Source organism: Cervus canadensis, chromosome 25 (assembly GCF_019320065.1).
Source record: "Cervus canadensis isolate Bull #8, Minnesota chromosome 25, ASM1932006v1, whole genome shotgun sequence".
Taxonomy (NCBI): domain Eukaryota; kingdom Metazoa; phylum Chordata; class Mammalia; order Artiodactyla; family Cervidae; genus Cervus; species Cervus canadensis.
The window spans coordinates 25,093,922-25,230,557 of record NC_057410.1 but is presented as its reverse complement, the minus strand read 5'-3'; the positions used below and the strand labels follow the sequence as shown (position 1 = coordinate 25,230,557).

The window sequence follows — 136,636 nt, the reverse complement described above, 5'->3', positions numbered from 1 at the left end:
CCCTCTCCATCACCAACTCCCAGAGTTTACTCAAACTCATGTCCATTGAGTTGGTGACGCCATCCAACCATCTCAGCCTCTGTCGTCCCCTTCTCCTCCCTCAATCTTTCCCAGCATCAGGGTCTTTTCAAATGAGTCAGTTCTTCGCATCAGGTGGCCAAAGTATAACAGTTTCAGCTTCAGCATTAGTCCTTCCAATGAATATTCAGGACTGATTTCCTTTAGGATGGACTGGTTAGATTTCCTTGCTGTCCAAGGGACTCTCAAGAGTCTTCTCCAACTCCACAGTTCAAAAGCATCAATTCTTCTGTGCTCAGCTTTCTTTATAGTCCAACTCTCACATCCGTACATGACTACTGGAAAAACCATAGCTAATTCATAACTAGTAGTCTCCTTACATTCTTGATCAAGAGAAAGAACCTGCACAGAGGGTTGGAACCTGTTCTTCCTGATGGGCTGAGCACAGAGAGCAACTTCAGCCCAAACGTAGGGCAGCAGAGGGGACATAGGCTCTCCAAGCAAGGGAATGTGGGAATTAAAAGCTGAGCCCCCTTTCTGATCAGCTGTCCTGGTTGTTGTTTCTACTGGCTTCCTTCCCCTTTCCCCTCTCCCCTCTCCCATTATTGCTAGCTCTGCTTTCCCTGGAATCTAGGCAGGCAGGTGCCTCTGAGTTAGGAATGGAAGCTCCGAGGGAGTTGCAGTGCACTGGAAGGAGAGTGTCAGGGCCTGGAGGATGGTTAAGTGTTGGTGGTACCACCAGGAGCCCACCCTTCCCTGTAGCAGCTGAGCTCTTCCAGGGCAGGGTCCCTGCTATACACTGCCCTCTAGTGGCCTTCAGGATCGGTTCCCTTCTAGGCCCGAGGAAAGAGGAACTATAGCTGTACAGATGGTGGATGGATTTGTGCAAAAGAGCCTTCTCCCCAGAGGCAAGAGGGGGTGGATGGGCCTGGCCATTAAGCTGCCAGAGCTGAGCCACAGGTGTCAAGGGCTGGTGAGGAGCCCACCTGCCCCTCATTTGGAAAGTGACACTTTTGCATCCCTCCTTCTTGGTTTAGCTCCATGGCTCCTGGAAGCTGGAGGTATATTGTAGGCTGTAATAATCCAGACTTACATGTGCATCCAAGTAGCCTACTTATCTCCCTCACCCTGGGCCCCTTTGAGTTCAGTGTTTGGAGGTGAAAGCATACTTAGGGTTCCAGGTAGTGCTTGATAAAACCAACTTTTGGAAACACAAATTTACCTTTGCTCAACGGTAAAGAATCCACCTGCCAAGCAGGAGACGCAAGTTCAATCCTTGGGTGGGGAAGATCCTCTGGAGAAGGAAATAGCAACCCACTCCAGTATTCTTGCCTGGGAAATCCCATGGACAGTGGAGCCTGGCAGGCTACAGCCCATGTTAGCGGCAAAACAACAACAAATTTTACCTTTATATCCTTCCACAGCCATTTTTCCTCTATCCTCACCCGGTGCCCATTACCACCACCCTTCCCCTTTCAGAGAGACTTCAGAAACACACTCCAAGCTGTGGACCTTTCCTACTTTCTAAACCTGCCCTTTTCTCATTCTATCAGATTCTGATGCCCTCCTGTCATGTCACTCCAGGTGATGACTAAACATAAATTTCTATGTTGTTGATGGGTTCCTTGTTTTTACTACTCTTTTCACATAGTGCATGTATTTTAAAGGCCTGCTGAAAATAAGACTTTAAACCATAAAGCCATAATGGTGCTGATTCTTAGCACCTTAATGTGTTGGGGAGGAGATATTTGGACAAGAATTAACTGGTTTCCCTTAAACTACATCCTGTAGACTACTTCCCAGGTCAGAGGCTCACCTCTCACCTCCCCTACTCGCACCCCCACTTTCATTCCTCTTTATTCTTTTCCTCTTGAGGCCCTCCCAGCTTCCTAAAATAAAATCCGTTACCTTCCCTCAAGCAGCAAAGAACACCATCTCTATGAAGATGTCCAGAAGGCATATTCAACTGGGCCACAGGACATCTTTAAGTGCAACACCCCTTCTCATTAACAAAATAGGCAGTGAGGATTAGGGAAAGGGCATGACTTGGAAGTCAGGCAGACCTGGAGTTAGTGATCCCTCCCTGACAAGATCGTTGACAATAGCAGTGTAAGTGCCCAGTGTAAAATGGATACTATCAAGTTTTTTATGCTCTGCATCTATTTCTCACTGCCTTTGCTGCTCTGCTGACTATAGGCAGTCTGCTTCTCTCCATACCACTCTACCAGAATCAGCATTATCAGTGGTTCCCAGACTTTTGGGGGGTTGTGTTGCCCCTTTACTTTGATTTCATAACATTCCATTCTTCTGAAAGTGCTATGTGACAGATGTGGGTTTGCTTTAGAACTGAAGTATAATTAAAAGTAATCTTGTTTTGAGAATTTACAGAGCATTTTGTTGATCATCCTAGCAAGACCTCTTGGCATTTTGGGAAACTGGAGTTGAGAAGCACTGTGTTGAGGTTCAGGTGAACTTTTGGGGCTTGCCAGGTGGCTCAGATGGTAAAGGTTTAGGTGACCTTTTTATTGCCCAGAATTGATTTTTCTCCCCTTCCTTTCTTCATCAGGATTTGCTGAACATACACAGTGTAGCATTATATTAGACACTGAAAAACATAAAAATTAAGAAATAGTTTCTCAAAAGTTTGAGATGGTTAACTACCTAAGCAACAGTGTTACTTAAGATGAGTTGAATGGGTGGTAAATGTCATATTTGGACCCAGAAGGACTTGTGGAGAAAGTAGGGCCTGAATAGGATGTTGTAGCATGTGTAGGTGGAGGAGACTGGAAAGGCCATTCCAGATAGATGTAACAACATGAACAAGGACTTGGCATCTGGAATGCAAATGTGCAGGCTGGTTAGAACAGAAGACTGGGAAGTCTAACTATAGCTAACGCTGCCTGAGAACTTACTACAGGCTAGGTCCTGTTTTAGCACTTTATGTGTGTTCTCATTTAGCCCTCATATAACCCAATGAGATTGTATTACAGATGAGGAAACTGGGGCAGGAATAACTAAATAAGACTGCCTTCATGAATGGGGCCACATCCTGTGGGGTCTTAAGTTAGTGTTAACTCTTCCTCATTCCCTTCACTGAGTCACTAGTAAGTCTCACTTTCTGACAGTTCTCTCTCATTTTCATTGACTCTTCTTCCTCCTGTCTGGAGGACTGGCTTCCTTACCTAGCCACTGCTTAAGTAAATATAGATGTGGGTGCAAGTTTCTGGCAGTAATCCATAGCAGGTGGGTACAGCAACCCAGAAAGCAAGAGAAGACTCTTAGCTCTTTTTGAATTAGATGAGAGGGAATATTGAGCTTTGTTATGGACTGAATGTATGTGTCACCCCCAAATTCATCTGTTGAAGCTCTCATGTCTGTGTGACCGTATTTGGAAATGGAGCCTCTAAGGAAGTAATTAAGGTTAAATGAGGTCATTAGAGTGGGCCCTGATCTGATGGGATTAGTGTCGTTTCAAGAAGACACAGGAGAGGGCTTGCTTTCTCTCTCTTCACATGCTCAACGAAAGGCCATGCACGGCTGTAGTGAGAAGGCAGCCATCTACGGGCCACAGGGAGAGCTCTCACCAGAAACTGCATTGGCTGGAACCTTGATCTTGGATTTTTCTAGCTTCCAAAACTATGAGAAAATAAATGTTTGATGTCTAAGCCACCCAGTCTATGATATTTTGTTATGGGAGCTCTAGCAGAATAAAGTAAGCTTCTAGAAATGTTTGGAATAAGAAGAGACCAGGACTTCCCTGGTGGTTCAGTGGTTAAGAATCTACCTTGCAAAAAAAAAGAATCTACCTTGCAATGCAAGCAACATGGGTTCAATCCTTGGTCTGGGAAGATCCCGCCTGCCTCAGGGTAACTAAGCCTGTGCACTACACCTACTGAGTCTGCATGCCCTAGAACTTGTGCTCTGCAGTGAGAAGCCACCACAAGGAGAAGTCTGCGCATTGCAGCTAGAGAGTAGCCCTCGATCACTTCAACTAGAGGAAGCTCACACACAGCAGTGAAGATGCTATACAGCCAAAAATAAAAAATAAAAAGGACCCAGTGCTAAGATGGGGTCCTTAGTAAAAATAACAAGCTCTGTTTGAAAAATTAGCATTTCTGACCTAGAGTCTTGAGATGTTTATCCCTGACTGCTTTTGTGGTTCCTGCTCTATTGGAGGAAGCTTTCTTCTCTGTCTGGGAGCCTGAAGCAACTGTCTATGGGAAGCAGTCTATGGCTGGTTAGGGTATTTCCCTTTGGGGGATTTTGTAGCCAATTAGCACATTCAAGCCTGCTTCTCTCTGTTATTGTCTCTATATGTGACCTGGTTGATGATGAACATCTCCCATGAGAAAGGGGTATCTCTAATCAGGGTTTGTTGAGTACCTGCTATGTGCCAAATATGGTGTTGTGCCATGGGGATAGGACAGTAAAGTCAAGCACAGTTCTTACAAGTCCTCTGGGGAGATAGGCATAAGTGATTAGAAGGTGGTTGAGTGTGCTGAGACGAGAAATGACATTTAAGCTGAGACCTGAAAGATGGATAAGAGTTGTTCAAGCAAAGGGTACAGTATGTACCAAGGACTGGAGTTGGGGAGTGATGATACGATGAATCTGAGGAGCACAGACAAGTTCAGTACAGTGCAAGGGAGATGGGGTAACTTGAAGGATTTTCAATTCTGTCTGAAATTTGGAAAACAATTGCAGGATTTGAAGCAGGTGAGGGGGAAAATCAAACTTGCATTTAAAAAAAGAAACTGCTAGGACTTCTCTGGTGATCCAATGGTTAAGAATCCACCTTCCAATGCAGAGGACACGGGACAGATCGCTGTTTGGGGAACTAAGATCCCACATGCCATGGGGTAAATAAGCCTGTCTGTTGCAACTACTGAACCTGAGTGCCACAACCATGACCCACTGCAGCCAAAAATAAATATTTGTTTAAAAAAAAAATTGACAGTTAGATGGGCTTTTGGGGTTATCTTTATCCCTAAGTATATCAGTCCTCATCGGAGCATGTGACTGTCACTAATTCTGATCACAAGTAGGAAATGCGTCCATTCCCATGGGGGACATGTTATGGAAACCCATGGTGGGGGAAGCATAGGGAAATAGAAGCAGGACAGGAAAGGAAAGGAGAATTGAAGGCAGTACCTCCAGTCCTTGCTTTGCTTCTCTCTGAAACCTAAACCCAAACTGTCTCTCAACTTCCCTCCTTGAGACCACATAACATAAGAACACAGTTGTCTGATTTCAAACCACATGATGTCCAAACAGAAGTTCTTGGAACTGGGGACTCTCTGCTATTCTCTTTTGCTTTCCAGCGATTCTTTCCACAGAGCCTTGACTTTGCTTGGAGCTGATGGCCTTAAGCTGATACAGAGCTGCCACCCTGAGAGTCGGGTCTGGGCTGAACATTGCAGCTGCCCAGGGAACAGCTGGTTAAGCCCTCAGCAGCTGCAGCAGCTGGGATTCCACCCAACATTTGAGCTGATATTAATCCCATTTCCTCCACACACATCCTTTCCTTGTTCTAGTCCCTGGCTAGTCTATAGGAGCTCATAGAATCTCTGAGGCTAGAGAGCCTGAATCTCTCCCTGATCTAAGCTGGAGCCAAAGTCACCTACCTTCCTCTTCTCTTAGAGGCAGCTGGTCAAGGCACCTTAGCACCACTACAGGAGGGAGACTGGTTTCTCTCTCTCTCTCATATGGCCTCCTTGCCCTCATTCCCTCTTTCCCTTGATAAACTGGCTAGGGGAGATTATTCTTTGAAATGTCTCATTTTCAACAACTGGTGGAATTGTCTAAAGATGAATGGGACTTCTTTGGGAGGGTAAGAAGGTGGATTTCCTTTATCTTTGAAAGACTCTATTTGAAGGCCTGGAAACTTGGTGGGAGTGTAGCAGGAGGGTCAAGCTTCCTACAGGTGGTTGTCACTTTTGAACTGTGATTGCTTCACACTTGACGGTGGTTCCCCAATTAAGAACAATAAGGCTGTATATTCTGTTTGTTGCTTAGTCACCAGCTGTGACCTTGAAGAAAATCACTTCGTAATGCCAGAGGCTACTACAATGAGGCGATTCCAAGGGATTGTAAATAAGAAGGTGCTCTAAGATTTAAACAAGTCAGATTAACACACAAAGGGACAAGGCAATTCTTCTCAGGTCCCGAGACACCTTCCCTTCAACAAATATTTATAAAAGTTCCTGAAAATACTATTTCAAATCCTAAAAGATGATGCTGCGAAGGTGCTGCACTCATTATGCCAGCAAATTTGGAAAACTCAGCAGTGGCCAAAGGACTGGAAAAGGTCAGTTGTCATTCCAATCCCAAAGAAAGGCAATGCCAAATAATGCTCAAACTACTGCACAATTGCACTCATCTCACACACAAGTAAAGTAATGCTCAACATTCTCCAAGCCAGGCTTCAACAATACATAAACTGTGAACTTCCAGATGTTCAAACTGGGTTTAGAAAAGGCAGAGGAACTAGAAATCAAATTGCCAACATCTGCTGGACCATCGAGAAAGCAAAAGAGTTTCAAAAAAACATCTTTTTCTGCTTTATTTACTATGCCAAAGCCTTTGACTGTGTGGATCACAACAAACTGGAAAATTCTGAAAGAGATGGGAGTACCAGACCAACTGATCTGCCTCTTGAGAAATCTGTATGCAGGGCAAGAAGCAACAGTTAGAACTGGACATGGAACAAGACTGGTTCCAAATCGGGAAAGGAGTGCATCAAGGCTGTATATTGTCACCCTACTTATTTAACTTATATGCAGAGTACATCATGAGAAATGCTGGGCTCGATGAAGCACAAGCTGGAATCAAGATTGCCAGGAGAAATATCAATAACCTCAGATATGCAGATGACAGCACCCTTATGGCAGAAAGCGAGGAAGAACTAAAGAGCCTCTTGATGAAAGTGAAAGAGGAGAGTGAAAAAGTTGGCTTAAAACTCAACATTCAACTACAATATTGTAAAGTAATTAGCCTCCAACTAATAAAAATAAATGGAAAAAAAACCCTCAACATTCAGAAAACTAAGATCATGGCATCTGGTCCCATCACTTCATGGTAAATACGTGCGGAAACAGTGGAAACAGTGACAGATTTTATTTTCATGATCTCCAAAATCACTGCAGTTGGTGACTGCAGCCATAAAATTAAAAGACGCTTACTCCTTGGAAGGAAAGTTATGACCAAACTAGACAGCATATTAAAAAGCAGAGACATTACTTTGCCAACAAAAGTCCATCTAGTCAAAGCTATGACTTTTCCAGTAGTCATGTATGGATGTGAGAGTTGGACTATAAAGAAAGCTGAGCACCAAAGAACAGATGCTTTTGAACTATGGAGTTGCAGAAGACTCTTGAGAGTCCCTTGGACTGCAAAGAGATCCAGCTAGTCCATCCTAAAGGAAACCAGTCCTGAATACTCATTGGAAGAACTGATGCTGAAGCTGAAACTCCAATACTTTGGGCACCTGATGCGAAGAGCTGACTCATTTGAAAAGACCCTGATGCTGGGAAAGATTGAAGGCGGGAGGAGAAGGGGCCGACAGAGGCTGAGATGGTTGGATGGTATCACCAACTCAATGGACATGAGTTTGAGTAGACTCCGGGAGTTGGTGATGGAGAGGGAGGCCTGGCGTGCTGCAGTCCATGGGGTTGTAAAGAGTTGGACATGACTAAGAGACTGAACTGAACCTGCAAATACTATTAGGCGTTGTAGCAATACTATACTAAGGATTTTTGACATTTTTCTAGGAAATAAGCAGTCATTTTAATGGATTAAATTAATTAGGTTTTAGCTGAAAGGAGTGGCCTGATTAAATTTGGGTTTTGAAAAGGTCATTCTAGCTCCTAAGTGGAGAGTGGATTAGAACAGAGTTAGTGGACCCAGGGAGGTGAGCAAGCAAAACGGTAATGAAATAATGAGTGACGGTGTTGGTTCAGTTAAAGAGGTGGCAGTAGAGATGGAAAGGACAGTTTCAGGAAATATTTATATTTGTGGGATTGATAGGACTTGGTAGTTGACTGGGTAAAGCAGGGAGTGAAGATTAAGGCAGAAGGAGAAAAATATTTCTCTCAACTTTATCTGCTTGATATTAATGTATCTGAAATGAAAGAAAGAAAAGTAAAACTGGAAAGATATACCCATCTGAATGCAGAGTTCCAAAAAATAGAAAGGAGAGGTAAGAAAGCCTTCCTAAGTGAACAATGCAAAAAAATAGAGAAAAACAATAAAATGGGAAAGACTAGAGATCTCTTCAAGAAAATCAGAGATACCAAGGGAATATTTCATCCAAAGATGGGCACAATAAAGGACAGAAATGGTATGGACCTAACAGAAGCAGAAGATATTAAGAAGAGGTGGCAAGAATACACAGAAAAACTATTAAAAAGATCTTAATGACTTGGATAATCATGATGGTGTGATCACTCACCAAGAGCCAGACATTCAGGAATGTGAAGTCAAATGGGCCTTAAGAAGTATCACTACAAACAAAGCTAGGGGAGGTGATGGAATTTCAGCTGAGCTATTTCAAATCCTAAAAGATGATGCTTTTAAAGTGTGCACTCAATATGCCAGCAAATTTGGGAAACTCAGCAGCGGCCACAGGACTGGAAAAGGCCAGTTTTCATTCCAATCCTAAAGAAGGGCAATGCCAAAGAATGTTCAAATTACTGCACAATTGCACTCATTTCACATGCTATCAAAGTCATGCTCAAAATCCTCCAAGTTAGGCTTCAATAGTACATGAATGGAGAACTTCCAGATGTTCAAGATGGATTTAGAAAAGGCAGAGGAACCAGAGATCAAATTGTCAACATCTGTTGGATCATAGAAAAAGCAAGAGAATTCCAGAAAAACATCTACTTCTGCTTCATTGACTATGCTAAAGCCTTCAACTGTGTGGGTCACAACAAACTGAAAAATTCTTTGGGAGATACAAATACCAGACCACCTTACCTTTTTCCTGAGAAACCTGTATGCAGGTCAAGAAGCAACAGCTAGAACTGAACATGGAACAACAGACTGCTTCAAAATTGGGAAAGGAGTGTGTCAAGGCTGTATATTGTCAGTCTGTTTATTTAACTTATATGCAGAGTACATCATGCAAAATGCCAGATGGATGAATCACAAGCTGGAATCAAGATTGCCAGGAGAAATATCAGTAACCTCAGATATGCAGATGACACCATCCTTATGGCAGAAAGCAAAGAGGAACTAAAGAACCTTTTGATGAAGGTGAAAGAGGAGAGTGAAAAGCTGGCATCCAGTCCCATCACTTCATGGCAAATAGATAGGGTAAATGTTAAAACTAAACATTCAAATAAACTAAGGTATTTTGATAGGCATCTGGTCCTATCATTTCGTGGCAAGTAGATGGGGAAACAATGGAAATAGTGAGAGACTTTATTTCTTGGGCTCCAAAATCACTGCAGATGGTGATTGCAGCCATGAAATTAAAAGACACTTACTCCTTGAAAGATAAGCTATGATAATCCTAGATGGTATATTAAAAAGCAGAGATATTACTTTGCCAACAAAGGTCCATCTAGTCAAAGCTATGGTATTTTTTTTTTTTTAAACTACGGTTTTTCCAGTAGTCATGTATGGATGTGAGAGTTATACCATAAAGAAGGCTGAGTGCCAAAGAATTGATGCTTTTGAACTGTGGTGTTGGAGAAGACTGTTGAGAGTCCCTTGGACTGCAAGGAGATCCAACCAGTAAATCCTAAAGGAAATCAAGCTTGAATATTCATTGGAAAGACTGAATTCATTGGAAAGCTGAAGCTGAAGCTCCACTACTTTGGTCACCTGATTCAAAGAGTTGACTCATTGGAAAAGATCCTGATGCTAGGAAAGATAGAAGGCAGGAGGAGAAGGGGACGACAGAGGATGAGATGGTTGGATGGCATCACTGACTCAATGGACATGAGTTTGAGCAAGCTCCAGGAGATGGTGAAGGACAGGGAATCCTGGCATCCTGCAGTCCATGGGGTCGTAAAGAGTCGGACACAACTCAGGGACTGAACAACAACAAAATGAAAGAGAGTCCTTGATCAACCAGTATCAATCTATTAATCCAAAATGGAATGTGGCAAACGGGCAACTCAGTCAATCAATTTGTTACCATGTGCCTAAAATTATCTTTTATTTATGCATTAATTTATTATTTTGGGAGGGAGTTGTGCTGCGTCTTCATTGCAGCACTCAGGATCTCTCTAGTTATGGCACAAGTGGGGGCTACTCTCTAGTTGCGGTGCATGGGCTTCTCATTGCGGTGGCTTCTCTTGTTGAGAAGCATGGGCTCCAGAGCGTGTGTGCTTCAGTAGTTGCGGTGCACAGGCCCAGTTGCCCTGAGGTATGTGGAATCCTTCCAGACCAAGGATGGACCAAGGATTGAACCTGTGTCCCCTGCGTTGGCAGGAGGATTCTTAACCAGTGGACCATCAAGGAAGTCCATGCCTAGAATTATCTTGAGGAGAGAGGTGCTGAATGTGGTCACTGGTGGAGCAGGGATGGTTCTTTGGGTCTCCATAGGACCTGGTTGAAATACCTTCACAGAGTTAGTCCTCTTCTTTATCCTAATTTTCCGTTCATAGGGCAACAAATTGGTACCTCACTGGAAAAGGGAGTGCCCTAGACAGAGGTGCGCAGACTTCCTCGGTAGTGGGAAGGGAAGGCATGGTGGGAACCCAGATCTGGTGTTGAAGAATTAATTCGAGGCTTCCCTAGTGCATGACCGTTTGGAGGTGTCCTGAGCAATCCAGTTCCCAAGCTGGCTAGACTGAGAGCTCCTCCCGGCATTGCCTTTCTCAGCGGTGTCCAGGGAGGGAGCCAGGCCATCTGCTTCTGTGCATACCTCTCTGGCCAACCTGCTAATTCATTTTCAAACTAATAATGATAATTCTTTTGATGGCTTCAATTGAATGAGTACCAACTATTTTTCAATTGAGTGATAGGGATTATCTCATTTACTTCTCACAAGAGTTGTGCAAAAGCCAGTATTTGATTCCAGAAAGATTTCTGCAGGTCACAGGAGGGCTAAAGTTCTGGTTCCAAGGTTGTACAGCCAAAAGCAATGCCTCAGATCACAGAACCAAGCCGGGGGCATTGTGGAGACTGCCATTAAACACTGGACAGTGCAGTGTGCGGGTTGATGCCCTGACTAGATGCTGGAAGGCACTGCTGACCCCGTGGCCAATATCTGGCAATTCAGTCTTTCTGTGGCAGCCAGAAAGAAGGACAAATGTTTACTACCTGGTTATTCTAACCATTTCATAGAAGAGAAACTGAGGCTCAGAGGAGTCAAGTACCTGCCTGAGATGACAAGTGAGTCAGTCAGGATCTGAAACCAGGTCTGGTTGACTGCAAAGTCCATATTCTTTCCATGATATTTCACTTTACTTCTCCAGGCTGCATTTCCTCAGTCTGTAGTTTGGAGAAGTTGTGCTCCATCAGTGGGTCTCAAAGTGTGGTCCGTAGACCATCAACCTCAGAATTGCCTGGAAACTTGTTCAAAAGGCACATTTTTGGTGCCTACCCAGACTTATTGAATCAAAAACTCTGGTGTAGGGTCCAACAATCTGTGCATTAACAAACTCTCTGAGTGACTCTAATGTGTCCTCACTCTGCAGAATAACTGTACCAGATGATCACCAAGATCCTCCAGCTCTCATATGTTATAATTCAGTTATTTTGGAAGTTGCTGATTGTGGCCCTTGGATCAAGCAAGGTCCCTTTAGAGGAGCTAAGTACTGCTAATTTTTCTGAAATGAGTTGATGTGTATCAAACTCCATGATAGCAAAATTAAGAAGAGGTATAAGGATAAGGAAAGTACCAGGCATATGAAACATGCAGGGAAGATACCGGCGCATGTATTCTGGTTATTTTTTCTGGTGAGTGCCTAGAGATACATATCCTTAATTGGCTCATTAATATGTGAACAGCTGAGAGTTGTCTCAAAATCCACAGGTCAAATATAAGTGCATTAGAGACTTCCCTGGTCGTCCAGTGGTTAAGACTCCACACTTCCACTGCAGGAGGCATGGGTTTGATCCCTGGTTGAAGTACAAAGATCCCAAATGCCGTGTGATGTGGCAAAAACAAAAAATCCACAAACAAACAAACAAACAAAACAACTATGTAAAAAATCAGTGCATTGATTCAATACTCTCCCCATTCCCCCTCTAAGCAATTCCTGTTTTCCCCATGTCCTCCAAATCTATAAATGGAATTTTGCCTCTTTTAATCAGGTCATCATCTTTTAAAGTTCTGTCTGGAGTGCCCTTTGTATGAGTCCTCAGCATCCTTTCTGTTGCTGTTGTGGTCCAAGCCCTCATCTTTCTCCTCCTGTATATCAGCTTCCTAATTGTGCTGCTGCCTCCAGCCTCAGTTTCTCTTGGTACATCCTTCTACACAGGGTCACCAGCGAGATCCTTACAAAGCACAGCTGTCTTCATGGTACTGCCCTCCCCACAACACTTCCACCTGGGAAATAGCAAAGGTCCCACTACTCATTGCAGAGCTTCCCAAACCTCTTACTATTTTGATGACTATGTCTATAGTCCCATTCCACCCATATAATTATTTAGTATTTTAGTGTCTTTTCTTTCTATCAGTTTCAGCCTCATCTAAGCAAGAATATTTGTGAAGTCATAGTTTTGGCATTAAGTCTCTTATTTTTCCTACCACACATTAAAAATTACATAACAAAAAATTGTCATGTAATTTTTAAGTTTGTGTATTAACTAAGTCATCTTACATACCACTAGTGGTATATTTTGAAAGCCCTTGGGATACTGATTAAAGATCAGATTTTTGCATCTGGCATTCAGAACCCTCCCTGATCTGATCCCAGTCAAATTTCCAGCCTTAATTTTCACACATAGCCCACACACATACAATGCTCCAAGTACAGGATCCACTCTGTATTTCCAAACACACTGTACTTTTGCTCTTCTCTTAGCATTTTGCCTTAAAACTTTTTTTTTAATGGAATGAGAGTTCCTTGGACAGCAAGGAGATCAAACTAATTGATCTTAAAGGAAATCAACCCTGAATATTCATTGGAAGGACTGATGCTGAAGCTGAAGCCCCAATACTTTGGCCACCTGATATGAAGAGCTGACTTATTGGAAAAGACCCTGATTATAGAAAAGATAGCAGGCAGGAGGAGAAGGGGACCACAGAGGACGAGATGGTTGGATGGGATCACCGACTCAATGGACCTGAGTTTGAGCAAACTCTGTGAGTTGGTGAAGGGCAGGGAAGCCTGGTGTGCTGCAGTCCGTGGGGTCGCAAAGAGTTGCAGGCGACTGAGGGACTGAACAACAACAGCAACGTATTTGATTTACAATGTTGTGTTAGTTTCAGCGTAGTGATTCACGGCAGAGCAATTCAATTATGTATATTTCAGATTATTTTCCATTATAGGTTATTACAAGATATTGAGTGTCGTTCTGTGTGCCATACAGAAGGTCCTTGTTGGTTATCTATTTTATTTACTTTTTTAGGCCCAGTTGTGTGGCATGCAGGATCTTAGTTCCCCAGCCAGGGATGAAATCCATACCCACTATGTTGGGAGTATGAAGTCATAACCACTGAACCACCAGGGAAGTACCTCCATTTTAAAAAATAATAACGATTTATTTATTTATTTTTTCCCAATTATTTTTATTAGTTGGAGGCTAATTACTTCACAATATTGTAGTGGTTTTTGCCATACATTGATATGAATTAATTTGACTTATTTTTGACTGTAATGGATCTTCATTGCTGCACGGGGGCTTCTCACTGCAGGGGCTTCTCTTGTTGCGGAGCACAGACTCTAGGCGAGGAACTTCAGTAGTTGCGGTACTCAGTAGTTGTGGTTCCCGGGCTCTAGAGCACAGGCTCAGTAGCTGTGGTACATGGGCTTAGGTGCCCCATGGCATGTGGAATCTTCCTGGAAAAGGGATCCAACCTGTGTCTCCTGCACTGGCAGGTGGAATCTTTACCACTGAGCCAACGGGGAAGGCCCCTCCGTTTTATATACATATATACATATGTTAATCCCAAACTCCTAATTTATCCCTCTCCATCCCAGCATTTTGCTTTTTTGCTTAGGGCATTCTTGAGCTTTAAGTTTCAGCTCATTTATCAGTTATCATGTGAAATCTCTTTAATTTTTCCAGACAGAATCAATCACCTTTCAATCCTTCCTTCCTCTCTTTCTTCTTTCCTTCCTCTTTTTCTTGTTTTTTTTTTTTGAAGAAAAATTTCTTCTATGGTTCTAGCTAGTTTTATTGTAATGTGAAACTTGCTATAATTTTATTTGATAATTTTTACTACTACCACATTCAGAAGTGTATCATTCAGAATCCTTGCAGGAAACAGACTGCATACTCAAATGGGGAGTTGAGAAGCATAGAATGAAAGGAATGTTCACAAAGGTGTGAACAGGATAATGGAGTATCTACAAGTGTTTTGAAGTATCCAGAGTCTGTCTTCAGAGGGGAGTCACCAGAGGTGCTAACCCCTAGACCTGAAGGGCAAGGGAAGAAAGGGACAAGAACCCAAGAGAGGTGTAACTACCTAGTTGAAGGAGAGGGCCTTCCAACAGGGTCTGTGGCTTCTGTTAGCCCCATGAGTGAGTCCAGGAGAGACAACAGAACTGCCAATTCAATCCATGAAACCATCAGAAATAATACATTGGTGTTGTTTTAAACCACCAAGTTTTGATATAGTTTGTTATGCAACAATAGATAACTCATATATCAGCAGGGAGGTGAACCCATAACTCTTTCTCCACCAAAACTGTGAGAAACCAAGAAGATCTGTGAAATGGAACCCATCATTTCAATGCAAACATATTAATAGTAAAAACATTTTCATTTTCTTCAAGATTTTTGATGTGGGGCGTTTTTAAAAAGTCTTTATTGAATTTGTTACAATGTTTCTGTTTTATGTTTTGGTTTTTGGCCTCAAGGCATGTGGGATCTTAGCTCCCCAACCAGGGATCAAACCAGCACCTCCTGAATTGGAAGGCAAAGTCTTAACCACTAGATTGCAGGGAAGTCCCTTCACTTTTCATAGAGATACTTAAAACAGTTTTCTGGGAGCAATTCATCTTCGTTTTATCTCAGCTGTTTGAAACAGAGCAATGTATGATGCTGTCTCTAGAAATTTTATGCTAAGCTTATTTATTGAACATTAGGGTAGTTTGCTTCCTTCATTTTATCCTTTATTGGTGATCTTTGCATATCTGTGATCTTTATGAAGTAACCATTTATGCCCTCCCTTTATGGCGATTGATATTTAACAAATATTTTGATCTCAAGATACGCAGGTCTATTAAAATGGCTCATTAAACATTTGTTCCTATTCTCTTTTGCTTTCCTTTGCAAAGAGTGGAAAACGAAATGCTAAACAAAATTTCCTGGCTCTCTTGTAGGTAGAGATGGCCATATGATACAGTTCTGTTCAAGATGGAGAAAATTTTCCATGAGCTCTTCTTTCTGCATAAAAAGAAAAAACCTCACAAGAGAAAGTTCTTTGTTTTAGTCCTTTTGCCTTCTTCTTGACTGAAAACAAGATAGTTCAAGGATGTCTTTTTTTTTTTTTTTTTAAGAATGTCTTAATAAAGAGACTATTTACAAAGGTGCAGGCAAAGGGGATAGAGCAGCCCCCCAGGTGAGTATCAGAGAAGCTCTCAACTACTGTAGTCCTGAAGGGTGGGGGAGGCAATTACTGGAAATAGAACATGAGAGCTGCCTGTGTTGGGGTAAGGGGAGTGCTTTGAGAGGTGCTGTGACCTTCACGGTGGGAACAGACCATCTCTTCCTTCCGTTCTGTGGGTACTCCTCTTTGGCTGAAGCCCCCTGGGATCCAAGGATCAAGGTCTACCTTTTAGACACAAATCTGGGTGGAAAACGGTAGAGAGTTAATCTGGAAAGACAAGCAATAAAAAAGGCATCTATTACTTACCTTTACATACCTAGTGTGCAAGACATGGTAAGAGTGCCTGATAAAAAGGAAGAGATGAATAAAATTTTATTGAATTGAATCCAGTTCTTTATTTTATCCAACAGTGCTTAAAACCTAATCTGGGACTACTGCCAACCTCATTCAGGCCCAATAATCCAACATAAAATTGCTGTTCTGCAAGGATCTTCCTTTACCCAACAGTAAAGGTCCTTTTCTGAGACCAGATTAAAAAGAGCTCTTTGAAATAACTTTTGTAGATCTGGATATTTTTAAGCACGAGATGGTTCTATAGTTTTATAAAGCCTGTCCTCTAGTACAATCTAACTCCTACACACTCACCTAATCAGGGTCTTCCAGAAGAAATAACTTTTGTATGCTACCTGTATGACTAAGCCTCAGTTTCTACATCTGTAAGAGAATAGTAATAACAACTACCCATTACTCAAGTCTCCCTGTGGCTCAGTGGTAAAGAATCCACCTGCCAATGCAGGAGATGCAGGTTTGATCCCTGGGTCAGGAAGATTCCCTGGAAAAGGAAATGGCAACCCACTCCAGTATTTTCATCTGGGAAATCTCATGGACAGAGGAGTCTGGCTGGCTGCAGTCCATGAGGTCTGAAAGACTTGGACATGACTTAGAAACTAAACAGCAGCAACAACTCAAGTCACGGGCACAAATGTTACCTCCTCAGGCTTTCTAGGATACATAAAAAGAGTGTATGGGGCTTACCTAGTGGCTCAGTGGTAAAGAATCTGCCTGCCAATGCAGGAGACACAGGTTCTATCCCTGGTCTGGGTAGATCCCACATGTCACAGAGCAACTAAGCCTGTGAATCACAATTATTGAGCCTGAGCTCTAGAGCCTGGGAACCACAACTACTGAGCCCACATGCCTAGAGCCTGTGCTCCAAAACAAGAGAAGCCACTGCAATGAGAAGCCCAAGCAATGCAACTAGACAGTAGCCCCTGCTCTCTGCAAAGAGAGAAATGCCCAATCAGCAACAATGACCCAGCACAGCCAAAAAAATAAATACATAAAATTATTTTAAAAAGAGAGGAAAAAAAAAAATAAAAAGAGAGGAATAACACCCCAAGTTACTTTCTAGCCCACTAATGTCTTATTTATTTTTTCTCATTGCAGTTATTACTTTTCAAATAGTAACTTATTTACTGTTTACTTATAGATTGTTGGTCTTTTCCCAAAAGAATACTTGATCCTTGTAAGCAAGGACCTTGTCTGTATTGTTCACCGCTGTATTCTAATCACCTGGAAGGGTGACTGGGACGTGGTGGTTGTTTGATAAATATTTGTTGACGAATGCATGAACAATGCCAATTAACAACCTCAGGCTGTAGTGAATATTAAATAAGATGACAGTGCAATGCTCCTGGCATAAAGTAAAACTCTCTTTAAATTTAGGTGTTTTCTTTCCTCTTTTTCTTCCCTCACCTTCTGTATCCATACCTTCGGCAAGCAATTGAGCTTAACCTCAGCCTCAAAACATACCCCAAATTCTCTGAATGAAATTCATTCATCACTATCACTCTAGTCAAGCCACTCTCACCCCTTACATGGCCTACAAATAACAGTCTCCTTGCTGATCTCCCTGTTTGTTCCACTTATCCTGTTTCTCTCAAACCCCAATCCATGCTCCACAGTCAGAAAGATCGTTTAGAAACACAATTCAGATCATGTCATGCCCCAATTTACTTAATAACACCATCAACAGCCATCACCAGCAGCTTTCTAGGTATTTAGAATTAGCCCAAACTACTTTACATGGGCTAGCACCTGCAATTCTCTTAGACTTCATCTACTTTAGCCTAACTGGCTTCCTCTCTCTCTTTTCTGGATTTTAACAAACTTATTTCCATCCTAGTGCTGGTGTATTCTTCTGTCTGAATCTTTAGCTAGCTGGCTGCTTACTGTCATTTGAACTTCAGCTTAAATGGGGCTTCTTTTGAAATGAAAAGTCACTATTTGTGTCACTAATGACTAATCCAGTTATTTCTGATCACAGTCCCCCCCCCCTTTATTTTTATTTATTTGGCTGGGCAGGGTCTTAATTGCCGCATGTGGGATCTTAGTATCTTGACCAGGGATTGAACCCCTGCCCTCTGCATTGGGACCAAAGAGTACTCTGCATTGGACCACCTGGAAGTCCCTTGTAACACTACTTTTTTTGTTGCACTTAATATTACCTAACATTTACTTATGTTTGTTTCTTCCCAACTCAATTTTAAGCTTGTGAACTCACAGACCTTATCTATTGTGTTCATCATTCTATCTTCAAAGATAGAGCAATAACTACAACAATAGTATATGCTTAATAAATATTTGTTGAATGAATGCTTTGATTGTGATAACGATAACAGCTAACCCTCAGAGGACTTGGCCACAAATTCTAACAATTTTTCAAGGAATAAGAATCGCAGTTCCGAAGTTAGATCCTGGAAGACTACAGAAACCTGACAATAAAATATCTGGGGCTAAAGTTTGGAGGAGGATATATTACAACTTTGGCCTTTTTTCCCTACCCAAGGACTCCGGAGATCTTGCCGAAGGGAGACCTAGAATCTTTTGACCATAAGTTCCAGTCCAGCCACAACGCTTTTCCATCCACGATTCTTTGCAGCCACTATTGCTAGATTTCAAACGCGCAAACACCTCTAGGACCCCGGGTTCCTTTCTGTTTCTTTATGAATGAACCGGGTCTAGTGTGCGCATGCGCAACTCCTTTTTCTCCCGCTCCACGTGAGGCCCGCCCTTCCCTCCTGCTAACGGCTCCGCCCCTATCCTTTCTAATGGACCAATGGCGAGCGGCCTGGGGGGCGGAGCCCTGAGCGGCGCGGCAGTGTAGTTCCCCGGTCGCCCGGCTCCCTCGCCTGTCTTGCTGTGTTGTGATCACGTGGCCAGCTCCGGGCGCGGCGCTTGTTTTGGTTTCCCTCTAGTTTGCCCCTGGCAGCTTCAGAGTGAGCGACTTTCCTGTGCCGGCTGCCACACCTGCCTGCACTGAGACTTTCTCTTCTTGGGGCTCTCTCAGCTCCAAGTTCTGCAAGCCCCTCGGGGCTGGCTCCTGCCATGCCGTTAGTTCGCTACAGGAAGGTGGTCATCCTCGGATACCGTTCTGTAGGTGAGTCTCCGTCTAGGGCAGAGCACCGATGCACCGCGGCTTTGTGGCCAGAGGAGGCGCACTGCCGCGGGAAGGCGACCCAGGGAGAAATGGTGGCATCCTTAGAACCAGCTTGTAGAGCGAGGACTGAAAGGTTGGAGTGGGAAAGGCTGGGGTGGTGGTAGTGTTCAAGGCGGCAGGAAGCTGGAGCATGGAAGAGTTAACATGGGCTCACTGCTTGAACACCACAGTGGTCCTCAGCGTTCGTTACTCTGGGGGGTGGAGGTGGGGGCAGGATTTGATGGCGGGGGCGCGGTCTGGGTGGGGCAAGTCTCAGGTGTCGGATGCAAGGCGGACTGAATCCTGGGGAATCCGGATCCTCCCAGGAATGGGGTGGGGAAAGACAGCAGGAAAGGCTTCCTGCGTCGCTACTGTATGCATCCGGTGGCCAAGGTGCAGAGACCTGGGGCGAAAAGAGGGTGAAGGAGTCTAAGGGAAAGCATTGCATGGGGCATTCACAGGCTAGGATGCTAATTCGGGGTTTCCTTTAGTCCAGGGCCACAGCCCGAAAGGACAGAGGAAATGCATGTGGATGGGTGATTTGGCTACAATTACCTCTGCTTCCCACAGGGAAGACATCTTTAGCACATCAATTTGTGGAGGGCGAGTTCCTGGAAGACTATGATCCTACTGTGGAGAATAGTGAGTAAATTTCTCCCCTTGGGGTGGGTTAGGGAGGGCTTGGGTGCCCCACCCAAGGCCACACTTTGGGATTTTCCGGGTGCCAAAGGGATGATTTAATTAGCTATTTAATCTCTTCTCTATCAGTCCTGTTCTGTGAGTGGAGCTAGATTGTGCATTTTCCAAAATACTGAGTCCAGGATAGTGCATGTGTAGACAATAAGAAGCCTAACATTGTATCTTAAGTTTCCTGGAGAGCTCCTTGAACCTGGCCCATCTGTGTTAATATATAGGGACACAGATTGCTCGCCCTACAAGGCACCTCACAGTCAAGTTTTCTTTTCTTTTCAGCTTACAGCAAGATAGTGACTGTTGGCAAAGATGAGTTTCACCTACACCTGGTGGACACAGCAGGGCAGGTACCAGTTTGGGGTAGGGTGTCTAAATGTGGCAGTTCAGTCCTGGGAGATGAAGTCTGGTAGCCTCTGAGGCTCGTCTGTAAAGCAGTATGAAAAGAAAAGCATTTTAGCAGTATTTTAGTGTGCAGTGCTGTTTGGAGCTACTCTATAAATAACTTGTCGGATAGAAGTGACTGGAGTGTGGAGTGCCACAGGGAGGGTCCCCAGGATGCAGCCCACCAAACTTGGCCATCTGAGTCTTGTGAATCAAGGTACTGATGTTTCTGTTTCTCGTCAGGATGAGTACAGCATTCTGCCCTATTCATTCATCATTGGGGTCCATGGCTATGTGCTTGTGTATTCTGTCACCTCTCTGCATAGGTAAGTGACCAAGGTTGAGAGTGGGGGACTTGGGAGGACCTGAGGGCTGTCCCAGAATAAAACTGTAAGATTCTTTTCTTGTGTTTAAAGCTTCCAAGTCATTGAGAGTCTGTACCAAAAGCTACATGAAGGCCACGGGAAAACCCGGTACATGGCACGGGGGATAAAGACATAGTGTGGACACCAGGCAAGAGGGAGGGCAGAGGGGAGTATTGATCCAAATTAAGGAGGAGGCTGGGACGTAGATCCTATCTGGTTTGATGGGGATTTGTCCAGCTATGATGTGAAGGAGGTGGGGTCCATGGGGAACAGAGGGGATTCTGTTGTAACTGCTGTTTCCTCCCAGGTTGCCGGTGGTGCTGGTGGGAAACAAGGCCGATCTCTCTCCAGACAGGTACGGAAAACTCTGTAGCTTAAGGCAAAGGAAAGTGAGCTGGTCTAGAAATAAGTCAGGCTCTTGTCCTGGCTCTGCCACTGATTTGAACCAGTCGTTTTACCTCTTCGTTTCTAACTTGAAGATTAAGACAAAATGATCCTTCTATCTCAAAGGCTGTAATTTCATATTTCAAGCCTCAATCCTAGGCTCCTTTGTTTTCTTGTTATTTTCTTCTTCCCCAGATCTTCTCCCAAACCTTGGAATGAGATGAGTCAGAGGAAGTCTAGTTTCTGTAAAGATTTTTCAGAGAACATGGGGCCCACTGCTATTCTTCATTTTCATGTCCTGAATTTGCTTCTAGGGAGGTCCAGGCTGTTGAGGGGAAGAAGCTGGCAGCATCCTGGGGTGCAACATTTATGGAGTCATCTGCTCGAAATAATCAGGTACTTGGCCTGAAGAGAAGGAAGGTGGTGGGGGTAGCAGCGTTTTTCTTTTCATGCCACTGCTTGGTGGTGGGGATGGTGGGGGAGTGGGGCATTCACCTGAGAGTTGGGTGGTATTGGCAGTGAACTCAACCAATCTTTTTTGCCCTGAATCCTTATCCCTTGCAGCTGACTCAAGGCATTTTCACCAAAGTCATCCAGGAGATTGCCCGGGTGGAGAATTCATATGGGCAAGAGCGCCGCTGCCATCTCATGTGAGCCCGGAGATGAGCCCTTGAGCAAGGGGCAGCTGCCTTGATTCTGCTCCTGGTACTTTCCAAGCTCCAGTGGGGGCTTGTGGGGGCACCCTCAGGACTTCACGGGTTTGTTTGGTTGCCAACTGTGTCCCTGACCCTCTAGGTACACAGTGAGGTACCCTCGTGTTTGCACACTTACCCAGGCTCCAGTGGCCTGGTTGTCCATGTTTACAAAGAGGCAAGGATGTCTCATGGGCACTGTCCTCTAGCTCTGTTTTTGCTAAATAAATGAACTGTGATAACCTGTGGGGTTGGGATATGAGTCCTGGGCATTGTTTATTCAGGACCTAGTCTCCTCTGTAGGTTCTGGGTGTTGGCTGGGTGAGGGGAGCTGAGGACTCCTGAAGCGGAGCTGGCTCCCAGGAGTGACAATGTAAATATGCAAATAAACTGAGAAATCTTTTTGTAATTGACTTCTCTGTGTCTGGGGAGCACTCAGGGCCAGTATCTTCTTTTCTCAGGAGTGATGACTGTGGCCTTTGGTAGAGAATCAAGGTTTTTACTCCTCCAACCTTGTTCCTATTCCTTACCCCTCATTCATTCAGGACCATCACCCTAAAACTTAACTACTTATCTTTCCAAACTTTCTTTTCTACCCTGTTCTCCCATACAGGTAACCAACTGACTGCCACTCCCATCCAAATTTGCAGGCTCTCACAACCCCCTTAACTACAGAAACATCGCCCTCTAGTGGCCAGCTGCCACACGCTGCCCTCACTTCCCTCCTGGGGCCTTGGGATTTGTTGGAACACAGAATACATTTGGGTGGGAAGAAAGACCCTTGTTCCTAACGATCTAAGAACTGTGAAGTAGTGTGAAGGGAGGGACTAAAGTGTTGTGAAGATTTTAACTTTTTAAGAGAGTTGAATAAAGGAAGAAATAATGCCCCGATCAACCCCCATTCCCTGCCCCTCATCTCCCCAAGTGCCTTTCATTAAAATGGATGTTCTTTGCTTTTTTCATACCTTTCACACTTTTGAAGTTTTGTTACCTTTTCCAGGTGTCAAAGGCTATTGCTTCTGTTCTTATTGACCCACCACCTCAGTAGGAGGATGGGTTCAGCTAGGAAAGTTTGGTCCTAACTGCCTTTACTCCCACCCCTTCCCCAGCAGCCCTAGGTCCTAAGTGGCCTAATACCTCCTCCAACAACTTAAAAGGGTGACCTGAATGGTATCCTTCATAGGAAAGGCATAGAGTTCTGCCAACTGGAAGAGCCTGAGGTCCTCTGTCAATGCACTTAGTTGGGAAAAATGGACAAAATCTGGGTGTGATTTTTAGCTATGACCTTGTTATTGCCTGGCTCCAGGCTAGGTGGGCTTATTATAATTGAGGTTGACGGTCTGTCATGCTTGTTTTTAAAAGTCCTGCCAGCAGCTTTTGCATCTCTGATATAGAATCTAAAAAGAAATAAGGGCTGCAGAAAAAAGCATATTCCAAAGAGCAATCTCTTAGGGGCTCAGGAATCTCTTTAGGGTTCCCATCACCCTCTCTCCTTACACTTTATGCACATAGGTCTTTATGCACATCAGACCTGGAATTCTCATTACAGGTATCTATACTATTGTTATGTCCATGAGGTTTGAAATGGAATAACAAATATAAGGTTTTTGAGAGGCATATCAAACAATCTCAAAGCCTGATAGTAGTAATGAATAGTGGTTAATGGCTGGGTTAAAAGAGTTACTCTTCCACTTAACTGTGTGACGCTGGGAAGACACTTAAACTCTCTGAGCCTCTGAACCTCTCTTAGTTTCTCATTTATTAAGTGTAGTTAAACCTTCCTCATAGGATTGAGGTAAGAATAAAACCAAGGTGATATATGAAATGCTTAGCATAGGTCCTCATACATAATAAACCCTTAAAAGATGACTGTTGTGTATTATTTGAGGTTTTTCTGGTGAGGGTCTGCCTCCCAGCCTCTGGGTGCAGAAAGTAGGGACAGGCCTTCCATTTACAGGTGAGGAGTTACTGCTGGACTTTTTTGCTGAACTAGACCTGAATGGTCAGTGCAGAGCATATGTCAGTGTCTGGCTAGCCAAGACATACTTAGTCCTGATCTTTCCTATGACTCTGGCCAGTAGGCATTTAGCTCTGCACTGTCCAATATAAAAGCTACAAGTCATATATTGCTATTTAGCTTTAAAAATTTATAAAATTAAAAGTTCCTCAGTTGCACCACTTACTTTTCAAAGTATCCAATAGCTACATGTGACTAAGCAACGTGAGTGTATAGGGCATTTCTAGCATTGCAGAAGGTTCTATTGGACAGCACTGTAAACCCCTTCCTACAAAACCAGCCCTGCACCTGGTTTGCCTGTGTCTTTCTCCACATATTAAAATAAAAATAAAAAATTTAAAAATATACACACATACACACATCCTAGGACAAACATGGCCATTGGCTTGCATAACGGCAAGGCTCAGCTTCTCACTAGATGTGGTTTGTTGAACAAGTTTATAGTGTCACTCTCTTCATCTGTAATATAGACATAATTCCACATTAATTCATAGCGAGGTGAGGAATAACTAAGAATATATTAAGTAACCAGCGCATTTGTTAATTTGTCTCCTCCTGTCTATCCCGTGGGTAGAGTTAATGCAGAGAAGTCATCCAGACTAATTGGGGGGGGGGGGGCGGGGGTCCCTGCAAGATGTTTTGGGATCTTGCGTAGAATAACAGTACTCTGGCCAGGTAGCAAGGCTACAAGTTACATGCCCTCTGTTTACTGAAAACGGCGGGGAGGGGGGGGGGGCGGGGAGGGTGCGGGGGAGCACAGGCCCTGAAGATTCGGAAAGAAGGGCTGGGGCTGGGAGCACCCGGGAAAGGAGGGGAAACTCTGCATTTCTGTTTTGACAGGGGAGGTGATTGTGGAGGCACTAACAGTCCGCTTTCCTCTCGAGGGGGGTTGAGAGCCAGAAGGAACGACTAGGGACTCGTTCCGCTTTCCTTTAGGCCCCCGAACGTGGCAGGAACCCACCCTTTGCAGCGCCAGGCGCCGTGCCTCACTTTCTCCATTTGCGGACTCCAGTTCCCAGGATGCAGAGCAGCGGCCAATCTCCAGGCTCTTCTTCCATCCCCCTCCCGGGAAAGATTGCTCCTGGCCAAGGCAAGGGGCAGTTAAGAGTTTCAGGGACCGATAACTCCAGCGAAACGGAATTAGAAAGTGCCCAGAGTCCTAGTTTCACTAGCCTGGTGGTAAAGGAGGCAGTTCCAGGGCCGGGGCGAAGAGGAGGGGGGCTTCATTCCCACGTGTCTGCACAGCGGCCGGCCCGGCGCAGTCGGGGTTAACCTGTGGCGGAGGGATCCCGCTGCGTGTGCGTAGAACTGCAGAGTCACAGCCTTTCCTCCGAGAGGACCGGATCCCTCCGCCGCTCCGCTCCAACACAAAATAGGGCCGCGTCTTCTCCTTTCTCCCCTTCTGGAGTGGGGTTCCCCGGGCAAGAGGGCCACCCGGATCTCGCGCCGGAGGCTTCCTGAATCTCCACGACCGCTGCCGAGATCTCGGGCCAGGAAATAGCCCCATCGCAGGAACCACCCTACCGGCCGAACAGGAGGCGGAGGGGGGGGGGAGGCGGAGCGGCGCCGCGCTGCACTACTTTCCTCTCCGGTTGCAAATGGCTGCCTCGTTCCCCACTTTCCGCTCAGTTTCCTGACCCCCCGGCGCCGGGAGCCGGGGTTGGGCCATGCACCTCTAGGCCCCCCGCTATCACAGCCAGCCGGGGGTCGAGGGGGTGCCGCCGATCAGAGCCGGCCAGGCCGGGGGCGGGGCAGCTCCCGAGGCCAGAGGGGAAGGGAGGCGAGCGCAGGGCCTGGAGCGGCCGGAGGGGAGCGGGCAGAGGGCTCGCACCGCCCGCCCCTTCCTCTTCCTCGCCCACCTACCCTCCTCCCTTCCCCGGGGGGAGCAGAAGGTGGGGGGCTCGAAGCCGCCGAGGAAGAGTGCTCGGGGTCGAAGAGCCCTGCGCTGGGTGTGTGTCAGGTTCAGCCCCGCGGCCCCGCCGGCTCCGTGTCGCCGTAGCTCGCGCGGCTCCGGGGCGCCGGCCCGAGGGGGAGAGGGGCTCGGCGCTCCTGCGAGGGTCTCACGTTCCATCCGGGCCCGGCGCGGCGGCGCGGCATTCCTTCCGGGCTGCTGGGGAGGCGCCTCGACGTTCCATCTGGAGAGCCTCGACGTTCCGCCCGAGCCCGGCGCGGGCGGCCGGGGCGCTGGCCCGGCCCTAGGACTGAGAGGCCGCCCGGCGACGCGGATGCGGAGCCTGCTCGCCCAAGATCAAAGCCACCGGTGCTCTCTTTGTGTCCGCTCGGGATTCGCCGCCCTGGGGCTGTCCATGGAAACCTAAACTGCTGGAACCCGAGGCAGAGAACCCTTCTTCGGCTTCTTGCTTTTTTTTGAGGGGGGGGAGGGTGGCCACTCCGACCTGGATTTACCGTTCTTGGCCCCCTTAAGCCCCCCCGTGCGGGGGGCGGCTGTGATCGCTCTGGCGGTTGGAGGTCGGGGAGCGGCCCGGGCTCTGGCCATGTTCTCGGATGAGGATTTCTGGATCGCCCTGTGAAGAGGTGAGTGAAGTCCGCCCGGCCAGGGCCCAGAAAGGGTTGGACTGGGGGCATAGCCAGATGGACTATCTTGGCCCGAGCTGGCCTGTAGGTTGGAGAAAGGGGTGCCAGAGCTGAGGAGGGTTCCTTTGGCAGGGTCTGTCAAGGGAACCTGAGCCAGTCGCCAGAGGAGAACCGAGGCCTGGTGTCCTGGGGTGTGCCTCTTTAAAGACTGGGGGGTTCAGGGAACCACGGGAGTTTGGGAACCTGGCCAGAAAGTCTCTCTGCCTGTTTATTTTTGTGTTGGGGGGAGCTCTACTAAACTAGGACCCAAGCCCTGATGCCAGCACCAATCCCAGTCAGCTGCTTCTCCTTCAGGGTTCCTTGTGGGCCTTGGGAATAGAACAACTTGGGAGCGGGGGTAGGGTGCCACTGCCAGGTCAGACTTAGTGCCAGGTTGGACTTTAAGGTTGTTCTTGCTCATCCGGGCACCCAGAGCAGTCTCTGGGAGACTCCAGGAATCCTGATTCCTGCACTAGGCCTTATTTCACCTTGCACGGGGCAGAGTGTGTGGAAACTGACTATTGTGATGAAGGAGGTGGCTGGGGCAAGAAGGAGGCGGGGCTGGGGGCAGCTCTGGCCTTGCTGGTCAACTTTAAACTACCCTTGCCTGGCAAAGTGACCCCAACGAGGCCTAGTGCTGTCTTAGCCTGCTTTGCCTTCCCTCCTCTTGGGATGGGCATAATCTCTAGGGGATTATAGAGGAGGCCGTTGAGATTTGCTCCCTGCGAATGTGGGCTGCAAAAAATGGCTTTTGTCTCCCTCTTTCTCTGGGCCTGGTTGCCCATAAGTCTCTGGCCAGTACTGCAGGGCCCCTCCCAGACCTCGCCAACCTTTTTCAGTCAGGGAATGTTAACTAGTGCTGTGATCCTGCCCCAACCCTGCAGAATAGGGTGGCCTGTACCTCGTTGGAGGAGAAATGACCTGATAGAAGCATGTCTGAGAAGCCAGTGTTTTCAGCCCTGGCAGGAGGTGTTAGGGAGAAGGGGTGTGTGTGTGATTGCATGCAGGGTGCAGCGTGAGCCTAATGCCTCTGGACCCTGGGCTGGGACAGCCCCTCTCACAGCTGTCATGCTGCCCAGCCAGGATTTGGCTGCTGTATTTTGCTCCCTCACTCTGTCTCCTCCAACATACAGAGGCTCGACCACTTTGAGCCTGGTCTTGGAAAGGACAGAATAGGGATTTGCCCTTGAAAGGTTTTTGGGTGGTAATCCCGAGGCGAGAGGTGGCACTGGGGTGCTGAAATGAGGCTAGCTGTCACCCATGCTGTCTGCCCTTGCCTCCTGTGGAGGGCCTTTCTGGCTGCCTGTCCCTAAAGAACTTCCTTAAGAGACACCATTCCTTTTTGGCTGTAGCTGACCCTAGGATGATCCAGGGATAGTTTGGAGGGTCTCTGGAGCCCCTGTTGCCATTTAGGTTCTTCCCTGGAGGGCCAGCCCAAAATGGGGGTGGGGAGAGGTGTGGTTTGATTCTCAGGCTGGGAACCAGGAAGTCCTGAGTCCTACAGAAGAGCTGTTCACTCAAGGGCCTGCTTCAGCCTTTCACCTCTCCAAGCCTCCATTTCCCCTTTGGCTGGCATAATGGAGCTAAAGCTTTTGGTCTGGGATGGAGGCAGGGAGGAGAGTGGGTTGAGATGAATCCCTGCTTTCTTCCTTGCTGTCCTGGGCCTCTTCAGCCTGGGATCAAATGGACCCACCACGGTTTCACTCCCTAGATCTGTGTTTCTCTGGGATCCCTAGTTCCCTTGAGGAAGCCTGACCAGGCCTTAGCCCAGTTTAGATCCGGAGAAAAACCCTTGGTGTATATGTATGTTTCTGGCTGTGAACGCTGGGACAGGGGAACCTGTGGTTTTTATTTGTTTAGATCTGTTCAGGGGCCTGACAACTAGCACTCAGCATTGCGGGGCAGGTGCTGGACTGCCGTGTAGGGAAATGGGACTCCTTAGAAGAGCCTCTGGATTCTCTTTGGTCCAGCTTGGAGGACACTCAACCCTTGGCTTATCTCTCGTCTTCCATGATCCCATAAATGAGGCTGCAGCTTTGGAGAATGTTGGTACTGTTTCCCAAGGCTAGATGAAGGTGGTTTCTCCACCTCCCCAGGCAGAGCCAGCGTTACCAGCTTGAGAGGGCTGCGCTCGGGGGAGGGCGGAGGAATTTGTCCCTCTGGCCTTGTGTGAGGCAGTCCTCCCACCTCTGCGCTATTACTGTTGCTTTTGATTTCTTGCTGTCTGTGACTCCTTTAGCCTCAACTTTGAGAGCACAACAGTTGGAAGCTCTTGGGGGCATTTAGTGGTAAGGTACCACGAAAGTTACACATGTTTGAGAAACTTTGAAGCCTTCTGGGTGTGGTCAGGCCTTGAATGGCTGAATAGGAAGAGGAGCCTAGCTGGTGCCCTGACCTCCAACCCCTCCTTCACATAGGTGGCTTCTGGGGGGCCCTTGAAGTGCCGGAGAATCTTTTCTCTGGGCTGGCTAGATGACCACCCTGCTTTCCTTTTAGGTGGGATTATGTGAGTGACAGGTTTGGGAAAGAGATGATCTGGGAATAAAGGTAACTGGTATCAGGTGGTATTTCACATTCCCAATCTAGAATCTAATAGTGTAAAGGGAAAAAAGTAAAAATTTTCCCTTCCTGTGGCATGTCTCAGGAGACCCATTGCCAGTCTCTGGAAATGGAGTATTAACTCAGGGAAAGAGCACTGATAGTGTGGTTCTTAGGTAATTGATTTATGGATCCTGGGCACCTTTGAGGGTTCCCCCAGTCTCATCTGCCCCATGCGCTCAACCCCAAGTGGCTGACTGGGGTGTGTGGTGTGGGGAGAGAGGCTTGTCTTTGCAAAGGTTAGTGTGGTCCTTCTGGTTAAATAAGAGGAGTGGAAAAGGTGAGAGAGAAATTTCTCAAACTTTCATTTAAAGTTCTGTAACCTGCTCCACCTGCCCTGGGAAAATTATACTTTCTATAGTTTCTCTGCTTAAGCCCCTCCCCTTCCCACTAAGAGCTGTTGGCACCTGTCCCTTTCTTCCTTCTTCTGTAGGACCCCTTTTCTCTTCCTCAGCTCTGTAATTCTTTACTTCTCTCTTTTTTGTACTGTGTTTATTAGTTTCCTCTGAAATTTAGGAAAATATGCCCAAAGGTGTGGATCTTGACCTTCTTAGATGTAACTTCAGTGTGTTTCATTTGGCTCTGGGATAGGCAGGCATATCTTAGAAGAGGGGACCGTTACCCCCCACCCCCATAGTGTGTGTGGAAACCCTGCCTGACGGAAGAGGAAGGAAGCTGCTTTGCTGTGTCCTGCCCCCATTTAGAACAGCTCCAAGTGGCTGTGTGCTTCCTGAGACTACAACTCCCAGCATGCCTAGCGTCAGGCCTGGCTACACATGCTCAGTAACTCTTAAGGCCCACTTCTGTTAACTTCTAGGGACATCTGAGGAGGAAGGGCAGTTGGCGTTGCTAAGGGCAACGACCTGAGGCCTTCAGGCTGGGTGAGAACTTGAGCTCAGTCATGGCAGGGGCCAGGGGGTGGGCCTAAACTAGATTTAGATGGGCAGTGGGTGGGAAATGGGGAGTTTCTTCTGTTATGATTGGAATATTCTGGTTGAAACCAGTGGAGGTGGCGGAGATCCATCCATAGCTGGTTTTTCGTTCCAGTAACATGGTCTACATCTTGCAAGACCCAAATTTGGTCTCCAGTAGAGGGATTTCAGCTGAACTCAGACTTCTCGGTTTATGACTACTCCTGGGTTGGCGCAGAAAGACCTCTAGGATGGTAGCTGACTTGAGAACTGAGGGAAAAGTCCATGGGATAGGGCCTGCCAGAAGCCAAGAATTCAGATGTGAGGCAAAGGGTGGTACTAGATGTAGATTGTGGGTGCTTCTGGTTGTCCTGGGAACTCTTAAGCAGGAGGTGGGAAGTGGATCCCCCAGGAATTCAGAGTGGAAGAAGAGGATATGTGTTTATTGGAGGGGAAATAGACTGTGGGACAAGGGTTGGGGAGAAGGATTTTCCTTGTCATTAGTACAGGAGTTTGTAGGTGTGATTTTGCTCTGATTTCTATAGGTTCTAGATAACATTAGCTGCCTTCTCCTCAGGATTTGGAGGAAAGTGATGAGTGGGAATACTTCCCAGACAAATAGATATCTCTTGGCCCTGACAGGTCTCCCCGAGAGGGCTCTGCCCAGTCGGAGAGAGGGATGGACAGCCCGAAGCCACCTGGTGAGGATAAAGATTCGGAACCAGCAGGTGGGTAGGACAAACACTGGGTTTCTGTTCTTCTCAGGAAATCTTAGATTTCTGGTCCTAGCACAGGGACAGAAGCTAAGTCTGTCTGATAGGTAATAACTGAAGGACTTTGTTCTTTGGGACAGAAGTTGAAATGCCATCACTGTTATCCACCAAGGGTTTTGGGTAATCTCATGGGTCTGATGAGTGGACTGGTATTAAACAGAGGATAATGGCTGATACATGTTTCTTCTCTGTTCATTCAGCTGATGGACCTGCAGCCTCTGAGGAGTCAGGTGCCACTGAGCCAGACCTTCCCAAACCACATGTTGGGGAGGTCTCTGTGCCCAGTTCTGGGGGTCCCCAGCTTCAGGAGCCTCCCCAGGACTGCAGGTAACTAGTTTGGGGAAATGAGGATATAAGGAGGTATGAAGACTTGATTTGAGCATCTGGGGCTTTCAAAGTGGAAGATTTAGGAGATGAGTGTTCGGGAAGCATAGGGGTGCCAAGTCGTGGGGTTGTTGAGGGTGCCTGTGGGCAGGACCGGCGTGGTGCTGATGCTCGTGTGTTCACAGCGGGGGTCCGGTGCGGCGTTGTGCTCTCTGTAACTGCGGAGAGCCCAGTCTACATGGGCAGCGGGAGCTACGGCGCTTTGAGTTGCCATTTGACTGGCCCCGGTGTCCCGTGGTGTCCTCTGGGGGGAACCCAGGGCCCAATGAGAGAGCGCTGCCCAGTGAGGACCTATCACAGATTGGTTTCCCTGAGGGCCTGACACCTGCCCACCTGGGAGAACCTGGAGGTAAGGGAAGGGAAATGGGGTAGCTGACTTGGGGAGGAAATGGGGTAGGGGCTAGGTGGTCCTAAACCAAGGGTCACGTTCTCGTTAACTGTTTTCCCTCTTTCCACCTATAAAGGGTCCTGCTGGGCTCACCATTGGTGCGCTGCGTGGTCGGCAGGCGTATGGGGGCAGGAGGGCCCAGAACTATGTGGTGTGGACAAGGCCATCTTCTCAGGGATCTCACAGGTGGGGCGGGGGCCAGGGGATGGCACAGGCGAAGGGCAGGGTGGGCAGGGGGCATCCTGGGGTAGAGCTGGTGCCTGGCCTGTGGCTCTGGAGAGAGCTGGCCGGTGCTGAGGCTTTGTCTCCTCTCTGGCAGCGCTGCTCCCACTGCACCAGACTTGGTGCCTCCATCCCTTGCCGCTCGCCTGGATGTTCACGTCTTTACCACTTCCCCTGTGCAACTGCCAGCGGTTCCTTCTTATCCATGAAAACACTGCAGCTGCTATGCCCAGAGCACAGTGAGGGGGCCGCACATCTGGGTGAGGAGTCCCGCCCCTTGGACAGCGGACACGTGGGGGTCCACGGCTGCTGGGGTTTTTATGCTCTGCAGAGCGCTCTGAAGCCTGCAATTACATGCTGTCAGTCTTCCCCGTGAAAATAGGCGTGGCCTCTGAGTGCAGTGGCTTTGCCCGTCTCATTTACCATGGTCTCTGCAGCGCCTGGGTTTTCCAGGTGGCACTAGTGGTAAAGAACCTGCCTGCTAGTGCAGGAAAAGTTAGAGACGTGGGTTCAATCCCTAGTTGGGAAGATCCCTTGGAGGAGGGCATGGCAGCCCACTCCAGTATCCTTGCCTGGAGAATTCCATGGACAGAGGAACTTTGTGGGCTACAGTCCGTGGGGTCTCAAAGAGTCAGACACGACTGAAACAATGGAGTGTACATGCACAATGCAGTGCCTAGAGCAGTGCCTGACGTATGTTAGGCAGACACTTAGAAACTGTTCATTCTGTGTCTGCGGAATGCCGGTTATGTAGACAGCACTGTGCTGAGTCCTATAAGGAACCCATAGCTGACCTGTGTCATCCTTCCCTTCCTACTGCAGAGGAGGCTCGCTGTGCAGTATGTGAGGGGCCAGGGGAATTGTGTGACCTGTTCTTCTGTACCAGCTGTGGGCATCACTATCACGGGGCCTGTCTGGACACTGCTCTGACTGCCCGCAAGCGTGCTGGCTGGCAGTGCCCTGAATGCAAAGTGTGCCAAGCTTGCAGGTACAAGTGGGAGGGCAGAAGGGAACCTTAGGTGAAGCACGGGTCAGGGTTGAAAAGCAGGGCAGGGAGAACCCTGTTATGTGCCCCCTGCAGGAAACCTGGGAATGACTCTAAGATGTTGGTCTGTGAGACGTGTGACAAAGGATACCATACCTTCTGCCTGAAACCACCAATGGAGGAACTGCCTGCTCACTCTTGGAAGTGCAAGGTGAGTGTGCCCGAATGCTGCCTTACTCTCCCTAATTCCACCTGCTGCAGTGCCCCAGGTTTCTCTGTTGGGACACGCTCTGTGCTCTCCTCCCATCTCTGCGTCTCTGCTGTCTGACCAGTGGCCATCTTGCTTGTTCCCTTCCGCTAGGCATGCCGGGTGTGCCGGGCCTGTGGGGCAGGCTCAGCTGAGCTGAATCCCAACTCTGAGTGGTTTGAGAACTACTCGCTCTGTCACCGCTGTCACAAAGTCCCGGGAGGACAGCCTGTCAGTTCTCTTGCTGAGCAGCACCCCCCAGTCTGTAGCAGGTAAGTGGTGTGGATTGGCAGAGGTTGGGAGGGGGCCTGGGAGGTACTGAGATGGGCAGGGGTTGTGTTCAAGCAAACAGCCTTTGAGAGGAGGGCCCTCAGGTGAGCAGTACATTCCAGAGCATCCATGCCTGAGCCCTGTGTGCTCTAGAGGGGTTGGTGGGTGATGCGAGTCTGCTTCCCGTGCCCTCTGCAGATTCTCACCCCCAGAGCCTGGCGCTACCCCCACCGATGAGCCCAATACTCCGTACGTTGCGTGCCAAGGGCAGCCAAAGGATGGACACGTGACCTCTATGCAACCCAAGGAACTGGGGCCCCTGCAATGTGAAGCCAAACCACTAGGTGAGTAGGGTTTGAGGGTTCCTGAAAGTAATTCCCTTCTATCCTGTGGCAAGGGCCAATCTCTGCTTTGCCCCAACCCTGTACTTGCTGTGGGGGTGCAGCTGAGCTAGGTAGGAGCAGAGTGTGTTATGTCTGCAGGGAGAGAAGGGGCCCAACTTGAGCCCCAGTTGGAGGCCCCCCTAAATGAGGAGATGCCACTGCTGCCCCCACCTGAGGAGTCGCCCCTGTCCCCACCACCTGAGGACTCACCCACGTCCCCGCCGCCTGAGGCATCGCGCCTGTCCCCACCGCCTGAGGACTCACCCCTCTCTCCACCGCCTGAGGAGTCTCCTCTGTCTCCCCCGCCTGAGTCACCACCCTTCTCTTCCCCAGAGGACTCCCCCCCACATCCCCCACTTGATACACCCTTACCCCCACCACCTGAAGCATCACCCCTGTCCCCACCACTGGAGGAGTCTCCTCTGTCCCCTCCCCCCGAGGAATTGCCTACTTCCCCACCACCGGAAGCATCTCGCCTGTCTCCACCACCGGAAGAATCACCCATGTCTCCGCCACCTGAAGAGTCACCCATGTCTCCGCCACCTGAGGCTTCTTGTCTGTTCCCACCATTTGAGGAGTCGCCCCTGTCCCCTCCACCCGAGGAATCTCCTCTCTCCCCGCCACCTGAGGCATCACGCCTATCCCCACCACCTGAGGACTCACCCATGTCCCCACCACCTGAAGACTTGCCTATGTCCCCGCCGCCTGAGGTGTCACGCCTGTCCCCCCCGCCTGAGGAGTCTCCCCTGTCACCACCACCTGAGGAGTCTCCCACATCCCCTCCACCTGAGGCTTCACGCCTGTCCCCTCCACCTGAGGACTCCCCTACATCCCCGCCACCTGAAGACCCACCTGCTTCCCCGCCTCCGGAGGACTTGCTCGTGTCCCTGCCGCTGGAGGAGTCACCGCTATTGCCACTGCCTGAAGAATTGCGACTTTGCCCCCGGCCCGAGGAGCCACAGTTGTCCCCTCAAGCTGAGAAACCGCGCCTGTCTCCTGCGCCCCAGGAGCCGCGTCTGTCTCCCGCATCCCAGGAGCCGCATCTGTCCCCCGCACCCCAGGAGCTGTGCCTGTCTCCCGCACCTGAGGAGCCACGCCTGTCCCCTGCATCCCAGCAGCCGTGCCTGTCCCCTGCGCCCGAGGAGCCACGCCTGTCCCCCGCACCCCAGCAGCCGCACCTGTCCCCCATGCCCCAACAGCCGCACCTGTCCCCTGCGCCCGAGGAGCCATGCCTGTCCCCTGTGTCCAAGGAGCTGCGCCTGTCCCCTGCACCCCAGGAGCCCTGCCTGTCCCCCGCGCCTCAGGAGCTGCACCTGTCCCCCGTGCCGGAGGAGCCACATCTATTGCTTGCATCCGAGGAACCACGCCTGTCCCCCCGGCCTGAGGAACCGCGCCTGTCCCCTCGACCTGAGGAGCCACGCCTGTCCCCCCAGCCTGAGGAACCACACCTGTCCCCTCGACCTGAAGAGCCCACTGAGGAGCCAGGCCTGTGCCCTGCATCTGAGGAATTGCCCTTATTCCTCCCACCCAGGGAGCCACCCTTATCCCCCATGCTTGGAGAGCCGGCCCTGTCTGAGCCTGGGGAACCACCTCTGTCCCCTCTGCCTGAGGAGCTGCCGTTGTCCCCATCTGGGGAGCCATCTTTGTCACCTCAGCTTATGCCACCAGGTAAGGGGCTGTTAGTACCCTGTTACTCTGGGACGGTCTTAACTTGATGGCACATCTAATCTAAGAGCCTCTCTTTTCCTCCAGATCCTCTTCCTCCTCCACTTTCACCCATCATCACAACTGTGGCCCCACCAGCCCTGTCTCCGTTGGGAGAGTTAGAGTACCCCTTTGATGCCAAAGGGGACAGTGACCCTGAATCGCCATTGCCTGCCCCCATCCTGGAGACACCTATCAGCCCTCCACCAGAAGCTAACTGCACTGACCCTGAGCCTGTACCCCCTATGATCCTTCCCCCGTCCCCAGGCTCCCCCATGGGACCGGCCTCTCCCATCCTGATGGAGCCTCTTCCCCCTCGTTGTTCCCCACTCCTCCAGCATTCCCTGCCTCCCTCAAGCTCACCTCCTTCCCAGTGCTCTCCTGCCTTGCCACTGTCGGTTCCTTCCCCGCTGAGTCCCATGGACAAGGCAGTGGAGGTCTCAGAAGAGGCTGAGCCACAGAAGATGGAGACTGAGAAAGCCCCAGAACCTGAGTGCCCAGCCTTGGAACCCAGCCCTACTAGTCCTCTTCCGTCTCCTCTGGGGAATCTTTCCTGCCCTGCACCCAGCCCTGCCCCAGCCCTGGATGACTTCTCTGGCCTGGGGGAAGATATAGCCCCTCTGGATGGGACTGACACTCCTGGTTCACATCCAGAGGCTGGACAGACCCCTGGCAGTTTGGCTAGTGAACTTAAGGGTTCCCCTGTGCTCCTGGACTCTGAGGAGCTGGCCCCTGTGACCCCTATGGAGGTCTATGGCCCAGAATGCAAGCAGGCAGGGCAGGGCTCACCCTGTGAAGAGCAAGAGGAGCCACGTGCACCTGTGGCCCCGACCCCACCTACTCTCATCAAATCCGACATCGTTAATGAGATCTCCAATCTGAGCCAGGGCGATGCCAGTGCCAGTTTTCCTGGCTCAGAGCCCCTGCTGGGCTCTCCAGACCCCGAGGGGGGTGGCTCCCTGTCCATGGAGTTGGGGGTATCTACAGACGTTAGTCCAGCCCGAGATGAGGGCTCCCTGCGGCTCTGTACCGACTCGCTGCCAGAGACTGATGACTCGCTATTGTGTGATGCTGGGACAGCTATTGGAGGAGGCAAAGCCGAGGGGGACAAGGGGAGGCGGCGCAGCTCCCCGGCTCGTTCCCGCATCAAACAGGTGAGGGGCTATCCAGCCGCTGGATGTGTTTGATGTCCCGTCACTGTCAGAGGTACGGTTCTGTGTCACTCACTGATACCTTCCCACCTGACTTATTGAATCCTGGGTTCTCAGAGATCCTTGAGTTCATCTTGTTACTTTATTAAAGAGAACACCAGTAACAGAGGGGAAAGTAACTTGCCCAGGTTCTTGGTTACTCAGTCAATAGAATCAGCATTAGAAACTCAGATCTCTCAAGCCAGTTTTTTTTTTCTCACTGTACAGTACCATGTTGGCCACTCTTTCTTCTTGGAAGATCAGGAGTGGTTTGGACCAGAGCTACCTACCTGTTGCTACTCTAGAGTTTGGGCTTCCTCCCTGGCCCTGACTGGGAAGCTTGGACTTTGTTACCTGCCTTTGTCTCTGGCCCTTTGTCTCTTCTTTTGCCTCTAAGCCTATGGACCCCACCTCTTAGCCCTCTGCTTCTCCTCTAATCACCCGTTTCCCTCACTCAGGGTCGCAGCAGTAGTTTCCCAGGGAGACGCCGGCCACGTGGAGGAGCACATGGAGGACGTGGGAGAGGACGGGCCCGGCTAAAATCAACTACTTCTTCCATTGAGACTCTGGTAGTAAGGAGAGGCCTCCCATCCCCCAAACATGCTTCAGCTGGCCCCTTCAAGATTAAACACCCTTTAAATCCTGCCAGTCCCCTGCACGCTCTGCCTGCCTGCTAGCCTAGGGCCTGTCCAGCTATGTCTGTGCTCCTTCTGTCCTCTTGGCCCCCAGGCTTCTCTGAAATGTGATGTTGGGCTGAGGCCCAGTTTGGGAGCCGGGGTGTTCTTCTGCTTCTTAGTCCTGGCTCCTGGCCTTCATCTTAGCCGGGGGTTTATGCCGCCTTCCCCCAACACCAAAGAGGAAAGCAGCTTAGTGGGGGCAGATTTAGCTGCCTCACTTTGCACAACTCTCTACCTATAAGGTTGCTGATATCGATAGCTCTCCCAGCAAGGAGGAAGAAGACGATGATGATGATACCATGCAAAATACTGTGGTTCTCTTCTCCAACACAGACAAATTTGTGCTAATGCAGGTACCGTACTTGAGTCAAGTAGTCGCATCTTCATCAGTAAGACCTGGCAGACTGAACGCCAGGCTGGTATTTGGATGTATGTGTTTCGGTGGGAGGGTAAATGAGGAAAACCAGAGGCCTGCTTCTCAGAATACCAGAAAATGAGCTTGACACTGAAGTGGGAGTTGGGAATGTAGCAGTGAAAAAGGCAGAGGTGATTTCTGCTCTATTGAAGCTCCTAGTCTAGGGAACATGAGGAATCTTGAAGCTACAGAATTTGTTGCATATTGTTACTGTGATCCTGATCAGTCTTCACCCACCTTGTCTTTCACTTCTCATTACCTCTATCCACGGTAGGCTGTATCATTTCAGATTACCTGATCAGACGAGCAAGGCAGCCCAGGAAGGAGCAGGGTCCCGTGATGGCTCGCTGTGTTCTAATGCAGGGATAGGCTTTTGGTTCTCTGACTCCCTCCTGTCGGATTAGTGTCACAGTCAGTTACGGGGACTGAGTGGTGCTGAGGATGTGAGGTGGGACACTGGGGTTTCTGTGTGTTTCCCCAGGACATGTGTGTGGTGTGTGGCAGCTTTGGCCGGGGGGCAGAGGGCCACCTCCTTGCCTGTTCCCAGTGCTCCCAGTGCTATCATCCTTACTGTGTCAATAGCAAGGTGAGTTCAGGGCCCCAGCGATCTGGTCTGGGGGATGGGGTCAGTTCTTGCTTATCCTAGGCCTCTTTCCTGGCCACTCTACTTAAAGTGGTCATTGGTCATGGAACTTGTTCATCAGTTTCCAGTGGCTGTCAAATTCATCTTGGGTAAAATGTTTTGGAAACCGTAGTGGTCTTATGGGTTTCTTTGTTATAGATCATGACTTACTGGTATAGTTGAGTACATTGTATAAATTGTGGGAACTTTTCTAGTGGGAAACATGCTCTGGATATAAAATATAAAATCAGAACCAAACACATGTCCACAAAGAGAAAGTAATGTTTTTGACTCAAGCATGATCAGTCATTTTGGGGTTTTCATTAACATTTAGAACTTGTCCACTGCTAACATTCACCGACTTGCAGCAGTAGCAGGTTCTACATGTTCATGAAAAGCTGGGGGAAATACAACCTGGCTAGTGAAAGATCTTAACAAGACAGTGGCTGGGTGAGGCTGTTCTTTGATCAGCGGAGATCCCTGGAAGCCTGTTTAAGAGCCATTATTTTAGGGGTGAGGGTGCTCCGTGTATCCTCCCTGTGCACAAATGAAGGTCTGGCCTGGGTATGGGGGTCCTTCAGTCCCAGCTGTGTAAGTCCCAGCACCCTTGGAGAGGTCTGCCCTGCCCTCTGCATCACCCCCTGAGGAATTGCCGTCTCCTGCACCAGATCACCAAGGTGATGCTGCTGAAGGGCTGGCGTTGTGTGGAGTGCATCGTGTGCGAGGTGTGTGGCCAGGCCTCAGACCCCTCCCGCCTCCTGCTCTGTGATGACTGTGACATTAGCTACCACACGTACTGCCTGGACCCCCCACTGCTCACCGTGCCCAAGGGTGGCTGGAAGTGCAAGTGGTAAGGAGACCGGCAACTTCAGATGGGCCTGACATGTTAAGAGTGGGTATGATGTTGAATACATGGCCGAGGCTGGGTTTTGGAGGCTAGGCTGGTTTGGGTGCTCTGGGTAGGTTAGGTGTTGAGGGTCTGTCTTTCTGCCCGCACCAGGTGTGTGTCTTGTATGCAGTGTGGGGCCGCCTCCCCTGGCTTCCACTGTGAATGGCAGAATAGTTACACACACTGCGGGCCCTGTGCCAGCCTGGTGACCTGCCCTATCTGTCATGCCCCCTACGTGGAGGAGGACCTGCTGATCCAGTGTCGCCATTGTGAACGGTGAGGGTGCCCGTCTCCCCCAGATAGGCTCCCCCTCCCTGTTTTCAGCCTCATGTTTCCATTCACCTCCTCCTGTCTCCTTTCTCCCAGGTGGATGCATGCCGGCTGTGAGAGCCTCTTCACAGAGGATGATGTGGAGCAGGCAGCTGATGAGGGCTTCGACTGTGTCTCCTGCCAGCCTTATGTGGTCAAGCCTGCTGGTGAGTCCCGGATGCTAGGGAGCGGGGAGGAGGGGCCAGCGCAGGGGTGCCTTGCTCTGGGCCAGGGCCTCCAGCTGTTTGTCCTTTCCACAGCGCCTGTCGCACCTCCAGAGTTGGTACCTATGAAGGTGAAAGAGCCTGGTGAGTCACAGTAATTCTGAATGCCAGTGCCAGAGGAGACCCTTAGACACTTAGTCCAGCTCCAGTCCCCCAATTTTATCTCATTTTTCACAGAAAAAATGCTAAGATCCAGGGATGTTGAGTGGCCTGCCCAAGGTCACCCCATAGGTCAGTGGTGAAGTTGTGGTGACACCCAAGGACTCCAGATTCCAGACAGAATTCCATTCACCAGCCAACATGGCCTTTATACAGCCAGACTCTCGTCTTCATAGAGCACAGGACCCTTTCTGAACCCTGCTCTTTTTCCTTAATGAAGGAGCTCTCCCACCTCCGTCCATCATGATGTGGGCACTGCCCCTGGCATCTGGGGCACTATGAGCTGGCATTCAGCACGGAGGGGCTCTCCTTGGTCCACACAGCCAGAGAATATATTTGGTGACCTGAGGATTAATCAGGAGCAGAGTCCAACTTCAGCAGCAGCTGTCTCTCAGACCCCCTCGGGTCACTGAGAGAGCACTCAGGCCTCAGCTGGTGCCCACCAGTGGTCTCTCCTCTATCGCCCTCAGCCTGGACTTCAGTCTGTATGTCTCACTGCTCTTATCCCAGCTAGGGACTTAGGCCGAAACTCAGAGTCCCAGTTTCCCTGGGGCTCCGTGGGGTCATGTGCTTTTCCCCTTTGTGCAGAGCCCCAGTACTTTCGCTTTGAGGGCGTGTGGCTGACAGAAACGGGCATGGCGGTGCTGCGTAACCTGACCATGTCGCCTCTGCACAAACGGCGTCAGAGGCGTGGACGGCCTGGCCTCCCAGGCGAGGCGGGGCTGGAGGGGGCCGAGCCTTCAGAGGTCCTGGGCCCTGATGACAAGAAGGACGGTGACCTGGACACGGATGAGCTGCTCAAGGCTGAAGGTCAGCCTGGGGGATCTCGGGGAGTGCCAGAGTTCTGGAAGAATGCCTGTGAGAGTTGAGTGTTGGCTCAGAGGGCAGCGTTGTCACTCCCAGTCACCCTTGAGCCACTGTGGATCTTGTCGATGGCTCTGTGACAGGGGACTCAGCTCTCTGTTCTTTTTTTTTGTCTCAGTTGTGTCTTCGTTGCTGCACGTGAACTTTCTCTAGTTGATGTGAGTGGGGGCTACTCTAGTTGCAGTAGACAGGCTTCTCATTGTGGTAGCTTCTCTTGTTGCGGAGCATGGGCCCTAGGGTGTGCAGGTTTTAGTAGTTGTGGCTCACAGGCTTAGTTGCCCCTTGGTGTGTGGAATCTTCCTAGACCAGGAATCAAAGCCATGTCCCCTGCATTGGCAGGCAGATTCTTAACCACTGGACCATCTGGGAAGTCCCCACTTCTGTGTTCCTAGCTGACAGGATGACAGGGTTTTAAAAGGGTCCATGCTTCTAACCTGTCTCCATCTCTTCTGTCTCCATACACAGGTAGTGTGGAGCACATGGAATGCGAAATTAAACTGGAGGGTCCTGTTAGCCCTGATGGAGAACCTGGCAAAGAGGAGACTGAGGAAAGCAAAAAACGCAAACGCAAACCCTATCGGCCTGGTGAGGCCCTGGGATGTGGATGGGGTGGTGAGGGGCAGCTTACCAGGTCCCTAGCAGCTTCTCAGCCTCAGCTCTGCCTCCTTACAGGCATTGGTGGTTTCATGGTGCGACAGCGGAAATCCCACACACGTGTGAAAAAAGGGCCTGCTGCACAGGCGGAGGTGTTGAGTGGGGATGGGCAGCCCGACGAGGGTGAGACGGGTGAGGGCTCCAGTGGGGCCTGGGAGAAGGTGGGGCTCGCAGGACCCGTGGGACACTGCCAGGGAGGCCGGGGGCAGGGGTGCTCTCAAAAGACCAAGGAGGTAGTGGGCCCAGTTGGTGTCAGGGGAGAATAGGCAGAAAGTGTCCCCAGGCCAACCTGGGAGCAGCATGCCTGCAGTCCCCAGAGAGGCTGACCCTCCTGTTCGGTCCTCAGTGTTGCCTGCCGACCTGCCTGCTGAGGGCTCTGTGGACCAGAGCCTGGCCGACGGGGATGAGAAGAAGAAGCAGCAGCGGCGAGGGCGCAAGAAGAACAAACTGGAGGACATGTTCCCTGCTTACCTGCAGGTGGGTCTTAGGCTCTGAGGGCCAAGGGCCAGGCTGCTGGCCTGCAGGGCCTGAGGAAGCCTGTTTCTTTCCAACTCCTCCCACAGGAAGCCTTCTTTGGGAAGGAGCTGCTGGACCTGAGCCGGAAGGCCCTGTTTGCAGTTGGCATGGGCCGGCCAGGCTTTGGATTGGGAACCCCCAAAGCCAAGGGGGATGGAGGCTCAGAGAGGAAGGAGCTCCCGACCTCACAGAAAGGTCAGTCATGTGGGGGTAAGGTGGTCTGAAGGGGTCCAACTTCACTTTGTGCTTGGAAGCTGGTAAGAGATTTTGGTGGGAAATGGGCTGGTCTCCAGGAGTTGAGGGTTGGCCAAGAGCCCTGACCTTGGCACTGGGGTCCTGTTCTGGGCATCTCTGATTGAAGTGGGACTGTTGCTCGTAGGAGATGATGGTCCGGATGTTGCAGATGAAGAATCCCGTGGTCCCGAGGGCAAGGCTGATACACCAGGTGAGGGCTGCTGGGAGAACTGGGTGCTATCTTGGTTTTGCTTCTGTCAACCTATTCTGCCCCTGAGCACCATCAAGGTTGGAGGCTGGGAAGTGTTTCAGGCCTTCTGCGGTCCTTGCCAGAGTGGCCAGTGTGGTGCTTCCACACTGACCTTAGCTGATGAGCTTTTCCTGGCAATTGCAGGACCTGAGGACGGCGGCATAAAGGCATCCCCCGTGCCCAGTGACCCCGAGAAGCCAGGCACTCCGGGTGAAGGGATGCTTAGCTCTGACTTAGACAGGATTCCCACAGAAGGTGAGGCTGGGACCCACACTCTTCATGTATAAGGGTCTTCTCCTCTGCCTGAGGGACTCATTTATACAGCTCCTCTGGTGGGGAGTCATGGGCACCTTTCCTGGTATCCCCTGAGTCCCCTAGTCTTCCTCAGCAGCATCTTTCTTTGATCACTCACAGAACTGCCTAAGATGGAATCCAAGGACCTGCAGCAGCTTTTCAAGGACGTTCTGGGTTCTGAACGAGAACAGCATCTGGGTTGTGGAACCCCTGGCCTAGACGGCAGCCGGACACCATTGCAGAGGCCCTTTCTTCAAGGTGAGCCAATGGGGGTGGTTTGAAGACTGGGTGGGCAGGTACCGCCAAGCTTGCCTCTAGACTGGGCTGCTTGCTCCCTCTCTCTGATCCTATGCGTCTTGTAGGTGGACTCCCTTTGGGCAATCTCCCCTCCAACAGCCCAATGGACTCTTACCCGGGCCTCTGCCAGTCCCCATTCCTGGATTCTAGGTTGGTATTTGTGCTTAACCTCTGTGGGCAGTCCCTTCCCTCCAGTGGGGCCACGCTGGGGGAGGGAACCTGGGACTCTCGGGTGCTGCTGTGGCAACCCCTCCCTCTGCTGCCTTGCTAGTGACTGTCCTCTGTTGGGGCAGGGCAGTGGCCTGGGGACTCTGGGCAGTTTGTCTGGGATGGGGCTTGGCATCCCTGCCCTCTGTGACTCTCTGCCCCTGCGCCCCAGGGAGCGCGGGGGCTTCTTTAGCCCGGAACCCGGTGAGCCAGACAGCCCCTGGACAGGCTCGGGGGGCACCACGCCCTCCACCCCCACCACCCCCACCACGGAGGGTGAGGGCGACGGGCTCTCCTATAATCAGCGGAGTCTTCAGCGCTGGGAGAAGGACGAGGAGTTGGGCCAGCTGTCCACCATCTCACCTGTGCTGTACGCCAATATTAACTTCCCCAGTCTCAAGCAGGATTACCCAGGTACCTGTGGGACAGGGCAAGGGAGACAGCCTGCAACAAGACCAGTGCGGGGGTCACCTGCCAGTTCTCTCACACATCGTCTCTGTCCTCCAGACTGGTCAAGCCGCTGCAAACAAATCATGAAACTCTGGAGAAAAGTTCCAGCTGCTGATAAAGCCCCCTACCTGGTGAGACAGAAGGAGCCTGGGGTGGCGTGGGAACTGAGTCAGTGGTGGCGTGTCTTTGGGAAAGTCACCTTCATTCCTTCTATTCCCCACTTTGATAGCAGCTAGGCCAGTAGGGGTCGGCTTCTGGGTGGGGAGTGTGAGGGACAGGGTGAGGGAGCGGGACTGGGCTTGAGACTGAGTCCCAGCCTCATTCTGTGTCCTCTGTCCCTTCAGCAAAAGGCCAAAGATAACCGGGCAGCTCACCGCATCAACAAGGTGCAGAAGGTGAGCGGGCTCAGGCTGCGTGACGGCCTCCAGGTCTGGGTGTGGGGCAGCCTCCCTGAGAGTGGGATCAGGGGGCCTGCCCACAGCAGCCTGACCGTTCTGTGTCTGGTGTCCTCCTGTAGCAGGCTGAGAGCCAGATCAACAAGCAGACCAAGGTGGGCGACATGGCCCGCAAGACTGACCGACCGGCCCTACACCTCCGCATTCCCCCCCAGCCAGGGGCGCTGGGCAGTCCACCTCCCGCTGCTGCCCCCACCGTTTTCATTGGCAGCCCCACTCCCCCCGCCGGCTTGTCTACCTCTGCGGACGGGTTCCTGAAGCCGCCGGCGGGCACAGTGCCCGGTCCCGACTCGCCTGGTGAGCTCTTCCTCAAGCTCCCGCCCCAGGTGCCCGCCCAAGTGCCTTCGCAGGACCCTTTTGGACTGGCCTCTGCCTATGCTCTGGAGCCCCGCTTCCCCACAGCACCCCCCACCTACCCTCCCTATGCTAGTCAGACTGGGGGCCCTGCACCGCCCCCGACGCTGGGCGCCTCGTCTCGTCCTGGCACTGGCCAGCCCGGGGAGTTCCACACTACCCCACCTGGCACCCCCCGACACCAGCCCTCCACGCCTGACCCCTTCCTCAAACCCCGCTGCCCCTCCCTGGACAACCTGGCTGTGCCTGAGAGCCCAGGGGTAGGGGGAGGCAAGGCTGCTGAGCCTCTGCTGTCCCCCCTGCCTTTCGGGGAGTCTCGGAAGGCCCTGGAGGTGAAGAAGGAAGAGCTTGGGGGATCCTCTCCGAGCTATGGGCCCCCAAACCTGGGCTTTGTTGACTCTCCCTCCTCAGGCCCCCACCTGGGTGGCCTGGAGTTAAAGGCACCTGATGTCTTCAAAGCCCCCCTGACCCCTCGGGCATCTCAGGTAGAGCCCCAGAGCCCGGGCTTGGGCCTAAGGCCCCAGGAGCCACCCCCTGCCCAGGCTTTGGCCCCTTCTCCTCCCAGCCACTCGGACATCTTTCGCCCTGGCCCCTACCCCGACCCCTACGCCCAACCCCCGCTGACCCCTCGGCCCCAGCCCCCACCACCTGAGAGCTGCTGTGCTCTGCCTCCCCGCTCACTGCCCTCTGACCCTTTCTCCCGAGTGCCCGCCAGTCCCCAGTCCCAGTCCAGCTCCCAGTCCCCACTGACACCCCGTCCTCTGTCTGCTGAGGCTTTCTGCCCATCCCCTGTTACCCCTCGCTTCCAATCCCCTGACCCTTACTCCCGTCCACCCTCGCGTCCCCAGTCCCGGGATCCATTTGCCCCATTGCATAAGCCCCCCCGCCCCCAGCCCTCTGAAGTTGCCTTCAAGGCTGGGCCTCTAGCCCACACTCCGCTGGGGGCTGGGGGTTTCCCAGCAGCCCTGCCCTCAGGGCCAGCAGGTGAGCTCCATGCCAAGGTCCCAAGTGTGCAACCCCCCAATTTTGCCCGGTCCCCTGGGACCAGTGCATTTGTGGGCACCCCTTCTCCCATGCGTTTCACTTTCCCTCAGGCAGTTGGGGAGCCTCCCCTAAAGCCCCCTGTCCCTCAGCCTGGTCTCCCTCCACCCCATGGGATCAACAGCCATTTTGGGCCTGGCCCTACCATGGGCAAGCCTCAAAGCACAAACTACGCAGTAGCCACAGGGAACTTCCACCCATCGGGCAGCCCTCTGGGACCCAGCAGCGGGTCCACAGGAGAGGGCTATGGGCTGTCCCCACTACGCCCCCCGTCAGTCCTACCACCACCTGCACCCGATGGATCCCTCCCCTACCTGTCCCACGGAGCCTCACAGCGGGCAGGCATCACCTCTCCAGTTGAGAAACGAGAAGACCCAGGGGCTGGCACGGGCAGCTCTTTGGCGGCACCTGAGCTTTCAGGTACCCAGGACCCGGGCATGTCTGGCCTCAGTCAGACAGAACTAGAGAAGCAGCGACAGGTGGGTCAACATCTCTGTGGGCCAGCCCTTTGGGCTTTGGTGCTTGTCCAATGGACTTACCCTCTTGACTGTACTCTGCACAGCGCCAGCGACTGCGGGAGCTATTGATTCGGCAGCAGATGCAGCGCAACACCCTTCGGCAGGAGAAGGAGACTGCGGCAGCTGCCGGAGCGGTGGGACCCCCAGGCAACTGGGGTGCTGAGCCTAGTAGCCCTGCATTTGAGCAGCTGGGTCGAGGCCAGACCCCCTTTGCTGGGACCCAGGTAGGTAGAGTGGCAAGGGGTGGTGGATCCAAGATGCTGAAGGTGGCCCCACTTCCATCTACCCTCATCTCTCCTAGGACAAGGGCAGCCTTGTGGGGCTGCCCCCGAGCAAGCTGGGTGGCCCCATCCTGGGGCCAGGGGCTTTCCCCAGTGAAGACCGACTCTCCCGGCCGCCTCCACCAGCCACCCCTTCCTCTATGGATGTTAATAGCCGGTGAGGCTCCTGGGCTTCCCTTGGGGAAAAATCAGGGGAATATATTGTATCCAGTGTGCGCTGCCTCTGATTTTCCTGTCTCTCTAATCCTCAGCATCATTTTCTTTTCTTCCCCATTCCTCCCCCCCCCTCACTGCATTAACTCTTTCCTTCTTTAGGGAAGCACATGTTCTAGCTCTTTTTTCATTCTGATTTTGTCTTACTACTACTACGTATACTTCCAGGCAATTGGTGGGGGGCTCCCAAGCCTTCTATCAGCGAGCACCGTATCCTGGGTCCCTGCCCTTACAGCAGCAGCAGCAGCAGCAACTGTGGCAGCAGCAGCAACAGGCAACAGCAGCAACTTCCATGCGACTTACCATGTCTGCGCGCTTTCCTTCAACTCCTGGGCCTGAACTTGGCCGCCAAACCCTAGGTTCCCCTTTGGCTGGAATTTCCAACCGCCTGCCTGGCCCTGGTGAACCAGTGCCTGGCCCAGCTGGTCCTGCCCAGTTCATTGAGTTGCGGCACAATGTACAAAAAGGCCTTGGACCGGGGGGTCCTCCATTTCCCGGTCAGGGCCCTCCACAGAGACCCCGTTTTTACCCTGTAACTGAGGATTCCCACCGACTGGCCCCTGAAGGGCTTCGTGGCCTAGCAGTCTCAGGCCTTCCTCCACAGAAACCTTCAGCCCCACCAGCCCCTGAACTGAACAACAGCCTCCATCCAACGCCCCACACCAAAGGTCCCAACCTGCCCACTGGCTTGGAGCTAGTCAGCCGGCCCCCCTCCAGCACTGAGCTTGGCCGCCCCCCTCCTCTGGCCCTGGAAGCTGGAAAACTACCTTGTGAGGATCCTGAGCTGGATGATGACTTTGATGCCCACAAGGCCTTGGAGGACGATGAGGAGCTTGCTCACCTGGGCCTGGGTGTGGATGTGGCCAAGGGAGACGATGAGCTGGGCACTCTGGAAAACCTAGAGACCAATGATCCCCACCTCGATGACCTGCTCAATGGGGATGAGTTTGACCTGCTGGCCTATACTGATCCTGAGCTGGACACGGGGGACAAGAAGGACATCTTCAACGAGCATCTGAGGCTGGTGGAGTCAGCCAATGAAAAGGCTGAACGAGAGGCTCTGTTGCGAGGGGTGGAGCCAGGACCCTTGGGCCCCGAGGAGCGCCCTCCCCCAGCTGCTGATGCCTCTGAGCCCCGTCTGGCGTCAGGGCTTCCGGAGGTGAAGCCCAAGGTGGAGGAGGTTGGGCGCCACCCTTCCCCTTGCCAGTTTACCATTACCACCCCCAAGGCAGAGCCAGCACCTGTCACTACTTCCCTAGGCCTGGGGGTAAAGCCAGGTCAGAGTGTGACGGGCAGCCGGGACACTCGAATGGGCACAGGACCTTTTTCCAGCAGTGGGCACACAGCTGAGAAGGTCCCCTTTGGGACCACAGGAGGACCACCAGCTCACCTGCTGACGCCCAGCCCACTGAGTGGCCCGGGAGGGTCCTCCCTACTGGAAAAGTTTGAGCTAGAGAGTGGGGCCCTGACTTTGCCTGGTGGACATGCATCTGGGGATGAGCTGGACAAGATGGAGAGCTCACTGGTCGCCAGTGAGTTACCCCTGCTTATTGAGGACCTGTTGGAACATGAGAAGAAAGAGCTGCAAAAGAAGCAGCAGCTTTCAGCCCAGCTGCAGCCCGTGCAGCAGCAGCCGCCCCAGCAGCATTCCCTGCTGTCCACCCCAGGCCCTGCCCAGGCTGTGTCTTTGCCCCATGAGGGCTCTTCTCCCAGTTTGGCTGGCCCTCAACAGCAGCTTGCCCTGGGACTTGGAGGCTCCCGACAGCCAGGCTTGGCCCAACCGTTGATGCCCACCCAGCCACCAGCTCATGCCCTCCAGCAGCGCCTGGCCCCATCCATGGCCATGGTATCCAACCAAGGGCATATGCTAAGTGGGCAGCATGGGGGACAGGCAGGCTTGGTGCCCCAGCAGAACCCACAGCCAGTGCTGGGACAGAAGCCCATGGGTACCATGCCACCATCCATGTGCATGAAACCACAGCAGCTGGCAATGCAGCAGCAGTTGGCTAACAGCTTTTTCCCAGATACAGGTAATCTCAGCTGGTGGGGAGGGACTGACTTAGTAACTCAGGAGTGATCACTGTTACCACCAACTAACTGAATTCTCTCTGAGGCTGCAGACCCAAGATACTCCCTAGTTAAAGGAGATGGGACACAGAGCGTGGTATAGGTGAAACACTGTAGCTTTTTTTTTTTTTTTAATTAACACTGTAGCTTTTAAAGGAGAACAGTGCCTGGCATCTAGCAGGTGTTCAGATGTTTGAATGAATGGAATGGACACCTGAAGTCTGATTAGCAGAGGCCTTGTAGCTGTGGTGAGACCCAGAACTTAGGACTTGGAGCAAAGTGGTGCAAGAAGTAGTTGGGCTGGTGAAAGACTTAGTGAGACTAGTGGCAGGAAAGGCAGGTGTATTTGGAGACCATGAGTGGACTGCTTAGGCTGGGGTAGACTTTGTGGAAGGAAGCAAGTGGGCACTGCCGTAACTTTGGAAAGGTAAGGTGGGAGCCCAGATTGAAGAAGACCTCAAATTATAATAATATCTATTGAATAATGACTGCTAAACATTGTGCTGAGCACTTTCCATTTATTGTGTAATGTAATCATCACAACAAAAACATTAAATAGGTACCATTATTATTTTTTTTAAACTTTTAATTTTGTATTGGGGTGTAGTTGACTAACAATGTGAGAGCGTCCGGTGAACAGCTAAGGGACTCAGCCATACATATACATGCATCCATTCTCCCCCAAAGCCCCCTCCCATCCAGGCTGCCACATAACATTGAGCAGAGTTCTGTATGCTGTACAGTAAGTCCTTGTTGGTGATCCATTTTAAATATAGAAGTGTGTACACGTAATAGTTACTATTATCTTAGATTATGGAAAAGGAAACTGAGGCAGTAAGATTAACTTGCTCAATATCATATAACTAATAGCTGGAATTTGAAGCCTGGCCCTCATATCCTCTTAACTGTTTTACCACCTCAGAATAACCAGGAGAGGGTGTTTGGTTCATCTTCTTAAAAGTAGGGAGTCAGTTAAGCTTTCTGAGTAGTGGAGAAATACGCAGTGTATAAGATTTTAGGATGATTTGGTGTCTGCTTGTTTCTCTTTTTCTACCTAGTGTCCTGGACAGGCAGAAGAGTGGTTTGTAGGTGGTGTGTGTTGTGGCCAAAGCAACTCTGGCGTTAGGCTTTGGCACTCTGCCCACATCTTGGGTCCTTGGGCTGCACTTGGTTGCCCTAAGAATATGACTTTTGAAGAATGCTTTCTAGGTCATAAAGTAAACTTGTATTCTGGTCACATTTGATCTTCTCAATAGCTCCGTGAGATAAGCAGGATAAGGAATCATGATCTCTGTCAAATAGAAGAGTAAACTGAGGCTCATAGAGGTGAAGTGACTTTAATATATTGGTTCAGTAAATATTTACTGAGTATCTTTTCCTAATACCGTGCAAGTAAAAACAGCCATGTGTTCTGTAAATAATAGAATTGAGTCACCTATGCTACCTGGCTCCTAGTCCAGTGGTCTTTCCACCATGCCATGCGATTGTTTTGCTTGGCTTGGTGGAAGTCAAGGTGTTGGAACGCCAGACATTGACCTCAATGCCAGGCTCACTTGGCTCTTCTGTCTCTAGACCTGGACAAATTCGCTGCAGAAGATATCATTGATCCTATTGCAAAGGCCAAGATGGTGGCTTTGAAAGGCATCAAGAAGGTGATGGCTCAGGGCAGCATTGGAGTGGCACCTGGTATGAACAGGTAAGATGTATGGGGTGGGAGCATTGGCTTTTTCCTTTTCCAGTCCTTCCCCTGTTCTTCATGATCCTCCTTCCTACTTGTCCCACCTCTTTGCCCTTCAACTTTCCCCATCACTAACTCATTCTCTTTGCTTTGGCGGACTCCAGGCAGCAAGTGTCCCTGCTAGCCCAGAGGCTCTCAGGGGGGCCCGGCAGTGATCTGCAGAACCACGTGGCAGCTGGGAGTGGCCAGGTAAATGGTCGGGTGGGAGCAGGAACTTGGGTCCTATGCCTTCGGGCCACCCTTCCCTAGGGCCTGGTACAGAACAATGACCCTTCAACAGTCTTTCTCATCCCAGGAGCGGGGTGCCGGTGACCCCTCCCAGCCTCGTCCCAATCCACCCACTTTTGCCCAGGGAGTGATCAGTGAGTATGGTGATGGGGAGGAATGTGCAAGGAAGTGGCTTGGGGGAAGAGGGGTTTGGATCCCCTGACACCTGTCTATTTCCTTTCCCAGATGAGGCTGACCAGCGGCAGTATGAAGAGTGGCTATTCCATACCCAGCAGCTCCTACAAATGCAACTGAAGGTGCTAGAGGAGCAGATAGGGGTGCATCGCAAGTCCCGGAAAGCCCTATGTGCCAAGCAGCGCACTGCCAAGAAGGCCGGCCGGGAGTTCCCTGAGGCTGATGCTGAGAAACTGAAGCTGGTTACGGAACAACAGAGCAAGATCCAGAAACAGCTGGACCAGGTAGGGAAGGCAGACTTCAGCCTTGCCACCAGGAGCCTGGGAAGAGGGGTGGCACAGGTGGGTAGCCCCCTGGCTGACCTCCCTGACCCTCCTGTGTTAGGTCCGGAAGCAGCAGAAGGAGCACACTAACCTCATGGCAGAATATCGGAATAAGCAGCAGCAGCAGCAACAACAGCAGCAGCAACAGCAGCAGCACTCAGCTGTACTTGCCCTTAGCCCTTCCCAGAGTCCCCGGCTACTCACCAAGCTTCCTGGTCAGCTGCTCCCAGGCCATGGGCTGCAGCCACCTCAAGGACCCCCGGGGGGGCAAGCTGCAGGTCTTCGCCTGACCCCTGGGGGCATGGCCCTACCTGGACAGCCTGGTGGCCCCTTCCTCAACACCACCCTGGCCCAACAGCAGCAACAGCAACATTCTGGTGGAGCTGGGGCCCTGGGTGGCCCCTCAGGGGGCTTTTTCCCTGGCAACCTTGCTCTTCGAGGCCTGGGACCTGACTCAAGGCTTTTACAGGAAAGGCAGCTGCAGCTCCAACAGCAGCGCATGCAGCTGGCCCAGAAACTGCAGCAGCAGCAGCAGCAGCAGCAGCATCTCCTAGGACAGGTGGCGATCCAGCAGCAACAGCAGCAGGGCCCGGGAGTACAGGCAAACCAGGCTCTGGGTCCCAAGCCCCAGGGCCTTCTGCCTCCCAGCAGCCACCAGGGCCTCTTGGTCCAGCAACTGTCCCCCCAACCACCCCAGGGGCCCCAGGGCATGCTGGGCCCTGCCCAGGTGGCAGTGTTGCAGCAGCAGCAACCACACCCTGGAGCTTTGGGCCCCCAGGGCCCTCACAGACAGGTGCTCCTGACCCAGCCACGGGTGCTAAGTTCCCCCCAGATGGCACAGCAGGGTCAGGGCCTCATGGGACACCGGCTGGTCACATCCCAGCAGCAGCAGCAACAGCACCAACAGCAAGGATCCATGGCCGGGCTTTCCCATCTTCAGCAGGGTCTGATGCCACACAGTGGGCAGCCCAAACTGGGCGCCCAGCCCATGGCCGCCTTGCAGCAGCAACAGTTGCAGCAGCAGCAGCTACAACAGCAGCAGCAGCAACAACTTCAACAACAGCAACAGCTTCAACAACAACAACAGCTTCAACAACAGCAGCAACAGCTTCAGCAACAGCAGCAGCAACAGCAGCTACAACAACAGCAGCAGCAGCAACAGCAGCTACAACAGCAACAGCAGCAACAGCAGTTACAACAGCAGCAGCAGCAACAGCTTCAGCAACAGCAGCAGCAACAACAGCTTCAACAACAGCAGCAGCAGCAACAGCTTCAACAGCAACAGCAGCTACAACAGCAGCAGCAGCAACAGCTTCAACAACAGCAGCAGCAACAGCAACAGCAGCTACAACAGCAGCAACAACAGTTACAACAGCAGCAGCAGCAACAGCTTCAACAACAGCAGCAGCAACAGCAACTTCAACAACAGCAGCAGATGGGCCTCTTGAGCCAGAGTCGAACTTTACTGTCTCCTCAACAGCAACAGCAGCAGCAGCAGCAACAGGTGACACTAGGCCCTGGCATGCCAGCCAAGCCTCTGCAACACTTTTCTAGCCCCGGAGCCCTGGGCCCAACCCTCATCTTAACGGGCAAGGAACAAAGCATCGTAGAGACGGCTCTTCCTTCAGAGGCCAGTGAGGGGCCCTCCACACATCAGGGAGGGCCCTTACCAATGGGGACTGGACCAGAGTCCGTGGCCACTGAACCAGGAGAGATGAAGCCCTCACTGTCTGGGGACTCACAACTCCTGCTTGTCCAGCCCCAGGCCCAGCCTCAGCCCAACTCTCTGCAGCTGCAGCCACCTCTGAGGCTCCCAGGACAACAGCAGCCGCCAGTTAACTTGCTCCACCCAGCAGGCGCGGGAAGCCATGGGCAACCAGGCAGTGGATCGTCTGAGGCCTCATCTGTGCCCCACCTACTGGCCCAATCCTCTGTTTCCTTAGGGGAACAGCCTGGATCCATGACCCAGAACCTTCTGAGCTCCCAACAGCCCCTTGGACTAGAGCGGCCCATGCAAAATAATGTAGGGTCGCAGCCTGCCAAGCCAGGATCTGTCCCGCAGTCTGGGCAGAGTCTGCCAGGGGCTGGGGTCATGCCTACAGTGGGTCAGCTTCGGGCACAACTCCAAGGAGTCCTGGCCAAAAATCCACAGCTGCGGCACTTGAGTCCTCAGCAGCAGCAGCAGCTCCAGGCGCTTCTCATGCAGCGGCAGCTACAGCAGAGTCAGGCAGCACGCCAGGCCCCACCCTACCAGGAGCCTGGGACCCAGCCCTCTCCCCTGCAAGGCCTTCTGGGCCGCCAGCCCCAACTTGGGGGCTTCCCTGGATCCCAGACAGGCCCTCTTCAGGAGCTAGGGGCCGGGCTTCGACCTCAGGGCCCACCCCGACTCCCTGCCCCACAAGGAGCCTTATCCACAGGACCAGTTCTTGGCCCTGTCCATCCCACACCTCCACCATCCAGCCCCCAAGAGCCAAAGAGACCTTCCTCCCAATTACCATCCCCTAGCTCCCAGCTCCCCTCAGAGGCCCAGCTCCCTACCACCCAGCCAGGAACCCCCAAGCCCCAGGGGCCACCCTTGGAGCTTCCTCCTGGGAGGGTCTCACCTGCTGCTGCCCAGCTTGCGGATACCTTCTTTGGCAAGGGACTGGGACCTTGGGACCCCCCAGACCATCTAGCGGAAGCCCAGAAGCTGGAGCAAAGCAGCCTGGTACCTGGGCATCTGGACCAGGTGAATGGGCAGGTGGTACCTGAGCCACCACATCTCAGCATCAAGCAGGAGCCTCGGGAAGAGCCGTGTGCCCTGGGAGCCCAGGCGGTGAAGAGGGAGGCCAACGGGGAGCCTGTAGGGGCACCAGGTACCAGCAACCACCTCCTGCTGGCAGGGCCCCGCTCAGAGGCCGGGCATCTGCTCTTGCAGAAGCTTCTACGAGCAAAGAATGTGCAACTCAGCACTGGGCGGGGGCCCGAGGGGCTGCGAGCTGAGATCAACGGGCACATTGACAGCAAGCTTGCTGGGCTGGAGCAGAAACTGCAGGGTACCCCCAGCACCAAGGAGGTGAGTACTCCAGCTAGAGTGGAGCAGACAGTGTGGGGCCTGGAGCCCGGGGGCAGAGCGAGCAGGTCTGGGTGAAACCAGAGGTGAGGGCTCCGAGGGGCACGGTGACCTTCACTGTGGGTTTGTCCGGCTTAGGATACAGCAGCAAGGAAGCCTTTGACACCGAAGCCCAAGCGGGTACAGAAGGCAAGCGACAGGTTGGTGAGCTCCCGAAAGAAGCTGCGGAAGGAGGACGGGGTCAGGGCCAGCGAGGCCTTGCTGAAACAGCTGAAACAGGTGACCCCCAGGAGCCAGTCCCTGGTCCCATCCCAGGATAGGGGGCAGCCTGGCCCCCAGCGGTGCAGTAGCAGAGAGGTACATGCTGCGGGATTCCAACCTTGTTGTCTTGCCCCTTCTAGGAGCTGTCCCTGCTGCCCCTCACGGAGCCTACCATCACCGCCAATTTTAGCCTCTTTGCTCCCTTTGGCAGCGGCTGCCCGATCAGTGGGCAGTGCCAGCTGAGGGGGGCCTTCGGAAGTGGGGTGCTGCCCACGGGCCCTGACTACTATTCCCAGCTGCTTACCAAGGTCAGAAAAATGGCAGTACCTTTTGGGGATGATGAGGTTCTTGGGGAGGTGGAGTTGGGGGTGGCAGACTTGAGCAAAGGGCTGATAGAGTGTGGGGCCAGGAGATTATGTCAGTTTCCCTATGCCATCTTGCACACAACACCCCACCCCGCCCCCAGAATAACCTGAGTAACCCGCCGACACCACCCTCGTCGCTGCCCCCCACCCCACCCCCATCGGTGCAGCAGAAGATGGTTAATGGCGTCACTCCATCTGAAGAACTGGGGGAGCACCCCAAGGATGCAGCCTCTGCCCGGGATACTGAAGGGGTGCTGAGGGGTAAGTCAGGAGCAGAGTGGGCTACCTTTCAGCCCCGTCTTGGTGGCTAGGGTCTTGTGGTAGGGTCTGAGGTAGGAGTGGGTTACGTGTTGCTCTGTGTGCATACACAACAGATGGTATTTGAAATAGGAAGGGCCTCTTCGGGACTGATTTGTTGGAGCCAGGAGGGGCTTCTGCAGTCCAGAGCAAAGGCAGCAGGGCAAGGAGAGTATTAATGAAGCTTTTGTTTTTGAGGAATAACCAAGTTTCCTTACCCACAGGGTATGAACTCCAGTCAGATCTGGATTTGAACTCTGGCTCCTGCATTCATTTAGCTGTGCTACTGCAGCCAAGTAACTTGATTGACTTGTGTGAGCCTCAATTTTCTCACTCTAAAATAAAAATAATACTTTATGGAGTTGTTGAAAGACTATAACCAATGAGCGTACACTGCAGAGGACACTCTTTAGAACGGCTCAATAAATTTATAGCTCGTGTACCCCAAACTGGTAGATGGGTGGATGAGTAGATAGTGGTCCGAGAACTGAGCTAGATCTTGTACCAGTTAGGCCTGAAACATGTGGGATAAAGCACCAGCAGCTCTGACCTGGCCTCAGCCTGACTTTTCTTCTCCTACCTACCCTGCAGATGCTTCAGAAGTGAAAAGTCTAGACCTGCTGGCCGCCTTGCCTACGCCCCCTCACAATCAAACTGAGGATGTCAGGTGCAGAAGGGGCAGAGATGGGGATGAGAAATTGGGGTGGGGGATCAGTTCCTCATTTTTCCTTGTTTTTTCTTTTGACCAATGGCAGATTTCAAATAGGGCTATAACATCCACAAATCTCTAGATTTGGGAGGGGGGCACCTGCTAGGCTGGGGCAGTGAGTGTCTGCTTTTGGCCCACAGGATGGAGAGTGATGAGGACAGCGATTCTCCTGACAGCATCGTGCCAGCTTCATCCCCTGAGAGCATCCTGGGGGAGGAGGCCCCCCGTTTCCCTCAGCTGGGCTCAGGCCGGTGGGAGCAGGATGACCGGGCTCTCTCCCCCGTCATCCCCATCATTCCTCGGGCCAGCATTCCAGGTAGAGGTGACTCTGGGCCTGGACCCGGCCTGGCCTGGTCAGGCTGCATTGTCAGAGGTCAGGGAGTGAGGCAGCTGGAGTTTACACAGGTCCTTCTTTGTCGTTCAGTCTTCCCAGAGAGCAAACCTTATGGGGTCCTGGATATGGAGGCCCCCAGGAAGCTGCCTGCCCCAACTTGGGAAAAGGGCAAAGGAAGCGAGGTGTCAGTCATGCTGACGGTTTCTGCTGCTGCCGCCAAGGTATGTCCTGGGGATGCCTCAAGGGCCAGGAGGAGATGCCGGTTAGAGGGCAGTCCCAGGAGCTTCTCTGAATAAATCATTTAAACCTGTGTATTGAGGACCTCCTGTGAATGAAAGCCTGAGCCGGAGTGTGGGATTGGAGAAAATGTAGCACAAGGGGCTGCCCTGCCCTCAAGGAGCTCACAGTTCAGGGGTAAAGACACAAGTCAACAAATAGAGTGTGTATAATGTGACAAGTGCTACCAAACATGTCCCCAGTCACATTGCATGGAATTCTGTTTTTTTTTTTGAAAATGTTATCAGGATCTTGTGATCAAAGGAAATTGGAAATCTTAGTTAAAATAGCAAAACAGGTTTTTTATTACAAGACTTTGCAGATCCTTTACTTTGCTGATGTGTACTGGGACTTTCCAAGGGGTGGATGCAGTGTGTCATTTCCTAAGCCCAGTTGCCGCAGGTCTCTTTCTGTGTGCTCCCGTTAATGCCCACAGTGATTTGAGAAAGGCTGTCTTTAAAGGAGGTACATGAGAAGAAGTCAGATGGCACAGGAGTAGGCCTGATGGGCCACATAGGGAGCTGTGTTCTGGGTGTCGTGGTCCCCACCAAGCTGGTGATAGTTCTCACTCTGCCACTCTGCCGACATGGCTGTCATATTCCCCTTTCCTGCCCTGGCAGAACCTGAATGGCATGATGGTGGCAGTGGCAGAACTGCTGAGCATGAAGATCCCCAATTCCTATGAGGTGCTGTTCCCAGAGAACCCTGCCCGGGCCGGCATCGAGCCTAAGAAGGGGGAGGCTGAGGGCCCTGGTGAGTATGGCAGAAAAACTCCTTGGGGCCCACGGGGAGTGATTGTGGTGGGAGTCTCTGACTCCCTTCCTTCCTGCAGGTGGGAAAGAAAGGAGTCTGGGAGGCAAGAGCCCAGAGTCTGGACCTGATTGGCTGAAGCAGTTTGATGCTGTGTTGCCTGGCTATACACTCAAGAGTCAGTTAGACATCTTGAGTCTCCTCAAACAGGTGGGTCTGTTGGAGGAAGACAGGGTGGGTATCTGGCTAGGACAGAGAAGGCAGAGGGCTTTGGGGTGAGTGGAAATCTGGGTGGGAGGAGAGAGGTGACTAGTTAATTGAGGAGCCAGCACTAACGGTACAGGGCTCTCCTATCTTCCCATAGGAGAGCCCTGCCCCAGAGCCCCCCACCCAGCACAGCTACACCTACAACGTCTCCAACCTGGATGTGCGACAGCTTTCGGCCCCACCTCCTGAAGAACCCTCCCCACCCCCTTCCCCTCTGGCACCTTCTCCTGCCAGCCCCCCTGCTGAACCCTTGGTTGAACTTCCAGCTGAACCCTCAGCTGAGCCACCGATCCCCTCGCCTCTGCCACTGGCCTCGTCCCCTGAATCTACTCGGCCCAAGCCCCGAGCCCGGCCTCCTGAGGAAGGTGAAGATTCCCGGCCCCCTCGCCTCAAGAAGTGGAAGGGGGTGCGCTGGAAGCGGCTCCGGTTGCTGCTGACTATCCAGAAGGGTGGTGTGCGGCAGGAGGATGAGCGGGAAGTGGCTGAGTTCATGGAACAGCTCGGCACAGCCTTGCGACCTGACAAGGTGCCTCGAGACATGCGGCGCTGCTGCTTCTGTCATGAGGAGGGAGATGGGGCCACGGATGGGCCTGCCCGCCTGCTGAACCTGGACTTGGACTTGTGGGTGCACCTCAACTGTGCCCTGTGGTCCACAGAGGTATATGAGACCCAGGGCGGGGCGCTGATGAACGTGGAGGTTGCCCTGCACCGAGGCCTGCTCACCAAGTGCTCCCTGTGCCAGCGCACTGGTGCCACCAGCAGCTGCAATCGAATGCGTTGCCCCAACGTCTACCATTTTGCCTGCGCCATCCGCGCCAAGTGCATGTTCTTCAAGGACAAGACCATGCTGTGTCCGATGCATAAGATCAAGGGGCCCTGTGAGCAGGAGCTGAGCTCTTTTGCTGTCTTCCGGAGGGTCTACATCGAGCGGGATGAGGTGAAGCAGATTGCCAGCATCATCCAGCGGGGAGAGCGGCTGCACATGTTCCGGGTGGGGGGCCTTGTGTTCCACGCCATTGGACAGCTGCTGCCGCACCAGATGGCCGACTTCCACAGTGCCACTGCCCTCTATCCAGTGGGCTATGAGGCCACGCGCATCTACTGGAGCCTCCGCACTAACAACCGGCGCTGCTGCTACCGCTGCTCCATCGGCGAGAACAACGGGCGGCCAGAGTTTGTGATCAAAGTCATGGAGCAGGGCTTGGAGGACATGGTCTTCACGGACGCCTCTCCCCAGGGTGAGCATGGGACCCTCGCAGCCTAGTACAGCACTGGGTGAGCTTCTCCCAGAGTCACCTTTCCGATGTTGAGACGAGACCTTCAGGCTCCTTATTGAGTGATCTTGTTCCCCCACTTCTGGCAGGTAGAGGTCTCTTGAAGTTCTCCAGAGAAAGTGTTTTGACCTTTCTCAGCCACCTTGAATTCTCTGTGTAATTGAAGATACTTTGCTTCTCTGACTACACATATTCCAGCTCCTTTTCTTAACCTCAGTGGATCTAAAGGATACGGGTCTGAGACCTTGTCGCTCAGTTTACCCAGTCTCATCCTAGGCTTGAGTTCCTTACGGTTGCTTTCCCCTGGATAAAATCTTTTGATCTTGGTTTCGGTATTAATGGTAAAGGTAACAGAATTAACATTGTAGTGAGCATGTATTATGTGCCACAAACTGAGCTGAGCGGTTTATGTAGGTTATTTTGTTCATGCAACCCTTCAAGGTAAGTACTGTTATTATGCCAAGTTTATACATGAACTGAGTAGTGGAGAGATTTAAGTAGTGAGTTAGCCAAAAAAATTCGTTCAGGTTTTAGAAAAAACCCGAACCAACTTTTTGACCAACCCAATATTTGCCTTAAGGGCCCCATAGCCAGTATTAGAACCTGAACCCAAGTCTTCTCACTCCAGAACATGCCTGGCGCTTGAGTTGCTCTGGCTCTCGTGTAAGGTCCATGGACTGTTGGGTGTCCTGGGCCCTGGGCTCATGTTTCTGTGTCACAGGGCTCTGTGATGCCCCTCCAGGGTGGGAAACTGGCTTGTTGAGGGAGATTGAGACTGGGAGGCCAAGAGGTTCCTGAAGAACCACATACCCTCTTGATAGCAAGATGGGCAGGCTACAGAAAACCACCCTAGCATCGGGTGGAGGTTGGGGCTGAGGTCAGTAAGCAGAAGTTGCCTCTGAGGGCTGCCATCTTTCCTTGTCTCTTAGCCGTTTGGAATCGTATCATCGAGCCTGTGGCAGCCATGAGGAAAGAGGCCGACATGCTGCGGCTCTTCCCCGAGTACCTGAAAGGCGAGGAGCTCTTCGGGCTGACGGTGCACGCTGTGCTGCGCATAGCTGAATCAGTAAGGCGGGGCTGGGGGCTGGGGGCTGGGGGCCGGGGGCCAGGAGCCAGGAGGGCCCTGGGAATGTTGGTCTTGCCCCAGAAGTGCTCAGGCTGAAGTGAGTGTGACCTGTGCCCACAGCTGCCTGGAGTGGAAAGCTGTCAAAATTATTTATTCCGCTATGGACGCCACCCCCTGATGGAGCTACCGCTCATGATCAACCCCACTGGCTGTGCTCGGTCAGAGCCTAAAATCCTCACACACTACAAACGGTGAGCTTGTGGGGCTGAACCAAGGGTTGTGGGTATGCGGTTGGTAGGGCCCTCTGGCTAATTATGAGTGTTTGGGGTTACAGATCAGAGTTCTCTTGGAGAGACTGGGGGTTCACTCTAGCCTCCTGACTAGAGAGTATACAGGTATCACTAGGGTATCCTTTTCCTCCCTCAGCCTCTCAGGTGCTTGGGGTTGACCTGCAGTCTAGGGACACTTCTCTTGGGTGTCCTGGGAATGGCCCTCGGGGAGGTTCTGGGTAGACGGTGGTGAGATCTTATGTATAAAGGACCCAGATGCCACCATCCTGTCCTGTGTTGCTTCCAGGGGGCCTGTGATTCTCCCCAACCTTAGACAGATGCCCCATGAGTGCTAGATTCACCTTCCCGTCCCCAGGCTGAGTTGATGTCAAAAATAAATAATTAGGAATATAGTAGAAAAAATAATAAAACCTTACATTTGTATAGCACTTTATACTTTTTTTTTCAAAGCGTTTTCACATCCATTATCTCATTTGATCCTCACAACAACCTTATGAGGTAGGTAGGGCAGGTGGTATTATCCCCATTTACAGCTGAGAAAACTGAGACCCAGAAAGGTTAAGTGACTAGACAAAGGTCACAGCTGGGACCAGAGCCTTACCTCTTGACTTGTGGTTCACTGTTCTTGCTGTGTACCACAGTAGCCTGACCTTGGTCCCTGGGTAGAGGGAGGCAGAATCCACAAGAGGAGGGTTTTCTTGAAGGTCTTCGGTTGCTCTTTGGGCTGTCGTAGAGCGTCAAACTCTACCCTTGCCAGCCCTGGTCCTTGATGCTCTACACCAGTGGTTTTCAAACTGTGTTTCAGAAAGCCCTGGAACACATAAGCTGAGTGGGCAGAACTTGGCCCTCTTCATGCATAACTCCCCCCTTCTCCATATTGGATTCAACCAGAAGAGTTGCGTTTCCATCTAGTTTATGTATTGGTATTCCTGTAATGTTTTGTTAAAGTAAAAAACAAGATTTCTGCTGTATGAAAAAGAGTCAGTTTGAAAACCACTGCTCTGGGATGGGCAAGAACTTGGCTGATGCCCTAGGGTGGTGAAAAGGCATCCTGCTAGGCAGCAGCCATTCCCCTGCACTGAGCCATCTGCACAGAGCCCACTGTTATGGCGGAGAAAGGGAACAGTCTAAAGAAAGGAAAAGATACCACCATTTGGCTGTGAATTCAGGGCCAGTTTTAATTCAAATCCAGCCCAATGTGGTAGACATGGCCCCCGTTTGCAGAACTTCCATCATGAGCAGGAGAAAGGACTCAGAGATTTCAACAAATCCGTGAGCTTAAATTCCAGGCCTGGGCTGCTTGGGGAAGACCTCCCAGAGGTCGTGAGCATGGCCTTGAGTCTGGTTTGGCAGGAGGGTGGTAGAAGGCGGGGAGATGGGAGAGCAGGCTCAGTGTAGGGGAATCAGTGCCCCTTCCCTCCCTTCACACCCCACCCCACCATCCTGGGCTCTCTCCGCCACACAGGGTGTTGGAAGGGTCCCTATAGCTAGTTGCTGCCTCGCCACAGCCAAGACTAAGATGCCTCTACTCCACTCGCAAGGCAGCACGTGCCCTCACTGGAGTGTTACACATCCCAGGGAGGAAGCGGGTGGTGTGTGCCTGGTCTGGGGTAGAGCTGTCTTGTCATGGACTGTGGACTGTATCACCTCCCAGGCCCCACACTCTGAACAGCACCAGCATGTCCAAGGCATATCAGAGCACCTTCACAGGCGAGACCAACACCCCGTACAGCAAGCAGTTTGTGCACTCCAAGTCATCTCAGTACCGGCGGCTCCGCACTGAGTGGAAGAACAATGTCTATCTGGCTCGCTCCCGTATCCAGGGCCTGGGTCTCTATGCAGCCAAGGACCTAGAAAAGCACACAATGGTCATTGAGTACATTGGCACCATCATTCGCAATGAGGTGGCCAACCGGCGGGAGAAAATCTATGAGGAGCAGGTATGGGCTGGCAGAGGGGCCATCATGGTGCACTTAGCCAAGGGGCAGGGGCAGGATTGGGGCCAGAGGAGCAGGTGGAAAGCTGCTGTGGGAAGAGGAGGGGAGAGGCAGGAGAAAGGAAGAGTAAGAGATGAAGATGAGCTCACTGCCCAAGCCCACCACCTGACCCCACCACCACCACTGCTGCCCTTCTCTGATATTCTTGCCCCTTCTGCAACCTCTGCCTTTCTAGAATCGAGGCATCTACATGTTTCGAATAAACAACGAACATGTCATTGATGCTACGTTGACCGGAGGCCCCGCCAGGTGAGAGGGATGAGCAAGAAGGGATTTAGGAGTTCCCTCAGGGTGGCACTCTGGGGGTGGGCCAACAAGGAACCAGCATCATCCAACCCAGTAGCTTGATATTTCTGCCTTTGTCCCACTGCCTAGGTACATTAACCATTCTTGTGCCCCTAACTGTGTGGCGGAAGTTGTGACATTTGACAAGGAGGACAAAATCATCATCATCTCTAGCCGGCGAATCCCCAAAGGAGAGGAGGTAAGAGGAAGCATCTCTCAGTGAGTGACAGAGCAGCTCTCTCTCCTTCAATCCCAAGGCCAGCGCCCTCCCCCACTTCCTCTGGTGGACTGGCCTTGATTGTGCCCTCTTCTCTTTCCAGCTGACATATGACTATCAGTTTGATTTTGAGGACGATCAGCACAAGATCCCCTGCCACTGTGGAGCCTGGAATTGTCGGAAGTGGATGAACTAAGAAGCTTTGAGGCTACCAGGCAGGGGAGCCCCCCACCCCCAACCTCTTCCCTGAAAGGGATGAGGGGGAGGAGAGGTAGCAGCCAGAGCCAGGACCCAGGGCTGGGGCTGCCGGCTGACCGGAGCCCCTGGAGCAGGAGGCTGGGGCAGAGGGCCCTAGGCCAAGCCCACCCTGGGCACCAGGGACGACCCTCTTCCCCGCCACCGGCCCCCAGGCTGGCATCTCTGCCCCCAGCTCCAGGAGGGGCCAGACAGAAGCAGCCATTGGGCATCTCAGGTTTGAGGGGGATACGGGCCGGGAACTACCCAGAGCATCTGGGAGGCAGCAGGGAGGGGGGAGGAGGATGTGTGGCCGGGCCTCACAGCCCTGCTGCTCCCACCGACCTCTCTGGCCCAACTCAAGGCTGCAAAGAGACTTGACTAAGCTTGACAATCCCAAAGGCCGGGTCCCACACCTGGCCCTGCCTGCCGGGTCCTGCCCCCACCCTCACCCCCATCCCCTTCCCTCTCGATCTGTCTCTGTCTCCCTCTTCTCCTCTGTGTTTCTGTCTCTCTATGGGTTGTGTTTCCTTGTTTTCCACTCTGACAAATGCAACATGAATGGGAAAGAGGCGCCCAGCTGCCCAGGAGGGCAAGCCAGGCAAGCCGGGCAAGGAGACCCCGCACCCACACCTACCTCATTTAAGTGTTGGATTTTTTGCTGTTTTGAAATGTGAGACCCTCTCCAAGCCCCCTACTGCCCCAACCCTCTCCCCCACCTCACTGCCCTCTTCTGAGTGGGTGGAAGGGGGGTAGGAGGAAGAAGAAAAAACAACAACAAAAAATCCATCTTTGTTTTTAATTACGGGCATGGGATGGTGGTTGAGGCTAATGATGATGAAGATTGGGGATGACTGGCCCCTAGTTGCTCTAGGACTTCCTTCTCCATCTGGACATGGGGGCAGGAGGGGTGTGCTCAACTTAGGACCAGAGTATCTCCCTCCTGTTTTCCCAACCCCATCATGAGCCCATTTGCCCTCCAGCCCCTGGATGGGGTGGGTGGGTGGTAGGGTGAGGGCTATCCCTGAGTGGCATGCCCATACCCAGTGAGGCAGGGTGTGGCCCGGAGCTCCCACTTTCCCTCAGTCACCAAACTGCTGCTGGTCTGGTGAGAAGGGGTGGTGATGTGGGGGTGGGGGAGCTTAGTGTCAGCGCGGGGAGGGTGGGGGGTATTTATCTATTTATACATGGGATTGTACATAGTCTTGTGGGGCATGGGGGAGCCGGCTGGAGGTGAGAACCCTCCCCTCTCCCCCCACCCCCGGGGAGAGCAAATGTAAAACTACTAATTTTTGTGCTTTATATATTCTATATAAATATATCTATTTTCTTTTTACAAAACCAGTTTATAAATGGTAGGGGGGTGTGGGGCGGATACATGGAGCTCCCCTTGTGGGGGAGCCCCCTCCATTACCCAACCTACCGCCCTTTTCCTCACCCCCTCCTCCCCACCCCCTGGCTGTGACTGCTGTAAGGTGGGGGTATAGAGGCTGGGCAATTCCCACCCCCTTTTGTATAGTTGGACTATGTTATAACGCACAAAAGTGAGCTGGCCCCAGGGGGAGCCAGAGGGTAATGGGTTCCCCTGCCTCCCTTTCCTTCCCCTTTCTGCCCAAGCTTGTGCTGCAGTTGAACCTCTTCCTGGGGGTAGGGGTAGGTCAGGGGGTGGGTGAGGCCCCAGACCCCTCTCTGGTAGGGAGCCATGGGGATGAAGATGAAGCTTATATGCAGTTCTCTCCTAGGGGCTGTGGGCAAAGGGCATTTTGTAATTAATATTTTCAAGAATCAAATGTCTGGAGTGTGGGGGTGGGCTTGGTGGTGGTGTATGGGTGGGCCTGCTGGAGGGGGAGCACGGTCGCTGTTGTGATTTTAGGTTTGTTTTTGTTTGTTTTTGAATTTGGGGGGTTGCGGATTGATGGGGGTAGGGAAATTTTTTTTTTAAGCTGCTTCCTCAACTGTTTCAAGCTGCAAATGTTTAAGAGAATAACATCCCCCACCCCCACAGAAACCACTGTAATGAAATCACAGTGGGGAGACTGGGCTTCTGCCCCCAAAGCCATTGGATGTTCCTTTTCCAAGAGCAAAAGGTCTAGGTTACAGGGAAGGGGAGATTGGCTCCTGCGAGTCAGGCTCTGATTGGGGCTTGGGCCCTGGGATTGGGAAAAGGGGATGGGGCAGACTTTGTAAGCATATGCTAGGTATCTGATAGTCCTGTAGAATTTAGTGAAGAAACCTTATACAGTTTTTAATTTTTATATAAACTAACTCAGACCCAAGCTACAAGGTTGGAATTTTGGTTGTTGGTTTGTTTTTTTTTTTTTTAAGTACCCCGCCTGTATAATTGCATCAGAATTCCCTCCCTTCCCCTCGCCCCCCCCATGTTTGTACTTTGGGTTGGTTTACACTTGCACATACTCAATTTTCAGTTTTTTCCCATTTATGGTCTTCTCCCCTCACCTCCAGGACCCTCCCCCTTTTTAAAAAATAAATCTCTGACAAGTGTGAATCCCGTGAAGACTTTATTTTGTGTTGTGTGTATCCTGTACAGCAAGGTTGGTCCTTCGTAACAACGGATGAAATGATTCCCTTTTTTAAAGCGCCCTCTCTCCCTCCACCCCCAGCGCCCCTGTCCTTGGCATGTTTTGTATCAGCGATCATTCTGAACTGTACATAATTTATGTTGCAAGAGGCAAAGGGCAAGTTTTGGATTTTGCTTCTTCCAAGTTTGTTTTTAAACGACAAATAAAAAAAAAGAACATTTTAAATACAAGCGACTCCGTCCCGTCACCCTCGCCGTCGGTGGGATCAGTGAGGTCTGAGAGGACCCGGGGAGGGCGGTTTCTGAGGCCAGGACACACCGGAAGGGTGAGCTCCCCGCTTTCCACCCTTGGCTTGCGTAGGTTCTGACGTAGGCGGAAGTGCGTTGCGGTACCGGATGTGAGGCGGGGCCTTCTCCGCCCCCTTGCCCCGGGCCAGCTTCCTAAAGCGAAAGAACCCAGCCGGCGTCTCTCGCGATGGAGGCGGTGAGGAGCGCGGGAAGGTGGCGGGGGGCAGGGGTGCGCTGTGGAGCCCGAGACCCCAGTCAGGGGACTGGGGAACCGGGACCGGCGCTGGTGCCCAGTCAACGAGAAGCAGGGTGTCTGTCCTATACCGTGACCCTGCCCCTCCGCTCTTTGGCTGAGCGCATCTCAACGACTGGGCCGCGCCGGTGCCTGCCTTCGGTCCACGGTACTTTAAGCCCGAGCGGGCAATGACTCCTGGCACTACCTGATCACTACCTGGCGATCTCGGACCTCCTCATTTAGCACCTCAAGCCCTGAGGTGAAGGGTCGTGAGCCAGCTTCCCTAGGTGAAGCAGGGGGTTCCAAGGGACCCCCGCTTGCAGGTAGCACCTGGTCCCCAGTTGTCCGAGTGTGAGCCATAGAATCTTTGGCAGGAGGGACGTCTGAAAGACTTTTATACTGCTTTGAGGTGTTCAGCGAGATAACTTAGTCTTAACAAGACTGAAAAGTGGGGTTTCCCTGAAGGAGGGAATCTTACAGTGTTAGAGGCCACTGTGTCCCTGATCTAGATTAGGTCATGCCCTGCTCTGCGATTCTAAGCAGGTGTGTTGGCCTAGCTCCTTCTTGAGTAGCAGGCATTGACGGATTGTGGCAGGTCCCTGTCATCCTCCCAGAGTTGCTGCAGGTCCCCTACTCTCTGTACCTCTCCTCACTCTCAGGAGCCTTGGTCTGGCACTCTGGAACCCTTCCCATTCTCTTCCTTCCTTCCATGTATTCTTCGTCAAACAGAGTAACTCTTCCTCTCCTGGTTTTTATCATCTCCTACTGTAGTTGTATGACGACTGCAGGTTCACCTTTCCCTCGATCAGTTACATGCCCAGAGTAATTCCCTTATTGTACTCTTTCTCTGCCTGCAGAGAGGTCATGTCCCTCAGGTTATAAAGAAGAAATCAAACCAAAGTAAAATGATTTGCAACTGGTCACCCAGACAAGGGAGTAAGTTCTTACAGATTAGGAGAATTTTGAGCAAAAATAGAAGGTCTTATTCCATTAAATTCAAAATGACATTATTTTTTTCTTATAAATTATTATGGCTTACAAAGCATTTTTATATGGATTTTCTAATTTAACTGTCATATTTTATGTACTGGATTAGAAGTTTCTTGGAATAGAAATTGTTCTAAAAAGGAAAAAAATAAAAGGGAGTACACTGGCAGTCCAGTGGTTAGGACTCGGCCTTTTCACTGCTAGAGCCTGGGTTCAATTGCTAGTGGGGGGATTAAGATACCACAGGCCACGTGGTGCAGCTGATAAATAAACAAAATGAAGAAAAGAGAAAAACCCCGCTTTGAAAATGCTTAGCCTAACTGCAGTGGAGGCAAGGGCAAATCAGTGACAGCTGTTATTTAAGGTAGACTGTAGTGAATGCTATCATTAAGATGCAAAAACAGGACTGTGGCAGCATAGGGGAGGGAGACATTACTGTCAGCCCAGGAGACGGCATTGCAGGTTGAGAGAACAGTGTGAGCAAGGGCATAGAAACTGGGGTGCGTAGTGATTAATTGGGGGTCAGCCAGTGGCTGATATTGCTGGAGCTTTGGATTTTGGTCACAGTTGGAGAAAAGACTGGGAAAGTAGTTTGAGGTCAGGTTGAAGATATTGCATACCACATTAAGTTTGAACTTTGTTTTGTAATAAGGGGACCCATGGAAGATTTGAGGCTTCCCAGGTGGTGCTAGTGGTGAAAAACTTGCCTGCCTATGCAGGAGACACAAGAGACACAGGTTCAATCCTTGGTCAGAAAGATCCCCTGGAATAGTAATGACAACCACCCCAGTATTCTTGCCTGGAAAATTCCATGGACAGAGGAGCCTAGCGGGCTACAGTCCATGGGGTTGCAAAGAGTCAGACATGACAGTGCGTGAGCGTGTGCGCGCGCACACACACACACACGCGCACACACACACACACACACAGAAGATTTATGAGCAAGGTCGTAAGTGTACTTTAAGAATATTCCTAATGACTTTCTGTAAATGGAGAAGCTACTTCAGAAAGTAGTGAGTTCTTGGTTCCTAGAGTTGAAAGTCCCTTCCAAACCTGAGATGCCTGGGGAGAGAACTTAATAACAGTATGAAAGACAAATTGAAGAGGAAATAGATTTCCTCTTCTCTTAAACTGTCAGGGATAACAGTTTAGAGAATGTTGCAGAAATGTGATGTAAGAGGCTATGTTAAAACTGTGAAAGTGGAAAGGAGCGAGATGGATTTGAGGCATTTATTTCTAACATAGCAACTTAGTTGATAGATATTAAGGACAAGTTTAGGTCACGCCCTGCTCTAGCATTCTAAGCAGGCATGTTGGGATAGCTCATTTTTGGAGAAATCAAGACCACAGTTCAGGCACCTGGGAAGAGAGCCACGCAAAAGCAGAGGTGGGAACCACAGTTAAGAATAATAGGATTGGAGGGACAGATGCGGTTCTCTTGTATTGAAGCATTTGAGGAGTCTCTGTGACATCTATGGTGGTCCAGCAAACAACTGGAAAGGTGGATCAGGAGTTTGGAAGAAACTGTGTCTCTGTGAATAATATTTTGTACTTATATAGTACAGCAGTCTCAAGTCCCCTGTGTTATTAAATGTAGAGAGAGTAGACACAGTTGCCCCACTCCTGTATGGAGAAACAGGCAGAAAGAAAGTCATATTCAATTGTGTCTGACTCTTATGTAGGTATCTATGTCTCTGTTTAGCTGTATGTCTCTTTTCTCTCTCTGTAATGTAGTCTTAGATCTCTCTGTCCATATCAGTGTGAATCATTACCAGTCTGAGTGTTAAAAAGCAAAACACTTGAGAATTATATGCAAACCCACATGCTAGGTGATGTGAGAGAGATACAAAGAAGTGTAAGATAGTTTCAGGCTTCCAGGAATTTACAGTCTGCTCAAATAGATAATGAACAAAATAACTGTAGCACAGTGAAGTAAGTAAGTATCATATGGTGGGTACAATAATTTCTATAGAAGTCACTGTTTCTGTTTCTTTGTATAGGTCTTTGTGAGACTGCTTTACTGCTAAACAGTCCTCTCTCCCACTTATAAATGATGAGGCTGTTGTTCCGATAGCTATGCCAAAATGCCAGGCCATGATGAAAGTCTTATGCAGCCCAGAGAGAAGAGAGGGAGATTAACCCCCTGCCCCCACCCTGGCCTATTAGAAGAGGGAAATTTAGAGCTCTCCAATCAACTTGACCCTGTTTACCAGCCAACCTCCCAGGTTCAAGCCAAGGCCTTTAAATTCATGTTACTACTGCAGTTGTGGAGGTGAAGTGTGACTTTAAGTTACTTTGGGAATATTACCCAAAAAGAGCAAATAGAGTCAAAACTATTGATTCCAGCAGACAAAAATGATCATGATCTCTCCTGGGTTCCTAGATAAGAATGAAATTTCCAAATGTTCCCACTTGAGGGAGCACTGAGATGCTCTGAAGGTTTCTCTGTATTCAGAGCACTTTCTAATCTCAGACTGTCATGAACAAGGAAACTTGGAAAACCAGCCCCCTCTGGGCTATAGCAGCCTTTGACTCACAAGGGTGCTGAGAGGACTCAGTTCCCTAGTTTCAGAACATTTATCCTTCCCATCTACCCCTCAGTCATTCAAATTTTGATCCTTGCTGACAGTCAGCTGCTGGGATCCTCCCCAGATGCGGCCCTCTCTCATGGTAAGGTGTATGTCAGTGACTCAGGTGCCTACACCTACGCTTAGTGACTATTTGAGGGAAAGCAGTGTTGTCTCTCCAGTTTCCATATTTTTATAAATAGGTCTGTGAAAGTCTTGTGGGGCCAACTTTAAGCTCATATTTTCTAGTGTTAGCTTTTAAGTCCTAATGTTTCATTAGGCAATGTAATATAAAAGCCATGAGCTTTGGAACCACATAGACCTGTATTCAGATCCCCATTTCACCCCTTGCCAGCCATGGGCAGGTTGCTTAATATTTCTTGAACCTCAATTTCCTAATCTGTGAAAATAAGGCTGATAATAGTATTCACTTCAGGGTTATTATAGAGATTAAATGAGACAATATTTCTGAAGGACCTTGTAGTGCTTTAAAGGAAGTCATTAGTTCACCAGTCCCTCCCCTAATGTTGCCAGGCTCAAATGGATGGAGCCTAAGATAGGCTGAATCTTTGTTTCTCTTGTCTTTCCAGGTCCCTTTTTCAGAGAGCTACCCAGCTGTGGAAAATGAGCATCTTCAAGGTAAGTTTACTGAGGAAAGGAAACTGGTATGAAAACAACAGCCTGATCCTAATTTGTATTCAGCAGTGCTTTTGAATTTTTCCCAGAGTCTTCCTTGGGAAAATCAAGGCTGGGCCAGATAATGTGCCAAACCACATAAATCAGGAACAAGTGATTTTTCGAGATCACCTAAGAATAAATCTTGGGTAGGGTGAGGATGATTAATATCTTCAGTCATCAAACCACTTGAGAGAAACTTTTGAGGTACAGGGAGAACTTCCGTAGGCAACTCTGGGCTGGCTAACCATGTTTTAGAAGTCCCTGGTATGATCTGAGTAGCCCAAACAATGCCACTAGGATTTTATCATCCAGCGATCTCACTAAAGCCACTGAGTATACACAAGAAATTATAGAAAGGACTTGAAAACCCTTAGAACTAATCCAGAAATAAGAGGCACTAAACCCTAAAATTCAGGGCACAGGAGAAGGGAACTCCAGCATCTGCCCAAATACCTGATTAGAGCAGGGTGTTCCAACCCTGGTCGTCTGGAAAGAAGCAAAATTATAGGCATCTCTGGTAAAGGGTTTTGCCCAGGAAAACTTTTAGTCTTTCTCAGACATGTTTATGGCATTAGGAATATGTACTTTCTCAGAGGATTAAAATATGGGATGAGATTCTGGGATATATTATTAAAGGTCTGTGAGTTCTCCACAAGAATTTTTAAATGATCTATTTTTATGTTGTTAGTATCCAAAAAAGTTAATATAGTCATATTTTGAATTACCTGGATGATTCTTTATAATTGATGACTGCACCATGATGTCAGTGCTTATTTTGAGTTTCTGAGTGCATTTGCGTTAGCACCAGCTGAGGCAGGGGTGAGAAACTCAAATTGTCTACATGGATCAAGTAGTGACATGGGTTGCATATGATTACAATAACCTGTGGTTCTCGTTGCATCTAAAAGGAAGCAGTGACTAGCCTAGTCTGGTTAATTGCTGCTATTCAGGAATTCAAGACCTAGTTTTGTCAGATCTTCTGATTATGAAAAGAAACTGGGAATTTGGATTCTTATAAATCTCCAGAATTTTTAAATTGGGCAACTAAATTATTTAATTATTAGGTGAAAACCAAACCAAATATGTTTGCAGGCCTGTAGCCTGTAATATTACTTAACTATCATTGTAGCATGTCTTGAACTGGTGTCAAAAGACACGTTCTTAGGAGTCTGTGAGTTTTCAAATTTGAAGAACAATGGTGGCCTTCCAGTTAGGGATGGTGGGTTTAACACATGTATCTACTTATGTTCCTTCACAAAAAGCTACTAAAGCCACCATGAAGGAATTATTCTTGAAGGTACAAAAACCACCAGAATAGGGAGAACAAGAGAGGAGACAAGAGCAATGAATTTTTGGAAGCTGGAAAGCAGACAGAAGAGTGGTAAATGACTTAGCATACGTGAGAAAACTCAACTGTAACTAGCAGAGGGGAAAGCCCAGAAGCCCCGAAGGTCTAAGAAGGAGTCACATCCCAAGACTTCCTACTCCACTAAGTGCAGCTGGAAAACTGCCCATCCTAACTTTGGCAGAGACGGGAGGTACAGAAAGGGGCTGAGGTACTGTGCTGAAAACACGAGTGTGAAGTGAACTATACTAGATGCTGAGACCCTAGTCCTTTCCCCCACTCAGTTTTCAGAATGCTGATAGAAAAGACTTCGTCCTCAAGCACAGAGTCAAATGAATAATCCTTTTCTTCAGAATCCCACTGAAGGAAAAACCTAAAAATATAAGTACTGACTGTTCCCCATCTAAATGGTTCACAGTTAACAAGGCTCATCTACACACATAGAGCTTCTAATCAGCTTTAAAGACTCCATTCTTAAAATATGGTTTGAATTCTCCTTTAAACCAAGGATTACCAGACATCTAAAGAAAGCCTCTAATGTGAAAAGAGTAATCCAAACTGTCCCCCCAAATGAAGAAGAAAAAAGGAAAAGACAAACAGGAAAAAAAGCAACTTTAAAAACGAACATTAATACTTACTCAAATAAAGAACATATTTCCACCATGAAGCAAGTATAAGATGTAATTTTTTAAAGAAAAGGAATGTTCAGAAAAGAAAAAAGGAGCTCTTAGAAATTAAAAATATAACAGCAAAAATGTTAAACTAAGTAGGAGGTTTGGAAAATCAAGTTGAAGAAATCTCTCATAAAGTAAGAATTAAAAATCAAAGTGAACTCACAGACATAGAAAATAAACTTATGGTTACTAAAGGAGAAAGGGGGATAAATTAGGAGTATAGGATTAGCAGATACAAACTACTACATATATAGAAGAAACAACAAGGTCCTAGTATATTAGCACAAGGAACTGTATTTGGTATCTTTTAATAAACTATAATGAAAAAGGAAAAAAATGAAAAAAGAGGAAATAGAAAAAAGAAACAGTGGTTAGTGCCTCCTTATCCTTGGGGGATACATTACAAGACTCCCAGTGGATGCCTGAAACCACAGATAGTATTAAACTGTATATATAATGTTTTTTCCTATATATCCTTACTTACATATATACATACCTATGAGTGTATGCATGCTAAGTTGCCTCAGTCATGTCTGACTCTGTGCGACCATATGGACTATGTAGCCTGCCATAAGTCTCTGTCCAAGGGATTCTCCAGGCAAGAATACTGAAGTGGATTCCCATGCCCTCCTCTGGGGGCTCTTCCCTATGCAAGGATTGAACCCACATCTTTTGTGTCTCCTTCATTGACAGGCGAGTTCTTTACCACTAGCACCACCTGGGAAGCCCTGTGCATACCTATGATAAAGTTTAATTTACAAATTAGGCACAGTAAGAGATTAACAACAACAATAATAAAATAGAACAATGATAACAGTATACTAAGAGTTATGTGAATGTGGTTGGTCAGTCTAATAAGAATAAGGTGTATGTGTGCTCATTCGTGTCTGACTCTTTGTGACCCCATGGACTATATATATAGCCTGCCAGGCTCCTCTGCCCATGGCATTTTCCAGGCAAGAATACTAGAGTGGGTTGCCATTTCCTACTCTCAGGGATCTTCCCAACCCAGGGATCGAACCTGCGTCTGTCTGTCTACCTCTAAATGTCTTATTGTACAAACATAATACCTTTCACATCTTGACTAAGCACTTTTCACATACTGACCCTATAACTTTTGCAATTGAGTTGCAACAGCAAAACTAGCATGATTTCCTGTTTCTTCTCAGTTTCACAGATAGAAGGTTCATTTTTATCATAGATCTTAGCAACCTCAGCGTATGATTGTTTTTCTTTCCCTTATTAAGTTGAGAACTTTCACCTTTTCACTTATAGGAAGCATTCTAGGTTTTCGGACTCCCCCCGCCCCCCCGCCCCGCCCCCCGTGACTCAGTGGTAAAGAATCCACCTGCTGTGCAGGAAATGGGTTCAAGCCCTGGGTTGGACACGCAAAGAGTTGGACACGACTGAGCGACTAGTCAAACACACACACAGCACTACAGCTTCAATTTTAAATAAAATAAGAGTTTGTTATTGTTGTTTAGTTGCTAAAGTAGTGCCAGACTTTGCGACCCCATGGACTGTAGCCTGCCAGGCTTCTCTGTCCATGAGATTTCCCAGGCAAGAATACTAGAATGGAAAAAAAAAAAAAAAAAGAATACTAGAATGGGTTACCATTTCCTTCTCCAAGAAACTCGGAGTCTTAACCACTAGGCCCTCAGAAACATCCTCCAAAATAAGGGTTACTTGCCCACAAGCAGAGCAATGACATCCATGACAGTCTGATCACTGAGAGGGCTACTAATGAGTAGTGGATGAGATATGCTGGACAAAGGGATGATTGCCTCCCAGGGCTGGAACTGAGCTGAATAGCAAGAGATTTCATCATGCTGCTCAGGATGCCACACAATTGAAAACTTATGAATTGCTTGTTTCTGGAATTTTCTATTTAATATTCAGACAAGGTTTGATTATGGGTAACTGAAACGGTGGAAAGTGAAACCTTGGATTAGGTGAGTGGGGCAGGGGGAACTACTGTGTTTCAAAAACAAACCTTAAGGGTCAGTTTTGGAAGTCCAAATAATAGGAGTTACAGAAAGAGAAAAATGACAACACAGAGGGAAGGAAACAATCAAGGAAGTATTTTAAGAACATTTCCTAGAACTGAAGAACATTAGTTTTCACATTGAAAGAACTCGTTGAATATTCAGCACAACGGGTGAAATTCTCCCACCCAAAGCACAATCATCATAAAATTTCAGAACACCGAACAAAGAGAAGATCCTGAGTTTCCAGAGAGAAAATAACAAGACATATACAAAGAATCAGAAGGGCCTGGGACCCCAAACTCTCAACAACACCAGAAGCTTGGAAGGCAGTGAAGCAGTGCCCTCAATATTCTGCAGGAAAATAAAAGTTCAACCTAGAATTTTGTAGCCAGACAAATTATAAGTCAAAGATGAGGGTAACATAGAGACATTTGTAGGGTGCAAGTTCTCAAAAAATTTACCTCCCATGCATCCTTTCTCAGGAAGCTACTGGAAAATGTGCTTCACCAAAACAAGGGAATAATCAAAAAAGAGGAAATCATGGATATAGGACACAAGAGTGCTAATACAGGAGAGACGTGAAAGGGGTCCCAGGATGGCAATGAAGGAAAATCTCAAGATGACAGAAGTGCATGGCAGGCCAACCAGCCCAGATTTGAGCAGGTCAGAAGGCTCCAGAGAGACTTCTTTGGGTAGTTAAATTGATAGACTATCCCATGCTTCTGAACTTCTTGAAAGGAGACTTAAACAATTGGTAAAGAGTTTGGGGATTGAATTAGTTATAAGTACTAAACATAGAGAACTAAGCAAACAAAAAGACAATTATTAACTCCAAGGAAAACAAAGTTGTGAAGGAAAAAAAAAAATCAGACTTTACTACTTGACGTAACTCAGAATAATGAATATTCAGTCTAATTATTTAAATACTGATGCAGTTTAACTTCTGGGAGAATGGAGAGTTGGGAGGTACAGGTTTATAATGGGGTCCTGGTAGGAAATAGAATTGAAAATTTTCATCTTCCTCGTATGATAATAGAGAATGCCTGTCATCTTCCTTGCATGATAATAATTAATGCCTAAAAGTGAAAAAAAAAAAAGGTAGCAATATAAGCATATTATTTGTAGACATAGAAATAAGTACCAAAATAATCAGCTAAAAGAGGTTTCATCTCTGGGGAGGGGTGGAGGGAGGTGGGTGCTAGGAACTGCAGTTTTTCTTAACAAAATTATAGAACTATTTGACTCTATAAACTGTGTACCTATATAACTTTGATAAAAAAATTAAAAATAAAAAACAACTGATTAGGATTTAAGAGCATGAACTTTGGAATCATGTAGATCTATGTTTGAGCCTTTCTTGTTACTAATGATATGACGTTGAGCAGTTTTTGTTTTATGGCTTTCTGTCTGTTTTCTCAGCTGAAAAGTGACAATATTTATTTGCCTTACAGATTAAATGACATAATATTTTTAGATATACAAGCATACTATGTAGCACATTTGGGCTGTTATTTGGGGGGTTGCTGCTCCAGTACAGCAAGCAGTTAAAATCAGAGGAATGGAAAGGTAAACACAGCCATTTGTCTAGAGTAGGTGGGATGATTTCTGATTCACAGGGTCATCCCAACATGGACTCTCAGGTTTTTGGGGCCAGGTCAGTTGAGCACTGGGCTCTAACTTACTGCTGTTCTAAAATGGCCAACCTTGGACTATGACTTCCTCATCTGTGAGTCTTAACAAGAATTTTAAGAAGTTTACTTCTTGGATTTTAAGACGCTTAATTACATTTTAATTGAGAAAGCAAACAAGTGAAAATGTGCATATAAATATATGAGAAGGAAAATGAGTTCAAGGTGAGGAAAAAAAAAACTTTGAGACTAGAACAGGTTAATGAAAGTTTTATAGACGTTCTGTTTTAGTCAGCCATCTTATGCTTAAGGAGCCAACAGATACAGTTCTACCTGGGGGTGAAGTTGGATGAAATGGTTTCTAAGGAGTTTATCCAGGTTTTGTGGGAACAATAGGAACAAAATGGAATATCTGTTCCTGTTGTCCTTTATAAGGGGGCCTTATAAAATCATGCCGTAAATATCTGAGCAACTACAAAACTTCTGTTTTCTGCCTCTTTTGATTGTGAGTTGTTGCATGGGAGGAAGCTACTAACTATCCCACCCTATGCAGAGACTCCGGAATCCAACAATAGCGTGTATACTTCCTTCATGAAGTCTCATCGCTGCTATGACCTGATTCCCACAAGCTCAAAACTGGTTGTATTTGATACTTCCCTTCAGGTGGGTGAAATCCTCTTTTCCTTTCCCCCTTCCTCTGAGCCTCTGGTTCAATACCTCTCATCCTACCTCATCCCAAGGGTGATACGCTTGTCCTTCTATGTGATTAGGCTCCCATTTTCCCCAGCATACCCAACCCCTGTTCTTCTCCAGCCCTGCCTCCTGTGAATTTTCCTTTGTGGTTATTACTCTTTCACTACAGGTGAAGAAAGCTTTCTTTGCTTTGGTGACTAATGGTGTCCGGGCTGCCCCTTTGTGGGATAGTAAGAAGCAGAGTTTTGTGGGTAAGCAGTTTTTGGAACACTGTTTTATTGGCATCTTGTACTGGGCAGGGAGAGAAGCTTTTGAGCAGTGCTGAGGGCTGTTATCTTGGCCTCTAGGCATGCTGACCATCACTGATTTCATCAATATCCTGCACCGCTACTATAAATCAGCCTTGGTAAGGCTCCTGAGCCCATGACCAAAACCACTTTCCCTGCCCAGAGTCCCTCACTCTCATTTCCTTTCTTGCAAGCAAACTACAAGGGGTTAATAAAGCAGAGAGATCAGGTCTCAAGTTCTGTTGCCTCTGCTTTCAGGTGCAGATCTATGAGCTGGAAGAACACAAGATAGAAACTTGGAGAGGTATGTGGAGAACTGAGGGTTGTAAAAGGATAAAGGGATGGAGAATTTCCTGGGAAACAGTTTTTCATGGTAATATTTTGTGAACCTCCATTTTCCCTTCAGAGGTGTACCTACAGGACTCCTTTAAACCACTTGTCTGCATTTCTCCTAATGCCAGGTGAGTTCCACCTACTCATTTGTCTGGAAGGGGAAAGAGCCTTGCCATCAGCATAGCTAAGGCCCTAGATACCCAAAGAGCCAGGAACAGAGGAGAAAAAAGACACTCCTCCCAAACACACACACATGCACACACACGCACGCACATTCTTTAGGTCTGGTCTGAACCCACTGCTCCTCTTCCTCCACCACTTGTTTTCCCTGTTTGTAAACACACTCTAAAGAGCTACTTCAGCACCCTCAGGCCCACCACTGTGGAACTTATCATTAACCCCTGCCTTTCCACAGCTTGTTTGATGCTGTCTCTTCATTAATTCGAAACAAGATCCACAGGCTGCCAGTTATTGACCCGGAATCAGGCAACACCTTGTACATCCTCACCCACAAGCGCATCCTCAAGTTCCTCAAGTTATTTGTAAGTTCTCCTCAGCCCAGTTTTTACTTCTTATATACTGGTTGGAGGAGTATCCAAGGGTAATCTGAGGGGCCTTGAAAAAAAATCAAGGTGATGGTTATTTCCTCAGATCACCGAGTTCCCCAAGCCAGAGTTCATGTCTAAGTCTCTGGAAGAGCTACAGATTGGCACCTATGCCAACATTGCTATGGTCCGCACCACCACCCCTGTGTACGTGGCTCTGGGCATCTTTGTACAGCACCGAGTCTCAGCCCTGCCAGTGGTGGATGAGAAAGGTGAGGGATCGGGCACAGGGAGAGGAGGGCTCCAGGGAAGCTGTGGGGAAATCTGCTGTCCCCTCAGCTCAGCCTGGAAGGTGGTTCTGTAGGCAGGGGGAGCCTTGGATGCCAGATCCTCCTTGCTGAGCTGCCTCTGTCCCCCTAGGGCGTGTGGTGGACATCTACTCCAAGTTTGATGTTATCGTGAGTGATTGTTGGGGGGGGGGGTTGGGAGGTAGGGAAAGGGGTGGGGTATTGAATGTGGAGAGGGAGAAGAAGAGTCTCTTCTGGGACCTAAGGGTTTTAGAAGCTTCCAAGCTTTCAAATTCTGTTTGAAAAGGAATTGAATGAGCTGGGCGTGGCTTGTGGGCGTGGCTGACACCTACTTTAAATCACTCTGTGAGGTGGGGTGGGCTCAGGGTTTGGGGGCTGGCTCCCTTGCTTCCCTGCATGAATCTTCCTCTCTCTCCCCAGAACCTGGCAGCAGAAAAGACCTACAACAACCTAGATGTGTCGGTGACCAAAGCCCTGCAACATCGATCACATTACTTTGAGGGTGTTCTCAAGTGCTACCTGCATGAGACTCTGGAAACCATCATCAACAGGCTGGTAGAAGCAGAGGTAGGAGGGCCAGCAACCCAAAAGGAGCTGGGGGGAGCAGCTCTGGTCTGGCATGGAGGGTGGGGACTGAAGGGCTCACCTTAACTGAGGCTGGCACTAAACATCCCTTTCTCCCTCATGGCTCTATGCAGGTTCACCGACTTGTAGTGGTGGATGAGAATGATGTGGTCAAGGGGATTGTATCCCTGTCTGACATCTTGCAGGCGCTGGTGCTCACAGGCGGAGAGAAGCCCTGAGCCGGGGGAAGGGGTCGTGCAGCACCAGGGCATATGCCCTACTCACTGCCTGCCCAAAGCTCTGGGAACCACAGATGAGACCCTTAGAGAATTGTGACTCTGTTCCCTGCCCAGGAGCCCCCTACCCTTCTACATGGAGGAGGGATCGTGTAGGGGAGGAAGGAAAATGGATTTTTAGCTCTCCTTATCCTCACCCTTGAGGAAAACTTTCAGCCTAGCCCATCCTAGCCCCTTTCCTTTTAGACATAGCCCCTTTTCTGGGTGACCTATGGACTCTGTGCTCCTCAGGCAAATCCTGATCTCTAAGAGATCCTCAGACCTCACCCAGCCTTTGCCTCTGTCCCTGACTCCACCCTAAGATAATAGGCACAACAGAACTCTGCATAAAGATGTTTTTATTCATCATGTTTCATGCTGTATGGAGGAGGCTGAGTCCATGTAGTGGCATTTCTTCCTCTAATGGGAGTGGGGAGGATCATGGGGAGGAGGGCCCTTGGCTTCCTGTGCTGTATGCACATGAAAGGAGATGAGAGTTGCAGGGAGGGGGAGGGCAGAGTGGTTAGCTGAGGTTATTGCTTTTCCTGGCAAACCTAATTAAAATGACAGGAGCCTCTTCATGGTATTTCAGTGTTTGATTTTTGTAGTTGATAGACACTACTGCTCCAGCATTTCTACTTCATGTGGCTTCTTCAACTCATCATTAAGAACAACAATAATAGCACACACACACACATATATTAAACTGTGTGCCAGCCACCATTCTCAGTGCTTTACATATATTACTTCAATTAATCCTCAGAACAATAGTAGATACTATTTCAGTTTTACGTATTTTTTTTTTTTTTCAGTTTTACGTATTTTTTTAACTGAGGTACAGAAAGGCCAAGTAACTAGCCTAGGGCCACGCAGTTAATAAGTAGAGCTAGGATTTGAGCTGAAACAGTCTTGCTTTAGAGCTTATGCACTTTACCACTACACTAGATTCTTTCTAATTCTCTGTTCAAAACTGTTTCCCACCCTATTCCCTGCAGTCTCCTTATCACCTCGCTTTCTCCTCTGCCTGGACCATAGCTTGCACCCAAGGAAAATTCCATAACAGTGCTAGGTCTCTGTCTCCAGAGAGTAGAAAGACCAAGGGTCTCCTCTGGGTAGGCAGAGAGACCTGCCACTATCATCCACTTTTCTTAGTGAAGGTTGGACTCTGGATTTTGCTGAGCTGTCTTTGAACTCATAAATTCCTTTCTTCCAAGGTGGATAAGAGCTGGAGAAGAGGGGTGGGGAGCAGCAGGATTATGGTCACCCTGTCAGACCCTTTCCCTGTGCTGAAACCACGTGGACCAAAGCAGTAGTTCGAGCACCAGGCACCACAAGGGCTGCTAATGGTTGGGTATCAACCACATTCTGGGGACTGTCTCACCACTGCCTTAGAGATATGGTACCATTTCCTACCCCAGATTTGAAGGAGTTTCAGAGTTACTTCCTTGCCCCTATCCAGACCGTGCCTGATAACTCATGACCCCGGCTATTCTGTACTGGTTCCTCCAAACCAGGCTTCTCTCCATGGAACACAGGGAAAAGCACCAGGCACTCGTCCAAGCTCTGCTCTCAGTGCCATGCTGTGGGGCCTTGGAGAAGCCCCTGCTTCTGCATTCACCCCTTCAAAGCTCTCACAGCACATTCCCACTCTTGAGGGAGGAAGGCTTATAAGGTATTAGAATTAGGGTATGTTTGTGTGTGTGTGGGTGTGTGCATGATGGAAAGGCCAGATGTCGCCTTCTGTCACATTCCATCGTGTCTAGGGAGGAGGCAAGGACTTTTAAAGCCTTGGGGCTCTGGTGGGACCTGGGTGGAAGGAAGCATCTTCAAGCAAGAGCCACCCCACCGGTGTAGCTGGTAGGTGTAAAGTGGGCTGAGCGGATGGGACAGAGGATGTTTGGGTTCTCTCTAAAGGTCCATGTTAGGGAGCAGGAGGCCTGGGTTTTGTTTCCGTGGTTCCCAGTAAGTCAATGCCCGTCCTAAAACAATCCTCCTGGCTCATCACCTTAAAAGGAAGGGTCTGTGCCCAAGGGCTGTGTATACGTTAGTGGAAAACAAATTGGGATCTGCTTCTCCTGTCCCCCTAAAAAACCCAACCAGTCAGTCTCAGGGTCTGAGGATGGAGCAGAAGGAAAGACAAGGGATAAAATTTGGGAGCCTCATAGCCTTCTCTTTTTACCTATTCCTCAGGAGAGGTGCATTCTCTGTTCTTCAGCACTGTTGCCATACACACTCTTTTCTCCCACCTCCCCGCACCCCTCCTCTCCACTGGAGCTGCTGCCATGGTTGCCAGGCATGGTTGCTAAGTCTCTGCATGGAAGGGTTGGCGTGGGCTGTACTGCCACTAACATCACCATGGTGAATCAGGGGACACCTGGCATAGGCCTGGGGGGAGGGATCATGCGAGCAACCACCCCACCCAGGACGGAGTGAGCCTGAAAGGGGATCACCTTGAGCACTGCTCCAGGTGGGGGTCGAACGAGCTAGGCACTGTGGTAGCGGTGACAGAGAGTGCTACACTGGGAAATGGGGGCCAGTTGTATCATTTCAGTTGCTAGGGGATTAGGTTAGCCAAGGAAGCACACCATTCCTCCTCTATACCCTCTGAAAGGGTGCAAGTGCGTAAGCACTCTTTCCTCCACAAGGCTGAGCAGAGTTCAGGCTGAGAACAGTAGGACCCTCAAATCCTGGCTTCTGGATTGGGGGTTGGGAGAGCCTGCTTCAGAGAGAGGGCTCCATGGGTGCCCAAGGACAAACATCTAAGGATGAAAGTGTAGGCAGCTTCGATGGCCAAGACAGACTCCTGTCCTGCTGTGCCAGCAGCCCTGGGCACACCACTGAGAGGGTAAGGAGTTAAGGGTGTGGGGGTGACCCTTCTTGAGATTGGAGGCAGCTCTCCCCCAGAGTCGCACAAAGGCTGCAGGCAAGCCACCACCTCCTCCCTCCACTGCATGGAAGCTGGTTACTCATCTCCTCTCTGCACCCGAACGCCACTGCCGCTAAAAATAAACCCCCCAGCCGTGGGCCAGCCCTTCCTGCACCCCAACCCCCTGGAAACCAGCAGAGAGTGGCAGGCAGAGACCTTGAGTTCCATTCCCATCACCTCCCTGATGAAGAAATCAAAGTCTGGGGCAGGATGTCAGGGACAGAACGCTGCTGGTCAGGCACCCCGAGAAGCAGGAGAATGAAGGGTTAAAACGGCGGGAAGGTTGAAGAAACGGGGGCGGGGTGGGGGTACTGTCAGCTTGGCAAGAATAAGAAATCCCCTGCCCACTCGTGTGGGTCCCATCAGGCTTGGGGGACAAGAGCAGTGGGAAGGGGCGCCCAATCCCGGGCCCCAGGGGGCGGTCGTGCACGTGGGGGAGGTAGCGCGGAGCCGTCCGCACCGTGTCACATGCGCGCGCGCACACACACACACAGGCACACACGTGTGCCTGGGTATATATAGTCCCCAGTCGCTGGGCCCGCCGCTCTGCAGTGGGCGCCGGCTCCCCGGGCTGGGAGGGGGCTTTCGGGGCGGGTGGGAGGGTGGGGGGCCGGGGTGGGGTGGGGCAGGATGCTGGATGGCCAGCTCTTCTCCGAGGGGCCCGATAGCCCCCGGGAGCTCCAGGATGAGGAGTCTGGCAGCTGCCTCTGGGTGCAGAAATCCAAGCTGCTGGTGATCGAGGTGAAGACTATTTCCTGTCATTATAGTCGCCGCGCCCCTCCTCGACAGCTCATGGACTTCCAGGCCAGCCACTGGGTCCGCGGGCCCCAGAGCCGCACGTGAGTGAAGGAGGGGTAAGGGGAAGAGAGAGGTGGGGCAGGGATTGGGGTCCGGACCTTCCCGTGGGCACCAGCCAGCGCTGCTGTTCCCCCTTCTCTTTCCCACGCCTCCCCCAACCCCATCCCGAAGGCTGGGGCCTGACTCATCCCGTTTGTTTGGGGGCACAGGAGTGGGCGTGAGAAAGGGCAGGTGAGATGGGGCAGACGCTGTTAAAATGTGCATGGAGAGATGGTGAGGAGTCCCGCTTCGACTTCAACCCTAACATATACGCACGTGCACACGCGCACACACTCACACACATCCCTCCACCTGGCGGCCCCAAGTGGCCTCCAGCGCTCCCAGCTCCCCGGACCTCGGCTCCCTTCCCCCACAAACTGCTCACCTGGGTTCCTGCTCATTGTCCCAGGTGTGGGCCGCGCCCGGGATCCCCTGAGCCGCTGCCCCGCCGGCCCTGGGCCTCCAGGGTGCTGCAGGAGGCGACCAACTGGCGGGCGGGGCCCCCGGCCGAGGCCCGAGCCCGGGAGCAAGAGAAAAGGAAAGCGGCATCGCAGGAGCGGGAGGCCAAGGAGACTGAGCGAAAAAGGCGCAAGGCTGGTGGGGCCCGAAGGAGTCCCCCTGGTCGGCCCCGCCCGGAGCCTCGGAATGCACTTCGGGTGGCCCACTCTGCAGGGCTCCCAGCTTCCTCAAGGCCGGAGCGCCTGGGGTCGGTGGGGCGACCGCCCCGTCCATCCGCGCAGCCGCAGAGCAACCCTGGGGCGGCGTGGGCGGGGCCCTCGGGCGGTCGGCGGCCAGGGCCCCCCAGCTACGAGGCTCACCTGCTGCTGAGAGGCGCTGCCGGGATGGCCCCGCGACGCCGCTGGGACCGGCCGCCACCCTACGTGGCTCCACCTTCTTACGAGGGCCCCCACAGGACCCTGGGGACTAAGCGAGGCCCAGAGCCCTCGCAGGCGCGCGCCTCTTCAACCTCTGCGCCGACTAGGACAGAGGGAGGGTGCGCAAAGAAGAGGCTAGATCCTCGGATCTACCGGGACGTCCTAGGGGCCTGGGGTCTCCGTCAGGGGCGGGGTCTCTTGGGGGGATCCCCAGGCTGTGGAACAGACAGGCCAAGGCTGGAGTCCGGTAAGGGGGCCGCGGAGAAAAGCCTGAGGCTGGCTGCTGCTGGCCTGAAGAGTGGTAGCGACGGCCATCCCCAAGCTAAAGCCGCTGGGAGCCCAGGCACAGTTCCTGCGGGGTCAGCCACTGCCACCCCTAGCCCCCCGCGTCCCACTCCCAGGTCCAGACCCCATCCCAAGGGCTCCGGGGAAGGGAGGGAAGGTAGAGACCAGACCTGGCTCCCCAAACGCTGGGTTCCCTCCATTAAAAAGCAGCCGCCCCGACACAGCCAGACCCTCCCCAGACCCTGGGCTCCAGGTGGCACGGGATGGAGAGAATCCCTGGGTCATAGAGGGGAGACGGGACCCGAGACCTTGGAGGGTTGGAAGGCGACCCGACGCCCCCACACCTTGCCCCGAAGTTCCCGTGGCCCCGCTCGTGGGGAAGGCGTCTTTGTCATTGACGCCACTTGCGTGGTGATACGCTCCCAGTACGTCCCGACCCCTCGAACCCAGCAGGTGCAGCTTTTGCCCGCCGGGGTGCCGCGCCTTGTGGGGAATGCACCCAGCCAACCGAAACCCAATCAAGAGGAGGGAGAGGGGGCCGCGGTCCTTCCCTCCCCTTGCCGAAAGCTGCTGTTGAGCAGTCGCCCTTCTCTCCAACCCAGTGAGGGACGCGGGCTCGAAGCTGAGGGCGGGAAGCCCGCGGACTCCTCACTGGAGGAGCGCGCCTCCCGCATCTTGGGGCTCCCGGTTGGCGAAGTAAACCTACAGGATCCCCCCACGCAGCCAGGTAGCCCAGAGCACTCAGGCTTAGGCCCAGCGGCTTCGGGGGGAGCGCGCGGTACCGAGGGATCGGAGAAAGTGGCGTCCGGCCCGCGGCGCGCAGGCCGGGGCTGGGCGCGAGCCCCTGGACCCTATGCCGGGGCCCTGCGGGAAGCCGTGTCCCGCATCCGCCGCCACACCGCCCCGGACTCCGACTCAGACGAAGCTGCGGAGCTCAGCGTCCATAGCAGCTCTTCTGATGCGAGCGACACAGAAGCCTCGGGCGCCTCCTGGCGGGAAGAGCGGACCGGGCCCCCGGAAGGCGGGAAGACAGCCGAACTGAGCGGCAATGCCCAAGAGATTGTAGGTGCCGTCAGCAAAACCGAGGAGGTCCTCTTCGGGGCGAGGGACATTAAGGGGACTCCACAGGGAAATAGGGAGCAACAGTGAGAGGCCCTTTATTATATGTGTCCCCTTTTCTCTTCACAGACTTCTTGTACCCCTTACCTATACCCACCCTTTCCCGAACTCAACATAGAAGGCACACAGATGAGAGGGAGCACATGTCAAGTCATGATTTTTTTCCCAGGAGAGGTGAGGGTGTGCAGTAGACTTGAACGCCTTCTCCACCCAGTGCCTGTGGGTAAGGTCTTCAGCAGGGCCCAGGGCACTAGCACGGAGCTGAGCAGAGAGGCCTAGGTGGGATGAGGCCGGAGGGCAGGGATGGGATAGTAAGGGCAACGGCGGGACAGGGCCTCTGGGCAGGAGGAAGAAGGTGATGGAGAGGCCTCAGACTGAGGTGATCAGGTGACAGAGAGGCCCTTGGCAGAAGCCACCAGCAAAGCAGAAGAGGACTCACTTTGGTTTCACAGATCTCAGGTTCCAACCCCAACTCTGAGACTGATTTGCTGGGTGACCTTAAGCAAGTCATTTCCCCTCTCCAGTTCCTATAATATGTAAAATGAGGGCGTTCTAAGGTCCATTCCTGATGTTTTGGAGTCCTAGGAGAGGCTCTTATCTCAATCCTCCCTTCCACAAGACAGTTAGGAATAAGTGAACAGAGTCTGAGGGTCCCTGGGTGGCTTCATGGACACCTGCATTCACTCTCAACTCAAGAGACTGTGCGGGGTTTGCAGAAGAGCCAAGCAAGTGGGCAAGGGCTCCTATTCTAGTCTCTCAGGTTTAGGTGTGGGATCAGGCAGGGCAGGGCAGGATGGTGGCCTTGTCACTGTCCCTAGTTTGTGGTGGTCTGAGCTGGGGAGGGAAGGCACCCAGTGAAGCTGCTTGGGACCTGTAGGCCTTCCCCTGTTCCTCCGCCCCAGTGTTCCTTGGTGATGCTCTAAATAGTTACCACGATTTCCCACCCAGGTGAAAGAGAATCCTGAGAATGTCTTAACGTGTTTCTGCCTCTTCCAGAAACCAACAAGGGAAGAGGCCGGTCCCCCAAAGCCTGTAGGTGTGGGGTGTGATACTCGCTGTAGCCACTACGGGGCGCGCGCAGGTCGCGGATTTCCCTCGTAGCTAGTCCCCGAGTCTTGCCAACCCCCGGCACTGCCAGTTAATCAATTGCTCCCTAGCTCCTGCGCGCGGGTCCCCTGCCTTGCCGTCTCCAGCCATGCGAGATCGCGAGTAGGCCTCTGGCCTTGCAGACCTCGGGAGCGCGCGGAGCCCCTCTCTGTACTCGTCCACAGCGAACAGCTTGGGATTCAGACACTGAAGTATTTTTTCTCTTCGATCTTGGACACCGCCTCTGTCTCTATTTACTAGCCATGTAAACTCGGCCAAATCACTTCACCTCCCTGAGCCTCAGTCTCCTCATCCGTCAAATGGGGGTTTATAAACACCTACCTCGCAGGGTTGTTGTGAGGACTTAATGCGATAATGTATGTAAAGCGCCTTGCACGGTACCTGGGACACAGCAGGCGTTCAATAAATCTAAGCTTCCCTTTGTCCAGCCTTGGCATCTTTTTCCTCTCACCGTCGCATTCCCCAGAGCATCCCTCCCCCCAGGGCTCCTGCGCTCCTTCCTGCTCAGTGGGCCGTGGAGGAGACCCCTTTCTCTGATGGAAACTCCGGCCCACCCCTGTCTCCCCCAGGGCGGACTCTCCCTTCCTTGCCCCCCACCCCACCCCCGCTGGCTCTTCCCATTGCTTCGATACACTCCCCCCACCCCCCCATTCCGGGCAAGGGCTGAGTCAGCCTGGGTAAATTTAGCCGCCGACTAGGCAGGCGCGGGGGCTTCGCTCAGACTCAGTCGCAGAGTCCTGGCCCGGCCCTCGGCCCCGCCTCTGCCCCCCACCCCCACCGAGTCCTGCCAACAGCAACTCCGGCTCAGCGTTCCGATCCCCAGGCCCGCTCTCAAACCACTTAGAGTTTTGGTCTCCAATTATCTCAGTGTCACTCCCCACCCGCACCCGGAGAGGCTGGGCAGGACTGGGAGGGGGGCAGGGTAGGGAGGCCGCTGGATTGGACCCTAAACTGGGCGTCTGACCTTGGTTCAGTGGAATGGGTTGCGGGGGGCGGGGCGGCTTTGGGGGCTTTGAACCGAAATGGATAACATTGGTCAGAGTCACCCAGGAAGGTCCGTCCATCTCAGAACCTGCCTGGAAACCATACTGTCAGGTTTCAAGTGAGCTCTTGCTGGAGGAAGTAAAGTTAAGTGGGGGTTCACCTTGGGCAGAGATCAAAGTTTCTGAGTTCTGTCTTCCTTCCACCTACAGTTCTAACTTCTGCTGATTCTAACTCCTAAGCATTTACTGAGCACCTGAGAAGAACTGGACACTAAGCTGAACTCCAAGAAAGAGATGAGTAAGACCTGCCTGATGGGGTGAAGAGAAAACACATAAATAATGATAGACTGAGCAGTGGGTGTTAAGTATTATAAAGAATCAAACAAGGCAGATTGTACAGATTCAATGAGACCATGAAAGGCTCCATGGAGGAGGTGGGAATCTGAGATAGCATTTGGGGAAAGGGTTTCCAAGCAGAGGGGACAGCAAAAATAGAGGTGTGAATGTAAGGGAAATGGTTTGTTTGTTTAGGAAATTGTCAAATGTTCTGGTTTGACTGGAGTTGAGGATACATTCAGAGGAGATGTGGAAGATAAAGGCAGGAGTGAAAACAGAGGCCAAGCTAGGGTGAGCCTGGTCCAGCTCAGGGTTGTGTGACTTTGACCTCTGGGCCTAAGAACAGGATGGACTTCAGGCTAGGAGGAAGACTGAGGAAGACCAGGGCAGTAGTGAGAGCATCTGCCTGGATTTTGCTGTAGCCCAGGGGTTCCCAGGGTCTGGGACTGGCAGGAGAGGTGAGGTGCATGGGAAAGCAGAGGGGCTAGCCCTTGGGAGGGGGGTTCCACAATCCTGCCTAGGCTTCTTAGAGGCTGAACACACAGGAGGCTAGTTTTAAGAACTTACACAGACTTCTGTCATTGTTAGAGAACTATGGTAGTGTATCTAGAACATGGACTCTGGGATCTGGCAGCCTGGGTTTAAATCTTGCATCTACCTCATATTGGATCTTCCCTTGTAGTTCAGTCGGTAAAGAATCCACCTGCAATGCAGGAGACCCAGGTTCAATTCCTGGGTCAGGAAGATTCCCCTGGAGAAAGAAATGGCAACCCCCTCCAGTATACTTGCCTGGGCATGGACAGAGAAGCCTGGTGGGCTACAGTCCATGGGGTCGCAAGAGTTGGACAAGACTGAGCGACTAAACCACCACCACCACCACCTCATACTGGCTGTGTGACTTTGGGCAAGTTACTCAACCTCTCTGTGCCTTAGCAGCCTCAGTTATAAAATGAAGCTATTAATAGTGCTTTTTTCATAAGCTTGTTGGGAGGATTAATGATTCAGTATGGAAAGCACTTAGAACATCTCCTGGTACACAGTAAGTGATATATGTGTTGAACTCTGACGATTACTTCTCTTTAGGGCTATTTCTGTAGTGTTGGGAGTGTTAGGTTGGGAGATGGGAAGAGAGAAGTAGAGGTAGAGGCTTAGGAGGAAGAGGAGGCAGAGGCTGAGAGGAGAGGGGACTCCTGGGGTGGAGACAGACAGCCCCTTGAATGGGTGAATGGTGTACTGAGAGCACATGGGTGGTTGGGATGTCAAGTGCAACACCCCCTCCCCCAGGACTTCCTCCATCTTTGCCTAAGGGTGAAATCAGCACCAGCTGCTAAAGATCTGGGAAAAAGGGTGAGACAGCAGAAGAGGAGGAGCTAGTACAGGCCCCGGGGGCCAGCCCTTGGTGAACCATATCTCAGACTGGCCCTGCAGGGCCCTGTGGGTGGGAGGCTGGAGGCTCCCTGCTGCGAAAATGACTTCTAAATCTGGCTGCGTCTGCCTGCCAGCCAGCCTCAAGACAGAGACCACAACTACACCGCCCCCCACCCCATGTTGGGACAGCCTTATGGAGGGCGGTGCTGGAGAGTGTGCTCAGGTGGGGGCGGCCCTCAGGTTATCACAGGATGCTTCTACCCTTCCAACAGCCAGGTTCTTCCCAGGGAAGCCCCTTTCTGAAGGGAGCTAAGAGCCCCCTCCCCCTTCAGACTCTCAGGAGAGCCCTGGGACTTCCCGAGATAGATCACAAATGGGTAAATGAAACAAAGAACTGGGCCACAACTCTGGGACTTGTCATCAGGAGTGTGTGTGTGTGTGTGTGTGAGTGTGTGTGTCTTTGTGTGTGTGAGTGTGTTTGTGTGAGGAGGAAAGGACAAGGAGAGATGGCTGAACATGAATATGTAGATATTATGCATTCACTCAGTTATTCATTTGTTCACTCACCCGTTGAACATGGATGTCAGGCCCTAGGGACACACAAAAGACTCATACCTGTTACCTATCTTCAGGGAGTTCACACATCTAGGCTGTATGAGAAACAGGGGAAAGGATTTGGAAGAGGAGACCCACAGAGTCATCACAGTGCAGGCAGTACAATATAATATATGTTGATAAAGGCATTCCCACAGGGTCTAGGGGAGCATAAAGGAAGAAATGGCTCCCAAGCTGTGACTTTTGAGCAGTCAGAATATACCCAAGCCTTTCTTTGAGAGACCAGTCACTGAGGGTACATGTGTTAGTGAACGAAGGCTCAGCCTGGATCCATTATCTCCTCTGCGTGTCCTGGTGTGGGGGCTCCCTCCCTTGAAGCCCCTGGTACTACTTAGCCTCTTTTAAAAGTTTTATTTAACATCGACCATTTTAAAAGTCTTCATTGGTGCGTCATTGGTGCTTCTGTTTTATGTTTTGGTTTTTTGGCTGCAAGTCATGTGGGATCTTAGTTTCCTGACCAGGGATCGAACCAAACACCCCCTGTATTGAAAGGGGAAGTCTTAACCACTGGACTGCCAGGCAAGTTCCTTACAAAAGCTTTTGCGAATCTTTTTAGAGAAGAGTTACTTCATCCATCCATCTATCCATGCATGCATCCATCTATCCATGCATGCATCCATCCATCCTTTTGTTTATTCATCTGTGCATCCATACATCCCACCCATCTATTTGTCCATCCATTCACCAACTCATCTGTCACCCTTCCATCAATTTATCCATCTATCCATTCCTTCCTTCCGTCCTTCCTTCATCCATCCATCCATCCATCTTAATGAGGGCATGTGATGTGCCTAGCTCAGTGTTGCAAGAGATGCCAAGATGAACAAAACACAGAGTCCATGCCCTCAGAAAGCTAGGAGCCAATAAGAATATGAATAATATACACAGATGTTCCACTCACGGAACAGCCAGTATGTGCTGTTAGTGAAAGCCCTGCCAAGAAGGTGCGTCAGGAGGTAAGGCCACTTTGCCAAGGGAAATTAGAAGAGCCTCATGAGGAAGGCAGCTTTGAGATGAATTTCAGCCAGGGGAGATGGGGAAAAGGTTCATTCCAGGGTGTGGGTGAAGGTAGAGAAGTGGGAGAGCACACAGCTTTCACAGGGAGCACAGGCACTGGGGAAGGCAGAGTTGCAAAGGGATGGGATCCTGGAATGATGTATGGGAACCACATCATGAGGTATCCTAGGAAAGCAAGGATAAAACATTTGAGGACTTCCCTAGTGGTCCAGTGGCTAAAACTCCATGGTCCCAATGCAGGGAGCCTGAGTTGATCCCTGGTGGGGGAGCTAGATCCTACATGCTGCAACTAAGAGCTTGTATGCTGAAACTAAAAGATCTTGCATGCCGCAACTAAGATCCAGCTCAGCCAAATAAATAAATATTAAACAAACAAACATTTGAGCTTTAGTGAGAGGAACTGAGGGGGAGATGAAGGGCAGAGAGGTTTTGTGTAATTCTCTACTGGACCATGAGCTACTCAAGGGTAGTGCCTTTGATTTAGTTCTGTGTCACCTATAAGCTTGGCCTGGAGCAGGCTCTCAGCAGATGCTGGCAGAAGGAAGGAACAAAATGATAAAACTGTGCCACAGGAACATTGGCACAGCAATTCAGGGTCCATACATAAGGGGAGGGGTTGCTGCGGCCTGATGTGACCATCCTTCCTCTATGCCCCCACCTGCCAGGGATGACCCTGCTTCCTTTGCTGGGGTCCCTCCAGTAGCTCTCCCAAGAGACACCACAAGGTGGCGATGTTCCGAATGTAGCACTGAGTTCTGCCAAGATTCTTGACACCGGTAGCCGGTGACAGGCCCTTCAAGAACTGTACCCGGATGGTCAGAACTTCCTTTTAGCAAGTCTCAAGGCAGAATGAAGAGTTTGCGTGCAGCCGTGGCAGAGGAGTTGACAGATCTTAACCCCAATGAACATACAGGTCTCACCTATACACTCATTTGATGGGATCTACTATGTGCCACACACAGTGTAGGCTTCTTAGAAAAACAACCGTGATCAAGACACAGCCCTACCCTCAAGGAGCTTACCATCTAGTCCTGTCCAAAACTGCCTTTGCTCTCTCTCTCTTTCTTTTACACGCCCCCCCCCCCACACAAACACACACACCTGTTCCCCAGGGCCAATCCCCTTGACCTGGGAAGCCATCTCCATGTGAAATCTGCTCTTTGGCCCTGCTCCCCTCTTCCCTTCCAAGTTTCTCCCTAAGGCTATTGCATGGCCACATTAGCATGAGCCCTCGGTGCTCCCTCCTGTGATGGTTCCTCTTGCTCTTCCCCTGAGCCCTTGCCTATTCTTATTCCCCATCTCCCACACCCACGCTACTCTGCCAGTCCTGAAGCTTTAGGAACCTCCCTAAATTATACCTGGTATGGGATAGGGCCTCCTAATACCCTAGAACTCTGGAGACTACAGGAACATGAAGGTGGATTCACAGAAGGACACTGGGAGACGCTGGCACCACCAACACAGAGATGAGGGTCCAGAAAACCAAAGACCCCAGAGGCATGCCCCTCTGTGGCTCCAGGGCTCTGCCAGCCAAACCTGTCCCCAGACAGGCTGCCTTCTTTTCTCACCTGCTTTAGAGGGACCTGGCGTCTCCCTAGTTGCAACTCCATACCGGTTGGGAGGTGAAGCATTATGGGACGTTGTCCACTTTCCCATCATGCTCCAGGGCTCCAGTTAGCCCTTGGCGGGTTGAGGAGAGGAGAGGAGGGAGGGTTGATGCTGAGAGTGGGAGCCAGGCCCATCGAGGTCCCGGGAGTGAATGCCGCATTGTTGGCCAGGCCAGAGTCACAGATAATTACCTCAATTAGTGACAATGGGAGAGTAATAAATACAGGCTTAGTGTCTCCTACCCCACCAGGGCTCCGAAGATTAATCCAGGCTGACGGGCGGGCCCTGAAAGGCGTGATGGACAATTCATTAAACTCCCCAAATGCCGCACAACCTGGGCGTGAAGGCTGAGTTAGCCCCCTGGGGGCTGCGCCTTTGTCCCGATTGTGTGTCTCCGCCACCGCAGAGCCGGGCAGCCCCCAGAGAGCGGGGAGGTGAGCGGGGCTCTCCCAGTCGGGCCAGGCGGCGGGGGGATTAGGCCTCGGTCCGGCCCTGGTTGCCCTGGCACACCAGCCCGGCCGGGCTGGAATGTCCGTGGCGGGGAGCGGGCCGAGCGGAGGGGCGGGGCCGACAAGGTGGGGTAAGGGGGGCACATAAAACCGGGGGCAGGAGGAGTTAATTAGACGCCAGCCGAGGAGGGCGAGGGGCCACAATAGGGCTGAGGGGCCGCCAGGGACGGCCCCTTCACTTCCGAGGATTAATAGGGAGGAGAGAGAAGGGAGGGGTTCGGCTCTGGGGGAGGAGAGCTGGAGCTTCCCAGGGTGGCACTGCCCCCTCTTGCCTGGCTTGGTACTTACTTGGCAAATGGTTGGGAGGCAGGGGGCCCTGGCAGCCGGGGCAGGTACCCCCCTAGCGTCCCACAGAGTGTCTCCTTCTTCCTTGGGTGGTACCTCCATTGGTAGGATGGTTGGGCAGGGAGGAGAGAAGGGACCCTCCCGTTTATCAGGGAGGTAGTAAAAGCAGGAATGTTTAGGGGCCCTGTTTTCAACGCCCCGCCTCCCCAAACCTACTCCGAGGTGGAACCGGGAGCCTGAAGCTTTACCCTTCCTGATGAGGCTGGTAAAACCAAGTCCGAGGAGGGGCTGGAGCTGGTGTGCGTGCATGGGCTTAGGGGCTGCTGTGTGCCTGCACACACGCATGCACACGCTTATTTGTGCAGATATGCTTGCGCACAGGGCCTGGCATTCAGCAGGCCCTCTGTTAATATATGTTGAGTGAATGAGTGAACTTTGGTGTTGGGTGTGAGGAGAAGCGGCCCTGGGCTCCACCGTGACATGGAGTGAATGGACTCGAGCCCTTTCATTCTGAGCTCCCAGTTATGGCCCAGGGAGGATGAGGGCCCCACCTCTGAGCAGATGAGCAAACGTCCAGGAAAAATGAAGTGGCGGTGGCTCTTTCCCTTTGAAAAGGGAGGAAAAATGCAGTAGCCTCTTGGAAGCCCCACTTCCTCCTGGGCCCCAGGGAACAGGGCAGCCCTGGCTCCTCCCTAGGAGCCACCCCACCCTATACCCTCCCAGGGGATGACAAGGGAGCGAGTTGGCGGCAGTTCCCCGGGCATATTTATAACCTGCTGCTCGCTCACCAGCGTCTGCTTTTAGCCCAGACGGGGGAGGGGGCAGGGGGGTGGTCTGTCTCATGCTGGGCGCCCTGGCTGGGTGTGGAAAGAGTGAGTAAGGGTGAGTGGTGGGCAGCTCTGCATGGATATTCCTGCTCACACCACAGCCAAACAGCTTATTTTCTCCTCATTTTGTTATTTTTCTCCCTCTGGCCTGGAGAGGAGGACTGAGCCAGCCTGAGGTGGGGGGCGGGGGGTGCTAGACCCTGGGGTATTTGCAGCCCCACTGACAGGGTTTTTCCAGGGTGCGTGTGGCAGGGTGTGTGTGGTGCTGCCTTGCTGACCCCCTGGGGACTGTGCAGCCTCAGTCCTCTCAGCTTTTCCGCTCCCCCCAGGATATTTCAGGACCAGTGCCTCCCTCACTCACTGAGCCAACCCTGTGTCTGGGGTCCCTGCCAGTCTCAGATCCCACCTGAAGATCAGAGGTGGGCGGGTGGATAGCCTAGGTGCAGAGGGCTGAGCTGGGGACTGTTCCTGATAGCACTAGCCTATGGTGACCCCCCCTCCCGGGCCTGCTCTGGGCACTACTGCTTTCCTCTCCAGGATTTACCTGCTCCGTGTGAGGATGGCACATGTGATCCTAATAAATAATTAGCTCCTAGGTAGTGCTTTGCAGATCTAGCCCTTTTGCTTTTTTTAAAAAAATTTTTTTCTTTTGCTTGCTTTTTTTGTTTTATTATCACATGTCCCTTTGAGGACCCAGCCCCATTCTGTACTTCCCTACCCACCCCCCTTGAAGTCCCTGTGGCTGGAAGTAAAGGACTTCCATGCTGAGGACATGAGTATGGGAGTCTGTCTTTAAACTTCACGCTTGTGCAGAGGGCTTTACACTTCATTGAGCCTTCACAGCACTGCTCCCATTATCCTGACAATATCTTGATGTGCCTGATTCCCTGGCCAGACTGTAAACTTCTCCTAGCAGGCTCTATGGCTCATACATCACCGTATCCCCAGCATTTGGCATATGCCTGGCACAGAAGTGGTGTCAGCAAGTGTTCAAATGACCCTGTGTTTCACGTCCATGTACATGATCTTGTCTGAACCTCATCACCTTCCTGAAGAAAACTAAGTACCAGTAATCATCCCTGTTGAATAGACAAAGCAACTGAAGCTGAGAAAGCTACGGAGTTTTTGAAAGTCTAGTTAGGACCAGAACAGGATTCACTTCTTCCCTGCCCTTCTTCGGCTTCTCCCCGAATCTGGGGAGATTGTCTGGCAGGGGCCCATACCTCCTTTCCTGCCTCTGGGGGGATCTAATAGTTCTGTGGATTATAGACTGGACATTCTTGCCGGGGGTTCTTAACTGGACACCCAGCCCCATCAGGTACCTTCTACCCAGGATCAGTAAGATTTCTATTCCTCCTCCTCAACTGCCCATCAAAGCTGAACTGGTGCTAGCTTGGTGGATGGAGAGAAATGAAAAGGGATGTATCACTGCAAGATTGAGCAGCTCCTGGCTCCACTTCCCTACCCCCACACATATCCCAAAGGCCAACATGGGTCAGAGTTCACACATCCAGGGAGAGGTGGGAGGCAGCAACAACAGCAAAAGAGTCCTGGGGAGAGGGGGAAATTCTCCAGTAGGCTAGGATCCGTCGTTGCCCTTAGGGGGTGGGGTGCTTCATAGCTACCCCGTCCTTCAAGCCCTCCCCTGGGGCGGGGGGAAGTGTTAGGATTAGAGACTGGCATTAGAGCTTAGCAAGCAGTTAGGGTTTGCCTGAAGTTAGGTTAAGGCTAAGGTTAGACCTAATCCTAGGGAAAGGGAGTGGATTAGAGTTAGAGATAGGTTTTCGGGCTGTAGGAGAAATTAGTTCTCCCCTCCGATCTGGTGAAATGCACACAGAGGTATCCTGTTGGTGGTGTTAGTAACAGAATCCTCATTTGGGCTTTCTATGGGAATGGCTAACCTCATGGTTTGGTTATGGACCACAGTTGAGTTTCCTTTCAGTTACACTGGTTAAAGTCTAGCCTCTATTTGGATTCTAACCCTGCTGTTCCTTTCTTCTCCCCCATTATCCTCTCTCAGCTTTTCACCTGTTCTTTGTAGCCCACGGTTTGGAAGTTGATGTCCTAATATGGCATTTCCCTGTCCTGGGAAGGAGAGTGGCTTCCCCGTTGCCCAACACCCTGACCACAGCTGGCCCAGAGAGGCTTTGGGGACCAAAACCTCTACACCCATGAGCCACAGCACCCTTTCAGCTTGGGTTTCTCTTTCTTCTTTGGTTTCTTTTGAGAACACCATCATAGCTATCACTCAGTTGTAGTGATTTTCACAACAGCTCTTCTACATAGGAGAGGCAGGTTCTCCAAGTTTGTTTTTTAATCCCCACTCAGCAAGGCAAGAAACTGAAGAAGTTAATGGATTTTCGCAGTATCATACAGCCAGTTGGTGTTCAAATAGGAAGAAGGACCCTGTAGCGTCTTTTGGCTCCTGACTGGGTTCATCTGAACTGGATCCCCAGTGGCCTCATCAGGGTCATCCAAGGGACAGAATGTCAGAGTCCTCTTCCAGGGTCAGGAAACCAGTCCCTCAACAATGTATCCTATTTGTTTAAAGGAGGTAAGCAATAGTGTGTTCTGGATTCAAGGAAAAGCCACCAAGTCATTGATAAAAATAGAGATTTTATTCTGCAGAGGAAGATACTACACTGGTGGGGGCGAGGAGCCACTAATAGCTACAGTGGAAGGAAATACTGATTCCGGAATGCAAAGGCATCTTGGAGAAACTAGGGAGAGAGAAAGAGGGGTCAGAAAAGGCTGGAGAGCAAAAGGAGAGAAGAATGGAGAAGGATTAGGTTGGGGTGGGAAGTGGTCTCTGCAAACCAGGCTGGAACCCAGCACAATAAATAGTTTTTATTTACAACAACCAAACTCGTGGCTTTGTACCCACGTTTCAGTGCAAATTATTTACACACTGATGAGGAGGCAGGACAGGAAGGGGGTAGGAGGTGGCTGAGGGAGGCATGGGTCGCAGCTGTTCAATGGCTCCATGACAGAGGCTGGGAGAATGGAGATATTTCTCCCGGGTCCCCCAACCTCATTTTCCACATCACCACAGCTGCCCTCTCACCCCGGAACCTCCCACTTCAGCTGTAGGTGGGGAGGAGAAAGGCCCTGATGCCCAGGTGTGTGTTCAGGGTGTGCACCCTTGACAGGAGAAGGGGAAGGGCATGTGGGGACCGGGAGAAAACGGAGGTGAAAGGAGAAGGAGGAAAAGCAGGCAGGTCGCTGCGCGCGGTGGAGGAGGCAGAGCTTCGCGTCGGGAGCTGACCCTGATGGGGGAGGGGACCAATCCTCCTCTCACCTCCCGGCCAAGCAGGGGGCAGTGCAACAAGGGGGTCTCCCGCGGAGAGGGAGGGAGGTAGGTCCGGGGGCGGGTCAATCAGGATGGCAAGAGGGTTCATGCCGCCCCAGGCAAGTGGTTTCAGGAGTCCCCAGGTCTGAGGAGGTGGGAGAAACGATGGGATAGGTAGGTAGGAATCCCGGAGTGTGGCTGGAGGGACGGGGTGGTCGCAGATCCGGGTCTGAGGTGCCAGCGAATCTGTTTGGGGGTGGGCTTGAGGAGCGTGCTCCCAGGGGCCGAGTCCGCGCAGCGCCTCACAGACACTCGTGCAGTACGCGCGTGTGCGTGCAGTTGCGGCAGCTGACGTGGCAGCACCAGTGGAAGGTGCAATTGCATCGCTCGGTGACGCGCTGCGTGCGCGTGCGGTGGCCCCGGCCACAGCAGAGCAGCTCGCAGCCATCCAGCGCGGGCGACGAGCTATTGCAGGCGCGCCCCGCCGTGCCCGCGGTACCCAGGCGTCCGCTGTACGTGCAGAAGTTGGGCGATTTCTCGAAGTAGACGAGGTCGTGGGGCGAGGGAGGCTTGTGAGCCGGGTCCTCCGGCTCCAGGCGCAGCAGTTCCGCCCGCGAGGCACGGTTGTTGCCGCGGTTGCCGTAGAGGACGCGCGAGGCGCCGTCGAAGCGGTCCCGCAGCACGTCTCCCACTGCGCGCAGCGTGGGCAGCCGCATCCAGCACGTGCGCACCGTGCATGAGCCCGACATCCCGTGGCACTTGCACTCCTGGCGCATCTCGGAGAACACGGTCTGGGGGGGCGGGGGTGGGGGGGAAGGAGAAGAAAGGACGGCCCGGGACGTCGTCAGAGCCAGAGCCACCTTCCCGGATACCGCCCCCTCCTGGTCGCCGCCGGGATCTCAGCAAAGGCCCAGGCCTAGCCGAGCCCAGAGGAAGGCAGCCACGAAAGGTCACGCAGAGATTTGGACGCCAAACCCATCTCTGCTCCACCCGGAGAATCTGTCTTTGCCTCGCAGCCTTATTTTTTGAACCTGAACAGTGGCGGGCGTAGGCAACACAGTCCATGGGTTACATGACTTCTAACCTCTCTGTTGTCAGACTATCCCTTCCACTCTGTGAATCCCTCCAAGCCCCCGCGCCCTCCGGACGCCCTCGCCTGGTTCCTTACCCTAACCTCTGGCCTTAACACCGACCGTTACTTCCCAAGTTCGAGCTTAGCCTAAGGCAGGGACTCCGAGATCCCCGCCATTCCGTGTCGGGTGCGGACACCCTCAAGCAGGCTTACCGTGCGCCCCGCCTCATTGTTGTGAAGGTTCATGAGGAAGCGAAGGTCCCGCCCCTTCTCTCCGGAGTCCACAAACTCCCGGCCGAAGAGGCGGCCAAAGTCGATGTTGTCGCTGCAGCCCCCCCAGTGCCAATCGGGGCCCCCAGGACCGCGCCGCCGATAGTCGCACGTGCAGGATTCGATGGAGCCCTCTGAGCAGGAGCGCGCCACCGAGTGTGTGACCCCGGCCGAGGTGATGGCGAAGATAAATGCTGTTTCCCGACAGCCTATTGGGGATGGGAGAGGGGATCAGCAAGGGGGCACGCACCTGCAGTCCTGCACCTTCAGGGGAGGCCTTGGGACCTTTGAGTCCCACGCCCTTAGAGTCCTGGAAGCCCGGCGACCGGCTGTGTTGGGAAGTTGGTCTCCCCCCGAAAGCACGTGTGTGGGCACGCTACCTCGTCCACACCTGTAATCTCGCTTTACTGAGACTCCGGGCGCATTTTGACTTCTCGGTGCAAGTGGGGCAGCCCCGGAGGAAAAAGAGAATAGAGGGCAGCGGAAGAATTCTGCACCGCCAAGAACTCTCCAGCGATGCAAGCCTTGCTGGGCTAGAGGCAAGGGAGCAGCTTCTCAGGCTTCTTTGAGAGGGACTGCGGGAAAGCGGTGGCCAGCGAGCGTCCACCACTCAGCACTCCCTTTCGCTGGGGCAGTGGCTCAGAAAAGCTAAGCTTCCTGTCCGAGGCGCACGGGTTGAAACCTCCTGGTGGAACGAGTCTGGCCCAGAGCTAGTGCTGGCATGAAGCTCTTGGCAGGCTGATTCTGTGACCCTGCAGATGCCCCGGACATCTTCCCTGCACTTGCCCGCCCGTGCCCTGAGGTGACCCCGTGCGCCCCTGCTCCCCGGAAGCGTCACCTTCCGGGGTACCCACCTCGGTTGACGATCTTGCCGAAGAGGTGGGGCCCCGAAGCCGTGGGACAGTTCCAGCGGCGGTTCCGGAACTGCCACTTGCACTCTCGCACAGCGCTCTGCAGCCCCCCGCTCACACTGTGCAGGATCCCCGGGTTCTGGCGGATCAGCCGCCGCTGTTTGCGGCTCAGCAGCTGCAGACTGGGCTCGAGTACCAGCTGCAGACTCTTGGAGTCGGTCAGCAGGTTCGTAGAGGAGGCTACGTTCACGATGCCCCTGGTGAGATGCATGGGAGGAGTTCAAGCTCTGGAAGGGGACCTGCACCCTGACCCTACCCAGAAAGGTCATGCTCGCCCTGTCCTCTTCCTGGAGCTATTTGCCCACAAAAGCGGGGAGAGATCAATAATAAGGTAACGATTCCGCGCTTCGGCACTCACTAGTTTGAAAGGACTTGGCTTTCAGACTTTTGTGTTCCCAGGAATCAGGGCTGCTAGGGGGCCCTGCGCCCGCCCGGAGCTGGACAGCGGAGTCATGGAGAGCCCAGGGACTAGATATTCACCTTGGCTCTCAGAGCCTGTTTCCGGACAGTCTGGCTCGCAAATCCTGGCCTGCCGTCCATGCCCACCCAAGGCGTGAAATGCTTGGGAGTTCCACCCGCTTCTTGGCTTCTTTCGGAGTGCACGCCTGCCCTTTCTCTCCAGAGGCTGGGAAGCCCTGTAGTGTGACTACCACCGTGAAGCTCGTTTGGGGGTTCTTGGAAGAGGGCAGTGCTAGATGGAAGAGGGCTCCCCGCCTGGAGTATCGTGGGCCGCCGGGCGGACCATTCACCCCACTTCAGCAGAGCTGGAATTTCTGGACCAGTTCCGCTCCAGAGCGCCCCTCGGTGTCTCAAAGGGAAGTCAGAGCGCTGGAGGAAGTCTGTCTGCGGACGGATCCCAGAGCGTGGGAGCTGGATGGGGCTGGCCCCTGGCTCTGTGCCCCAAGACAAGTGGCGACCCCGCACCAGCTCACTTACCACCATCGGCCACTGCTGTTAGCGGCCAGGGCTGCAGGCAGAGCGGCCAGCGCCAGCAACAACGCAGCAGAAACCCAGCCAGGCAGCAGCGCCCAGTGCCCCATGGCCTGCCCGGCCTTGCCCGCTCTATGCTGCAGTTGGGGCGGCTTTGGCGGCTGCCTGCGGCGGTGGGACGGGACGCGGCGGTGGCGGCAAGTGGCGAGAGTTCGCAGTCTGGCTCTAACAGCCCTGGGGGCGGGCGACGGGCTGCATGGCTCGCGGTCCCAGCTGGTGGGCTGAGGCAGCCACGGCGGGCGGCACCGCCTCTTATAGTTGCGGCGCTGGCTGAAGTGACGATAGGAGGCTGCCCCGCCGGGCCGCACTGTGGCACCAGGGCGCACCGGTCAGGGGCGCAGACAATGGGCAGCGAGCGGGGCCGTGGCTCCCGCCCGTCTGAGGCGAGAGCTGACGGGCTGGCCGTCGGGGCTCACCCCCGCCCCCTGCCCGGTGGCTCCCGCCTCCGGACCTGCACTGGCCGCCGACCCCTCCCCTTGGGACGCCCTCCCACGCGCGCCCGCCTCAGTCCTCTCCGCGTCCGGAGCCCGTCGGGGACCAGCGGCCGCCAGGGGGCGCAGCGACCAGTGTGCTGCGGGGACAAACTGCTAGGAGCTCAGCCACTTCGCGGCCCGCTGTGGGGCTGTCCCTTCGACGTCACCCCGGTCCCCCATCCTGAGTGGAAGAAGGAAAGCTGTGGTTCTGGGCAGGGACTCTGGGGAGAAGCCTCCCCGCCCATGAACCCCCGACGGCTGAACAGGGAAGGAGAAGGGGGAGACGGGTGGGGTTGGGGCTGTGGTCAGGGAAATCCCGGGCGGTGGGGGGTGGGTGCGGGGATGAGCTGAGCGCACAGGCCCAACCATGGAGAGAAACCTGAGGCAGCAGAGGTTTGTACTTGTGGGAGGAAAGAAGTGCACAAGTGCCTGCCAGTGTGTCCATGAAGTGGGAGAGTTGTAAATGAGACTGCGTGTGAGAATGTGCGTACACACATGAGTGCGTGTCCTCACGGACAGAAACTCCCATGTTCTGAGGAGGGATTTTAGGAGCCTTTCTCAAGAATCTTGGAATTTAGCTGAGGTCAGAAGGCATCATCGAGTCATCTTGTCACAGCCACCACCTGGGACAGTGCATCATCTCCTATGTGTCGGGAAGGGGGTGGCCAGGAGAGACCCAGAAGGTTGACCGGGGAGCAGTGTCTGGAACTGTGTGTGGAGGTGGGTGGATGAGTAGGAGATGAAATATGCATCTGCGTGTCACTCTGACCCTGTGTTCCTTGGGTCATCCTAGAGTGTGTCACCCCCTGGCATGTGTCAACCTGTGCCTGTCACTGGGGGAGGCGGACAAAACCTGTAACCAAGGTGGTATCATAACGGATGAGGCCTGGAGCAGCGGTGACTCTGAGACTAGGCTCAGAAAAGAAAGGCAGACTTGATGCCAGGTGTGTGTGTGTGTGTGTGTGGAGGGGCTGGGAGCAGAAGGGCTGCTGACTAAACTGAACCCAGAGCTGAGAACCTGTGCGTCCACGTTTCTGCTCCTTTCTGGAATTTTCTACCAACTTTCTGTCTTCTCCACCTAGAACTCTGGCTCTCTTCACTCTCACCACGCTGGGATACCTAACCCTGACCCTAACACGCCTCCCTACATCCTCTCAGCTTCAGGGCCCCTCTGCCTCCTAGGGAATGAGTGCCTGCTGTTCCCCGTGTGGGATATAGAGGGCACTGCCAGCCTGGTTATCAGGCCCCGCCAACACACGCAGGTTGCCCCTGGAAGAGGAGGATCTCCTCCTTTACATCTCTCCTCTCTCTCTCCATTTTACAAAGGAAAAACTAGATTAGGCAGTTTTCCACGGGCCCGCAGCTAATAAAGGGATGAACGGTAGAGCCAGGTTGAAACCCAGACTGTTCAACTCAAACCCCATGCTTTTACCACCTTAATGGCTGCTTATGATTGTGCAGGCTGGGGGCCCTTCCCCAAACTGGGAGATAAATAAAAATGGTCTTTAGGATCTTCCTGCCTCCATTTTGATCTTTTTTTTTTTTTCATCTTCCCTGACTTTAGGATGTTTTTTTTGACTAAGTAATGTACCAGGCCTGGTCCGAAAGAGTTTCAAGTCCCAGAAATGATCAAGCCTCCCCTCCAGTGCAGGCAAATCACTCTAAAAAATAAATGCCTGATAAGTTTAATGAATCTTCCTGGGGCTCTTGCATTTTATTTTATTTTATTTTATTTTTTTATGTGTTTCCATTCCTATTGTTCAGTCGCTAAGTCGTGTCTGAATCTTTTGTGACCCCACGGACTGTAGCCCTCCAGGCTCCTCAGTCCATGGAATTCTCCAGGCAAGAACACTGGAGTGGGTTGCCATTTCCTTCTCCAGGGCTCTTGCATTTTAAAAGGATGCATATTAGCCCAAATGAAACCTGATGGAGGTTATTTTTGAGGGGAATATCTTTCCCAGGCCCTTTGCCCCTCCAAGGATTTGACACTGAGGGACAAGGTGTACTGGCTTAGCATCTTCCACAGATCTAAAAGCCAGTAGCCCCTGCGGAGGCCACCCAGCACAGATGGCTCAAGTAAGTAGACAGTGTACCTTGGGCAGCTTGCCCTTTGTCCCTGCGGAGTTTCTTCCCACTGGGGCCTGGGTCACATCTTTTGGTTTAGTGGGTTGATAAAACCCCATGGAGGAGGGAGCTGGGCTTGAAGACAGGGCAGTCCTGTCTGTGGCCACTGGTGACAAGCACAAGTGGGAAGGGAGGAAAAAAGGATTCCATATCCTTTGTTCCACTATTCCACCCACCAGGGATAGTGGGGAAGAGTGGGAGGGCTCAAGGTCTGGTCAAATTTTGTAGGACCTGGCCCAAATTTATTTAGATCAAATCATCACTCTATCAATTGTCTTCTCTTCCTTTCCTGTGTCATCAGTTTACCTCTCTACTGGATCATACCTATCAGCCTACAAATATGCTGTAATGTCTCCCATCTAAAAAACACCAAAACTTTATTTGACTTCACATTACCACCTAAGTGTGTCCCGTTTCTGTGTTGTCTTTTACTGCAGAACTCAGTGTTGCTTTAATCACCGGTGCCAGTTTCTTTTCTTTATTCTCTCTTTCCACCGCCTTAATCACACCTTTGAACCCACTGCATTTCATCCTCAAAATCATCCATGACCTCCATTTCGCTCTACTGTCAAATCTCAGTTCTCATCCTAACAAACTTTTTAGGAATAGCAGACAAAGTTGAACACTTCTTCCTTGAAATAGTCTCACTTGATTTCTGGAACACCATTCCTACCTCCCTGACTGCTCACCTTCTCAGTCTCTTTATCTGGTTCCACCTTTGTACCCAGTTTCTACATGACTCACTGGACTGCACCCCATTTCAATCTGCAACTTCTTCTCAGTCTACACTCACTCCTTTGGTGAACTATACAGTCTCATACTCCCTACTTTTATCTCTGGCCCTGAACTCTGAACTTGCACATCTAACACTTGAATAAACATCTCAAAACGTACAATATCCCAAACTAAACTCCCAGTTATTCACTTGCACCTGCTCTTTATTCAGTCATCCCCATCCCAGTGAATGGCAACTCCATCCTTTCAGTTGCACAGGACAAGAATCCTAGAGCCATCCTTGACTTGTCTGTTTTCTTATAGTCTATGTCAAATCAGTCAAAACAAAACAAAACAAAACAAAACTCCTGCCCTTCTGTCTTCAAAACCCCTGTAGGTTCCTCCCTTCAGCCACACTGGCTTCCTTGTTAATTCCTTGAACATACCAAGAAAGTATCTGTTTCAAGATCTTTGCACTTGCTTTTCTGTCTTCTGGAATGCCCTTCCCCGATATCTCCAAGTGTTTGTTCCTCCACATCCCTTTCACTCCTCCCCCTTTATAAAATGGAATTCCACCACCTATCTCCTTTACCCTGCTTTATTTATTTTTTGCATCACTTTTGACCATGGATACCTTTAAAGGCTTAAAGTGGAAAGTCAGTAGTAAACCACCCTCTTAAAATAGGATTTGGAGAGAGAGATATCAGAGGGGAGAGGGGCTTTACCTAGATGGGGGTCTGGGGAGGAAGCAGGGGACCAGGGCTGAGAGCTGTGGGCAGAGGAGCCTACCTTCTTTTGAAGCACCAGCAGGTGTCACTCCCTCTTTGGGCTGGGAAGGCATCAGCCTCTGGTGGAGAAGGGGGCAAAGTTCTGTCGTGGGTAATTTTACTGATACGTTGGGGGCAACTGCTGAACGTTGGGGGTTTCTCTGGAGTCCAGTGGAGTCAGCTGCGCACGCTCTGGTGCCGCCGGGTGGTGGCCTGTGGTGCTGCAGCAGAAAGCGTGAGAGGCGGAGGGTGGGCAGCACGGCTGAGCTCACCGCCGCCGCGGGCGCATCCATCCCTCCAGGGCCTATAATTTGGGTTCCCTGGGCCTGGCCGCCCCTATCAGCGGCTCAGCAATAGATGAGTCACCCGGGACCCCGGGCCAAGGCAAACACGGGGGGAGGAGGAGGAGGAGGCTTTCGAGGCTGCACTCAGCTTTAGCCACCGCCTCAGTTGCTGGATCCCCCAATCTCCAGGGACCCCCACTCTTTTCTTTGACCCCCGCCCTATAGAGCCCCAGTGTTCTCAGATTGCTCTTGATACTGTCCACCCCTATGATGGGAAGTCAGCCCCCTACTCTTCCCCGCAGGGGAAGGGGGACCAGCTTGCTCCCACTCCCTCCCTGAAGTAATGACAGCCCCTCACTTTCCCCCTGCTGTCATGGCCCCAACCCTTGTCAAGGTCTCTCTGGTTCCCGCCCCTCTCCTTTCCTGGAGCTGGCCGCGTGCTTGGGGTATTAGGCAATGGGTGTGTACCCACAGCCCTCTCCAGGCCCCGCCTGCCCCACCACCCTCCAGCCGCCTGCGGGTCAGTGCTCAGGCCAGCCGGTCGGGCCGAGGGCACGGGGGCCAGCTCAGGCCACCCAGTCTGCCTGCCTGTGGCCTCCTGTCCCAGAGCTGGGCTTCTGCTGGGAAAGGAAACAGGAGTATGGGTCTTTGGATTTGGGACAGGCCAGCCTGGGGAGCCCGGGGGTCATTAAGATATTGGAATCTGTGATAGTAGCTGTGACCCTGGCCCTTCCTTGGCACTTGACTATACCACAGCCCGACAAGGGTAAAATCAGAAGGAGCAGTCTGAAACCTGAGGGAGACTTGGAGTCATGTGGAAAAATGCAAGTGTCCAAGAGGTTCCCATGGGGGAAGAGCATGGGAAACCTTGTCCCCCTCCTCCAGGGACCTAGGTAAAGTTCCAGGCTGACATGCAGGAAGGACAAGGACAGGATCCAAAAGCTACTAAGATAGGGTGCAGATTCTAGTGGTCTCAAAAGCCACACATGGTTTGGTTCTTGGCCCCTAAACAGGAAGGAGGGATAAGAGCCCCTTCTCTTGTAGGGCTTCTTCTCCTCTACTCCCCTCTCCACCCAGAGGTGGGAAAGCAGAAAAAAGCAGCCCTCTTTGATCGCAGCTGTCCAGGGTCAGGAACTAGGGTACTTTCACCTCCCCAGCCTGCCTGAGGCCTGGCACATAAAGGTGATTAATAAATATCCCAGCAGATGAAAGTCATTAATCTCTCTCAGATGGCTTTGCCCCTCAGACAGCAGTGCCCCCTGCAGCCCAGGGCAAGACCTGCAGCCACAAAGACTAGAGGCTGGCTGCCCAGGAAAGCTGCATGGCCACTACCAAGGAAGAGATGACTGTGGCTGTGGGTTTCAACCCTGTGGCTCTGTTTCCCCGGGGGGCCTGTCTCTGAGTCAACGTGCCAGCCTCGGGCTCGCGGGGCCAGCCGTGCCTTGGGCTGCGGTCTGGCAGGGGCGGGGGGCGGCTGGGAAGCCTGGGGCCCCTCTCTGGCAAAAATAGCCCACAGTGGTTAGAGCTGGGAGGGTGAGTCAGGCAGGAGCGCAGTGGCGCCTAACCCCTTCGCTGCCACTGGAGCTCCCTAGGGTGGTTTGCCTCCGTCTGTACAACCCACGATCAGACTCTTTGCCTGGTCATCCTCAGGCTGGGCTCAGTTTGGGATCCCTCCTCTTTCCACGTGAAGCAAGTCTGCGAGTCTGGAGCAGGAATATGGGCCACCGCGGAGTGCAGACTTGAGATCTTAGGAAGGGCAGGGGACCTCTGCTGGCAAGGATGCCTGTGAGCCCAAGGAAGCACAGGGGCAGGCTGAAGATCTCCGGAGCTCCCGGAGACTCTGCCAGAGCCAAACTCTGAGGCCAGAGCTGACCCCTCCCAAGGGGCAGGCGTAGGGCTCCGAGGTGGGCGGAAGCCAAGCCACCCAGAAGGGAGTTACTCCCGCCAGCTCAGATTGCCCTGCAGTGCGCTCTCCCCAGGCTCTCGCGCAGAGACCAAGACCGTCCAGCCAGGCAAGTTCGATCTGAGTTCCGTCTTCATCTGGTCAAAGGCACCTTCCAGTCACTCAGCTATCGGTGGGGGAAACTGAGGCATAGAGACATGACCACTGGGGACCAGGGGCTTGGTTCTCTAGTCTGGGTCACCACACCCTCCTTGCAGCCTTGGCGGTCCCAGAGCAGGTGAGTGGAACTCTGGCCACCTCCCCCTTCGGTGGGGCCGAGCCTGAAACCCAGGCGTCGGGGGAGAGGGTGTGTGAGTACGCTGGGAGGAGGGGGAGCGGCTGGGCTCCCCGGGTCAAGGCGGGGGGTGTGAGGAGTGGGGTGGGGATGCCCCGGGCTCGGGGAGGGGCCGCAGCTCTGTCAGCAGCGGCAGAGCCGCCGGTGAGCTCGGCGCGAAGAGAGCCAGAGCCCCCAGTTCTGTGCTCGCCCGCTCGCTAGCTTTCTCGATCACTCCCTCCCTTCCTCCCTCCCTTCCTCCCGGCGGCCGCGGCGGCGCTGGGGAAGCGGCGGAGAGGAGTGGCCCTGCCCTGGAAGAATGCGGCTCTGCCGAGGGGCCAGAACCCGACGCACTCTCCCCACAGTTTGAACAGCCCGAGCCCAGGCGACCGGACCACGCCGGTGGCAGACTCGGCCCCAGAGCAGCTGGAGGTAATGGGAACTGGGAAAGCAGGGAGGGCAGGGACTCGCACTGGAGGACGCGACAAGCACTCTGTTAGTCAGACAGACACGCATCCGCCCACGGGGGCACAGAGACGCAGAGAAAGCCCGGGATATTGCCAGAGATAAAGACCTAGCAAATAAAGGAGTGGCCCCAGATTTGGAGGGCAGTGAGTGGAGAGCAGAGGGGTGGGGTCTGAGACCGAGGACCTGGTGGGGACCAGATGAGCAGTGTCAGGAGGAGAGGAACATGTAGTTAGGAGAGGTAGCGGTGGAAGAAAAGGACTCAGCCTGCACCACAGTCCATTTCAAGAGGGAAGCAAGGTCCCCTCCCAGACTTGTGGCACCTGGAGCCTCCCCTGGCTCCCTACTGGGGCTGCAGAGGGCACAGTGGGATGGGGAGCCCATTCCTCCACCCTTTTCAGGGAAGCTGCTAGATGGCACTTGGAGACTACACTTTCCCACCCCCACCCTGCTGGCTGAGTGGTGGGGAACCCCCTCTCAATCCTGGCCCGCAGGCCTCCTGAGCAAGAGCTGGTGAAGCTGTGTTGGGCCTGGGAAGCCAGTCCTGGGGCCCTTGAAAAGGGAGCGGTGGACAGGATAGTGGAGAGCTGTTTGTGAGACTATACAGCTGTTTGCACGTGAGTGTGTCTGTGTGCCGGGCACTGTGTCTGGCTGGGTGAGCTCCAGGACGCTGGCTTAAGTCCCAGTTTCTAGGCCCACACTCTTCTTCCAGGGCCCAGGTACTCTGGGAATCAAGGGCGTGATCTTACTGTTTTGTTTGAGCGGGATGAGAAGGGTCAGCGGGGTGGCCCTGGTGAGTTAGGAGCCAGAGTTGGGCATCCTTCGGTTGCCCAGGTGAGCCACCCTATTCTAGAGCCCTCCCTAAGTGTCCCTGTCCTGCAGGCCCTGCTCGATCTGCGCATCGGGGCCTTAGGGCCCGGGATTCGACATGCGGGAAGAGCCCCGGCCGCGGCCTCCGCCCTCGGGCCTCGCCGGTCTCCTGTTCCTGGCGTTGTGCAGTCGGTGAGCGGTGCCCCTGTCACCCAGCCTGCGAGAGAAAACCCTGGGCTAGAGGCGGGTCGGGAGGCGTCGGAGGGAGCGCGAAGGCCTGGACTGCAGACCCTGAGACGCCTTCTCGGTTCCCAGGGTCCTCGGCAATGAGATTCTGGGCTTGAAGCTGCCGGGCGGCGGCGAGCCGCCGCTGACCGCCAACACCGTTTGCTTGACGCTGTCGGGCCTGAGCAAGCGGCAGCTGGGCCTGTGCCTTCGCAGCCCCGACGTGACGGCGTCGGCGCTCCAGGGCCTGCACATCGCGGTCCACGAGTGTCAGCACCAGCTGCGCGACCAGCGCTGGAACTGCTCGGCGCTCGAGGGCGGCGGCCGCCTGCCGCACCACAGCGCCATCCTCAAGCGCGGTGAGCCTGACCGGGCGAGTCTGCGCCGCCCCCGGGGCTGGGGGGCGGGGGGCTACGCCGACGCGAGCGGAGGCGGGAAGGGACTGGTTCACCACTCCGGGAGGGGCCTCTCCGGGAATTCCCCCCCGGAGCTGCGCGGAGTAGGGTCTGGCCACCCGTCTGGGGCCCCGTGCTTCAGACTTCCACCTGCGCGCTGCCGGCAAGGCAGCTGGGTCCCTGCTCCCTTACCCCAGGGCCCCCCTTTCCTGCCTCCGCCCAGCTGATCTCGGCTGCACCTGTGAGCAAGAGATAACCCCCAGCCCCAGAAGCTTTAAATGCACCCCTCCTCCCCGTCCCCCAATTTTCTGCCCCTCCTCTCTGCATGGGACAAGCCCAGGCTGGTGTCCCCATAGCCTCAGCGGGGGTGGGGTGACGCCCCCAACCGTTTAAGGGTTAAACCTACTCCCCTAATTACTGGGGTTCCCAGGAGCAGAAGCTGGGAACAAAGACCCCGATGGCTTTGAAGCCAGGGAGCATCCCCCTCCTCCGTGCTGTGGGGGCCCCAGGTGGCTCTCACCTGAGCAGGTGAGGAAGTGCTGGAGGTGTGGAGAACAGGTCACTGCGGGGCCCAGCCTGGGGGCCCTGGTCTGGAAGGGCATCACTGTCTCTTGCTAGGCCATGCCCCAGTTTACTCCCTAAAGGAGTAAACATCCATCTCTGGCTCAGTCCAAGGGTGGGGGCAATACTTTGGGGACTATGGGGTTAATAGGCAGCTGCCATCTGCGGGGGAATTCCCAAGACTTGTGCAAACAGCTTCACCCCTGGAGGCTTGAGGTTGGGGGATCAGGAGGCTGGGCCAGGAGCCCTGCATCCTGGGACGGGAGAGGCCTGGCCCCTAAGGAGGTGCTCCCATCCACTCAGGGCTCCAGAGAGGGAGGCTGCTTTTCTACAGGGCCTGGTGTAGGGGAAGGCTTTGATGGCCCAATGAGAAGCATGTCTATCTAAGCCTGGGGAAGGCTTGTCATCCTGAGCCTCTGTGACCCCCAAAACATAACAAAGAAAAAAAAAAAAAACAAAACGTAACAAAGAAGTCAACATTTTAAGAGGGCCTTAGGGAGAATCACCCCCACCTCTCTCCCTCTCCCAGCAATTTATAGAGTAATAGCAGGTTAGGATAAATATAAGGGGCAATCTTAACGGGCAAACATAAAACTAGAAACTGGAAAGAGGAAGGACAGCTCCACAGCTCCAACACTTTGGGGATTTTGGGCTGGTGGAGGGTAAGTTGGTTAAAAGACTGATTTAAATAACCTTGATTGAAAAACCAACAACAAAAACAACACAAAACCAAAGGCCTCTGCTTCCATCCCACCTGCAGGGCTGGGGAATTTCTAAGGCTTTCAGATATAGAACTAAGTGAACATATCTTCAAAGACCTCAAGGACTCTCTCTTAGTCATCTCTAATCTCCAGGGGTCTTTCCCAGTAGCCTAGCTCTTTCATCCACACCTGAAAATCCCAGACTTAAACAGAGCAAGAATGGGCCTCAGGGATCATCTCAATTCATCTTCTCCCTTTATAGATGAGGAAACTGAGACTCTGTGCTTTTAGGTTCCCTTCCTTCTCCTGTGACTTGCTCCCAAACTACTCAACTGGTAAATGGCAGGATCTGGACTCAGTTAGGAAATTCTGGAATTGCAGTTTGGCTGTTTCCTTGGGCCTCCTTACTCTCAGCGGCCTGTCAGACTTACCCCTATCCACACCCCTTTCATCCCTAGGTTTCCGAGAGAGCGCTTTTTCCTTCTCCATGCTGGCTGCTGGGGTCATGCACGCAGTAGCCACCGCCTGCAGCCTGGGGAAGCTGGTGAGCTGCGGCTGTGGCTGGAAGGGCAGTGGTGAGCAGGATCGACTGAGGGCGAAACTGCTGCAGCTGCAGGCACTATCACGGGGCAAGAGCTTTCCCCACTCCCTGCCCAGCTCGGGCCCTGGCTCTGGTCCCAGCCCTGGCCCCCAGGACACGTGGGAATGGGGCGGCTGTAACCATGACATGGACTTCGGGGAGAAGTTCTCTCGGGATTTTTTGGATTCCAGGGAAGCTCCCCGGGACATCCAGGCACGAATGCGGATCCACAACAACAGGGTGGGGCGTCAGGTATGTGTGTGCAAGTTGTCCTGGGTCTTCCTGCCTTTTAAGGCCTGGCTAGATTTGAGAGGGTACAGCAGCATAAGAAGATGAGATGTAGGGGGTGATTGTTACCTGTGGGGTGGCCTGGAGCCAAGCAAGTCACTAAATCTCCGTTTTGCACCTGTAAAAAAGTCTAATGATACTACCTTACAATGTCATTAAGAGTGAGCTAGCAAACAGAGCACCCAGAGTAGTTTCTAGTCCTTGGTGCTCATTATGTATATACATATACATATATATATAATTAGTATAGCTGCCTTCCCTAGAATTTAGGGGTTCTCTGGGCTAGACTCCCTGGTTTACCAGGTTCATTCTGGAAAGAGCACTGGATTGGGAGTCAGGACAACTGGAGCTGAGTCCTGTTGCTGGCTAGCTACTAGCCAAATCTCCATAACCAGCTGTTTGTTGAAGATGGGCAATTTGCTCTCTGCTCTGGCTTCAGTTCTCCAACATAAAACGAGGGAGTTGGGCTATTAGCCAGTCTCATGGTGCCCTTTCTCTTCTGATATTTTATTGCCATTCTTCCCTCTGTTTCTGTATGCTCTCTATTCCCTCCCCTCTCCTGTGCCTCTGTGCTCTGTCCATTTGCTGCCCTCCCCTCATTTCTTCCTCACTGATGCTCTAGGTGGTAACTGAAAACCTGAAGCGGAAATGCAAGTGCCATGGCACTTCGGGCAGCTGCCAGTTCAAGACATGCTGGAGGGCAGCCCCAGAGTTCCGGGCAGTGGGGGCAGCCTTGAGGGAGCGGCTGGGCCGGGCCATCTTCATTGATACTCACAACCGCAACTCCGGAGCCTTCCAGCCCCGCCTTCGGCCCCGTCGCCTCTCAGGAGAGCTGGTCTACTTCGAGAAGTCTCCTGACTTCTGCGAGAGAGACCCCACTGTGGGCTCCCCAGGCACGCGGGGCCGGGCCTGCAACAAGACCAGCCGCCTGCTGGACGGCTGTGGCAGCCTGTGCTGTGGCCGCGGGCACAACGTGCTCCGGCAGACCCGAGTCGAGCGCTGTCATTGCCGCTTCCACTGGTGCTGCTACGTGCTATGTGACGAGTGCAAGGTCACAGAGTGGGTCAATGTGTGTAAGTGAGGGTCAGCCTCACTGCGGGGCTGGGGCAGGGGAGGGGCACCTTTGCAGCCTTTTGCTCTGATTTCTGTCCAGGGTCAATCTTGGCCCCTGGCAGCTCAGAGTGTCTACCTGGAAACAGCTTTGGGTCAGGTGGAGTCTGTGATGTGTGGCTTTCTCCCCCACAGTAGGAGGGCCTTGTGGGGGAGCTGTGACCCTCTTCTGCTCCTTGAACATCTGAATGGAATAAGATGAACTGTGTTGCTCTCCCAGCCACCCAACCTGGGGTCCCTTTAACTCTCATATTCATATTCCTTTTGGCTGGGGAGTCCCTATAATTTGCCCACTCTTTTCTTCTGAGGGATAGCCCCAGCATTGTGTGGAGCCATACAACCTGTATCCAGAAAGAGACCTCTCACTCCTATTTGCTGTTTCTAAACTCCTCTACTGCAGCCTGCACCCCATCTTAGGGAGTCATAGGAGCCAGTGGTAGAGAGGTTTTTCTTAGGGAAGGGACAGGGTGCAGGGCACTCAAAAACCGTGAAAGTTGTCTGTCAAGGCCCTTAGGGAAGCTGTCTGCCCCTATTCAGATGTTGAAGGGAAACCTCCAAAGGAGGAATTTTACCCAAGACTCTCTGAGCCTCTTTTTCTTTCTTCAGCAGGAGGGGTGGGAATGGATAATTTATTGTACTGAGACTTGTTCTTGGTTCTTGTTTGTAATAAAAATAAATTAAGTTCCTGGACTGGTGAATACAGATGGTTATATTTCTAGCCACACTTGGGATCTCAGGCCTGGCTTCTTTTCCAGGTGAATTCTCTTACCCTCCCATACTCAGTGACTTTATGTATATCATGCCTGGTTCCACAAAGGATTTGAAATGGTCTTCAGGTGACTCAGCTGACAATTTTTAGTGTGGAAAAAACTGGGCGGGGCAGGGGGACTTCTAGGTGTGAGGGACTCAAGATGTAAACATAGGCCCTATTCAGGTTCTCTGTGCCTCACTTCCTAGATTTTGCCTTGGCCACTGCCCTATAACAGGGCTTGGATTTTTTTTTTTTTCTCAACTCATGGGCATGCCTATGTCCAATAAAACTTTATTCACGAAAATGGACTGTGGGGCCAGATTTGGTTCTTTGGCTGTGGTTTGTTTTGACACCTACCCTACACAGTGAGGTCACCTCTGTTCTGGGATTTTCAGGTCCTGAAGATGTCTCACCATTGAACCTGGACTCAAAAATGGCAGGTGCTTTTCTCTGTGGTTTCAAATTGGAGAACTTGATGATAGATACAAGACTGATGGGAAACATATATAAAGGACTCCTGTGCTCAAAATTGGAGTTTTTTGCTCTGGAAACCAGCAAAATCAGCATGCTATCCCACTGAATTATTTGCATATGTAGTTTGTCTTTCCTTATTCAGAGCTCTTCTGCATTTAATCTCAGCAAAACAGCTCCTTTATCTTTTAAGAGATAACCATAACTAGAGAAAACAGAACTTCTTTTATTTCAATTCCACTTTCTTTCTATTCCTAGTCAAGTATTATTGAAAATAAACAATCATCTTTCAATTTAGAAAAGCTATAGCACAAATTTAGAACTTTACAAATAACTGATTATTTATGGGGTTGCAAGATGCTGACTCTGTCAGGTCATCTCCTTGGCCAGAAGATGTCGAAATAGTCCTTTTCACACCTCTAGGCGATAGCTATATCTGCCCCCAATTACCCTCAAAATCAGGTAGCATCAAGGTAGGAAGGACAGCAAGGGGTGTTGGTTTAGGGTAGTACTTTATGGCAAAACTTTATGTCCTAAATTTCCACTTGCACTCTGAGAATTCTTGATTTGGAAATTTGATGGAGGTAGGCCTTTAGGCATTGACTGAGCTTCATGTATGCATGGCCCAGCAGGAGAGAGATGGATGCAGCTACAACAGACATAGGATATGAGGGAAAATAATGATAAGGAACATCCAGAGTGGGAATTTCTCACACTCAGGAAGAGGGAAGAGACTGGCCAATGAAATCACAGCAGGAATATTTCAGTTTTCCTCCAGTTCCTTCCTCTGTGCTCTCTTTGGCTCCTTTTCTCTTTCTAACTTTCTTCTTTCGTCAGACACACTCTGTGGCAAACTGAAGCCCCAAACCACAACCTTGAGAAATTCCAAATGGATTTTGTCAGCGAGGCCAACACCCCCCTCCCCACCCCTGCTCCCGGCACACGCACTGGGCTCAGGCCCAGGCCTGGGGTCAGTGACGGAGACGGAGCGGGTGGCTAAAATTTCAGCTTTGGTTAGCGCCAATGGCAGCCAGAGGGATGGGGAAAGACTGATCAACTGTAGTCAGCCCTCTCGGCCTCCTTCAGCTCTGGATACAGCGCTTCTCCTCTTAGAGCATTAGCCTGTCAAGTGGCTGGGGAGCTGGGGAGTGGCAGTGATTGAGCAGCAACCCTCCTGTCTGTGCTCCTGTTTGCTCTATGGTGAGCACCCAGTAATGCTGCAATAGCACTTCCCTCTCCAGACTCCAGAGGGTGAAGGATAGCAGGGCTGGAAGATTCTCTAGTTCCATTCATCAGTTCTGACTCAAATACCTTGGGACTTGCTGCTAACCATACAACACTATCACCATTTCCTTCCTTCTGTCATACCTGGGACTCAACCTTGAGAGGATCTGAAAACTTGGGCAGGAACACTGACAGGTGTCACCTCCTGTCAGAGTCTCACAAGGCGTCTTGGTATGGTTGAGGTACTAACAAGGTCAGTTGCAAAGCATAATTTTGGTGATGAGTGTGAGGGCATAATCTGTGGTGTGTGCCTTGAAAAATCTAGGAAAAGAAATGGAAAGAAAAATCATGTGGAGGTATCATGTGGCCCACTCTAGGAGTCATTAAAACACTGGAGGAGTCTTCTGCCATTTAAAATACAGAGCTTAGGAGAGCCAAAGTCCTTTGATGGCAACAGCCCAGGAAGGATAGGATACAATTCTTTTTGTTATAAACTTACTCCTTATTAGTCATCTCATCCTTCATCATCTTTTTAAAAAAAATCTTATTGGAGTATAGTTGGTTTACAATGTTGTGTTAGTTTCAAGTGTTCAGCAAAATCATTTAGTTATACATATGTATATTATTCATATATATATATTCATTCTGAAGTAGGTCCTTGTTGGTGATCTACTTTATATATAGCAGTGTGTATATTTTATTTTATTTATTTATTTTTAGTGTGTGTATTTTAATCTCAAGCTCCTGATTTATCCCTCCCCTCCCTGCCCCCCCCCCCCAGTTCTCATATGGTACCCACAAGTCTGTTTTTGATCATCCTTCACCAACTTTTTTTAAAATAATATTTTACTTTTATTGGTGTATAGTTGATTTTAGGGGCATCCCTGGTGGCTCAGATGGTAAAGAATCTGCCTACAATTCTGGAGACCCAGATTCCATCCCTAGGTTGGGCAGCCCCTCAGGGAACAGCAACCCACTCCAGTATTCTTGCCTGGAGAATCCCACGGGCGGAGGAGTCTGGCAGGCTACATTCCATAGGGTTGCAAAGAGTTGGACATGACTGAAGCGACTTAGCACACATAGTTGATTTACTAAACTAAGGTTGTGTTCAGTTTCAGGTATACAGTGAAGTGATTCAGTTATCCATACACATATATTTGTTCTTTTTTAGATTCTTTTCTCATATAGGTTATCATTCATCCTTCATGATCTTAAATTAAGTTCCTGTTGACTTCACATTCTAGGGTTGTGTTATTCTCCAGGTTAAAACAAGAGCGAAAACAGACTGGGATAAGAGGAAGGGGTTGGTGAACGTGTATACCAGGGATTGATGAGGACAAGGAGTAGACAGAGTTATCTACCAGTCTAGTTCTTCTTGGAAGGAGACAAGAAATAAGGCCCCAAAAAATCGAATTAAAAAAATCGACAATTTTGGTTCAAGCTTTAGGGAAGAGACATGTGTTTCCTTATACAGATGGCCCAAACTTACAATGGTTCCACTTAATGCTTTTTTTTTTTTTTTTAACTTTATGATGGTGCAAAAGTGATATGCCTTGAGTAGAAACTGTGATTTGAATTTGATCTTTCCCTGGGCCATGTGGTATGATTTTCTCCTGTGATCCCCAGTAGTGGCAGTGAGTTGCAGCTCCCAGCCATACCATCACAAGGGTAAACAACTGATACACTTACAACCATTCTGTTTCCCACTTTCAGTATAGTATTCAATAGATTACATAAGATATTCAACACAATTATAAAATAGGCTTTTTGTCAGATTATTTTGCCCAACTGTAGGCTAATGTAAATATTCTGAACATGTTTAAGGCAGGCTAAGTTAAGCTATGATGTTCAGTAAATGCACTTTCGACTTTAGATATTTTCAACTTACAATGGGTTTATTGGGATGTAACCCCAATGTAAGCCAAGGAAAATCTGTACTGCTGTAAATGAGGAGAAAGGGCATTTCAAGAACCTTCTGTGCTTAGCATTACTAGTGCCCTTCTTGTATCACAGCTGTGACTGTTCCAAGGTAACTCTGCATGTCTAGACCAGGTGCAAAAATGAGTGTGATGAAAGTGGGAGTGGGCAGGAATAGAGAAACACAGGTGAAAAATCCCTCACTTTCCTTGTAATACTAAAATTTATACTCATCTAGGTATACTTCGTCAAACCACACCTCTGAATACTAGGCCTCAACTGTTTGTCTTTCAAGTTCCAACTTCCTAACTGGCCCAGTGTCCAGTTGTTTCCTTCAGTCTCTTAAATTCATCACTCTCCCTCTTCGCTATGGAAAAGATCTCTTGATTCAGACCCCCTCCAGCAACCTAGTCTTAGCAGTGAGTAGCAACACTGGTGCAGTGAGGTCTCTCGGAGGCCTCCACCTATCCCTGGTTAAGAAATGAAAAGGAGAGCTGAAGGAGTAAGGTCCAAAGCAAGAGATGTTCACTCATTCTCCGGCTTCCTGACTTTGCCCAAGGAGCCCCAGTCTCCACTGCGCCCACTACGCCGCCCCAGTCCTTAAATAACAGGCATAGCCCTGTGACTTCTCACCTGTCCCCACTGTCTCAGCCCAATTCCCTAGCTTCCGCCACCACCGCCCACAGATTCCAGCCCCCACATCGGATCCCGCCCGGACTTCGCCTCCAATACTGGCTGCTTCTGCTGCAGCCGCTGCCATGGTGATGAACCTCGCGAGATCTGCCGCTCGCCGGTGCTCAGCTCTCGCGCGATCGGGGAGGTGGGAAGTATCCCGGTCTGGGGGTGGGGGTGCGCCGCACAGCTCCTGTCGCCGTCGCGGCTTCCGGTGCTAGGTGGAGGGCAGGAAGGAGGGAGCCGGGAGCGAGGCCAGGGGAGCAGCCGCGCTGAAATCGGCTGAGGGAGCCGGAGAGAGTGGAACGAGAGCCGAGCGGAGCCTGTGGGGGCGGAGGCGGCGGCCGCAGCGGCGGAGCTGGGAGCAGGAACAGGTGAGGGACTTGGAGGAGGGAAGGCGGGTCCGGGTAGAGGAGAGGCTCGGGGTGGGGGCTGCGAGGATAGAGCCCCCTCGCCCCGCTCTTCGCTCGCTCGCCCGCCCGGCACTGCCTGGCATGGAGCGGTGTGGTCCTTTCCTCCCGAGAGCTCGGAGAGGGGGCGCCGGGCCAGCCACAAGCCTGCCCCCGCATTTGAAGGACGCTGAGCTGGTGTGGGGGTGGGGGGCGCACACGGTTTTGTCCTCCGCCTCGCACAAGGGGGCGACCTGGGCTGCAGTGAGGATCCCCTCGCCTGCAGGAGGTGGGCTTTTGAAGGGTCTTGGTTGAGGGGGAGAAAAGCAGTCCTGGGTGAGGTGACGTGGGGGCGGCGATGACTGTTTTGTATTCTTTTCTTATTAAAGGGCTAGGGAATAGCGCTTTTTCTTACCCGCTTTCCGCCTTCACCTTGGTTATAGACCAGAGAGAAGCCTTGCTATGGTGACACCCCTCCCCCTATCGTGGGGCAGGGGTCCGTAGTGGGGTTAGGGATTAACCTGGAACACAGGCTAGTGGGACAACCCAGGGGCACTATTCTGGTGGAGGTTGAGCTTTCGGGTCCTGGGAACCGCATGTTGGGAAGAGGGCAGCAGGTGGGGAGCCAGAAGAGAGGAGGCAGCAGAAGGGGGAGGGGGACCTGGTCTTCCTTGGAGAAGAGAGGTGGTGCCTTCCTCCCCCAGGCGTAGCGGGGGCGGTCTCACAGGAGGAGGGAGCTTCTGGTCGCTGGCTCCGAGTTTCGCTCTTCCAATCCGCTTTCTTTCTTTAGGAAGTACCAGGATTCCCGGAACCGAAAATGGAGCCGTTGCTTACACCAGTGTTTGAGGGAAGAAGGTGGGGGTGAGGGGTAGGATGGAATTCCCTGTTAAAACCGGGCCACTTGATTAGCCAAGTTGTAGCTCCTCTTTGGGGAGAGTTCCCTTCTTTCTGGGTTGTATTACCGCTGGTCTCCCTCTGGCTAGGCCGGGAGGAGTGTGGTATGTGGTCAGGAGTGAGAAGAAATAGTGAGGTCATGGGGGAGGGAGAAGTGTAACTTAAAACGTGTCTCCGTCGCTGTTGGATTGGGTCACTCCTGGTCTATGGCATGAAAGTTTTATTTGGTAGGAGATCTGCTGCAGGAGTCTGATTGCTTAGGTCAGTGCAGCTAGGGTCTGCATACTTCCTTCCCCATCCCTATTCAGGTGGTGACAGTATTTGCTACCATTTTGTCTTGAGCTTGTTGTTGGGGTAAGTGTCTCCACTTGCTATGACTGGAATGGGTCAGTGAATTGGTCATTGTGCATTAGACTTGGGTTTGAATACCATGTCTATAAAAGCTCGTTCTAAGAAAGAAACTGATCCACCTTTTCACAGAATGGATCTTTGACCGTGGATTCAGCTTGGAAGGGTCCTCTTGTATCACATATTAACATTCCTCCTGCCTCCCAGCATAGAGTTATTGCCTTGGGTAGTCAAAAAAAATTTTTTTTCTGGTGTAGTCAAAATTTGTATGCGTATATCTTGCTTTTCCAAAGAGACAAAACTTTGAGTGCAGGAATTGGAATTCATCTTGTGTCCCCCACACTGTCTGGGCACACAGTAAGCTCTCATGAATACTGAATGTGAATGAATAGAACTTAGGTTTTCTTTTCTTTCTTTTTAAAAAAAAAATTATTTATTTATTTGGCTGCACTGGGTCTCAGTCGTGGCCCTTGGGAATCTTTATTTGCGGAATGCAGGATGGGCATGGTAACTCTTAGTTGTAGGATCTAGTTCCCTGACTAGGGATCAAACCTGGAAAGTCCTGAACTCAGGATTTCTGACCACAGTTTAAGGAAAGAGGAAGAGATGGCTTGGCTGTCATAGAGAGCTTCCTGAAGTTAGCTGAGTGAGGGTGTAAAGGTCTTTACCCTTTGTAATTAAGAAGTCTTGGTCTCTCCATGTTTCCTAAGGCACAAAACAGTCATGGATATTGAAAGTTAAGACCCCCAAAAGAAAAGTATTAGAACACAGAGTCATTATTTAGCAGAAATCCTAGATCTCCTGCTTCCCTGTTTTGGGCAAAGGAGTCTCTCCTTTAGACCTAGGTCCTACAGAGTTGTCTGCAGATTGAGTTCCTGATAATTACAGAGAAGGGAGCCAGTGAATGTATCTGGTACCTGGCATAGAATTGGTGGCAATGAATGGTAGCTGCTCTTACTAAACTGAATGCAAGTGTAAAGGAGGACAGACAGCAGGCTAGAAAGAGTGGAAGTGAAGTCTTAAGTGCACAAAGAGTCATAAAGTGTGTTGTCTCTGCTACTTTCTTCCACTGGAGTCATAATAGAGGAAATGGACTCAGAGGACAGTGGGCGGGATTTATTGGTTAGAAGGAAGTTCTCTAAAACCAAGTTTGTTAAAACTGAGTCAATGACTGAGGGAAATTGTGGAATCTACTTGCCCATATACCTTTAGAAATGGATTTCAAGAGGCCTGAGACTCAAAACATATCACTGTATTTCACCCTCCTTACCATTTTTTGTGTGTGGCTACTGTGGAACTTCCCTGACTTGGGATCGAATCTGTGTCCCATGCAGTAGAAGTGCAGAGTCTTAACCACTGGATCACCAGGGAAGTCCTTCACATTTTTAAAATTGCAGTATAGTTGATTTACAATATTGTGTTCATTTCAGGTGTACAACATAGTTTTCTTCACCATTTTTGTTACATAGTATGATAATTAAGAGTGTGGACCTTGGAATCGGACACAATTGGGTTCAAATTATGCCTCTGCTAGTTACTAGTTGTATGATTTTGGTGAAATTATTTCTCTCTCTTAGCTTCATTTTCCTCATCTGCAAAGAATATGATAATGATAGTGCCTGTTCATAGTGTTGGCATGGGAATTAAATGAGATAGCATATACAGAGTCCTTAGGGTTATACAAAGCACACATAGTAAGCCTCAAGTAAATGTTAGCTGCTATTAATAATCACCATCATAACAGTAATAATAACGAGTCCTCAGGGCTGCCTTAAAAAAGAAGAGGTTTATAAAAGAACAACTTGCTGCCTGAAGCGCCTGTGTAGAGGGGTGATTGTTACCATGACTTTCTGTGCTGGTCGTAGGCTTATGAGCAATGAAATCTTTTTTCAGCATCAGCCTCACAGAGGCAGCTCCTGTTGCCTGAGTGGGAGGTGAAGCTGGAGCAAGGCAGGGGCCCTGAACCATCAACTGGGATGTAGAGTGAGGATGTGGGGGCTCAGGAATACTGTTCATGATACAAAAGTCAGCAGGAATGGCTGACTCTTCCATGTAAGAGCACCCTCATTGGCCTATGTCAGGTGTTTAGATTCCTGGGTCCCATTATTTTAGATCTTGGTATTTCAGCATCCTCCATTTCCTGGGCCACTCTTTTCACTTAGTCATATCTCCTTTAAATGTCTGCCTCTGTTTCAGAATGTACTGTATTAAGGTCCAGAGTTGCAATGTCTATAAATCTGTCTGCTATGCCTTTTCCAACATCTGTTGCAAATATAGGTTGAGTGCTAATAAAGCTTTTGGATAATGAAAGGACATGGGGAGCATTTGGAAAGAGTTCTACAAATGTTTGAGGGCTTTGTCTTAGAGTCTGGGAAAGAACTGACTGAGGTAGGGATTCTACAAAGGTGTTAGAGATTTGTCATGGACATCTGTAAAGGACCTGCTGCATCAGATGGACCAGAAAAAGAAATAGCTCAAGATATCAGGGATCCACAGTTATCACCATATTCCTGAAGAAAGTTGAAATGACTGGGCGTGGCAGATTTTAGTTCCTCGACAACCAGGGATTGAGCCCAGGCCCTTGGCATTGAAATTGCGGTGTCCTAACCACTGGACTGCCAGGGAATTCCCATAGCTTGTCCTTTATGAGCTTAAACACAAGCGTGTCAAGCATGAATGTTTAAATTTCAACATGATTTAGGATGCAGAAGAACATAAGCTTTCTGTTGGAGTGGTTTAATTCTTCATCCTCCCCTTTTTGAAAAAAAGGAATCTAACCCTACCTTATATAAAATGTTATTTGAAGTCTAATAGATAAAATGGATAAAAGCAGTGCTGCTGTGGTAGTGGTGGAGAGTGGCGGACCATAATCAGAACCTCTCCCTTTCCCTTTCTCCTAGGCAGGCTCTGAATCCCATCCAAGGAACCTTAGGGCTCTGAGAACATGGAAGCCACTTTTCTAGTTTGTCAGTTACAGGAAAAGGATTAGAGATCACATGTAAAATACTGTCTTCCTCAACCTCACAAGCGTTTGCCACCATCAGTAGAACTGAATTCAGCAACAAGTATATCAGTCACTAGCTACAGATCAGTCATGGAGCTGGATGCTGGGAGAGCATGAAACATGAATAAGGCACAGTCCCAGCTGTCAAGGGACTGAGAGTCTAGTGTTGTTTTCCCACCATGGTGCCCTGAGAAAATGGTAATAGTGAAACACGCATAGCTGCTTGCAACCCGAGATGACTGGCCCATGGGCTCTAGCCACTCTAAGCCCTAGCTATCCAGTACTGATGGGATCAGCATCTTCAGCTGATCTGTATTACATTAAAGGCACATTATTTGGGAAGTTCCAGCTCTGGAAAGCAAAACACACCAAGGTAAATAAAACATTCTGTGGTAAGTCCTAGAGAAGTGTGTTTGAGGTGCTGAGGGATCACAGAAGGCTCTTATCCCCCAAGGTAGGACATTCCTTGTCTTCTGTATCCTTAGGCTGCTCTGTTAGGGGTGGCCTTGTCCAAATCATGGCCTCCTGTTTCATCTTTTCACTGGCAGCTCCATCTTAACCTGCACAGTGGGACCAGATTGGGGCAAAGGTTTACTAGGGCTTTAGGCTGATTACTCATGGGATTTCAGTGATTTTGTAATTAGGAAGGTACAGTGTACTGGATATCCAAGGCTAGAGATGTGGGCATTGAAGCAGCCATCAAATATCAGGATATGGTACAGTTTTAAGCTGGTCAAATTCTAAGAATAGGGTACACTGAAAGCTTTGATTAGAGGGCAGTGCCACGGAATGTTCCAGGGGAATAAATGAGTCTAGTTTTTATTTGGTCACTGTCTTATCTAGCTAGGTCATGCATTCTGAAACAGACTTGAGGTTCTGTTCTGACTCACTTGCTGAGGTTTGTCTTTGGGAAAAGCCATACCCTTCCCTGATATTTGGGTCTATCAGGGCAATTTAGACTCCTTCGCTTGACGTTGTGGCTTCCTTCAAGTTATCCTGAACTGGAGTCTTCCTCTCGGACTAGAAGGGAAACTGGTGTTTAACGATTCTGACTCAAACCTAAATGCTGTTAGTTAAGTAGAGACTAATTTTAGTCATATGTTCTAATTTATAACAAGGCCATTCATTGATTGCCTAGTAGCTAAGTTCAGTAGGTATCTTTCAGGCCTTATCTTAATTTGACTTTTTCATAGCCTTTGACCCTTCTTTTTTTTTTTTCTTTACTCATTGGTGTCTATGATGCCTTATTCTTTTGATTTCCTTTTTACCCGTTTGGTTGCTTCCTACTCTCTCTGCTGGCCTTTTTTGGCTTTAAATGTTGATGTGCCCCAGGTTTTTATCTTTGGGCTTTTCTCCTGTTTGAGCATGCACACTCTCTCTAGATATATAGATTAGGATGTATCAGTTGCAAAAGATAGAAAACACACCTGTGAAGGACTTCCCTGGTGATCCACTGGTTAAGAATCCGCCTTCCAATGCAAAGAACTTGGGTTCTATCCCTGGTCCCAGGATGATCCCACATGCCTCAGGGCAACTAAGCCTGTGTGCTGCAACTAGTGAGCCCACCCTCTAGAGCCTGAGCATGGCAGGTAGCGAAAGCTTATGCACAACGAAGACTCAGCGCAGCCAACATAAAAAAAGAAAGAAAAGAAAAGAGAAAACACACCGTGGCTCAAATAATCAGAGGATTTATTAAACATCTAGCAGAAAATCTAGGTGAAATAAGCCAGACACAAAAGAACAAATATTGTTTGATTCCACGGGTTAACGTGGTACCTAGAATAGTCAGATTCAGAAACAGTGTAGTGGTTGTTTCCAGGGGTAGGGGAGGGGCATTATTGTTTAACAAGTAAGAGTTTCAGTTTGGGAAGATGAAAAAGTTCTGGAGATGCATGGTAGTGATGGTTGCACAACAGTGTAACTGTATTTAATGCCACTGAACTGTACACTTAAAAATGGTTAAAATGGTAAATTTTATTCATATTTTACCACAAGGCTTCCCAGGTGACACCTGGGTAAAGAATACACCTGCAGTCCAGGAGACTCAGGTTCGATTCCTGGGTCAGGAGGATACCCTGAAGGAGGGCATGGCAACCCACTCCAGTATTCTTGCCTGGAGAATCTCATGGACAGAGGAGCCTGGTGGGCTATGGGCTGTGGGGTTGCAGAATCAGACACAGCTGAAGCAACTGAGCACACACACACATAGTCTACCACATGCAGAAGTAGTTCAGGGGTAGAACGTTTCTTCTTACAATTGTTTTTGATCTACCAACTAAACACTGGTAGGATCCAAGTTTTTCTGCTCTGATATCCTAGTGTTCCTGTGTCTGTCCCATCATATACTCAAGATTACGCCAGCATCTTGCCCTTCTACATTAACATCCAAAGGCTAGAGAAGAGAACATTGATATATGTTCTTTTTTAAGATTGAGGAAATCTTTCCCAGATATTCCCAGTAGACTTTTCTTACATCTTATTGCCCAGAATTAGTGCTTGACCATTTGTGACTCAAATCATGGTGAGAGAAATGAAATGCCCACAGCCTTTGCTGATCAGCTTTTATACCCTAGGGTTGGGGAGGGGTAGCTCATAACCACTGCCTGCCAACGTCTGAACAAATTAAGGGTTCTGTTAGAAAAAAGAAGGGAAGATGGCTGTTGGGGCAGGCAACCAATAACTGCTGCCACTCTGAATCTTCCTGGTTCCTCTTGGGGCTTCATTTACTATCTATGCAGGTGATTCTGAATACCCTGACCAGACTTTTCTCCCGATCTTCAGACCTTAGCACTTCAAAATTAATCTAAAAACAAACATCTTTGCTGCCAGATCTGTTTGTGTAGTGTTTCCAGTCTAAAGAAGTGCCACTGACTCACACAGGCAAGATACCTGGGAGTCATCTTTGACTCTCCTCTCCCCACTATAATCAGCTATCAAACCCTATGGAGTCTACTATTTTGGTGTTTCAAATCTGTCCTGTCCTCTCTATTGCCACCTCTGCTTCAGAACTTTTGATTTCTTTCTTTTTTTCTCTTTTTTAATTTTATTTATTTAAAATTTTAAATTTATTTTTTCATTGAAGGATAGTTGCTGTACACAATTTTTTTGTTTTGTTTTCTGTCAAACATCAACATGAATCAGCCATAGGTATACATATGTCCTCTTCGTCTTGAACCTCCTTCTTCTCTCCCTCCCCATCCCACCCCTCTAAGAACTTTGGACTTCTTATCTGTATTACTGGACCTCGCAAGTGGTCTCTTTCCCTCCGTCTTTCCCCCCTTTAACTTATTCCCTACACTGCTGTCAGAACGACCTTTCTAAAGCACATATCTGATCATGTTACTCAGTGTTACCTTTAGGGCCCTTCATGATCCAGCTCCTGCTTCCCTCCAGCCTCATCCCTTCTTTTTACTCACAATGCTGCATCCACATAGATGACCTCCTGGTTGCACCTGGCTTTGGCTAATCACTGTTCTAACTCATCTTTATGCCTGTGCATACACTCTTCCCTCTTCCACCTTCCCTATTCTTTAGTGTCTGACTGATTCATATTCTTCCTTTAAGAGTCAGCTCAGGTGTGACCAGAGAGTCATGTCTTGGAATTGGCCTTCATCCTCCAGTCTTGACTAACTGCTCTAGCTTTCTGTCCCCATAATACCATGTGCTTATCCCACTCTTAGCCTCACACTATAATCCTCTGTTTCCTAGTCTTTCTCTCCCATTGAGTTTCATGAAGGCAGAAACTGTCTTCCTCTGTATTCCTAGTTCATTATACTTAATAAACATTTAACGAATGAATGGAAACTGACATCAGAAGCTGTTTCTTGGCCTTGGGAAATCTTTGAGTTTAATAGAAGCCATTGAGATACTAATCTACGAGTTCTTGTGTGCTGATTACAGTGCTCTTGAGACAAAAATTTGGAAAGTTTACATAGGTCACAAGCCAGCTGCATTAAGGAAACCAAATACAGGCAGACCCTACTTTGGTTTCCCTAAATTTTTTGGTCTATTCCATTGGCTGTGCTAAAAATAGCATCTTTATTAGTGATGTTTCAATTTGAAAATCGTCTGGGAATATAGCTGCTTTTTGTGCACTCTGCCTGGCAGCAGAGGGTTTGGTAGACTCTGGTCTTCTTTTCCCTGAGCCCATGCAGCCTGAAAAGGGGTGTCTCAGGACACATGCCTGTGACGAAGAATGGGGAGTGTGTGTGGCAGGCTGAGCTGTGCCTCTTAGAATCACCTGGAGTGTAGGCAGACAGGCCTCGAGTCAAAGGGACTGAACAGTCAGTGACAGCACAAGCCTGCCTCTCCTGGGGGAGGGGGTGCGGTGGGAGTGGGAGGGAGGGGTTGGGGGCCATAAGTGATAATCAGTGAGGCTTACATCAGTCAGTGTGCCTGATTGAACTGCACCGTCCAACACAGATTGTACTAAAACACATTTTTAGAGTTCCTGTTGCTACTTTTACCACTGATAACAAAGTTTGTAACTGTACAATAGAATGTTGAGACATCCTTTTTGTTAATAGAGATATTAACATCCTTTTTGTTAATAGAGATATTGCTGTATTCCATTTTTTATCTTGAGCCACTCACCTTCAGTCTTACCTGCTTCCTGTTTCTCCCAGCCCATGGAACCCTGGTATTTTGCCCTATTGACACAGGAGTGCCATCTGTGGCAAAAGAGAATGACTATAGGCTATACAGTATGTAGACAATCCGAGGTTGGTTTGTTTGCCATTCTGCTTCCCAGAGCTGCTTCTAGCAATGCAGTGTGGTGAAAGTGAGAGCTGACTATATAGCCGTAGGTGTATGTTCATGGCACAGAGCTGAAAGTTGCCACCATCCTGGTGGTCGGGGCAGCATGCCATCTGGAAACAGACAGGAACAAGGAAAGCCAAGATAAGAAAGCCAACATTTGCTTTGGACTGTTCATCTGAGTCAAGCTCCTGATTATATTAAAGAAGAGTCATAATGTTCATTAATTTCAAGGCCCTGGGGCGCCATGGCGGACACATGATAACTACTTGAATATTTCATTAGTTATCTGCCAGCCCCATTGAGTTTTAAATGCCAAGAGAAAATTTTACCACTTTTAGTCTTCTTGTCCTTTCATGGCTTTCCCAAACCAGTCTTAAGGTCAGTGTATGTGGAAAATGGCCAGGAATTGACAGGAAAGCTGAGCAGCCATCTGTGCACCACATGGAGATACCAAGTACTGCTAGGACAGAAGAAATGATATAAGCCTTAGATGAGGCTTAAATCAGCCAATGTGCTTGCTTGAACTCCTACAGCGGGGCTTGGCACTGGGAGCAAGGAAAGATCCAAAATAAATAGAAGGCATAGTCTTTGCACATGGTGAGCACATGGTTAAATTGGGGAGACAGTAAATGCACAGATTTAGAAGGAAAAACTCCACAACGTAGTGCCACTTGAATGGTTCGGATAATTCAGGGGCCTTTATGTAGCTTGCCAGGAGATAGAAATCAGTGTAACACTGGGATCCGCTTTTGAACCAAGACTTCAGTGTGATAGCTTAGCAAAGAAGCAAACCAAAGGACAGTGTGTGCATATCCTGGGGCAAGGGCTTGCTTTCAGCCACTGGTCTACTCACAGTTGGTAATCATTTAATCAGCAATACTTGTAGTCAGAAGGATGGCAAGATAAACGTGTGGTATAAATTCAGTTCAGAATCTGGGCCAAAGCCTATTACCTAAGCTTTAAAGCAAAGTGTCATCTGGAGCTAAAAGAAAGAACACGTGAGCAGGAAACAAGATAAAAACTAGGAGGACTTGGGGAAGGTGTAAATTTCTGGAAGTGAAGGCATCAGAACCAGAAGTCTGACTACCACGGATTACCAGAGTCGGTAGGATCTGATCTTACTAGCTGGGTAGGTTTCCCCTCCTGCCTCAGGAATCCTCAGGAATCTGTCTGCCTGGGTGGTTGAGGCAGGAGGGGCCGGGTGGATGGCTAGTGGGTGACTTGGCTGAAGTTGCGCCCTAAAGTTGAGCCAGGCCCTCCCCCTGGGGTGTGAGCCCTCTGGGTCAGGGGCTGGGCTCATCTGTGGAACCTACCCAGAGTACCACGCCTGGCTTATTAGTGAATGTCTGCGGAGGCCTTTGAAGATGAAACACTCCATAAGCACTCATTGTTTCTGTTTTTTGGACAAACTAGTACTTTGGTCTCCAGGGGCCGTTGATCTGGCTCCTTTTTACTAGTCTGGAATTCACTGCAAACTGAGGAGAGTAGGAAACAAATAAACAAACCTAAAATAGTTTTTGAAAAAAACAACTAAACTCCCACCAAACCCTTGTGCTTTATCTTGAAAATAGGATTCCTCCCTATCCACCTTTCACATTCTTGGGTTTGGGTGCACTCTGTCTTGACCTGTTCCTTTGCCTGCTGGGTTTGTGGTGTGCATATGTGTACCTCTGGTTCCCAGACTGTGGAGAACGCCAGCAGCTGGCATATGGTGATTGCTGAATAAGCTGCTGACGCATTGGCTCCCGCAGGCACAGAGAACTGGCTGGCATGGGTGATTCTGAACCCCTGTTTCATTGTTGTTTCAAAGATTCATTTCTGTGGCTGTCCGGAGCCATCCAGATGGGAGAGAAGAGAAGAAATGAATGACTCTATGATTCTGTCAGTCTGGGGCAGTGGGCAAAGTGGGCAGATAGGCATTTTGTACTTTTGTAGTGTTCTAACTGCTCCCTTCATTTCTGCCAATGATGTATCAGGCGGAAGCGGTCTAACCTGAATGAGGTGCTAGCAAGGTCAGTAGAGACCTTGTGAGCTAATTCAGTTACCCAGCTGCTGTGTGCCAGGCACTAGTCAAGGCACCAGGAACACAGCAGGAAACAAAATAGATAAGGAGCTGACATTATAGTAGGAGGAGAAAAACAGTCCAGAAGGAAACAAATACGGAACGTGTCAGATGGTGATAAATTCTGTGAGGAAAAAGTGGAATAATGGGTTAGAGAAGTGTGTGTGTGTGTGTGTGTGTGTGTGTGTGTGAAATATAGGTGGTTGTGGAAGGCCTCTTTGATAAAGGGACGGTCGAACAGATGCCTGAAGGAAGCGAGGGAGGGCTCCATGAAGGCTGTCTGGGAGATGAGCCTCCCAGGCAGAGTGAAGACAGGAACAAATGCTTTGAGACAGGAGAGCGTTGGGGACCTGAAGTGGAGTACGCACAGGGGAGAGTAGTAGGAAAGCTGATGAGAGAAGCGGGGTGCAGACTGCGCCAGGCTTTGTAGGCCATGTATGGCTTTGGGTTTTACAGAAAAGGAGATACGGAGCCCAGAGAGGGTTTTGAACAGAGGAGCAACATGACCTGGTTTTGGTTTTAAAATCAGTCTGGCTGCTCTGTGGAGAATAGGCTGAAGAGGGTTGGAGCCGAAGCAGAGAATGAGCTGACTGCCTCATTGCAGGTGACCATGTGGAGCAGCTGTCCTGGGAGGGACCACGGGAACCCAGGACCTGCCTGGCTGAGGAATGAGGGGGAGCCTCTCCACACCCCGCCTCCCAGCTCTCAGCTCACTGTTGTATGCACAGAGTATGGCTTTAGCAGCTGGTAGTTCACAGAGTGGAAAGGATCAGCTTTTCTTAGGAGTGCTGTTTCTTAATTCTTTCTGGCTAATTTTGGTGTGTAGAAGGAAAGTGTAGAAACACAGGAAGGGAAGAAGCAGAATCTCTTGATTAGGGCTGAGAGAATAAACCTTGGGAACCTGACAAGCCTGAACCTTGTCAGGAGTCACAAAGAGCCACTCCTTATTCCACTCCCTCCTCTCCCACCCTTTCCAGAAGTCTCAGGGCAAGGTTGGGGCAAGGAGGGGCATTAATGATCTCTCTATGCTTTGGGATATACTATAGAATGTCAGGACTGAAGGGACTTTAGAAATCATCTAGTTCAGCCTCCTCATTTACAGGTGCAGATAAGAACAGGTGAAATAACCCATCCAGAGTCCCCTGGGTAGATTACTGGCAGAAGCAGGGGCCCTGAGTGTTCAGTGCTTTGTCTGCTCCCAGAGGCTCAGGATCTAAGTGGGCCTTGATCTTCATGGTATGCTCAGGCTCTCAGTTTGTCAGAAAAGAACTCCAGCCATGTCTTTGGCCAGTCCCATTAGCATGAAATCCTGACAAGCAGATGGTGGTAGTGAGTTTGCATTTCTTTGCCTAGGATCAAGTCTTCCATACCAGGGTCCAGGCCTGAACCAGACTGCCACTGCCCCCACTGCACCCTACTGTCCTCAGAAAGCAACTGCTGTGATCATGGGTAACATCTTTGGAAACCTTCTCAAGAGCCTGATTGGGAAGAAGGAGATGCGCATTCTGATGGTGGGCCTGGATGCCGCAGGAAAGACCACCATTCTGTACAAGCTGAAACTGGGCGAGATCGTCACCACCATCCCCACCATTGGTAAGGGCAAAGCTCAGATGGAGGCTCTCATGCCCACCACTGAGCCAGATAGGGGGCCTGTTCCTGGATCTCTCACCTGGCCACCAGGCAAGTCCTTACGGTCTGTGGGGTTCAGGGAGGAGTGGTTATTTACCTTCCTAGCAGGTGCTGGGCCTGCCATTTGCAGACCTACCCTGGCCCTCTCTGATGCGAGAACTTCCGCAGCCTGGCACCCAACAGTGGCCCTCAGGCACTGAGCTGGTTTGTTCTCTGTTGTTTGAAAAGCAGGTGAAGAGCTTTGATGTTCCTGCCAGAGGCCTGGAATTGCTTCAGTTTAGATCCTCGGTGGCCCTGATCCCAGTTAAGACCTGCCTCTGGGAGGGAGAGCATTTGCCTCGTGGAAGCAGCTCTAGATCACCATCATCAGCTGGTTCTGCTTTTGGGGCTCCGGGACTGTCACTCCCTTCTTGTTGTCCATTCTGCCTCACAGGCCCCACTTCTCAGCTGAGGCTGAGGCAGGAGTGGGGCTGAGTCATTTCTTTTGCAGGAGAGAGAGTCAAAGACTGAGAGTGAGTGGGGAAGGTTGTCTCACCGAGGCAGTTGGGAACCTCCTGACTGGCCCTCTTCGTCCTCTTCTGCTGCTTCTCTTAGGTTTTCTTTTTGGCCTTAGTGCTGCTAAGTCAGGGAACACCAGGTCTGTCTGAGGAAGCCTTACTTTCTTTTCTTGGCTAGGCCTGGGGGAAACAGAAATAACCCAATGGGGCATCGTTTGCAGGCCTGGTATTTCTGGCCAAGTGACCACTGTCTGTTTTTTCCCCAAAGGGTTCAATGTGGAGACAGTGGAGTACAAGAACATAAGCTTCACAGTTTGGGATGTGGGTGGCCAGGACAAGATTCGGCCTCTCTGGAGACACTACTTCCAGAACACCCAAGGTAGGGCGTGTGAATTGCCCCCGGACCGGCAGGGGTTGGTTGGGTGTGAGCAGAGGGTGGCTATTGTTCTCGGTTATCAGGCGCCAGCTCTTGCCCTGCTGCAGCTCCTAGGGGTGGGAGGCGGGAGAAGAGGGAGCAGATACTTGAAGGGTATAACGAGGGTGTGTTCTCTTTTCGGTGGGGGAGGGGAGTTGATCTGTCGTCTCTGTGCAGCCCATGCTCTGCCTCCCCAGGGTTGATATTTGTGGTCGACAGCAATGATCGAGAGCGAGTAAATGAGGCCCGGGAGGAGCTGATGAGGATGCTGGCAGAGGATGAGCTCCGGGATGCTGTGCTCCTTGTCTTTGCAAACAAACAGGTGTGACATCTCCCTGCCTCTGCGTTTGAGAGAGGGCAGCCTGGCCATGGAAGTCACGGGATCTTGGAGCCCATTGTGTGGTAAACCCTATGACTAGGCTCTCAATTTGGAAAGTAAGAAACATGATTAGCTGGCTTCTTTACGCTCCTCTTCTTGTTCCTGCCCCCATCCCGGCTTTACTGAGCAGTGTTTCTGTCCAGAGGGACAGGTGTGGTAGATCTTTACCTCCAGCCCCTTTGTAACCTCACCTGTTGTCTGCTTTAGTGGAGCAGCCCTCTTTCTTACGGTCAGACAGACCTGGCTGTCGGCTCATCTGAATCACTTCTCCACTTCCCTACCAACCCCATACTTGGTTTCCAACTCCTCAGTGGAGTGACCTTTAGTGCCTTGGATCTGGAGTTCTAGGATGATTAAATCCAAAGTCGCTCTTTAGGATCTTGCTCTGGGTTCCTCCACTGAAGAAGGAGGAGAGGGTGCTGGTATACCTGCCTTTGCTAGGTGGGTGCTCTAGAAGCTTCTGCAAGATCTGAGGCTCCTTTTTGTGTCTCCCTTGTGCTCCAGGATTTGCCTAATGCCATGAATGCTGCTGAGATCACAGACAAGTTGGGTCTGCATTCCCTGCGCCACCGCAACTGGTACATTCAGGCCACCTGTGCCACCAGCGGGGACGGGCTGTACGAAGGCCTGGACTGGCTGGCCAATCAGCTCAAAAACAAGAAGTGAGAGCCAGACAGCCCTATCCGACCACCCCATCCACCCCTACCGTCTCCCTGACCCAGCCCTCCCCTTTTCCTTCCTGTTGCCAGTGCGGCCAGAGCCCTGGGTATCATGTCCGCATGCCCAGCAACAGCCTTGCTTCCCCTGTCCTCCCCTCCCCCCTCCATGACCAGTCCCCAGTTGCTGTCCTGATGATGAATCATTCCAATTTACTGGATTTAAAACAAAAAACAAGGTTGTTATGGTTTCATGGGGTGGGCCCCCCCTCAAGCCCTGGGGCTTGGGAGGTGGGATGGGGTGTTCCCTCCGGTTTGCTTCGTTTGGCCCTAGTTGCTGTGCTCTTGGCATCTGAGCCCCTTCCCTACCCCCACAGGTCCCTCTCCCCTTCCCCATCTTCCGTTCCTTTGCCGCTCTCCCCCTGTTCTACATGGAAATTGCACGGGCCTCTCTGTGTGTGCGTGCATGTGTGCGCGTGTATATACCTGTATAGAGAGATATATATGGGGGCCAAGGAGTGGGTAGAGGAGGTGGGTGCCGCTCAGGGCTGGGAGCCAGGACACTGCCCACTCTCGTCTATCAGCTGCTCCTCCCATGCTGGTGAGATAAAGGGAAGGAGGTGGAGGGGAGGCTGCCCCAGTCCCGTGCAGGTGCCTCTCCACTGCAGGTAGGTTTTCCTGGATGACAGGGCAGATGATGGCTTCTCTGCCACCATCTTTCTCTATCCCTCTCTCCACCCTACTCAGGTCAGGGGGGTGGCATTTGTCTCTAGATGACTGTTCCCAAGGAGATGCCATTCTGCCCTGCCTTTTTGTGGAAGGAGAGAGGAACCCACTCACTCTTTATCAGCTCAGAGTGTTCAGCTGATCCTCCCCCTCATCCTTAGATCTGTTCCTTGGAGCTGGAGCAGGGAGGTAGGGATAGCAAGTCCATGGGTTGTATTTGGGACCCAGGGCACTGGGGAGAGGGGCTCAGGTTTTCCGTCTTCATCCTCTTGTTATTAGGAGAAGGTGAAACACAGATCAGTTTCCCTATTCCTGCCTTCCTGCCCCTTCCGTCTTCTGATCTTGGGCCTGGGTGGTTCACCTGTCCTTTGTCAGAAATTTCCTCACCCTGGTAGTTCTGCTGGCCTCACCAGAGCCGGCTGGCTGGTTTACTGAGGAGCAAGGGAGTGGGGGTGGCACAACAGACCTCAGCATCAAGCCACCTCTTCTCCATTTTTATCTAGTCCAGGGTGTGCTGAAAGATGAAAATTTTCTGTTTCCAGACCCTTAGACCATCCTGCTGTCCCTCCCCACTCCATCCCAACAGCCTTTCCCTGCCCTCTCCACCCACTTCCCATAAATGGATCTGGGCATTGGAATGGAGGAAATCGGGCTCCGAAGTGATTGTTGGTGCTGATGGGATGCAGCGGTCTTCCGAGTCCTCCCTCCATTATTATGTAGTTGTTCAGAAGCTGCTGCTACTGTGTCTCTGTCTATAGGAGGCACTTGTCCCTGAGATCCTGGCCTGGGTTCCTGACTTCCGCGGTTTCTGTGAAGCCGTGGCTTTTCTGTGGGCTCCTGTGTGTGCTGGCTGCGCCCTGAGCTCCAAGACGGCCGCCCATAGCCTTTTTGCTAATGTCAGGGCCCAGGGCCTCCATAGCATGGCTGAGGGACCCCTTCCCAGAGGGGTTGTCCCAAGCCCCACCCCATGGGGCCAGGCTTCCTGCCACCTTTGTCTACAACAGGCGGATCAGTACCCCCTACCCACGTCAGATTGAACTGTGAAAGAGAGGTTCCAGGGGTGTCTCCCTCAGTGCCAGCTCCTCAGTGATGTGTTAATTATCCAGGATGCAGTGGGTGTATGCAGGTCTCGCGCTCTAGGCCTTGGTGTGTATGTGTGCGTCTGTGTGGTTGGTGGCAGGGTGGGGGGCGGGGTTGCTGGAGCTTCTGATTCACTTTAACATGAATTCACTCCTCTGACCCCACAGAAGATTCCCTCATACTTCTGCTTTGCCTTTGTCTGTGTTTTGTCAGATTTTTTTCGTTCCTGCTCCTGTCGCCTCTGCCTCCCTGAACTCTTCCTTTGCCTTCTCACCTGCTTCACTGCTGATGCCTGTTTGTCTCCCTTTTCCTGGGAAAATTTCCTTAGAATTGCTCACTCTGTATCGTTGTGGTTGGGGAGGACTTTGCCTCCTCTCCCGTCTCACTCCCTCTCTGACCCTGCCTACTTAGATGTCAGTCCCAAATGGGTTTTTCTCATTTTAGACCTACCCCCAACCTCGGTTTGGGGGCCTTCAGGGACTGGTGGGGCTGAGGGTGTTAGGAAACAGTCTTGGAGGTTGCCTGGGTGCTGCTCAAGGATCTGTCCAGCAGGGGGCAGTAAATGATCTTGTTAGTATCCCAGGCTGCTAGGCCCCCTCGGCAGGGGCGGTCCTTTCTACATTCCCATTCACCCAAAAGCGCTTTTGGAATTGGGTGTTTCATTCCGCTTCTACCCACTCCCTCCCCTACTTTCCTCTGGTAGGTTTAATTTTTTGCTTTCCTTTGTTCCAGCCTTTCTTCTCCCTGGGAATTTCCCCTGTCCCCCCTTAAAAGTTTGTTTGTGGTGTTATAGTGGTAACTGCAGTTCTGAACTGGTTTTTCTCTTCTTTTTTTCTCCTCTGGAATGTAGACTGTATATGTTAAATAACTCACCTTCTCTCTCCTTGCTCAAAATGTGGGATACGCGATGACTGTGACCCTGGTTGGAAATTAAACTTGTTTTATGCAGCTTTGGAGCAGACCTTCATCCTTGATGTGCAGCAGCCGCGGCACATCAGTTTATTGGTGTGGCACAGAAACCGTGGCACAGAGTTTATTGGTGAGGGTAGTTCTGCTTCTGGTCCCACTCTTCAGACTGCTGTTTGTTTCAGCAGAGGGATAAAGGGTTCTCTGGATTGGGGAGAGTGAAGTGATGGAGGTTCATCTCCACACTGCTTACTGTTTCCCATCATACCCCAAAGGGGAGCTGAAATGAATTGCGGCCCAGAGTTTGAGGGCTTCATGACTTTGCCCCTCAAGTTGTAAAGGGTTTAACCCTGAACTTAGCCATGTTGATCATCTTCTAGTAGACGTTAGGGACTCCCAACAGAGGGCCCTAATGCCTCACACAGCCCCCACTCTCAGATCTGCCCAGCCCTGTGCCTCAGGTGCTTCTAGTTGGAACAGGGTCCCCTCATCCATAGGTTGGCGTCTGCTCACCCGTCTGGTTTAGGACTTTGGCACTGAGCCTGGTGAAGGGTAAAGGTCTGAGTGGTATAATGAACTTGATCCTTCTTACAGCTCATGGCCCTGCATCGCCTCTGCTTTAGTGTCCGGTTCCCCATCGTCAGGAGGCCAGACCTCATCCAGAGATAATGTTTTGAGGAAAAAGACAAACCTTGTTCTTCCACCCAATTCCCACCACTACTCTTTTCCTCTCCTGCTGTTACTCAGGCAAAGAAAGGGATGGTGCTACCCTTTCTTGGTGAGGTCTGGGTGAGCCAGGCAGGCCTTCCCCACTCTCACCACTTTGCTAAGCTTTAAGGACAGAGGCCTTCCCAACTTGATGCTATGGAAAAGGCACAGGATTTAGGCATGTAATAAGTTTGAGAGCCCCAAATACCAGTGTGAAATTATCCTTTGTATTCAGCTAACTCCCTGCTGCCTCCCCTGGCAATTTTCCTTTTCAGCCCCTCTCTTGCTATTAAAATAAGCCATCGTGGTTAAGGACCAGTGCATCTGCCCTTATGAAACCCTTAAACTACTTAAATCAGACATTGCTTTATTAACCCCATAATCTTTGAACACTACCCACATAACCTCAAAACCAGGTAATGCTTTCCTCCTCCTAGGCTCCTCAGAAGTCCTGCTTGGTGACTGAGGTTGCTAATAAGTTAGGAGCACTTGCCCAAGTCCATTATTTGTATACTAACAAATAGATAACTTCTAGAGCTACAGCCCTGCATAAGATAACGATAATGGAGAAGACTTTAGCTGGATGGCAGGCCAGTGGGGTTCTTTTGACCTCTGACAACTTGGGGAGAGGATGGTCTAGTCCCTCTGTCCCTTAGTAGTCCACGATACCAGGAAAGGGGGGGAAGCGCTCTTGTGACAGTTGCTTGAAACTTCTAGCTTTTGGGGGGATGGAGGAGGACATGGGGAGATGAAAGGGAGACTTAACCTGGAAGGTGAATGTTTAGCATCCAGCTGTTAAGCTCTTATCTTCCCAGAACATGAATAGCTCCTCATTCATGGCTTGGCCTAGGATATACTTCAGGATAATCTGGGCAAGGGAGCTTCTGAAGTGAGCTTAGAGAAAGCTAGTGGAAAGCTTTGGATTGGGCCAGGTGGGATATAGTCAGTGACAGGCAGGATCAGTGTGAGTGGGTATGACTTTCTCAGACTGGAGGTATAAGGTCTGAAAGCTCTGGGAAGTCACCACATTGTCTCCAGTACTTAGATTGGTCAGAGCAGACAACTGACAGGTATTTATTCTGTACCTTCTTGTTTCCAGATCTGTGCTAAGAGTGGAGTTAAATCATGGTACTGAGGGAGAGACCAGGAAGTCTGTTCCTAGGCTGCTCTGGAATCCTTTGGGATAACCACAGAGTACCATACGGGGTAGTGAGTGTTGGGGAGTCACTGTATAGAAGGGATACCCCCTTGCCGCTGCTTGGAGCAGGAAGCGGTGTCTCTGTGCAGGCAGTCATAATATTAAGAACAGTCTCTTTTCCAGCTCCGAAGGGTGTGGAGGTAGAAGGGTCAAAGTCCAATTCTCTACTTTTTTTTTTTTTTTTAACCTGGTAACTGGAGGTTTAGAGAATCAAGCTGGTCACTGGGGAGTCATGGGATCCAAGTGCCTTTTTTCCTCTGCAGGCTTTTCATTCAAATTAGGTTTCCTGGCCTTGATTACTGGGAAGGGTAAGGATGACCCTGAGTTCCTGAGCAAGGGAAGAAAGGGTTAGGTGTGAGGAAATCTGAGCCTTGACTGATAGAGGGCGCAGTGCTGCCGAAAGGCCACAGTGGAGACCTGGAAGTGAGGGACTTGGGCCAGAACTATTCGCCATCAAGGCTTGAAGGTAAGTGTCTCCTTGTTTGTGTCACTGTGGCCATGAGCCACAGAAGAGAGTATCTGGGCTCTAGTTTAGCAGCAGATCTGACTTCTGAGCTGAATGTGGTAGAGAGGGCAACATACAAGCCAGAACTCTGCTATCTCTGCCCAGAGCTGA

The 136,636-nt window shown here is 51.1% G+C and overlaps 7 protein-coding genes across 10 annotated transcripts; 6 read left to right on the top strand and 1 right to left on the bottom strand.

Moving 5' to 3' along the window:
- Positions 1-18,843: 18,843 nt before the first annotated feature.
- RHEBL1 (RHEB like 1) lies at positions 18,844-22,096 on the top strand. The gene is made up of 8 exons (XM_043447274.1): positions 18,844-19,133; positions 19,743-19,814; positions 20,145-20,212; positions 20,490-20,572; positions 20,663-20,719; positions 20,919-20,966; positions 21,310-21,391; positions 21,560-22,096. Exons 1-8 carry the CDS (start codon positions 19,082-19,084, stop codon positions 21,647-21,649), a joined length of 552 nt encoding a protein of 183 aa, XP_043303209.1. The 5' UTR covers positions 18,844-19,081; the 3' UTR covers positions 21,650-22,096.
- A 2,945-nt stretch (positions 22,097-25,041) lies between these two features.
- On the top strand, positions 25,042-65,227 carry KMT2D (lysine methyltransferase 2D). Its single transcript, XM_043447276.1, has 56 exons — positions 25,042-26,239; positions 30,430-30,515; positions 30,761-30,887; positions 31,070-31,293; positions 31,409-31,518; positions 31,652-31,814; positions 32,377-32,542; positions 32,636-32,750; positions 32,901-33,058; positions 33,255-33,400; positions 33,539-35,107; positions 35,192-36,297; positions 36,792-36,905; positions 37,253-37,363; positions 37,907-38,011; positions 38,716-38,897; positions 39,048-39,212; positions 39,303-39,412; positions 39,506-39,553; positions 40,217-40,438; positions 40,958-41,077; positions 41,165-41,269; positions 41,493-41,623; positions 41,710-41,857; positions 42,042-42,107; positions 42,291-42,401; positions 42,561-42,698; positions 42,803-42,887; positions 43,117-43,358; positions 43,452-43,525; positions 43,739-43,789; positions 43,912-45,723; positions 45,807-45,986; positions 46,064-46,200; positions 46,425-48,286; positions 49,896-50,019; positions 50,166-50,250; positions 50,357-50,423; positions 50,515-50,747; positions 50,848-51,923; positions 52,110-53,841; positions 53,977-54,117; positions 54,240-54,407; positions 54,566-54,725; positions 55,353-55,428; positions 55,611-55,786; positions 55,895-56,025; positions 56,701-56,833; positions 56,913-57,040; positions 57,195-58,335; positions 59,301-59,437; positions 59,558-59,688; positions 61,382-61,667; positions 61,900-61,973; positions 62,100-62,208; positions 62,330-65,227. Exons 2-56 carry the CDS (start codon positions 30,467-30,469, stop codon positions 62,420-62,422), a joined length of 16,653 nt encoding a protein of 5,550 aa, XP_043303211.1. The 5' UTR covers positions 25,042-26,239; positions 30,430-30,466; the 3' UTR covers positions 62,423-65,227.
- Positions 65,228-65,374: 147 nt separating this feature from the next.
- Positions 65,375-78,980, top strand: PRKAG1 (protein kinase AMP-activated non-catalytic subunit gamma 1). The gene is made up of 12 exons (XM_043447273.1): positions 65,375-65,483; positions 69,667-69,715; positions 75,943-76,052; positions 76,252-76,333; positions 76,430-76,488; positions 76,628-76,673; positions 76,776-76,830; positions 77,118-77,244; positions 77,354-77,519; positions 77,668-77,705; positions 77,976-78,122; positions 78,254-78,980. The coding sequence occupies exons 1-12, from the start codon at positions 65,475-65,477 to the stop codon at positions 78,356-78,358; spliced, it is 993 nt and encodes a 330-aa protein (XP_043303208.1). The 5' UTR covers positions 65,375-65,474; the 3' UTR covers positions 78,359-78,980.
- Positions 78,981-79,596: 616 nt separating this feature from the next.
- On the top strand, positions 79,597-85,970 carry DDN (dendrin). 2 transcript variants are annotated; one of them, XM_043447271.1, is made up of 3 exons: positions 79,597-80,251; positions 82,088-82,159; positions 82,567-85,970. In XM_043447271.1, exons 1-3 carry the CDS (start codon positions 80,109-80,111, stop codon positions 84,464-84,466), a joined length of 2,115 nt encoding a protein of 704 aa, XP_043303206.1. In that variant the 5' UTR covers positions 79,597-80,108; the 3' UTR covers positions 84,467-85,970. The 2 variants fall into 2 exon arrangements, with proteins under 2 accessions (XP_043303206.1, XP_043303207.1); XM_043447272.1 differs by lacking the exon at positions 79,597-80,251 and having other exon boundaries at positions 80,283-82,159.
- Positions 85,971-95,687: 9,717 nt separating this feature from the next.
- On the bottom strand, positions 95,688-100,151 carry WNT1 (Wnt family member 1). The gene is made up of 4 exons (XM_043446913.1): positions 99,570-100,151; positions 98,577-98,830; positions 97,666-97,931; positions 95,688-97,171 (listed from the first exon to the last, which is right to left on the bottom strand). The coding sequence occupies exons 1-4, from the start codon at positions 99,671-99,673 to the stop codon at positions 96,683-96,685; spliced, it is 1,113 nt and encodes a 370-aa protein (XP_043302848.1). The 5' UTR covers positions 99,674-100,151; the 3' UTR covers positions 95,688-96,682.
- Positions 100,152-105,557: 5,406 nt separating this feature from the next.
- Positions 105,558-112,026, top strand: WNT10B (Wnt family member 10B). Of its 3 annotated transcripts, none has more exons than XM_043447151.1 (6): positions 105,558-106,165; positions 106,567-106,633; positions 107,549-107,668; positions 107,792-108,060; positions 109,817-110,190; positions 110,849-112,026. In XM_043447151.1, exons 3-6 carry the CDS (start codon positions 107,595-107,597, stop codon positions 111,305-111,307), a joined length of 1,176 nt encoding a protein of 391 aa, XP_043303086.1. In that variant the 5' UTR covers positions 105,558-106,165; positions 106,567-106,633; positions 107,549-107,594; the 3' UTR covers positions 111,308-112,026. The 3 variants fall into 3 exon arrangements, with proteins under 3 accessions (XP_043303086.1, XP_043303084.1, XP_043303085.1); XM_043447149.1 differs by having other exon boundaries at positions 105,559-106,165; positions 106,520-106,633; XM_043447150.1 differs by having other exon boundaries at positions 105,559-106,165; positions 106,490-106,633.
- A 4,512-nt stretch (positions 112,027-116,538) lies between these two features.
- On the top strand, positions 116,539-134,156 carry ARF3 (ADP ribosylation factor 3). The gene is made up of 5 exons (XM_043446406.1): positions 116,539-116,745; positions 129,180-129,419; positions 130,221-130,331; positions 130,565-130,689; positions 131,251-134,156. The coding sequence occupies exons 2-5, from the start codon at positions 129,272-129,274 to the stop codon at positions 131,410-131,412; spliced, it is 546 nt and encodes a 181-aa protein (XP_043302341.1). The 5' UTR covers positions 116,539-116,745; positions 129,180-129,271; the 3' UTR covers positions 131,413-134,156.
- Positions 134,157-136,636: the final 2,480 nt, after the last annotated feature.

Bases quoted from the DNA above. Each gene is read 5' to 3' on its own strand.
- RHEBL1 (XM_043447274.1), top strand. From the start codon at position 19,082: ATGCCGTTAGTTCGCTACAGGAAGGTGGTCATCCTCGGATACCGTTCT. The intron at 19,815-20,144 runs GTGAGTAAATTT...TTTTCTTTTCAG, and splicing joins TGATCCTACTGTGGAGAATA to CTTACAGCAAGATAGTGACT. The intron at 20,967-21,309 runs GTACGGAAAACT...ATTTGCTTCTAG, and splicing joins GCCGATCTCTCTCCAGACAG to GGAGGTCCAGGCTGTTGAGG.
- KMT2D (XM_043447276.1), top strand. From the start codon at position 30,467: ATGGACAGCCCGAAGCCACCTGGTGAGGATAAAGATTCGGAACCAGCA. The intron at 33,401-33,538 runs GTGAGTAGGGTT...TTATGTCTGCAG, and splicing joins ATGTGAAGCCAAACCACTAG to GGAGAGAAGGGGCCCAACTT. The intron at 50,748-50,847 runs GTAGGGAAGGCA...CTCCTGTGTTAG, and splicing joins TCCAGAAACAGCTGGACCAG to GTCCGGAAGCAGCAGAAGGA.
- PRKAG1 (XM_043447273.1), top strand. The intron at 69,716-75,942 runs GTAAGTTTACTG...CACCCTATGCAG, and splicing joins GGAAAATGAGCATCTTCAAG to AGACTCCGGAATCCAACAAT. The intron at 76,831-77,117 runs GTGAGTTCCACC...GCCTTTCCACAG, and splicing joins TGCATTTCTCCTAATGCCAG to CTTGTTTGATGCTGTCTCTT.
- DDN (XM_043447271.1), top strand. From the start codon at position 80,109: ATGATGGAAAGGCCAGATGTCGCCTTCTGTCACATTCCATCGTGTCTA. The intron at 80,252-82,087 runs GTAGGTGTAAAG...CTGTCATTATAG, and splicing joins CCACCCCACCGGTGTAGCTG to TCGCCGCGCCCCTCCTCGAC. The intron at 82,160-82,566 runs GTGAGTGAAGGA...TCATTGTCCCAG, and splicing joins CGCGGGCCCCAGAGCCGCAC to GTGTGGGCCGCGCCCGGGAT.
- WNT1 (XM_043446913.1), bottom strand. From the start codon at position 99,673: ATGGGGCACTGGGCGCTGCTGCCTGGCTGGGTTTCTGCTGCGTTGTTG. The intron at 98,831-99,569 runs GTAAGTGAGCTG...GCATCTCACCAG, and splicing joins AACAGCAGTGGCCGATGGTG to GGGCATCGTGAACGTAGCCT. The intron at 97,932-98,576 runs GTGGGTACCCCG...CATCCCCAATAG, and splicing joins CGGCAAGATCGTCAACCGAG to GCTGTCGGGAAACAGCATTT.
- WNT10B (XM_043447151.1), top strand. From the start codon at position 107,595: ATGCGGGAAGAGCCCCGGCCGCGGCCTCCGCCCTCGGGCCTCGCCGGT. The intron at 108,061-109,816 runs GTGAGCCTGACC...TTTCATCCCTAG, and splicing joins CAGCGCCATCCTCAAGCGCG to GTTTCCGAGAGAGCGCTTTT. The intron at 110,191-110,848 runs GTATGTGTGTGC...CTGATGCTCTAG, and splicing joins ACAACAGGGTGGGGCGTCAG to GTGGTAACTGAAAACCTGAA.
- ARF3 (XM_043446406.1), top strand. From the start codon at position 129,272: ATGGGTAACATCTTTGGAAACCTTCTCAAGAGCCTGATTGGGAAGAAG. The intron at 130,332-130,564 runs GTAGGGCGTGTG...CTGCCTCCCCAG, and splicing joins CTACTTCCAGAACACCCAAG to GGTTGATATTTGTGGTCGAC. The intron at 130,690-131,250 runs GTGTGACATCTC...CTTGTGCTCCAG, and splicing joins TTGTCTTTGCAAACAAACAG to GATTTGCCTAATGCCATGAA.